Here is a 129,195-nt window from a genome sequence, read left to right as displayed (position 1 = left end):
GTCTCTCCTCTCCAATGCCTATTTGATGTAAATGAAGAGAAGCTTGTATATTCAGACGTAGGGACTGGGGTCTCTTCTAATTGTCTGTTAAAATGTGACAGCTGGAGTTGTAACTGACCGAAATATAGCCAGACACCTCAAAGTCAAAAGAACAACAGGCAGAGTTAAGAAAATCCAGTGATGAATTAATATCAACACCCAATAGAAAAAAAATTCAGGAATGAGGAGGCAAATGATCTTTGAAATCAGTTTTTCCCAGCTTGAAATGTGAAAGACCGTATGTCAACTTCACACAGAGTTTGGCTCATTGTAGACTCGGGATCTCTTAGTTGAGTCTGAAATCATTTATTTCATTGGTGAAAGACTATGAAGTTAAGAAAATGGGTATTTCTACTTCTAGTAAAGAATAGCTTCTTGAAAGGTTTCAGAATGGCTCCATTAAGCAGTCTCAAGTTGACAAAATGTCTCCACCAAAATGGAAGGCTAATTTGAGTGCCACAAGTGGCCTCCTCTTAACTGAATTCAGGGCTTAATTCAGGTGTTAATTTTCTTAAAACTTCTTTGTCTTGAATTCTTCATATCCTCTCAGGGTGCCTAATTCAATACTTTGCACAAAATAAATGCTTGAGATTTATAGAATTGTAGGATTGAAAAAATATAATAGACTCTGACATTTGATTTAAAAATTCTTCCATGGCCTTAACTATGTAGATGTTTTTTAAAAGTTTTGACTGGGTATAAAGTGAATCAATAATTCTGGAAGATATAGTTGCTAAGTTGACTGATTTTCTGCCCTCTTTGGTTTAACTTGTGATTCCTTCGTCCTCAGGTAATTTGCCATTTGATATTTATCTAGCCCCAATATCCAGATCTGAATTTTAATTGATCAGCACTGTCCAAATACACCCTGAATCTTTTAACCCTTACTGATTTGTGAGGACCAGGCAGGAAGACGAAGTGACATTTACGATCCTAGTGTCAGTGCAATTTCTGACTTTTGGTTAGGAGTTGGAAATGTTTCCTCAAATACTTTAAAGATACTCTGAATGGTCTGTGCTTTGGTACAAATCTTGTGCGTCAACCAGTGAGGCAGCTATCATTTTTTTCTTGTTTCTTTTGTATTGGAAGCTAAGGAATGGCTGTTTCTCCTGGGACAATTAGGAAATAAAAGTCAGAGTCTGGACCTATGTCAGTATCCTCCCACAGAGTGAGGTTGGAGAAATACTCCACTGGGAACCATGACAGATAAAAACGTATAAGAAAGAACAAAATATCAAGAGAGCCTGTCAGAAGCTCTGCCCTCCTCTTGAACCCAGAAGCCTCTGCTGAACCTTTTTCATTGTCTTCAAATGATATTAAATATCTTGTCTCTTGTTTTAAAGGGACTCAAACCAGTCCTGGTTTCTTTCCAACAGAAAACTCCATCTTTGGGTAAAGTCCTAATAATACTACATACATGGATCTGGTTTGGGTTAATGGAAGTGTCAAGCTCTAAAGAGGTATGATTTCTAAACAGCAACAAAACAATTATTTTCATTTTACTAATGAAATGACCTCTAGAGTGATAGAGTATTGGCCAGGAAGAAAAAATACAAGCTTGGACTGCTTTAAGTTTAGTCTCCTTGCTAGGTCCAGTCCACTTGGCTATGCTGCTTTCTTAATGTTTTTGAAAATTGGGTCCATGGCAACCAGTTTGAAAAGACAGGTTCACTCTCCAGCCAGGCAGCAAGTATCTGACTGAGCTGCACGACTCTGGAAAGATTTGTGTCAAACAAAACAGCCTGGCTCAGAGCAGAGAGGAATCACTGTAGGTATTATTCACATTAAGTGAAAAGAATACTCTGGCATTGTTCTAATGTTCACAGACCGTATCCATGATGGGGGTGACCAAGGGTGGTGGTCAGGCTCGAGAACTAGTATCGGTCCCATCTATTTTGTCTAGTTCCTGACCCCATCTAGCACCTGAATGGTGATATAACTTAGGACATTGATGGTGATTTCTCTCTCCTTCCCATCTGCTTGTTTGCCTCTAGAATGCTATATGAATGGGACGTGGGGAGGGCAGGGGTTGGGCACTGATGTTACTAAATCCCATGTCTCAATAATTAACATACATTTTCCTCATGGCTTTGCAAAAAATGTAATCTTGACTTCAGAATTGGTATTTACACGCATCCCTCTTGGTGTTTAAAGTTTTAAAATTTAAACAAAATTTTCAAGGTGATAAGCAGATTTAGTCCATTTTGAAAGTGAGTACAAGTCTCTTTTTTTTGGCTTTCTCATCATCTACAGTTGTTTCTGAAAGCTGTGCCACAGGGATTAAGAGTCAGGAGTATGCAAAGGGGCATAAATGGGGGGTTGTGGATGCCACCCTACTGCTCACAGCTTCTTTGGGTGCCAGATTCCTTTCTCAACAAAATGAAAGCAGTGGTTGGGAAAATTCCCAATCCGTTTTGATGAGAAAGATACTCATTTTAAAAAAAATAAATCTATGCATGATCTGTGAGGACAACCTGAGAATATCAAGAATACTTTAAGCCACATGCATACATTTACCACAGTATCATCTGTCTCAGAGAAGACTCGAAGTGTCAGATTTCCAAAGGGATTACTAATGGCAGCAAAATCCTTGTTGTTCTTAAGAACTTTAGATTGCAACTTCGAAGATAATATTTTCTTACAAAATGGAACAATAACAGAGCTAATGAAAATGACTTTCAGTTTTTCGCATGATGTTATCCTTTGCTTAGGTCCAATACCACAAAAATTTTGTTGAAATAGCAGTAAGATAAAGTTCTTCCAGCAGTTCCAATGATCGGAGTCCCAAACGAGGTCCAATATGTAACGAGGTCCAATATTAAATGGGCTCCAATGACCTGACATCAATATTACTAGCCCTCTCTCTACGCACTCCTCACCCTGGCTAGACCCCTTAGAGAAATCTCATTACCCATGAGTTGGAAGGGTTAGTTTACTTGTTAGATCTTGGAGGGAAAATGCTAGGCACCACACAACCAGTGTATGTGAAAGTTGAGGGTTGCTTCAGTGAAAATATGGAAGTTAAATTACAGCTAGTGGAAGATTTGTGGTTGTAAATGATTAGGTTTTTATGGAAGAAGTGGGTAGGAGTCTCAGTCCTCCTTTCCTGTTGTGCCAAAACACATTTCTAGAAAATGTCAAGTGGTATATGGGAGCCTGCCTGCTCAGTGCTATGTTTCCAGGGAAAATACAAAATCTCATCCTTTTAATCCCCCACGATTTGACCTAGATGAGCATAATTTTTCTCAAGAGCGGTTTTCAACACCCTCCAAATAACAGAGGGTAATTGGAAAAGTCAGAAGGGTGCCCTAATTGATCCTAAAGACTTTCTATCAGAAATGCTCGCTAAATGAAGGGAAGAAAAGTGAATTTTTTTTTCTTTGAAAGGTTTACTTACGTTTTTAGAAGGATACATATAATTAACATTCTAGGCAGTTTTCAAACAACTTTGAATTTGCATCTTTCGCAAGAAAGAAAATCAGGAATGTGCTTCCTTCCGTAGGTATTTCTTTCCCTTTTTTCATTTATGAAGGACATCTGATAAAAGGAATAGTTGGCCTGACATGGGCTTTTAGGGTAATCTTAGACATCCAAAAATGTAGTTCAAGTTATTTGACATACGTTGTCTGTTTTTGTATTTATGTATGTATCTCTGTACCCTAGGAAAAGATAGGATAGAGGAGATTTAACGCTGAAAGGGTATCTGATTCTTATAGAAATAATCTCAAATTACCATTTCAAATACTTTTTGTTTTTATGCTGGTTGAAATGGCAAACTTTGGTAGAAAAAAAAAATTGAAAACAGCCCTTCTGTTTGCTTTGCATGAAAAGGCCAGTGTTTCAGAAGACTTTCAACTACTGGTAGGTCTGTCTGGGCTTTATTGTTTATTTGGGTTAGACTCAAGGTCAATATCCCATCTGATGATTGATTATTTAAAATATTAAAATTAATTCTGAAATGTTAATAACATCAAAATGGAACCAGCCTTTTATAAATTAAATTGTCAAGTTATTAAGTTCTGAAATTTAGAAACTTCTTGGACTCAAAAAAGGGAAATTATTGAAAGCATTTTTATGAGACACCTATACAGATCCAGTGTATTCCACAAAATAATAATATGGAAAAAGGTGCCAAAAGCGTACTTTTTTGGGGGGGTTCCCAAGGTCAGAAGTTATGTATGCCCAGCTTTGATTTTCATATAGAAACAGAATACAAGCTGAAATTGTACTATTGTTTTTGGAAACTGGAAATAAATCTTCCTTAAGGTTAATGACTTTCAAATATTTTAGACAAGAGTAATCTGTGATGAAATATTACCTCACACATTTTATTTGTGCTAAATTCTCTTATTTTAAAGTATGTTCTGTCAACAACACAGAGTATTTTCACCTAAAACATTATTTTAGCCGTATTACTCACTTACGTGAACATTATTAGAATGTAAAATCTTTCAAGATTTCTTCTTTGGAGCATTTTTCAAAGTTTAATATTAAGTATAAGAAGATAGAGAAATGTACATATAGAGAAAATTATTTTCCTCAGAACTGGCTAGGTCATATAACTAAAGTATTTATAAAGTTCATTTTTTAAGTGAAACATTTTGAAAAGTGGTTATATATTTGATTCTTAGAATTGTTCCTTCCAATTGGAAAGAATAGGACCTTCACATTAGAAGATAGGGTCATAACAAACAGAATCACATTTTTTAGAAAGCTTTCCCTAGAGAATTTATCTCTTGTCCTACCATGTGGGTTCAAGGGGTCTAATAAAAAGTTCTGTAAATTAAAAGTGGGTTATTTCAACTTGGGAATGTAGAGAGAGGTCTTTGGAAATCTCTGGGCCAGATCCTCCTTGGTGAATAAACAATTTCCAGTATAGAGGGCTGCCAGTATATTAAGTCCCCTGTTACCCCCAGTACACTCTTGGATTTGGCTAGGTAGATCTGTCTTTGCAGTCAACAAATTAGGAGGGCTGGGCTGTTCATTAACTGTCAAAATCGAGTCAGCATTTGAAGTTAGCTAATTTCTCTTTTGGTGTGTTTGGTTATTGGAAGTTTTACTATCATTTGCGTATCAGGAATATAATACCCACAGAGAAACATTTGACCCACTCACTTTTTGGAGGCACAGAAGCTGTACAGCATTTTTCTAGGTTTACATACTTCTTTGTAGAAACTTTCATAGGAGTTGAGTGTGAGTGTGTGTCTGTGTGTTTAGGGTGGGGTCCTTAATCCTGATCCAAACCTAATCTATTGATAGAATGAAAGGCTAGGTAGATGTCACTAAAGCATGAAAAATGTGATCCAAAAAGTAAAATCAATACTGCTGTAGTAGGTAGCTGTAGGGTATAATCTCTCCTAAACATTTATAGAGATACATACCAAATGATTGTTTTCCGGGTAGAATGCCATTATATTTGTGTCTCCTTATGATAAGTTCACTTTCAGAAATACATGCCCAGAGCACTTTATCATGAGGCTCCCTCCACTGCCAAGAGGTAATAGTGAGCATTACTAAGGGTGATGAATATGATGTGAATAAGCATGGAAAAATACAAAGGTTTGGAATTAGGGAAAAGAAAGACTAAGATTGCATATTTCCAAGGGAACGCCTCTCTGGATCTTTGATAAAGGTCAGGACCGCGTGATTCTAAAGAATGCGAGTAGGTCAAGCATCTGTGAAGTACTGCATTGATTACAGGTAAGGTGATACTGGGCAAGCAAGTCTTCCTATAAAGATATGAGTTGTGGTTCTAACTATAAAGTCCTGTTGCCTTTTGAAGTTATGAAATAATGTTCTTTCCTACAAATACATCAAAATAGTAATATATAGAATGACTGTTTATTTAAAGGTCCCTTAGGAGATTAAATCAGAGGAACTCTGACAAAAGTGAAAATTGGTAGAGCCTCTTGAGGACATCTTTTTGGACATCTTGGCAGGCAGAGGGGAAAGTCACAGGAAGCTACTCACCAGTTCTTGTGGGCTGGAAATCCCTTGGGAGACCTAGCTCTCAGTGGCTGTTCCTTCTGTAGGACATTCTCTGCCTTGGGAGGTGATTAACCATAGCCTGATTAAGCTCCAAAAGTGAAGTATTTAACTAGTGCAATTGTTTCCCCTTCCTATGTCCTTGTAGGTGGAATACTATCTGAACCACCCAACACTTACAATGTGTTGGGCGGAAGACAACATAGCTAGAAGTGATTGGAATGTAATATTGAAGAGCAGAAATGCAGTCCATTAACAAAAATATGTAGGTAGGTGTGAATGAAAGCTAATAAATGCACTCATAACCACATCTTTCTCTGTAAGAAAAATGTGATCGTGTGAAGCTCTTCCACATAATGCACGCACTCGTTTTTCAATTAAAATGCTACATTTTACCAGCAGCTACAATGCTTTCGCCAAGGGAAGCGATTACTATAACAAAAGCCGTGAGTGCCACTTGTAAGTTTGGGAGAGATTTGAGGTTGTGCGTTGTCAATCACGAAATGGCCAAATGTTCTTGACGTTATGAAACTAGACTCAAGACTTGCTCTGAATGCAACTGCCCGAGATGACCATTTTGTTCATCAAAATAATCACTCATTATTCAAAAGAGACATTCTACATCTTGATCCAGGAAACACTTTTTAAAATAAGTCTTAAAGGGGCTGATTTACCTTCTTGAGAAGGTGACGTTTTTGTCACTGTTAGAGAATGGAAGGCTTCATCAGCTGCTGCAGGAAATTTATGCTTTTCTAACTTCAGATATGTGTAGAACAAGCCAGCCAATCTCCCTTTTGTCAGGTTAGGATCAGGGATCCTGGGCGGTGGGATCAACAAGGAATCTAGCCCTGTGGGGAAAAGGCCAAGTGCTTCTGTTACCTGTGAGACCACAGGGGGAAAGAGGTTGTGTTAGGAATTCTCATTGCGAACGGGGTCCACCTATCAGAATATCTGTAGGGTGGTTTAAAAGAGCATATTTTATAATTTTTTTTCTTTGAAAAGCAACAAGTAAAACCGTGTTTATGCTGTTTGGAAAGCAAAGCTCTCCGAAATCTTCACTGGTGGCAGGCTTGAATCATTACCTTTGAACTAAAATTAGCTTATGAGAGGTTGAGAATCATTGAGCCATGACATTCTGTTGAAGGGTAGTTAAACAGTCAAGACTACTCTGGTCATTGTATTACTGTCTTTGGTATTTAAAGAAATAAACTTCGGCTGCTCATTTTGTGTTAAACCGAAGTTTGATAACTTTATATGATACATAAAGTCAATAACAGGCAATTAGTCAGAAATTAATGCAAGGAAGTTCTATTGGGAATCAAGAGGAATATAGCACATGATACTAAACCACTAAGTATCCCTTAGGAAACAACTAGTCACTTCTGATCAGTTTTATTGGGATTGATTTATTTGCTGTCATACTCTGCTAAAAAGTGGTCTTGTGTGTAACTGTTTATAGGTTCATGTTCTTGGATGCAGAAAGCATAAAGTGGTACTAAAAGATGTAAAAAAAAACAATTAGTGAAATGGAGAAACATCCAACATTTATCTCAGTACCATCAGATAGACACATATTCTGACACTCTGCTCTCTTGGGACATTAAAAAAAGGAAACCTTGTATGACCAAAGGGTTGACATTTGCAAGAGTTTGAATACTGGGTATCTAGTTTCTTTCTTTTGGATGAGGATACCAACGGCACGGTAATACCTTTTTGGTCTTTATTTCTTCAAAACATGAAAACAAAAATGAAGTAGATGACAATGAGAGGAAACATTCCATACGGATTTTGCTGTATCACTAGTGATTAAATCAGAAACAATCAGAAACTTTATTTGTCTGTGTCCATAATGTGTACCATTTATAAGGAACAGCACAATTCGTGCACTTCCCCCCTAAAGCTGTGCACAATACACACAAAATAAACAAAATGAAATAATTTTACACAACTACAATTATTAACAACTCTGAACAATCAGAATCATATTTTCCCTATAACATGAAACTTGAAAAAGCAAACAAACCAAAAAGCTTTGAAATTAAAATTCAATGGCAAGAATTTCTGAAAGTCCTCTGTGAAAATTTTCAATGGGATTACTGATGTTCCAAATATGGCTAAAATTGAGTGCAAAATCTAACGTTTAAACAACTCACATCCCTTGACTATATTTACTTGGTGTTTTCTAGGCTAGCTTTCCATTTAGTAAATCTTAAAAAAAAAAAAAAAAGGGGAATATATCCCTAAAAGACTCAGACCCACAGCTTTGGGCCATGGCCTGCGGGGGTGAGTCTCCTGGAGATAGGAGGGACTGTAGAGGTGTGGGGCATAGAAAAGTACTGTTGACCAACAAGGATAAAAACTGGGGTTAGCTGGACCTTTTCAGTCATCTGGATCGCCAACATGATTGCCTTTCTTGGCTTACAATGGGGGGGCGTACAGATTTGCGGGATCAGCCGAGGATACATAGGATGCTTCCCCTAACCTGTGCTTTACTTCTTAGTTAAAATCTTAGCTATTTGGACAACTGTATTTGTTCAATTTCAACGTGTTTATGTTAAGAGTTTTGTAATTGGGTTTTTCCTTGCAAGATAAAACTGTTTCCATATGGCTGTGCTAACTTTTACCCATGGAAACAGGAATCACATTAGCTGTGAGCCCCCTGAGGGCAGGGATCTGAGTTATCTTGTTCATGGTTTAGGCCCCAAGAGTAGCACAGTACCTGGCATGTTGAGTAGTAACCAGCATTTAATTACTCACTCGGTCACCAAATGTTTATTAAATGATGAATGATCATGATTACTGAGTAGAAGAGGAAATAACCCTGAACAGCTTTTATCTCTTAAGTATCTTTGAATCAATACAGAGGGCCAGTGGTGTCTCTGGCCTGGGATTCTTTATAGATAGAGAAGTCTCTGAGATGGGACCCACGTCATTCCATTTTTCCTCATTACTGGATTCACTACTTTGGAATGTTGGGTTTATCCACACTCTTTGGTATTTTGAAATAGAGCCATTCCTTTTCCAGGCTGAAAAACCTCCCAGCGCAATCCTCCCGGGAGGCACTAATCTCATTTAATTGCTTACTCCTCAGTCCTAAGTACGGAAGTTGCCCTTGTAAAGGCCCATTGGTCTCCCTGGCTCCTTTCCTACTCAGGAACTGCAGATACAATCAGAGGAGTCTGGGTGGTGAAAGAAACAGGGCTCAAAATAGCCTTTTACATAAAAAAATAAAACGAACAAACCACTATCTAGCATCTGTGCCAGACAGAGCAGAAGTGAATAAATACTTCGGAGGCAGGGGTGTCATGGAAATGGAGGCTCTCAAAGCCCGGGCACATCGACTCCAGCCACTGCTCTACACCTCTCTCCTTGGCCTTCCGGAATCATCAACAGGTGACCGTTTAGAGGCCTCTGGTGTATTCCACATGGCTAATTTTCCATGAAGATACTTGGTAGTTTGCCTGCTGTCCTCTCAATAGCTTTAACTTCCCAGTGAACTGTTATTGCTTCTTAAAAATGAACATGCAGGTCCATGAACAATAAGCCATTTTCTCCTTTTACCCCTATAGTAAAATCAAACTCAATAACAACACAAAAGTTACAACTCAGGTGAAAAGGAAACTCACTTATGTCTTCAATGTCCAGTCAACATTGCTGAATGGGAGAACAGTATACGCTATACTCTACTATATACAGATACACTTATTTTGTTTTTCATCCATGCACTGTGTAACAGGTATCACGACAACATTCCCAACCAGGCACATGAAGAAGGAGCCAATGTTTAGTCATGACTGGAACAGGATTGTGCAAGCCATGGATGCTTTTGAAAATAAAACCGACGGATGATCCCAGGCAACAGCAAACATGGGACTGGGACACACTGATGCAAATGGAAAAGGATGATGTGCTTTTTGAGTTGGGGTTATTCCTGTTTGCATGAGACGTGGTGGTCAGGAGGGAGGAGGATTGGGATGGGGATCTGGGGGGGGGGTTAGCCAGGCTGGAAAACCAGAATAAGGGCCTTGCTAATCACAGTCCAGAGCTAAAGAGATAAGAAATAAATGACTTTGCACGTTCTTGGGAATCGAGGCACATCATTCCTGTACCTGTTGAACAAGAGTGCCAGGCATCGTATCTCTAAATATCAGACTGTATCTAGAACCATCACTTTTCCCGGCTGCATTCGAGCTCCCATGCTTCTTCTCAGAGGCAGCTTAATCTCTGCTCATATTCCAGACAAAGCATGAAATTTAGTAATCTAGTGAAGACATGCTGTTTCTTCCATGCCCATATCCCTTCTTAATCCAAAATAATTTTTAAAGTGTTTGGAGAGAGCAACTGTAATGATTTAAATTTTTACCAAAAACCCATTTGCATTTAGATTGGTCATCACCTCCCAGAAGAGAAACAAAAACTTTGACCCTCCCAACAAAACAACACAAAATAGAAGTCAAACATCAGCCACCTCCCAGCCCCACCCCAAACAAGCAGAAACAGAAAACGAATCAAAGACTTAACGATTTATGAACCTGGAGAGAACACAGTCCTTCTAGGCTGAGCTGCAAAGATGCCCCTGTCTCCATGCCTTGTTCAGTGTGACGATGCCCCTGGGAATGGGAGGTGATGGTTTCTCACTTCGGCCCTAGTACAGAGTATGCTCTTGAAGCTGGATTCCATCAGCAGGTAAGTGAACATGACAAATGTCAGTTTCCTCTGTTCATTATACATAATATTTTATGTATATATATACGTATATATATATAAATTTACTATATCTGATTGTTCCTTTAGAAGCCTTTTATGTGGCAGTAGGCCTCCAGGGAGGAGAAGAAAATGTACAAGAGCCATAGGAGCACGAAGAGGCAGGATGTGAGGAGCTTGGCAGTCCGGGGCCCACCCAGCTCACCTCCGATCTCTGGCCTCCGCCGATACAGCAGCACCCCCACATTGATGAAAGCAAAAATGGTGAAGAGAGTGACAGAGAAAGCTAGCGTGCCAGGGGACACTTTGAACTGTTCCCCATTGGCTGCATGGTAGATGGCAGCGATGGACCAGGCCACGCCGATTCCCAAGAAGACGTTCACCGCGTTGCTGCCAGTGACGTTGCCTATGGACGCGTCTGCATACTGGTCCTGGGTGGCCGCCACTTTGCTTGCAAATGTGTCTGCAGATGAAAAAGAAAAAGGCAGTGACACTCGATATTTTAAAGAGGACTGTGGAGCACTGGAAGCTGCAGCTGTGTACTCCAGGATCAAATCCCCCAGTGGAAACCCAGTGACCAGGAGAGGGTTTTGTTGTTCTCGGGAGTCCCGGTCCTGTGGTCAGGACAATAGGATCGAGACATCAGAAGTCAAAGGTTTAGTGTTGGCTGTGTTTCTGACCAGATGATTGTGGTCAAGTTCTCTACCCACAGGTACCGCAGTGCTTTGTAATATCAATCTTGCAGGGCAGCATTTTTCGGAGTGATCATGGCCCATTGACATCAGAATCACATGCGGGTCCTCCTTAAGAGTGAACCACACAAGGCTCCATGCAGCCGGGCTGGAGCAGAATCACCAGGGCCCAGGAATCTGTTTGAACAACCTCCCCAAAAAGGTTAGGTCACTAAACCTTGTGAATGGCTGCTGGAGGGTATTTAATAAAAGGTTCTGTTTCATTAGCTCTAGTTTACAGATGAGAAAGGTGAGGCATCGGGAGGTCTTTCCAAAGATTCAAGAGCAAATCATCAGTGGAACTGAAGCTAACTGAACCATAGTAATAGCTGGCATTTGCCTAGAGCCTAATGGATGGGAAAATGACTCACCTTACTGCACTGATTGTGACAACAGTTCTATAAGGTGAGGGCTCTTTATAGGTGAGGACACTGGAATTAGGGACAATAAGTAATGGGTGCAACATCACCTAACAAGGAAGAAGCCATTTCAGGGATGGCGCTAGGGTTTCCTGCCTTCACTCCAAATGCCTTTTCACTGGGCCGTCTTACCTTTCACTATGCCATGCGTACCCATGGCCATCCTCAAAGCTTTGTTCAATAACCCAGAGCGCATTCTTTCCTGAAGGTAGGAAAATCATGGTGCATACAAGGAGTAGGACAAGAAGTGACTTATATCCTTGATGAGTAGAGCATAGAGATTTCGAGCATGTTTGAGCCAGAAGGTTTCAAATCCAGCCTTCACAATGGAATGTGTGACACCAGGCAGATTACTTAATTTCTCTGAGCCTCCAAGTTTTTAATCTGTGAAGTGGGGATAGTGACACCCACTTCAGGGTGCTGTTAACCCGCAATACTATATGTGAAAATGCTTATCTTTCTCAGTACAAAGTAAGAGTAGCTCTTTTTGTTGTTTTGCAAAGACCATGTAAAGCAGGCTAGATCAGTTTACTAGCAGTTGAGGCAGGATCTGATAGAGTGCCCTTTATTAAGCACGTAAACAGAACTTGCAAGATATTCCGTTTCTTTTCTATATAATTGTCTCGTTAACAGTATCAAAGTCCTCCCAGCTACCTTAGCTGAACACCTTGCACAGGTTTATAGAAGACGTGAGTAACTGTCCAATTGAACTCACATTCGCAGAGCCAGGAATGGCAGCTATGACGTTACAGCAAGGTGTCGTCATGTCATCTGCTCTGGTCCTCTGGAGGTTGCTGGGAGGCTCTGAGCACGCATGGGCTTGTGGCATATCGGGACTGCTTCCTCCCTTCCATTGCTATTCTGTTGCTACCATCGACCTTCAGTAAATCCCCGCTGGGGATGATCCATAAAGCATGTGAACTTCTATCAGTCGGTAGATTTTTGTGCTTTACCCTGGCAAGTAGGTTATTCCGGCTGCTCAGAGGGTACTGCAGAAGCAGTATCTTTTTTTTTTTTTTTTTTGAAAGGAAGTCAGTCAACACGGAGGGCCCCGGTTGCATTAATCCTGACCTTTGCAATGGAAAAGCAGGTTTTACTTACTGTTCTATAATTAAACTAAGGCAAACACTGCTTCCTCTGTACCAGGCACTATCCTGCATGCGTTACACGTGTGTTCTCATTCAACCCTCTCATCAGCCTTAAAGGTGCTGCTGTTCCCTTTTTATGGTTTGGGAGCGCCTCTTGGACAGGTCGATAGAACATGGAGGTTTAAACCAAACCGATCCATGTCAGAGCCCATTCTCCGTCCACACCACACCGCCGCTCCCGGGAAGACGAACATTTTCCCTTGCTCACTTCAGATTGCCCTGTTCCTTCCACTTGGAAACTCTGGAACAGGTTCTTGCAGAATGCTCTTTCCTGCCTCAGAGCAAAGGCTGCAGAATGGGTCGGCAGTCTGCTCACCCACCGGCTGGATGTGCGCTGCTCTCTGTGTTCACAGCACACACTGCAGCCCAGGGAGGACTGATCGGGAGGCTGGTGAGACAAATCTTGTTGGTCTCTTCACTTCATTAGGAAGAGTTATTAGGAACAGCAGCAGCAGCCTCAAAAAAATGAAGGTGTTCTGCTTTTCTTAAGGACAGGCAGCTGAGCAAGGAAAGGAAAGGAAAAGCGTGGAAGGCAGGAGAAAGCAGCTCACAGCTCAGCTGCTGCTGGGGAACACCTGAGAGGCTATGACATGGCGGCTGGTACCAGCTGGTGGCGAACAGATGGCCGCGTTAGGCTGGGCTGGCGAGGTGGGGACGTTCTCTCCCCATGCTGCAGGGGCAGGCCACCTGGCACGGGGCCACACCTGCTTACCTCCCCTGGCACGTGCTACGTGGCACACTGGACTTCCTGGGGACCTGTCTCTGCTCAACCCCTAGACTTTCTGGAGGTTTCTGCCGTTATGCCAGAAGGGAATGAGGCATAAAATCAAAGATTCCTGGGCCCAGGGACCCCGAACACTCAGATCGGTCCTTTTGCCTGAAACGCAGGGCACACCTGGGTCTGCAGGGATGTCTCCCTCCCTCGTTCTTTCAATAGCCTGTTGTGAATATTGAAGGGGAATTCTTGTAATAACGGGCTCCTGTTGTCCAACGCCTTTCTCTGGCTTCCCTACTAAATGAGTAAGCAAAGTAACTAGCTTGTCACATAAATGAAACCTGTTTGGGGCCTTCTGGAGTCTGGGAGGTTTTATTTACCTGGGTTCTACATCTGGCCTTTTGTCTGTTTTAAGTCAAAAGTGATGCAAAAATTTTAGAGACACATGCAAATCCAAACCATTAACCTTAGCTCCTGCAGAGACAATTCTGTTATCCAAATAAAGTATGATGGAATCTCTCCAAATTACCTCCTATCACTGCTTTACTGCTTCTTGCAAAGAGCAACACATTACACACCATACATCAGGCACTGCCAAGCCTCACCCTGAACACGAAGCCCATAACCTGCTTACGGTTGAACAAGGCAAGAGCCACTCACATGCCGTTCCCCAAAGTAAAATCCAAGACATAACTACTGTGGTCTCAGAGGGGTTGGAATCATATGTGGAGCTTGGCCCATTAAACCTATGCAAATCAGTTTTCCCATGTGATTGGTACAAACTGAGATATGTTGATAATTACATCTATGTCTTCCTACATATATACACCTTAGGTGAGATTTCTAGTAGGAATCTTTGCTTTTAACTCTCACCTTGAATTCTAATAAGTTTTGAATTAGACAGTCTTAGGCTTTTTGTTCTGCCTCCTGGTACCTCTGACTATAAATCAGTAACGGAAGATTTGGCTGGAGACAGCGTGGCTAGGGCTACACCATACATCAGAGAGTCTGGACAGAACTGTTCTCTGCAGACCTGTCTTGAGTTTACTGCGCGTAACCTTGGTCCATGAGCACAAGAGGTCAGTACACTCCCCTTTCCTCCCGAAATTATTTTTTACCTGAATTTCTCAAACTTTATAGCTACATACAGACTTAAATGTCTCTTCTGTGAAAAGGATACTTACTATATTTATTCCTGCAGGTCACACATAGGGTTTAGATCTAGAGCAAGGGTTTCATCCCATGTGATGTATTCTTGAGTCTTGGCATATTTTGGGGGCCAGCTGTTCAACTCTCAGGCAGTCTGTGCTTAGGAACTGACACTGACAGTGATTTTAATTGGGATCTAGCCTGCTCGTGGAGGCATGGTTGCTTCCCCAGCACCTGTGAATTCCTGACAATATAAAGACAGACCAGGGGGTACAGAGCTTCATTAAGGAGACAGTTTTAGCTCTTCTATCTGTGTGTTCTCGGACGAGACATTTCACTTTTTTTTTAGGTTCTAGTTTCTTCATCTAAACATAAAGGATTTAGACGAGACTATCTCTAGGACTGTCCCTAAGTTTACTGTTTGGGTGGTACACAGAACACATCAAAATACTAAATTCACATGTCTGATTTTGGTGTTTCTTTTTTTTTTTTTTTCGTAGGAGCTGGTACACGGGCACTCTTCTGTATTAGAATTGATTAATGATAATATCTTCTCCTTTTAAAGAACGGCCTAAATGAAATTTTCAAGAATCCTAGGAAGATCTCTAGAGCTGAAGATACTGCCATTGATCAAATTGTGACGGCATTTATGAAATGAAACCACACTGCACAGAGTCCTTTACCTTTTCCAAATAGATAAATGTTGGCAAAATTGTTTACTTGAAGTCACTTTGACCAGCCATCAAGCCATGGTATACATGGTGACAGTGACGACTGCTGGAAACAGCACGTGTAATGTCCAGTTTGCACACCACTGGCATGGGGAATACTGGGGGAGCCTGGTTATAAGATCTGAGGCTCCACCGTCAACCCACTTAATCAGACTCTATGAAGAAAGGACACAGGAATGTGCATTCTAACAGGTGGCTCAGGTGATTCTTCTTTACGCCACTGTTTGAGAACCACAGCTCTAAGTCACGGAAATGACTGTTGCTCCAAGTGCCCACAGTTTGGGCGGCTTTGCTGACAGGGACAGATGTTTGTTTTAGGGAAGCAGCTGATTTCTCTTAGAAACAGTGATGCCCTCAGATATAGAGGATATTTTACTCATAGAACCACTTGGGTGGGCTTGGTAGTGGGGCTGGGGATGTTTAACTGTAATAGCCTCCCTCTCAAGTTACATTATGCTCATATTACTACTTTTTTAAGGTTTGTTTATTTTAGAGAGCGCGAGGGAGTGCATGGGTTGGGGGAGGGGAAGAGGGAGAGAATCTTCAAGCAGACTCCCCGCTGAGGGCAGAGTCCGTGGGCTCCATCCCCCGGACCGATGGGATCATGACCTGAGCCAAAACCAAGAGTTGGACACTCAACCGACTGAGCCACCCGGGGACCCGAATGCTCTTATTATCTTTAAACCTCATTCCAGCATAGATGCTATGAAAGCCAAAGGAGGAGAGAAACTTACTTTAGTTGAATTCTGGCTCTGTCACTTGCCAGGTAAGAAGCTTACCTACTTCATAGGGTTTTGAAAGAAATGTGTTAACATGAACAGCACTCAGATGAGGGCCTGTAACTAATGAGTGTTTGGTATGATTAGCTATTTTTATAATACAACAGAATCAGATCCCAAGAGAATCAATAAGTGGTAAGGAATTCTGACTTAATGTGAGAATTCTAAGCTTTTAGGGAGTTATCACATCCTTTAAAGACTTACTTTATGGTCCTATGCATTTAAAAACGTGATAGAGCATAAAATTTTTCTGAAAAATCAAAGACATTTTTTGTTTTGAAAATTCCGTGTAACCTAAGTCATAAAATGACATCGGAGATGTTCTGTTTTTTAAGGCCCTTATCTTACTGAAAGGCAGGCATCTCTGCTGAAACAATGCTCCTATTCCTCTCTCGCTCTTCTCCTCTATGAACGTTGTTCTCTTGCTCTTTTAGAATTCAAATGGAAATAGTTTATGTACTAATTCTTCTGTCACTGAGGACTTTGGACAAGGTTTTGTCTTTACTTGTGACATTTACCCAAGTAAATACGAAAACCACAGCGCCTCACACATTCCACTGGTTCATCTCAAAAGAATCCTTATTTGACTTCCAAGCAAAGTTCAAGAGATCAAGGAATTAGTGATGTTAGATTGATTAATGACCGGTCAGGAGTTGTAAAAACAGAACAAGGGAAAAAACACTTAAATGCGATTTCTACCCATAAAAGCTGCTCCTGAAAGAGAGAAAAAAGAAATAGAGATGGTGACATGACCTATTTTTAGAAGAGGAGAAAACAGAGGTAAGTAAAAAGCTCCAGAGGACTCATGTTGGCAGATCAGAACACCTGCTTCTAGTCGTTTTTATCCCCAACTGCAAATCAGAAGCATCAGGGCAACTTCTGAAAAATACCAGCTCCTTAGCCCTACCTGAGTTTCTGCTTCATTGGTCTGGACACTGGTATTTTAAAAATTTTATGTATTTATTTATTTAAGGGGTGGATGTGGGGGGGGGCGGGGGGCAGGGAGAGAGAATCCTCAGCATGCTCCACACCAGGTGCAGAGCCCGATGTGGGGCTTGATCCCACAATCCTGAGATCATGACCTGAGCCAAAATCAAAAGTCAGACACTCAACTGAGCTACCCAGGCGTCCCTGGACACCAGTAATTTTTTTAAAGCTCCCCCAACTAGATTGAGATCCACTAACCACTCAGACCCTTTGTTTCTTCATCTATATAAGGGCAATGGCACCTCTCACATATTAGCTGGGATAACCCATGGAATAGCCCTGACACCATATTTTGTTATTGAATAGCTTTTTTGTTTTCATATGTTAACTTGAATGTTTGCACCTTGCAAGGGTACCCTGGGACTTAGTTTTCCTATTACGTATTTGAAACCCTGGTAGACCTTAGGGGCCCCTGGGTGGCTCATTGGGTTAAGCATCTGCCTGTGGTTCAGGTCATGATCCAGGGGTCCTGGGATCGAGCCCCACATCGGGCTCCCTGCTCAGCGTGGAGCTTGCTTCTCCCTCTCCTCCCCCTGCTTGTGCGTGCTTACGCCCTCTCTCTCCCTCTCCATCAAATAAATCTTTAAAACAAAAATGAATTCCTTTTAGGTTTTTAAATTCAAAGAAAGAGGGGAATTCTAATTAAAAGAGAAAAATACTAGGGGGTTATTTTCCAGAAAGCACAAAGCAGAGAAGAGAACAAACACAAACCAACAATGCCATTTGATCGGTCTTCCAAAATGTAATTTGATCCATGTTTTCAGAAGAAAATGATAATATTCCACTCTTAAACACATTCAGAATGGGGTGATTTTTTTAGTGTAATGATCATAAATACCCCAGAGCGGATCCAAGGTTCCCCTCCTTGTTCAAACCTCTAGCTTCATGAGGTTGGCTCAACTTTTCTAAAATCCCTGGTTCTAAATCTTTGAGGTCAATAAAAACCTTTGAGCCTCTCAAAGAACTCTGTTTGAGATGGGGCTTATTCTATTCAATTGGTCCATCACTCTCCCCACCCCCACTCTTGACCCTCAAAAAAACCCCAAGCCAACTTGCTGGGTGTGGATCAAAAAAGTGGTATTCTGACCTGGTTGTCTCTTGAGACTTGGATTAACATGGCTCTGGAGTGGACTCGATTATGTGTGTTAAGCAGGGTTGGTACTTTCACTTTGGGAGTCCTGTTTGTTTCCTTCCCCAAATTAAAAGGTTCATGCAGATTATGGTGGTGGAAGTTCCAATGTGTGCCAGATAAACTAAGGGGTACGGAGTTGACGGACTTGACAAAAGTCGCTTGTCTCTGGTCAAGTGGTGAACAGGCAGCTTGATGATGACCATAATATTGCACAGTTTCCAGGAGGTTCATGTGAATCAGCGGTTCTGCTTGGCATCGAGATACATAGCAAGCTGAGGTCACTGTCAGTAGTTCATTTGGTCACCTGGTTCCACGGTACTCTGTGGTTAACCACCGTCATTACTGAAGAATGCCAGTCCTGATTCCTGTGGGCTGCATAATGTCTCCAGTTATGGTAGTAAGGAGCCTAAGCTATGGAGCAAGACCTGGCTAGTCCCATTTGCCATGCACTGGCAGTGTGGCCTTGGGATAACCTCTCTTTAAGCCTCTGATATCTGTAAAATAGGGAAATAAAAATCCCCATTCATATAGCCATGAAGGTGATCAAAAGTACTGCAAAACAGCTTAGCATGGTGTTTGGAAGTTAGTAGGTGCTCAGCAAATGCTACTACATTTCAGAATTCTTTGTTCTGGTGATAACAAAGGAATGTTAATATTAAAATCTTTCATTATGGTTTCCTTCAGCTAGGTGATCTAAGTTTCATAGACCTTATGTGGGATTTTGGGAGAATGTATGTCTTTTTGATATCCAGAAATGATGGTGGTGAGAACGGCAACAGTAGTTAACATTTATGAGGCTCCTGGCAAGGCTCTACATACGACTTCTCATTTAATCTACTGAACAACCGTAAGAGGTAGGAACATGTATTATCTTCATTTGATAGGTGAGAAAACTGAATCCCTGAGTATAAGAAATTTGTCCAGATTTATACAGCCAGTAAGAGGCGAAACTAGGATTCAGACCAAATGAATATGATCCTAGCTAGAGTTCACATTCTTAACCACAGGTCCATGGTGGTTTATTTTTTATGATTTATTTATTTTTTAGAGAGAGAGTGCACATGCAGGGGGAGGGGCAGAGGGAGAGAGAGAATCTTAAGCAGACTCTGTGAGTCTCAGGGCTCGCTCTCATGACCCTGAGATCGTGATCTGAAATGAAACCGAGAGTCAGACACTCAACACACTGAGCCACTCAGGTGCCCCAGAGCACGAGAGCATGGATATTAACAAGGACTAAATAACATATCTGCAATTTGAAAATGGACAAAGGGTTCAAAGAAAATATCCAGAAACTTCATCGCATTCACCTCTGACTATAACTACACAGTATTAAAATAGCTAATCAGTTGAAAGAAAAGGATTAAAATCATTGTACACAGAAACATCAGCCTGACTCCTTTAGAAAAATATTTGCATGGGTCAGAAACAGATTAAGAAGGGGCTACTTTCATGAATGACCATTCAATCCTTTAGAACAATATTAATACAAAGTAATTTTTTCAATTCCTTAAGTTCCTGGTATCTCTTGGGTATTATATTTACACTGTCTTTCTAGTATATAAAAATAACTTTGAGAGGACCTACTTTTAAAATAACATCAAGGTTTTGATATTTTCAATTTTGAGCCATAATTCTATCATTTTTATAATAAACCTTTATTTTTTTTAAAGATTCATTTGAGAGAGAGAGAGAGAGCATGAGTGTGGGAAGAGTCAGAGGGAGAGAATATCCAAGCAGACTCCCGCTGAGCATGGAGCCCAACTTGGGGCTGATCTCATAAGGCATGAGATCAGGACCCTAGCCAAGACCAAGAACTGGATGCTTAATAGACTGAGCCACCCAGGCACCCCATATTAAACCTTTATTTTATTAATACTAAGTCCATGAGGGTAACACATTGCTGCGATTTAGTCAAGCAACATTTTGCTAATTTTGAAAAGGCAAACAGGGCAAGTTTGGGACTAAAACAAATAGCTGACTATCGTTTTCCTAGACCAGTTTGTTATTAGATACAACTGGAACTCCTTGCCTCAAACACAGCCCAGGGCTGTCCTGCACAAAACAGGGTCCCTCCAGCTCGCTTCTTTCTTCCCCATAATCTCCCTCTTTCCCTCAACCCTCCTTGTCTTTGAAACCCTGATTCATTCTTCTATACTTTGTTCTATTTCTGGAACATCCATCTCCTATCTGAATCTTCTCAAGTCCTACTTTAGAGATGGTAAAGCCATAGGTGCCCCACGTCTTGCTAGAACTAGAGGTGGTGAGTGGGACCTGATAGAAAGACTATATTATAACTTGGAGAAAAAAGAAATCCTCACACTCATTTCCAGGTAGCCTTACTAGGTTAAAAGAGAACTTCCCTGTCAGCGGGGCTATACTGGTGTCATTCGAAGTCTACAGATCTGCACAATACACTGAAGACACCAACATGGGCCTTGGTCCTGTGGATATTTACCCAGGTTTTTATTCCACACAAACCTCCTCTTTTTGAAAGGGGTTGCTTTGTGTGTTATGAGTTCAAGAAAGCACGAACACTATTAAAAGAAGGCAAATGGAGGCAACTCAAGAAATAGAAAACATCACTGAATACACCTTCAACCCAGCCCTGGAGGCAGCAGGTGCTACTGGACAGGTAGGAGTTGAGGGGATTCTGGAAAGTTTTGGTAATTCTCCTATTTCTGCTCCTACTTTACCTTGATGTGGTGTAAAATTTTTTTCCATTAGCTTATTCCTATGGATTAATCATATGGTCTATCAAAAGTCTTAAAAATCCACAAAATCTTTGATCCAGCAATTTTATTTCTGGGGATTTAGAAGTAATTCTGCAAGTGTGAAAGTTTATGTATGGGGCGGTCAGTGAAGAATTTTTGTGTTAGAGAAAAAGTAGAAACCTATTGTTTCGGTAAAATTACATAAACTTTAATGTGCAACTGTTAAAATTATGGTCAAAGGTATAATAACAAAGTAAAATGTTCATGACACTGCTGAGTGAAAAAGGTTCTGTAACTATGCCTGATATAAGTCCATTAAAAAGTGTGGGTAGTTAGATATATCTTTGTATATATGTTTTTGTGCAACTTATTTAAATGTCCCAGGATTTTAAAATGAAATATAGATACAAGAATGCAAATAGATGGTGGGATTGCTGGATGATTTTTTATTCTGTGCTTATTAATATTTCCCATTTTATTTACAAAGGGTGTGTCTATTGCATTATTAAAGCACTAATCTACATTTTTTAAAAAGTCTCAGGGATGGAAGGCTGATTTTCAGCCTTTTCTGGTCCTTTCAGTGGTCAGGGCTATGGTAGTGGGATCCTAAGAGAGAAGGTATCATACATAGGACACACAGAGCAAGTGCATTTTAGCGGGTGTCAGTGTGAGGCGGGGGTGGAAGTGATGAAGAGATTTCCTGGCCGTCAGGGACTGGCCTGGAGTTCAGGGTCAAGAAGGTGCCCAGGACAGGCCATAAAGTAGAACACGGATTCTGAAAACAAACTTCACCCACTATAAAAGTTTTTTGAGGACCCACTGTGAAGGGAAGAGATGTGTGGGTCTTCGTTTCCTTCCAGCTATTCCTGTCCGGCCATGATGGACTATAGAGCAAAGCCAAAATCCTCTCAGTTTTGTATTTTTTTTTAAAGATTTTATTTATTTATTTGACAGTGAGACAGCCAGCGAGAGAGGGAACACAGGCAAGGGGAGTGGGAGAGGAAAAAGCAGTCTCCCAGTGGAGGAGCCTGATGTGGGGCTCGATCCCAGGACCCTGGGATCTTGCCCTGAGCCGAAGGCACACGCTTAATGACTGAGCCACCCAGGCACCCCTCAGTTTTGTATTTGTGTTCCAGCAACATCATATTGTATTTATTAGTAGTATATTCCATTGACTTTAACCCACAACATTACTTTGCTTATTCATTTGTTAACAGCTCTGTCCCCTTGAGATTTCTGGGAAGGGACATAATACCCAAGTGTTCATTTGCACTTGGGCTCTTAATAGAGATGTAATTTGTAATGCCGAGACTAGAAAGGAAGGGGTAGAGCTGTATCCAAGCTGCTAAGAATACGTGATGAGGCTGAACTCTAATGTCTAGTTTTGTCCCTGTCTTTTTCCCAGGCACCTAATATAGGTTTTGGTAGATACTTTTAAAATGTCTTTTGAATTTTATAATTCTGAGAGCCCTTCCATAGATATTACACTATTTGCTCTTTCTGACAAGTCAGTGGGTGGGGGATGGGAGCAGCTACCATCAGCCCTGATTTTTTTCAGGGGAGGAAGCTGGAGCTCTCTAGGAGTCAGATAGAAGGGGAATGTAGGGGTGGGCTTAGAATCCACATTCTGCAGGTCCTGGTGCCCAGGGCCTCATGCTGCAGGCTTGTTTCCAGGATCCTTCATCAAATCCCATTCTTGCCAGCTCTTATCCCGTGCTCTGAACCGGATAACACATCTGATTGCCTAACTTCTAGGGCTGCTGTGGATATCGAAGAGATAACTTATCCAAATGTACTTTTTAAACAATGAAGCTATGCAAATGTGGTTCCTGTTGAAACACTTTTTGTGTTAAATGCAAATGCTCTGCCCTTAGGAAGTCATCATGAACCACTGATGCCTGCATGTGGATCATTTTTGGATATTCCGAAGTAATAAAACATTTCCATGGGGAGGAGAAGAAGCATTGGGGAGAAAAACCCAGGGTACTTGGGTAGTCTCCCATAAGAACAGATGTGGTAGGGGGTGAGAAGAGAGTTGCAGCTGCTCAGAGAGAGAAGTAAACCACCAAATAATTCAAAGGGGTTATTTAAAAGAATAGGCGAAAGTATTAAAAGTAAATAGGAGAAAGTAACACCTTTTCATAATTTCTAAGATTAGAACTTCCTGGATGAATTTGCAGGGGGATAACTAGAGGTTTGAGTGAGTAAGTAATTTGCTGAAGATTCTTGGTAAGAGGAGTCACACCACCCTATTAAAATCCTCCTTCATTGTGTGTAGAAGATATGTACTCTTGATGCCAGGATTCCATGATCCTGCTTTATTTTCTTCTCAACAGTATGCATCCTCATTGCTATCTGAACACTTATCCTATTTTTGTGAAGCATCCGTTTTCTTCCACTGTAGTATGAACTTCGTGGGATTCAACATAACATCTGTCTTGCTTATCCCTCTATCTCTACTGCGTCCCACAGGGCCTACTACTTGGTGGGTACTCACTAAATATTTGTAGAATCAATGAAACTGAGTGCAGAATGGTTCTGGATCCTACGCTGTGCCCCTGTATCCTACTGCTTCCTTTGATTTAATGTTTAAAAGTGGTATCAATCTCCTTTTTAATGCCTGATGACTAGTGTAGAGAGAGGACCACTTGAATAGTTCATGATCAAGAATGCCACATTGTTTCACTCAGCTTGCGCATCCTAGCTCCTGGCATCATCTGTCAGAACATAGCTTTTTATTTTGAAGATTACTTTTCACTAATATCCCACTGTGGACTCAAGGCAGGTGTAGAAATTGTAGAAGAAAGGACTTAATCCACGTTCTCAGGACAAGAAGACTTGATACTGAAGTTATCAATGTCAGGTCCTTCTGGGTGGTTTGACCCTCGTCTCCCTAAAAGTGAAACTCTAGAAGCACAGGAGAAAGGACAGGCAGCCCCCGAGCCACTTCTGACGCAGCCTCACCCTGAGTGTTGACCCGTCTCTGAGCAGCCTGACCTGCGGTCCTGTAGGTTGACAGTTGGGTTAGTTTAGGGGTTTCGGCTTGCCATGTTTCAGCCTTGTGAAGATTCATGATACACAGGGTCCTTCAGAGAAGGACAGTTTCATGATCCTTTTGCACATTTGCGGTTATTGGTTGTTTTACAACTGTAACGCAGGAATGGAAAGTTATAATTAGTCCTCTGCGGGGTCCGTGTGTAGACCCCAGTGGGGATCTTTCCAGTTCGGGACTACAGCAAGTCTTGCTTGTTGCCTCAACCCACGATTTTTTATAATGATAACCTAATAATAGTTTATAATTTATGGAGAACCATGTCAAAAAGCCCCCCGGGCTCCAGAGGGCGGGGAGAGGGAGAAAAAAAACAAGCACAACACATAATTTCCTGATTGTAAATAATAGAACCAAAGTAAGCTATTTTCTCCTGAGCACAAAATACAGGATTTATACGTGCTGAGCTAAACAAAGGTTATCAAGTATGGTCACCAATAGATTTGGCATTTCTGGGTCATGTTCCAGGCAGGAAAGGTGGCCGAGGAACGTAAGGCATTTTATGGATTTAAATCCCTTTCTGGAATGAAGCAGAATACCAACTAATAATACATAGTTTATGTTTCATTCTTGGGAAGAGGCAGGATGTGAGGTCTGTGTGCTGAGGAACATTGATGGCATTCCAGCTGGCTTTGAGCATAAATGCCAAGTACCATGATTTCATGTCTCTAGTACGCACTATCCCCAACGGATATTAAAATGCTTTTACAGTCACATGCAAGATTTGCTTTTTAAATTGAGTTACCATTTTGTTTGCCTTCTTTTCTAAAAATACCAAGGGGCCTTAAACGTGTTGCTTATGCAGTGCCCATGAAATGGCAATTAAGCTCTGCTTTTTTGTACAACGCTTTTTTTTTTCTTTTGAATTTAGTAATAATATGTCATTCTGTGAGGAGGGAGACAGGGCACATGGCCTCTGTTCAAGGCCCTGGTCTCTACTCTCTTCCTAATGGATCCAGGGGCCAATGACCAGTGTCTACAGGGTGACATGCTGGGGCCAGGGATAAGAGTAAGAAGCTGAACTCATGAGAGATCCCTCCTTAGCATTGTGTTATGATTACCTGACTGACTGGGCCGAAGATATTTAAGCTCTATAGATCATTAAACAGGGCATTACCCCAAGATTCATAGTGCCAATTCTAAATACCATGGTGTGATATTTTGCCCCAGCGATTTTGAATATATGAGCCAAGATTACCGTTGGGGGGAGGATGGTGGGATTGCTTTAAAGGGGGCACAAATCCATATGCACAAAGCAATGAAGACCAAAAATACCTCACACTTGTAGTTTGCAAATACCTATAGAGATTTTGTGATGGACAAAACAAAAATTGTTTTAAAATCTTACAGAACCTGAGGTGAATTCCTACATTTTGCATTACTAAAATATAATTACTATCCTATAGAGAATCCATGACATTTTTATATTAAAATTGGTCTTTGTAAAATGTTGAAAAAAGACAGTCTGTGGGTCAGGAAGTTACATTAGTGGTTGCCTTGGTCAGGAGGCAGAAGTGGGGATTACCTGTCAGTAGGCAGATCCCAAGAGGGATCTTACTGGGGTGATGAAATGTTCTAAAACTGGATTAGGGTAGTGTTGCTGAGAAAATCACTGAATTGCATCCCTCAATGAGTGACGTTTCTGGTATGTCTCAACAACGTTGTTAAAAAATGCAGCCCAAGGCCTGAATTTGAAAGAAAAGAAATGCAAAAGAGTGGTTCTTGAAATTTTTCATTTTCATTATCTTATTTTCAAATGGGAGAAGGGAAAATGAAAGTTACCACCTCAACATTATTTATAAGTCACTTGTAAGAGACCCGTGCTCTTGTTAGTCCCCTTGGAGCAAACAGGCCTAAGGCCTTCAGGGCACTTGATATTTGCTCCCTTTGGAATACACCTTGAGAGGAAATTTACATTCATTCACGTTGCACATTCATAACACCAGCTCTCTGAACACACACACATCACACATCACACATAGCCCTGAACAGGGGGATATTTCTGCCAATGTCCTTGCTTTGGCTGACCTAGACTCTGTAAGAAGGCCCAGGTAAGACCAGGATGAAATATTTTTAGCTTCCCTTCTTTTGCACTGTGATTTTGTGGGACTGAGTGAAGGTGGCTGGTGTGAGATTGGGACACTAATCAGAAGACCGCGGGGCTTCAGATTGGGCATGACTCACGCTGAATTCTCAGCTGCCTGGACCACCTCCCGCTAGGGGACCTCATGGTGAGCATCTTGGTCCCCCTCCAGACTTGTGCTCCATGCCTGCTGCCCCACGAGACAAATCAAGGATTGTAACTGCCAACAAAAAACTGCCAACAANCCCCCTCCAGACTTGTGCTCCATGCCTGCTGCCCCACGAGACAAATCAAGGATTGTAACTGCCAACAAAAAAACTTAAAAGTATTGAATACAAATTCTTCTTTTGGGCCCTAAGAATAAAGGATGCAAAGAGTTTTGGAATGGGTCTTTCCCAGGTTTCTACAAGATGCTTTGGGTCTGTTGCATGTAGTCCATTCCCTGGTGGTGTTTCTAGTTTCTGATAACAGGCAGTTCTTATGCCATTTATGGAGCAAATCTTGTGAAGTCTGGTATCCAGCCTTCCTTTGTGTTGCTCTGTTCTTTATATTTGCTTTTGTAAGCTGTTTTCAACTCCTGTGATATCACCTATTCATAAGAAAGTGTGCTGAAACATAGTGTCTTACCTCCAGCTATCAGGTCTCTGGCATAAGGTTGAGATAAGGTCCTAGGGAAAGCCCTCTGAGGTATTAGGGCTGCCTGGTGCTGCACTCTGGCTGTGTTCCTGGGTGGCTCTGCTTCTTGGCCTGACCACGATCGGAGAGCCTATTTCCAGTAGTGCTGACCTTTCTTGCTGGCAAAGAAACTGACTGCTTATTAGGGTATCTGCAAACAAAATATACCTGCCCTTTAGGATCCTCTTGGGGGAACCGACATTAAAGCCATGGGGAAATCATGGTGCAGAGTAAAGCAATTCTGTTTTCATTCCCATTTAAGCTGATGTGAAATGTTAATCACCCAATTAAATATGTATACAGACTGTAGCTACGGCACTTCCTCTTCAACCTGTGGCTGAGTGGAAATGCCAATGTTTCGAGGATTAAGCTCAGAGAGAGTAAAATTGCAGGAAGCAGGAACACAATTGGGAATGTCCACCTCACCAGAATTCCTAACATAGGACCATACTGAAGATGGACTGAGAATTTACTTGGTTTGCTATTTTCGCTTGCTGTGATATAGCTGAGCTAAATACTGGCAGGCCTAACCCCATTTATCAGTCCATCGAAGTAGAAAAGAGATCTAACGTTTTTTGAGCAGCAATCATATGCTAGGCCCTGTGCTGGGTCCTGGATAAGGGTGCTTTCATGTCATCCTCACTACGACTCTGAGACAGATTTTCACGTCCCTGTTATTCAGGTTAAGGAACTAAGGATGACAGGAGTTAAGCAATTTGCCTCTAGGGGTGTCATACGTCTGTAAGTGGTGTGGGTGGGTTTGAACTCATGTCTATCTGACTCTACAGCTTATGTTCTTTTATACCTCCTTGTGGGTATCCATTAACACTGCACTAAGAAGATTTTGCATAATTTTTCTGATACTGAGAGAGTTAACCAGTTCATCTGTGAGCTCAGAAATGAGAACACTAAATCTGTCTCAAGTAGGATGGAGGGAGAGGAAATGATTGCATCGGTCGGATTCCTTGTTGTTTTCCAGGGTATATCAGATGGCTATGGGATTTCAGAATGGCTGGATACAATTTCCCCTGAGAAGTGTATCTGATTTGTGTGGGGTGCTGTGTTTCCTTCTGACCCCATCTCTGTTGTTGAGTCGGGGGTAGGCTGAGTATGTGTACTGATAGATGCCTTGGACAGTTACCTCCAGCGGTCCTACTCCCAGACTCCTACTTCTGCTCAGAGACTTAGAAGACCTGCCTTGATTTCCAGAGTTGTCGGTCTTTGCAGAACATGACTGCTGGGAGAACATCCCTAATATGTCCTTCTTGGGTCCCGCTGACCCTAGTGCCTGGCAAGCCATGTATCACAGGAATCTCTGGTCTTGGCACAGAATGGCCAAACCTCCTTTTGTGGTCTCTTCCATTAGCAACACATGGTTGTGCTGATGAGGATTACCTTGGCTTTTTTTTTTTTTTTTTTGCCAGCTATGTTTAAAAGGGTTTCCAGTGGTCTTAGTGTTTAAATTTTTACATGTAGGAAATGCTAAGCATTTATGGGTATAGAAATAGGCCTTTATCATTCTTGAAATTTTTTGAAGCATGTACTCTCTAGGTGTTTTCCATGCCAAAGAGAATAATGATAGTGCTTGACCTCAAAGAGCCTGAATATAATTCTGCTGCATGATTTAGAAGTGGGAAATACTAAATTGAAACAGAGAGTAATTTTCCCCAAATTATAAGGTATGTGGGAAAGAATGTATGGAATGCTTAACTTTAAAAATGTATCTAAGGTGGAAAGACAGAGTGGTTGGGCACAGATTATAATAGAGACACAATTTATCATTGATTTAAACTTGAACTGAATATGAGCAAATAATTTATTCTCTGTGAGCCTTAATTTCCTCATGTGACTGAGGTTATTGGTGCTCATTCTCTTTATGCAATAAAGTGCCTTTTAGACAGGGCTGCCACTATATACATCCGTGGCTATGGTATCCCATATATCTCCAGGGGTATCATGGAGATTATGGTGATCCTTTGAGATTGCAGTATACAACCTGCACAACCATACAAGTTACTTTAGGATCCACTGGGAAATAAAGCAGCAAGATACACTAAATTGCAATGTCCTATTACCCAAGTATACTATATACAGTATTGTAAATTTTAGAGTTATTAGAGGTCAGGAAACTAAAAACTAATACATGTTAACCATCCACAGTGAATTTTTTTTTTCTGCAAAAACAAATGTTTTCTAGCACAATGTCGAAGAGGTAAAAAACCCCTCCTTTTTAGGAGAAGGGTCTAAGGGACAAAAAAATAAACCTCAGAGGAGACAAAAATCACTTCCTATCACTTAATGATATAACCTAAATAAGATAATAGGTAATGTAAATACAGTGTGCATGCCTAGCACACAGTGGAGCGACGTGCTAAGTATTTTAAAATTTCGACCTCTGCGCATAAAACTTTTCCCATTCATTCTCATTTTCTGATGGTTTCTATTCCTTTCGACACTTTGAGAGTTGCTATCAGTGTAGACAATGATAATTATTTCCTGGATTTATACCAATTTTCAGTCGACAAGCTGCTCGGAGGTCCATAGTACTTAATCCTCTCATCAATTCTGCTTAAATTGCCATGTGTTATCATGCCTGTTTTACAGGCAAGAAGACCAGGGCTGAGTCAAAGAATTGATCCTAGTCATACCATGAGTAATGGTGGGAAGTCCAGCTTTCCTGGATTCAGTTCTAATGCTCTCCTCGCTATACCCCTTGGTGCACAGTCGACACCGCGATAAAAGAACATAGTGAACAGCTAGGATTACCGGTTTTTTGTCAAATTCTTCCAAAGATAGTTAGAAATCTGGAAGTAAAGTAACTTAAAAATAGCACACATTTTCTCTAAAATAAGGTTTTATTTTTAACAAAAGGCTCTATATACAAAATGGGAAAAAATGCCTAAAATAATCTATTTTCTTTCCCCTCATGACTTAGAATTTCTAGTGAAATAATTCCTACTTGACAAAGCTCAAAGGATATCCAAAACCCTGGAAATTAACAGAAAATATAACAATGCCAGAGGCTACGAAACAGCCCTAAGATACCCAATTTTTAAAGTGTTGTGGTCCCAGCAGTAAACAACTCTCAATGGGAAGTTACAGGGTAGCAGGCGAGATTCTGGCACAAGCCTTAATCAAGATGTATGGAGAAAGACCAAGGCAGAACTGAGTGAGGTAAAAATATTCCCAACTCATTAACATCTAAGTGTTTTCTCTGCAATCAAGGAAGAATGCTTGCTTCTACTTGACTCCAGTAGGAGCAACAGATGAAAGGAAAATCCATGTTTCAAATGTGATATAGAAGCTGGAATGTCTTGACCCAATATACCCAGTTATATCCAAGTAAATAATTGTAAGCTAAAAGAGTGTGTGATAACAGGTAGTGCCTAATACAAAAATGGCTGGATTCCAAACTTCTTGCATTAATTTCTCTTGAATTTTGAGCCTGTTTCCTATATAAACAATCTGATACAACATAGTTATGGACCCAAGCCAGGCTACTGCAAAGTGCCTATTTAACACAACACAGAATATATCTAAAGTTTTAAAAATATTGGCCTGAGTTTTGGATCTTAAAAGCAGGGATGATAGCAGAGAAAAGAATGAAAAAGAGACAACATATCTCTCTCCTCATCTCACTTTCCACCATAGCCAAATTGTGAAAGAGGAGACTCAGTGCTCTGAAGTTATGCTTGCCCTTCTTACCACAATAACCTACCCACATATATTCCTCAAGAATAAGCCACACTATAAAAGTATCTACTGTTCATTTCCCTCAATCATAACTTTAATTCTTTGCTGTCTCTACAAGGTGTTAAGAAAGCCATCTGATTTAAGTAACTCATACTAATGTGTAAATGACTGATTTGTACATTAATTTATAGACACAGCACATCTACACACACACGCAAACACATGGGCTGATTCAATTGCATTACTTATGTATTAGCTAGGCATCATTTTAGGAGCCAAAGATATGAGAGAGTGAAAGGGTAGGGTTTCTGCTCTCATGAAGCCTACTGGGAAAAGGTAGACAATAACATTCAAAAGCAAACCAGAATGTCCAGAAAGTAATAAAGGCTCTACTGAAAATAGGGTGGTGTACTTCACATTGGTGGTTAGGAAAGGTCTCTTTGATGAAGTGACATTTGAGGTGAGATCTACTTGAAGACAAAGAACCAGTCTTGTGTAAACGAAGGGGAAGAACATTTTAGACAGCTAGTGCAACCTTGAGAAAGGAGTGAACTCGGGGCATGGAGGACAGTAAACAGGCCAGTGGGGCTGAAAGCAGTGGGCAAGGGGGAAAGAGAATGGAAAGGTGGGGAGGGGCCAAATCCCATAGGTCTTTGTGAGCCAGGGGGATACTTCTGAAGTTTATCCTAAGTAGGGAGCCCTTGGAAGATTGTAGGCAGAAATGAGTTCTGATTTACATCTTGAAACACTCCTTAGCAGAAGCAAGGAGACAGACAGCAGGCCCCTGCAGGAGTCCGAAAGAACAGCCTACCTGGGCTTGGTGGTAGAGAGAGAGCTAAGTGGGTCCCGTCAAGATGCAGTGTAGGGATAAGATCTGCAGATGTTATGAATGGCTTGATTGTGGGGATGAGGGAAAAGGAATCAAGGACACTGGCTAGATGATGATACTGTTTTCCTGACAAAAGGTAAGATCTGGAAGGAATAGGTTTGGTTGAAAGATAAGGCCATTGGGCAGTGGAAATAAGCAGTTCTACTTTGGACACGGTGGTTTGGAGCCCCGCCTTACACATCCAGCATCAATACAGGGAGGGCAGTTGGCATGTAAATCTAGAACTCAGGAAAGTTGAGGTTGGGGAGATACATTTGGTAATCATTGGCGTGTTGGTGGCATTTAAGCCACAGAGACAGGTATGATGGGCCGGGGAGTGAGCCCAGACAGGGAAGAGAAGAGCTGGAGACCAGGCTCTGCTTACTCCAACATTTAGAGGTGGAAAGAGACTATGTAGGAAACCCCTCTTCTCTAGACAAGGAGCTCTGCAGAGGGTGATTCAGGAAAAGAAGACTCTTGTTCTCTTAACAAGTGCGAGTCTTTAAGGTCTTCTGGGCATACCTAAGCTTGAGCCCCTTCATTCCCCATGACCCTCAGGAGTCTTTCTCTGCCAGGAGATTATTGAAAGCACCTGACTACCAGTGGTGTGAGGACACTCTGTCTCACCTGGAAAGGCATAAGCTCTTTTCCGCCATAGATTTTGCATATGATAAAAACAAAACAAAACCCAAACACTTTAAATGAGATATTTAAATATTCAATCCTGCCTTAGGGCAGGCCATCACAAGCTGAGAATCCAAGGATCTCACCTACAAAGGGGCGGCAGTACATCAAACTCTAGCTTGGAGCCCTTCTACTTTAGGAAAAGGGTCAAGACATCAGCCTAGAGAAAAAGCCGGGCCTCGGGACCAATGCCCATTAGTGGTAAGCTTCGAGTGAAAAGAATTAGTCCCTTTTATTCTTCTACCTGTAGCAACTGGGCTTTGTCATCCGGGAATAATAGCTTTTTTTTTTTTTTTTTTTTGAGGAGTCGGGAGATATAATAAAGCACTGCTCTGAATCATCAGGGTTCAAGAATAAAGTCAGAAATATGTTTGTTCAGCATCTTGTTCGATTTGCACAGCTTTTTGGGGGGCATGTCTGTGTATAGAAATAAGATTATGAATATATTGTGAATATATCGTGAATATATTGTGTGGGGAACATGCCACACAGCTCATATTGCAGCAAATTACAGGAATTCTCCTGATAACAGAGCAAAGAAATCTGTTTCCTGATGGGAAGAATTTATGGCAGGGCAGGGAAACCGTTTTGACAGCTGATGATTCTGTTGTATTCTCCCCAACAGCCTTTCTTACCTCTTGATGCTCCTACCTGGGTTCTGAGCCGGTTTTAAGTGGCAGAACAAATGATTCCTCCAAACACTAAGGTTCAGTGTAATCCACATTTCATGTTACAGAAAAAAAAAATTAACGATAAAGTATGGCTGCCAGTTTTCAAGAGAGTTTAATATAAGAGATGCACAGAGGTACTTTGGAAGACTAGTATATAGGAAAAGGAGCCAGTTTTGAGGTATTGAGATGAGGAGCAGGGAAATTTAAAAAACATATTTTTAGAAACAAGGATTTGATGTAGTAAAAGCATTTTTTTGATTGTTTGGAAAACAAGAGATGCATTTGGTAGGACCAACTGCTGACTTTCCAGAGAGGTAGGTTGATTTTGAGTAACTCTGATGAGAGACGTAATTTTGCTTTCATTATCATAATTTGCACATATTCTCAAGGGTTAAACCCAGGGCCAGAAGCGTGCGCTAACTTGGGCACCATTCGATACAGAGATTTAAGCCTTAGGGAGAGTAGACCCCAACACATATTCCTGGAGTAACCTGAGATAGAGCGATGGGTAACTGTTATGTTTAGCTCCTTTTGGTATATGTGTTCTCTAAACAAAACAACTCACAAGATGAATATTTTAAGGTTTTCCTCCTGCTTGCTAAGTTTCTGGTTATTTTCGGGAAAAAAAATCAAAATAAAGACCAAAATTGGAACTGCTAGAAACAGCTGGTGTTGAGAGGGAATCTGATCTCCTCTGAGATCAGCAGTCAACTGGAAGACTTTGCATAGTTCTACTCACTGAGACAGTTACACAAGGACCCCCTAAATCGCCTGAGTCCTCCATTAACTCACTTACACCAGAACCCCATCGGGCCCCTTGACCAGGACTCCCACATGGCCGACCAGTTGGATAATACCATGGGCAATGGCTCACCACTATCTGGACAGTTTATTTCTGGTTACTCAAGGATGAAGTATCCAAATCTATACTGGTCAGATCATCGTCAGCTATTCATAAATAATAACAAAAGTTATTGTTTAAATCAAATTCCATCTATGCTTCAAATGCTTTACTAGATGCATAATTTATAGGTGTTTTCTCCAGTCCTTACCATGATTCTGCAAGTTCAGTATGATTATCCCTATTTTACAAATAAAGGCTCAGAGACACCGAAGTGATAAATATCTGAGTGGAGAAGAACAACTAGTGAATTCCAGTGAAGAGATAGATAACATGATTTAAACTGCACTTGTTTTCAGAGTCAAACCCAAAAGCCAGGGTTAGCTGTATATCTGTCAAGATGTCAACTAGTACTGGGGCCTGGGTCCAGGACTTTGGTTACAGTAGGCTCCGGTGTGCACCAGGATCGCCTGTGAGCTTAAAACACGCATGTCTGGGCCCTTCCTCTAGATCTACCCACAGGTGGATGGTGGGTTGCAGGGATTTGCATTTTTTAAGCAAGTGCCCAGGTAATTTTGATGCTCACCAAAGTTTGAAAATTACTGCTGTCAAGGTCACGTTTTGGAGGATGATTTATTCGAAGTCTGGGCAATTATAATGAGCTACAGTTGTAGATTGGAAGAAAAATTTAGCTTACAAGGAATGCATGAAAGGACATCCATGAAATGTGTACTTGGCCTGCTTGCTTTGGCTGGGATTACTTTTGCCCTGTCCTGATCAATGTCTACTTTTCTTTTTTTTTTTTTTTCTTTAATTTACTCACATTAACTTTTGGATCAAGAGAATATTGTATCAGGTCTTCAGTAGGTATTTATCTCAGTTACTCAACCACTACAGTTTCATGGAAACTATCCAAACGTTAGTAAATATATAAAAGACAAATTTTGTGCTTGAAGATGATTCTGTAATTTTGTTTTGTGTTTTTGAAAGTGCTCAGTGTAATGGGAAGCTGATCTATCGATCTAGCCATCAAACCAATCTGTTCTCTCCAGGCAGTCCCTCTGGGAATGCCTTCCTGTCACCATAATGATCCTGACCAGCCTTCTAACCTTGAAAAATGCCATGACAGTCTTCTGGCGGTGACATTATTTATATCTCTGGGCTCTTCCCTTTCATAGGTCTGTTTGTTATCACAGTCCTTGAAATTGTGAGAAAGAAAAGGTCAAGAAGGCGAATGGGCTTCCACATCTGGGGGACATCATATATGAATGCATTCTCTACCTGGTACCGAAGTTCCGAGCGCGACGAACACGACTGCAGTCACAGAATCTTTCAGGCCGATGGTGCATCCGAAGTGGGAAGCCAGGTCTCCTATGAAAGCTGTCAGTATGCCGATCATGAGGATGGAGACAATGAAACAGGCCCAGCCATTCCAGTATTCTGTAGGGGGGACGAAGGCGAAGAGGACCTTCCAGAACACAGTCAGAAAATGCATCACGTAATCGAAACAGGAGGGCAGCTTCTCCTCCCCACATTCGTCATCATCGTCGTCTTCCCCTGGAGGGAGGAACGAAGCACAAAGCATCACAACCTGGGCTCAGTGGGGTCTTCCTCTCTCCAAATCCCCCCTTCCTAGACCTTGTCATCCCTCCCCTCTGAGTAAGCAGGAGGTCACTGAAGCAGGAGGTTATCGAAGTTTAGGATTTTCTAAGTGTCAATCATAATTAACCAATTAATTAAGCTACCGACATACCCCCTCACTGTGGTTGATGGGTCAGTGGCAAAAACTTAAGCCACCACCCACTCCTGGTGTATGCAATCAACACGCCCTTTCTACTGTCCTATCACCTCCAGTGGGAGTTGTCATTTCAGGGAAATGAAAAGGATTTCTTCCAAAAGACTGGGAAGCCCTGTGCCAGGCTCAGAAAGAAGCCTCTTGACAAAAGATAATGATGACAGAGTTCTTCTAACCAAGTTTCTTCCAGCTTGGAGTCTGACTCTGGGGATTCATAGTTAAATAATGCAGTTCAAGGCCCTCAATCACAGCTCTGGGCCCTACACATTTCTTCGACTTCATCTCTTGCAATTACTTCAAACTTCATCCTAGCCAAAGGAATTATTAGTATTTTTTTCAAACCGTACTTTCTCCTACTTTTGTCCTTTAGAACTAAATGTGTTTGGCAGGTCCTCATCCCTCCCTCCCTCCCCTTCCCCACTCATCCTTTAAGACTCACTTTTTGTGAAACCTCTGATGGCCCCCCTTTCCCTCCAGCCAGGGCTGGAAATTCCTCCTCAGAGCTTCCATAGCCTTCTGACACTTGTGACACTAGATCAGTGGTTCTCAAACTGTGGTCCCTGGACCAGCAGTATCAGCATCACCAGGGAACCTGTTAGAAAAGCAAATTCCTGGCCCCACTAGAATCAGAAACCAGAGACCTGGGGGTGGGGTGGAGGGTGAGTGGCACAGCTAATTCTGAAGCAAACTCAACTTGAAAACCAATCTCTCTCTAGACTGCCATTCACTTCTCCAGTTGACCATGAGTCCAGCGAGGGCAAGAGTTTGTTCATTTTTGTGTCCCTAGTGTCTGGTCCCATCTCCAGCATGTGGGATAAGCTGGCTAAGGGCTTGCTGAATGACTGAATGCATGCACAAATTTCCACTGGCTTTATATAACTGCTTAATTACATAATATATACACACATAACCCAAGTCTGTCAATTACATCACAATCAGCGCATAAAGAAATGCACCAAGCTTACTATTTAAAGGAACCAGGAAATCAATAATAGTATTCTAAAACAGAGACTTCATTTATAATGGGATATAATCCCCACTCATATAATTTAAAATTGGGATACTGAATGTCAACTCTTCTTGAAGTGGTGGCAAACATAATTTCATGTGTTTTGTGCCATTTTGGAAACAACCCCTTGAAGACTTTTTCACCCCCATCCCCACAAACTGTCACCAAAGATCTACTTTCCTTTGTCCAGCTAATGCCATTGGCAACAGGTAAGGCTGTCAGACTTTCCAGCTGACCGTGTGACCTGAGATTACCAGCAAGGAGCAAATATGTGTGTTTTCTGTGAGGCCCTCAGTGGTGAGGCCATCTGGTGCAGATCATTACTGGGAAAATCCTGAAGGCAAAGGAGCTTTGAAGGAAAAGTGCCTCCCGCAGAACACGAAAAGAGGAATGTCTCCATTTGTCACAACTCTCATGTCACAGAAAGAGAGATGGGGCTATATCTTGCTCTTCCATGAGCATACAGCCAGAATTATTATGCAAACAAACTTTGGGAATCTGTGGAGAAAACAGCCTCCCCTTTGAAGTTTTGGACTGTCTCCAGAGCAGTGTTGGGAGGAAGCCCCCAGGAGAGGAATAGAATCACCTCTGGAGACTAAGGTAGGTAGGGAACTGAAGTCAGGCCAGCTGGCTGAAAAGCATTGTCGACGATGTTAAAGTGACTGATGGAGGCCCTTAGACTGAGGTGGCTCTAATGCCTTGGTGATCTGTGAAGGCAAATCCCAACCTAAGCCACATCCATTTCAGTAAATACACTTGTATCTGAGAAAACACAATTTTAGAGCAACCAATCCCAAGCAGCCACCTAGGCTTTGCCAAGTAAGGCAAGCACTTAAAATTTCCTCGCTTTGCTTCCGCCTCTGCTCTACAAAAGCCTTTCCCCTCGCTCCTGTCCTAAAATATTGTGGTTTGGCTCTGCCTGATTTGAATACATTATTTGTTCAAATAAACTCTTCAAAGCTTTAATGTGCCTCAGTTTCCCTTTTAATAACTGTTTCCCGTAGTGTCATGCTGTATGGTTATTATATATTTCTAATATTTTGCCTGAAAGCAGGAGATGATTTTAAATAAAAGCCCATGTTATGGGCTGAATTATCTCCCCCAGATTCACCTGGTGAAGCCCGGAACTCAGAATGTGACTGTGTTTGGAAATAGGGCTTTAAAGAGAGAAGTTAAAATGAGGCTGTTAGGGTGGAGCCCTAATTGAATCAGGCTGGTGTCCTTGTAAGAGGAGGGTGGATACTGGGGCGCACTGACACCAGGGATGCCTGCATATAAAGAAAGACCAAATCAAGGAGAAAGGCTTCCGGAGNTGTGAAGACACAGCAAGAAGACAGCTCTTCTCCCAAATCGAGGAGAAAGACTTCCGGAGAAACCAAACCCTCCCACACCTTCCTGCCCACACCTTGGTCTTGGGACATTTATCTTCCTCAACNAATCAAGGAGAAAGGCTTCCGGAGAAACCAAACCCTCCCACACCTTCCTGCCCACACCTTGGTCTTGGGACATTTATCTTCCTCAACTGTGAGAATCTACACTTTTATGTTTCAGCTACCCAGGCTGTGGTCTTTTGTTATGGCAGCCCTAGCAAACTAACACAGTCCCTTCGGAAGAGTCCTGTGTCATGACAGGGATATTTAAGGCCAGCTGCTCAGTGTTTCTATTACCCATTCCCTTCTTGTTTGCTCATCCATTGCTTCTTTGCTCCTCCTCCTACTTTTCTTCCCATTTCCCTTTCACCCTATGCTTTAGCTCCAGGAAGAACTTACTGTGAAGGCTGCAGTTGTTCGGGTTTATTGGAGAGAAAGAGGAAGAGGGGAATCATGCTAATCCATCCTCTACCTTCTCTCCTCCGCTACTCCCCATCCCAGAGAGGGGAGAGTTGCTCGTACCCTACAAAAGCTCAGGGAAAGCACCAGATTTTATGGTTATATTTATTTTGTATACAATCCTTATAAGTTCCTATATTCTATATTTTTGAACATTTTATAACTTCATAGGGTATATGATTAAGACAATTTGGAAAACGCTGAATTTTAATCATTTATGGAAACAGATCATTCTGCCTGTAATTCTACAAAATTACTTAATTTGGGGTGTCTAAGACTCCTTGTGAAACCAAGCAAGAAAGCAAATAGCGAAGCTTCTCGGAAGAAATGACACTTATAAATCAAGAGCAGACATTATAGTTGTCTTCAAGATGGAAATAATAACACCTTTCCCATGAGGGACGTGCAGGGGAGTAATTAGATCATCTCTTCGCAGTGAGGATAGTTCCAGGTAATGATGAGCGCGGTGGTGAGTGTTACCGTCCTCCAGTTAGGATTGTCCTGTGTTTCCCTGTCATTACCTAATTGCTTAGTCAACGTGCTGTGTCCTGAGGTTGCAGTTTAGGCTTTTAGAACCAAAATTTAATCTTGTCCTCTGGAATTATCTTCATGATCTGTACGTGTACAATGCAAAATAAGTGTGTGTGTGTGAGAGAGAGAGAGGGACAGAGAGACCGAGCAATTTCCTTCTGTAGGTTTCCAGCAGTACAAGATATCTGAAATATTTTAGCACTTAAGTCTGAGATGGGAGGCCCATCTGTTTTATTACATTTGAAAGTAGAAATGGCTTCCTATCCTCGTCCCTGAGATCACACTGTTCTTTATACATTTAATCTCCAACTCAGATGCCATTTAAATATTAAAAATGACCGCTGACTGCCATGTATGGCGCACAATTACTTTGTCTTGGAGAAGGAAAAAGAAATAGGATGTTCATCCATCACCATCAGGACTACACTTTAAAGTTCGTTCCTTGCAAAGAGCAGTGGAAGATTAAAAACAAAAACAAAACATCTGGCGCCTCTTTTCTGTGACGGCACAGATAGTAATCTGCCAGTTCTGTACGTGCGCCAGCTCGGGCTGACTGGAGGCTGCGTAATTCTTTCAAGTCCCCTCCTCTGCATTAGCAAAGAAACAGGCAAGGTGGGGGGGGGATTCCTTTTATAGGATCCCAAGCGAAGGATCTTCTTATCTCAGAATCCTTCTTTTCAGCTTTATGGATTCCCCTAATGGAAAGATAACAAGCTGCATTCGATTAATCCTTCCCATGGCCCTTCCTATGGTTTCCTTGAGATATGTTGGACTTCCTAAATATAACTACAAAAATAGCCAAATCATTCAAACCACCGACAGAAGAGAGAGAGAGAGCATCACTTCAACTACTGACATAACAGAACTTGGCACTGACCCCGCTCGGGAGCATGAGAACAAAGGCGGCATCAGCACAATTGATCATGAAAGGGAACCCTGCGCTTGGCACATAACCGAGCATTTAATGTAGACCAGGTGTTAGTGTGCATCCCACCGGAGGCGCTCAGGGTTTGGCCTCAGGGAGAGCTTTGACGACCGGAAAAAAGGCGACTGAGGTGTAGTGGACGCTTAGGTCAGAAGACTTAACACGATTTCTAGTTCTCGGAGCTTGTCTGGGAGCAGGACTTGACCTTCCTGAGCCTCAGCTCCTCAACTGCCAACTGAATTTCCTAACTCCCCCATTACCGATCTGTTGTGAGCACCGGAAGAGGAAATGTGAAAGTCTTTTGTAAAAGTGTGAACCCCTTTACAGACAGCTGTGCCACAGTCCATCACTGTTACTTGTCAGAAGGAAGGCAGTAAATCAATATGATCTGAGTATCCTGGTTTCACAGAATCCATATTCTGGTTGAATGAGTCATTATCACCACTGCTTCCCCAAGCGGCTTGATTTTAAGAAAAGAAAGGGAGAAAGGAACAGAGGGAGGGAACATGATAGGGTGTCTCTTCAGTGACAGGCACTAAACTAAACTTTTTCACATACCTGATCTTATTTAATCCTTACAATAATGCAGCCAGGTAGGTATTATTAATCCCATTGTACATACAAAAATCCTGAAGTTCAGAGTTTAAGTGACTTTCTAAAATAGTCATGTAGTTGGTAAATGGCTGAGTTGGGATTTGATCTCACAGCCCAGGGAACATTGTACTACACATGTTGTCTTGTTGAAGCAAGTTGAGTATAGCATCAATCACATTTTGATTGGAAGTCTGACTTTGAGAATACTTTTAATGCCTGGCGCTATATAAATACAATGTTGCCTATTTTAGGAATTTGAAAACACTGATGCACCAGGTTTGTATTGTAACTTATTTTCTAGATGTGATACATTTTTGGTAGGGTCAGCCACACGATCTTTCTCAAGACCTTGGGGACAAACTAAACACAGAAAACAAATAAATGGAGGGCATCATGGCTGTGACCATTTTGGAATCTACTTGAGTAGAGCAAGTTCTCATTTCCATTTCTCGTTGTCAAAGGTCAACCGTGTAGTTTTGAATCAAACACCCTTGTTTACATCTAGCTCTTCACTCTTGAATTTGGGAAACTGGACTACGTTGTCACAAGTCTGTAACGGAAAGCAGTTTGGGGAATGCATGTTGCTATGAATCTGAGGAAGGGTCTGACTTTCAATTACTTTTAGGTATTTACTCATAATTAGTCCATTTTTATTTTGCATGAGTATTCCCTCCAACTAAGGGAATAATAAGAATGATCAGATGCTTTCCAGGAGTGTGACAGTGTGGATATAGGATGACATCTGCCAACCACACTGTCGTCCATATGATCCGAGCCCAGCAAGTGTTACTTGACAGCTCCACGTAATATACAAATTAATAACCATGAAGCCAGATTACCACAGCGGTTTTCTACATTCAACACACGTTGTTTGGGCCCTAAGTTCTTTATGAAATTTTATTCCTTTTTTTCCAAGTGGGTTTGATTTGATTTTGTGTCCCTTTAGTTTCTGAGCACAAAGATTTTTTGCCTTCAAACAAATTAACAAACTTACTTAATTGAATGGGCTTTCTCCCCCATAGCTATTACTTTTTATTTTTTTTGTAACCTGATAAACAGTAATTACAAAAAAAGTTCTTCTCTTCAGTCGTAGATTTCCATTTCTCTGCTTTCAAAGGTACTGACAGAATCATAATATGTTTAAAAGGTGAATGAAAACTTAGCAATCTGCAAATTCATCCCTCCTTAATTTAATAGGAAATATGACAAACTATGATTTGATTGAATTTCTTGTTCTCTAGATTTCTTGTATCTCTCCCTCCCTCTCTTCTCCCATTTGATACATGAGGCTTGAGTTGAACCCAGTGGCTTATACTGTCTTGCTCACTCAGGGATCTAAAAAAATTTCTTTCCATTTCCCCTTTTATGCATTTGTATCTTATTTCCAGTGAGAAAACATTTATTCATCTCTTCCCACTCATAACAGTTTCTATATGTCACTAAATTCAGTAACCCAAAAATTCATCCCCAAACAAGGATTTACCTCTTGTTCTGGGTTTTGGAAAAGTGCTATAAACATTTTCCTATAACCTATGGTTGGGAAGTACTTACTTATATATTCTCTGATGAAAAATAGAAGATATCAGCAATTTTTCCACCAGGCAAGATAATTCCTTATCNTATATTGCAAGATAATTCCTTATCAAGAGAGATCTCAAAACACAATTTACTTAGATTTCTAGATCTGTGCATTGTCAAAACAGAAAAAAAATGCAGGCATTTGCTTTTATCAAATGAAACGTGGGTATTAGAAAATACTTAGACTTAAACATTGGGAGGGTTTCAGAGCTTGCTAACGTCAATTCCCTGCTTAACATGGTGATGGGTAGTAAGGAGGGCACNGAAAAAAAATGCAGGCATTTGCTTTTATCAAATGAAACGTGGGTATTAGAAAATACTTAGACTTAAAGCATTGGGAGGGTTTCAGAGCTTGCTAACGTCAATTCCCTGCTTAACATGGTGATGGGTAGTAAGGAGGGCACGTATTGCATGGTGCACTGGGTGTTATATGCAAATAATGAATCATGGAACTTTACATCAAAAACTAGGGATGTACTGTATGGTGACAAACATAATATAATAAAAAATATTAAATGAAACAAAACAAAAAAACACATGAATTCCTTTAAAATCTGTCTACCAAATGGTCACCCGTGCCACACTCGGGAGTCTTAGCTACTAGAGAGTTCATGATCTCACAGTCCACGTTTTAGTGGCTCTGGCTGTCAGGTTCCATTCATTTGCCCAAGTCCCAGAGCACCGTAGGCCATACGGAATAGGTCCAGTCTTGCTCCACATGCCATTCCTTCGGGCAGTTGCAGCCAGCTACTCCCATTTCAACCTCAGTCCTTGCTCCACGTTTCTTCATCAGGCTGGCCATTCTCCTCTGAGTGCTAAGTCATCCTTCTTTTTTAGAATATGATGTGTGGCACTGAGTGTAACTTTAAGAGGCACCTAACTCACCTGCATCAGGGAAGGTCTTCTACCTTCTGCATTCTGGACACTATTCATTTTCATTAATGTACACACTGGGCTTTTGGTAGCCACCTCACACACTGTCCTACCTATAACTTACTTACACCTATAAAGCAACAAATCTTTCAATGCCATTTCTAGCTCCTGTCTTCCATTTCCCATACTAGCGTGACTGACTTCTGGGGACACCATGTTTATTTTTTTTAAAGATTTATTTATTTATTTTATGGGGGGGGCAAAGGGGAGGAGCAGAGGGAGAGGGAGAGGGAGTCTTAAGTAGATGCTGCATGGAGAACCCAGCCTGACACGGGGCTTGATCTCATGAGCCTGAGATCATGACCTAAGCTGAAATCGAGAGTCGGATGCTTAACTAGCTGAGCCACCCAGGCGCCCCACGATGTACAATGTTCAATCTGTGCTTATTATGTTCTTTAAGAGAAGTGACTCCTTACTGTCTTTTCAGTACAGTAAAACTGTTACTAGAGTACCTGTAATGTTGATACCATGCCAGCTCTTTCTAAGAACTTTCCTTCTTGAAGCTTTCTTTGAAATGTATTTGGAATGTGAAAAAGTCCCTGGGAAGCTAGTCGTCCTTGGGGATGGTGTGAGGCTTGCTGTTGGTCTCTAGTCTTACTGCCCTAGTCTCTGCAGGCAAAGGCCTGGAGTAAGCCTAGGGGTTTACCGAGAGGTCCTTCTTCACTAGCTAGTGGGGATTTGAGTTAGTGCGGACACTCGATGTCTAGAATACAGTGCACCTGCATGCCCACATCTAAGTGTATGTAGTTTACTCCTGGATACTTGACTGGTCTCTAGTTTTCATTCTATGTCCCTAGATAAATAAATGCATTGGATAGCAACACCAGAGTGCATGAAATGTGAGTTCAAGATTGCTATAGATTTGTGACTCAGACTTCTGGCCTGTTCTGGGATAGAGAAGACACCTACGTAGACCCTGTTAATTAACCCCATCCCCCAATTCCAAGCCAGAGACAGCTATAGGCCATTCTGCTCTATAGGACCAGTGCTGGTTTTAGTTCATACTTGGGGGGCTAGGGACCTGTGATGTGAGACAGTGCTGGAAGGGACACAAGAAGCCAACTCACTCTCTGTGAATAACTTTCCACTTTGTCTGGCACAAATGAACCCCTGGATGAAAGAACAGAAACCTTACCAGCTTAGGCCATTGTGGACCTTATTAGGGTGGTTGATGCAAGAGATAGCTACTGTGTCAGAAATATTTCTCAGCAAATGTGGCCAGTGTCAAAATGAAAAATGATCCGTTAAGGAGTTCCAGTTCCATGTAATTTTGATTTTAGCAAAACAAATCAGTTTAAAGCTGAAAACCAACTGTGTAGCTTAGCCTCTTTCTCTTTTTAAGACTTCCTCTGTGTGAACTGAGTGTTCCTCAATGACTGTAGGTTGACATAATTTGTCATGTGGTTTTGTCCCAAGCTTTGTTTTTGCAAAATAACTCCAAGTCTGGCTAAATATCTTGAAATTCACTGTACTCTTACCCTTTAGTGATTGTAGGATTAATAGAATTTCAGGCTCCTGGAATAGGCAAGCATATTCCTTACAGTCGTGAGCACCTAAGAAATAACCCTTCAACAAGTAGAACTAATACTCAGCAAGCGTAGAGGCCTCCTGCTGGTTTCGATGGTTTAGTTATAGTGGGTGGTTTGTGAGCACACCAGGTTCTAAGACCGGCCAGAGGGCTCTGATAACACTTCGTAAATATCAGCAGCTGCGTCTGAATTAGCCTCCTGGAGTGTAGGCAGTTGAGCTTCCGAGGAGCTGTTTGGGCAGCAATAACCCTGCAATTTTCGACAAGCAGCTCAATGTTATGTCCTAGGAACATGCTGAAATTTACATAAGGTTAGATGTGTACCAAAGCCTGCCCCACATACAGAACAGCCTAGAGACCACCCAGATTCTCTTGAGATGCTGCTGTGATAAGCTAAGAGTTCAGGTTCCCTTACAGAGCGCTTACCCTCATGCAAGTGGGTAAATATATCCATCCCACCTAATCTTCATCCTCCTAGCAAGCTGCTCAAGTAGGTATTACTTTTCCATTTAAAGATGAAACCAAGGCTCGAAGAGTTTAAGTGACTTGCTTATGAGAGCTAAACCTCTTTCCACCACTTCACTGAAATCACTTGACCCACTGTTTCCAGAGGAATAATTCTCTGTGGTTTGTCCAGCAGAGATCCATTCTGATAAAATCTAAGCTCATTTGGCATTGTTTTAGGAAAGATTTAACTAGAAAATAACTACCCCCCTTTTTTGAGAGAGAGAGAGAGAGCAGGGAGAGGGACAAAGGAAGAGAGAGAATCTCAAGCAGCCTCCTTGCTGAGCGTGAAGCCAAATTCAGGGCTTGATCTCACAACCCTGAGATGATGACCTGAATCCGATGATCAAGCAACTGAGCCACCCAGATGCCCAAAATAATACCCTTCTTAAAATAATCCTCTGCATAAATCATTTTTAAAAAACTATTTTAGAGAGAGACAGAGAGACAGCATATGCATGTGTACACCAGTGGGGGGAGGGGCAGAGGAAGAGAGAGAATCTCCAAAGATTCCCCACTGACTGCAGAGCCCCATGTGGGGCTTGATCTCAGGACTCTGAGATCATGACCCTGAGACCATGACCTGAGCTGAGATCAAGAGTTGGATGTTTAACCGACTGAGCCACCCTGGCGCCCCTGCACATATCATATATAAAATACTGAATGCTCTTTCGGGGAATGAGTGGATGGCTCTAGTTTCTTCTTTCCCAAGAGTCTGATTTTCCTTTCATCTTAGGCAAAATGTTCTCTGGTTGGTTTATATTGGCCCTGTTGAGAAGTGGGCTCCTTTTCATTCTGGTGGCTAACGTCTATCTCTCCGCATAACCAACAGAAGGAGTCCAGCTCTTCAGCAGCTGCTCCCCCCCCCCCAGCCCCCCCNTGCTCCCTGCCTGCCTTTTCGGTCTCGGGATCACCTGACGAGATTTTGTTCTGACCGAGAGGTTTGTGAGTTGATGTGCTGGCAAAGTGGCGATGTAAGTTGAGTGTCTACGATTCTAATCGTGGCTTTGGTTTACACAATCCAGAGTGATTGCAGTGACTCGGCACCCCTCATCTGCTTGCCTGGGTTCCCTTCTCTCTGTTGTGATTTTCAGTGAGCCCCTAGGAAAGAGGCCTGCCACTGACAACAAGGGGACCTCAGTGATCTCCGTGTTCTCGGGTGCTTCACAGATCCTGATGTGCTTTGTCTCCTGGAAACTGAGAGCCACTGCTAACTCCTTGGTGCTGATGAAAAGATAAAGGAGATTTTTGAGAGAGGTTATATGCTTATACGTAGTACAACCTGTTTTGGACGGAGGATGAGCTCATTCAGACAGAGCGTCTCCATTCCCTCACTGCTCATGTACACTCTTCCTAGAGGGCAGTCTGACTACAGTGGAGGTTGACAATCAAGTCTGCCTGCCGGTGGTTTTTTAGTCTCTCATAAATAATAACCTTGAATGGAGCTGTTGTGGCAGTTTTCTTCCATATAAACCATCTTAAAAATATCTTTCCCCTCTCATCATCTGTAGGTCTATGACCTGTTTTTCTCATCTGCTTAAAGCATGCAACAAATGCTATTAAGTTGATAGGATGGAACTCTAAAAATATCTTAAATCACTGTTTTGTAACATAAGCCTAGGCTGAACCCCTCACCTGGACCGATATCTGCAGCGAATCTTCAAAGGGAATGGAGTGATTGAAAGAGTGACTTTACTTGTACCATTCATTTTGTTCCAGTGACTATTTGGTTATAATTTATGTGTCAGGCCCAGTTCTAGGCATTAGAAATATAGACAAATAACAAGTCAAGTAGTGTACTTATGAGTGGTTGGTTGAGAAAATCCTCCGAAGAGGTGACTTGTGAGCTGAGACCTTAATGGTGAGAACAACCAGACAGAGGGAAAGCCTTCCTTGGGTTGGGGCTGGGGGGGGGCAGCTTGTGCAAAGGCCCTGAGGCAAGAGCACAGTGTGGAATAAGAATAAACCTATGGCTTACAAGCATTAAACTCCAGGAAGCACAAGTGTGACAAGATGGAAGGAGGATTGAGCTTGGAATCAGAACCTGTGGGTTGGGGTCGGAATCCTAGTTTGTTTTCTCATCTCATAAATGGGTTCGTGAATACCAACTGCACAGGGTTGCCATGAGGTTTGTGTGATTAGGAAACTGTCCACCAGTGGTGAGACCATTCACTCATTCAGTGCTGCTAGGTAGTTGGCTCAGGAAAGTCTGGGTCTTTGCTCAGAGGTCCTTAGGGAAGATCAGGTGACAGGCATGGATGGAATAAGTGCTAAGGGGCTGGTTCTGCAAATGCCAACTTGAAAAGAAAAACGAGGACAATGCTGCAAAGTTTGGCAAGAACCAAGGATTCTAAAACAGGTCCTGTGTGACCTTGGATGAGAAACGTCCCCTCTCTGGTTTCAGTTTCTTTATCAAAATAAGGGGAAGTTGGAATAGCTGAGCAGTAAGCTCTTGTTCTGCTCTGTGCTGGATTCTGGTCTAAGATGCTCTAACATGACCTAAGACACAGCCCCCAGCCAGATGCGTTCAGGCAACCGCAAGGCAGGAGAGATGAATGGGCTGGGGGGGTCAGGAGGTGATGTCAAAGCCTGTTGGTTCAGATAAGTGGCTTTTGGTTGCAGGAAGCTGAATGACAAGGTCTTTATCAAGAGAGCAGACTGTGAACAGCAAGAATGAATGCTGCAAGTCCCTTTGAGGAGGCTCCCCTCTGCCTTTGCGGTGTGTGTATGTGGTGGGGGTAGCAATGTTTTCTCCTCCTCCCACCTCTTTGGATTATGCTGCCATGTTTCCCCCACTGAAAACAGTGTTACAAAGGCTCCTGCCTGGGGAAGAAAAGCCCCCCGCCCCATGCCTCCAGCACTGATTTGTAAGCAAACACTAAAACTGTATTCACAGCCGCCCGATGCCCACAGAAGAGCTAAGGGACCCAGTGATGGCGCATTGTTTGCAGAGCTGAGCACGGCCTCCCCACACAAAAGCTGCCTCAGAGACGTGACTCCAGGCTTGCAAATAAGAGCGCTGAATCATTCTGGAGCCCTTCAGCGCAGTATTTTCCTCAAGATTTTGTAATAAGCAATTTAAGAGAAAAACAGCTCAACAAGCCAATATTCTTTTCAGAAATACCAGCTAGAGCATATCCAAGGGCCAGAAGATAATTGCTAGTCTCCCCCGCCCTCCTGTACTCCCACTGGCCTGCCTCCTTTGGAAATAGAGTTGAAGCTCCCTGATTCAACACTGTATCCTGCTGCTACTGACATTTTTAAGTCGATAGATACTCCTGAGTCGCCTTGCCTACCTAGCAATATGGCCCCAGATAGTCTTCTCTCTGCAACGCACTATAACCCTTCCTTCCTCATGCCCTCTGCTTTTCCTCTTTCTCGGTTAGCACCGTGATGATCAGCTAAACACCAGTAAAATTTCACTAAGAAAACTGATAGACAAGGCCATTGTTAAATATAGATGTGCAGATCCAATCTGCGTATACAAAAATAACATTTTATGTGTACAAATACGTGCATGTCCCGTGTATATGTATTCATCATACATGAATTACGCCTGTCTGGAACTTTTTGAAACATGGCATATGTGTGTGTGAGTGTATGCATTTACACAGATTTTCTTCTAGATCAGACATAGCATATGATGTGGTGAAAACAGGCTTTTAATCCAGTTACATGTGGATTGAAAAACATTGATTGACACATAAATTCATTCACTCTTTTCCCACAAATACTTATCACTGCTGAACAATCCCCTAAGTGCTAGGGAAATAATGGTTAACAGGACAGATTTGCTATTATTTAAAACAACAAAAAAAGGATTTTAATTTAGATTCTTACTACTTTTTAGAGGACTTGAACAGGTCTGTACTTACTAATAGAGCATAACATACTTTAAGATAAAATGGGACACAAATGTCTGAAGAGAGCAGAAATAAAGGATGCTTTCAGACATCTGAATTGAGTTAATTCTGACCACTCAGGCAAAAAAAAAAAAATCGAGTAAGCTTTCTGACGGCCAGAGCAAATTAAAAAAACATTGAATTATACACTTATGATTTTCTAACTGCAGAAGTGATAAAAATAATTTGCTGGAAAAACTTCTTTTCTTTTAACTAAAGTAAGAATTGATCATGTTTTCTTTATAGTGAGTGACATCATGAATAACTATTCTAACTCTAAGGAAAGAGAGATAATACTTTTCAAATATTATATTTTAAAGATAAAAATTAAAACTGTAACTAAATTATAATCCAGTGAAGGCAGTTTTGAAAAGGGCTCTGATAAAAAGTTAAAAAAGCTTTCCTTTCTTAATATCGACTTCAAAGCAAGGAAGAGCAGCTACTGAATTTAGTTAATGTGACCATCAGACAGTGTGTCTTAAGCATTAGATGTCTTAAATGAGCTTTAGTCGAGGTGGCGTAATTACCCAATTTATCTACCAGGTACTGTAAAGCAGGTATTCCACTTGATTAAAGCCAGAGCCCTAAATTTCAAGGAGTAAAACCAGGGAAAGCAAGTGGACATTTATTGCTGAAAATGAAGGGTCCTTCAGAGGACTCTAGGATTTCCATGTTGCAGAGACAGAGGTCACCTAGTCCAATCCCCCAATTTCACACGTGAAATGAGAGGACTTGTCTAGAGCTATCCAACTAGGTGGTGGGTCTTTGACCCCTTGAACTCAAGTCTCCAGAGAAGCCAAAGATTCCGACGTATAATTTTTACGTGAAAAGCTTTGTCACCCACGTTACGTGCACTAGCACAATGAAGGCGAATATTTTAGCGGTATACTAGAAAAGGAATGAAAACCAAGTTGGATGACAGCAGTGTTGTTCACATCTCCTGTTAGAATTTAAAATAATTGTTATTCCTATTAGTTCTAGCACGCTAGTGATTCGGAGCATGAAAAACCTACCTGAATAACTAGTCATACCACCAGGAAACAGCAGGAGCTCAAAAAAAAAAAAAAGGATGGGCATTGATTCTTTTTGTTTCCGAAGATCTGACATGGTTTCTAGCAGTAGCTATAAATACAGTTCCAAGGCAGCAAAAAGAATCTGGAAGGGCTTCTGGGTTCCTCATGATGGGATTAACCTTGCAGTGACTGATCCTGTCCACTTTCCACAATTTCCACTTTCTTTCTGGTCCTTCTGCACCTCTGTCTGGTGCTTTCACACTTAGTTCCAAACCCTTAACTTCACCATGTGTAATTGAGAGTAAAGGACTCATCAACATTGTCCCTTTCTCCTGAATTAACTCATTTGAATCTGGCCACTTAAGACCTGAATTAAGATTGTAGAAGGGACATACAGGGTTTCTGCTAAAAGCTTACCAGCTTTGGACTCACAATAATGGGTCTTCCTATTCTAGCTGGCCACTTGCTGGTTGTGTGACCCTAACTCAACATGTTTCTATAAACACCCTGGGCCTCAGAGTTACCAACTCAGGGGGGAAAAAACTTACCTCAGGGTATAGCTGTGAGGAATAGAAATAATATAAATAGAGCATTGGCCATGTAGAAGACAGTCAATAAATGAGGACATTATTGAAGCAGAACATGAGCCACAATTTCATACAAAGTCTTTGATAGACTTTCTCTAAGGCTGTTGTACCTACTGCAACCAGCATGAAAATAGCACCCTTGTTCATGAAATGAAAAAGTCAGCTTATGATTTTTAGATAAACGATAATTAAGAATCTGTATAGTCACACAAGAAACAGGGCAAAATGAAAACTCCTACTAATCTCTAGCACCCTCTCCCTCCACTTTGCCTGCCCTTCCTTCCTTCCTTCCTTCCTTCCTTCCTTCCTTCCTTGTCTTCTAGTTATAGTGAGGCAGTGCCAAACTTGACCCAGCAGCACTTTTTTCTAACTGCTTAAACAGGATTTTCAAATGAGCCAGGGTTAACACATTAAGTAATGAGAGTGTCTCCTCTGTAATGATGTTCAATAATAGAGAAGATGCTAGAAAGATTCCTCCTTCGACCAGGTTGCATGGCAATCCCGTAAACCTCATTTGAGGCACCATTTTTATTGCTTATTATTTCAGCTCATGGAGTGGGTCAGTGTTCGGGTTGACAGTATTTTCCAGTGAATTATTGTCTGGGGCACCATCAAGCTGACAGTTTTTGCTATTAAATAATTCAATTTCATTGATAGCACTTATTTCTCCACGGAGCATATGCATGGATGATAAGCTGCTGACAGAAGCATCCCCCACACCAAACCAGCCTCCAGACTGGTTTGGTAGGCTTGGGAGAGCGTGCCCTCATTATGTGCTGAAGTCCGGTCTCTGGCTGTATCTACTGTGAAGTGGGGGGAATGTGGATGGGCCATCTGCGTCTACCAGCCTGGCCTCACGTGGAACGTGTGCCTTTCTACCATAGAGCATTGCACAGGCCTTTCTCCTTTCCAGTTAAGGAGCAAGAAGAAAATCAGACACTTTCGAAGCATCATCCCACTTAGTTTTTTTGAGGCTACACTTTGAAAACTATCCTTCCATCCCTTATCCTTCTAGGAGAACGGATGTGGACCGTATGCTGCTGTTGTGCTTAATACCTAACTTAACGCAAGCTGGGCGGGTGGGAAGAATTGACGGGTCTGTGCCCAAATCAGGTGGGCCATGAAGCACAATGTCGTCAGGGATACTGCAGAACGGCACCGGCCACTGACAGAGCTCCCAAATTTCGATACTAGATGGGATCTTAGAACTTGCCTAGTCCAACCCTCTCATTCTGCCGCTGCTAAAATGAAAATTCAGAAAGGTGAAATACTCTGTTGAGGTTTTACAGTTGGTCAGAGACAGAACCAAGACCACAAAAAGGCCTTTTTAAAATTAATTAATTAATTAATTTATTTATTTATTGCCACTTTGAGTTATTCCTTCATTATGAGAATGCCAGTAGACACTGTCAGGTAGGCAAACTCTATGTCAGAAGTAGTAAAAGAATTTCAGAAAAACCCTTAGTGCTGGATACCTACATTATCAGGGAAAAGAGAGGGCAGCATGTTGACTTTCTGTAAAGAATGTCACAAATTAGTGGACAGGAGAAGTCTATGGATGCATTAAGGCAAACAAATGCTTCCCTTGGTTCTTCAGGGAACTGGCTGGTATTCTCCGTGGGGGCCTATGAACAAGGCTTAAGGAGACTGAATGAATGTTAAAGGAAAAAAGCCCTCCATATTTTAAGCTGTGGCTCAATTGTCTAAATGAATAAAGATACATGCTATATAAGGTAAGGTGCATATCTCTGTGCGTGTGTCGTGTGTGTCCGTGTGTGCACACATATGTGTGGGTATATGTGCCTCTGTGTGTTCACGCATGTTTGCACACACACTTGCATGTCCGTGTGTATCACAGTATGTGTGCATATGTGTGTTCTACATGTGTGTCCGTGTGTGTGTGCACGGGCACACACTCAGCCCCCAGGTACAGCAGGTGAGTGCATTCTTTACACAAGAGAGAATCCTGGGCTGACTTGCACCCGCCATTTACCAGCTTTGCTTCTTAAGCACATTACGTTGTTTTCCTGAATCTCAATTTTTTACCTATAAAATGGTGTGTGCGTGACTCTCACTATAAAAGGGAAAAGCAGTGTGTTTAGTCACTTAGTCATTCTAGTAACTAAATTGAATTGACTCTACTCACACACAACTTGGTTATCTTCAATTGTAGACCCTTCAACATGACTGGCCTCCCACATAGCCAGTTGTGGCATCTACACGTATAGACAGCCCTCATGAAAATACGAACTGCCTCGATCAATCCTTACAGCAACTCCATGGGTGAGGAGCAGTTATCTCTGCTTTACATTGGAGGGAACAGAGATCGAGTGGGGAGGTAACCTGCCCTGAGTCACCCAGAGCCTTTCTGGAGGTCTGGGACACACACACACATCTGGACTCCAAAGCCAGGCTTGCAACCGTTCTGCTTCACCTGACCACGGCCCAGGACTGTTGTGAAGAACAGTAACGTGGTGGTTGTGGAATTGGCAGGATTGGTATCTCGTTCTCTTTATCCAGCGGTCTGCCCTCGTCCTTGACGTATCTGTTTCTCCTCTACATCCCAGCTGGTACACAGTTTCTTAAGGTCACCCCTCCATTCTGCCTGGGTGGAGACGCTAGGAAGAAGGAGGACTTGTGGTGGTGGGGAGGGGGCTGGGTGGCTCAGTCGGTTGAGCGACGGACTCTTAGTTTTGCCTCAGGTCATGATTTCAGGGTCATGAGATCGAGCCCTGCATCGGGCTCCACACTCAGTGCGGAGTCTGCTTGGGATTCTCTCTCCCTCTGCCCCTCACCCTGCTCCTGCTTGTGCACATGTGCACTCTCTCTTCTAAAATAAATGAATTTTTTTAAAAAACAAGGAGGACTTGGGGACAATTCAAACTGGACTTGCAGTGAACGCTAGCCTCACTTCTCAGAGCTTCTGCTGACACATCTTAGAAGCACCTGATGGTACTGGACTTGCCTTGCAAGCATCTGACAGCTGCCTAACTGGCTGCATACCGCTGCTCCCGGCATTCCACCCAGGAGACAGAAAGACAACCGCTGGGACAGGACTGTTGAATCCCTACCTAATCTCTGGAGTCTCATGAATCCTTGTACTCTTCAAATGTTAGACTCTGCGAACATGGTTCCCAGAAACAGTACGGTCACTGGAGGCCCAGATACTGAGCTATGAAGTTCAGGAATAGCAGAGGAACAAAAAGACTGCTGGGGGTTACCTTGAAACTAATTTAAATATAATCAGTGAGAAACAGAAGCAAAATCCTATTTCCAAAGTTATTATTTTTGTTTAGCAAGATATATAGACTCCATTTCACGCAGAAAATTGCATAGGAAAAAACCTCTCAGTAGAGCTGTTTAAAAGCAATTTAATATTTTTAATAAGGCAAATGGTTCTGATTCTCAACTCCTTAGCCATGAAATCCTAAAATCCAATGAAAGTCTGTTTTCAATAAATGCTGCTTTACAGCTTTTATTGTCCATTTAACAACTAAAGAATATTAACATTCTTTAGACACTTAAATTTAATCATAATGATAAATATTGAGCTTTCTAACTACCCTTCATGTAATTTAGTGCCCATAAAATATGGGTTTGCTTTTCTGATATTTTGTCTAAAAACTGTAAATAAGGTCAATTTACCCAGCAGCCTGCAAATTTCTGAGCAATTTTGTGTTATTCCCAAGCAGTCATTTAGAAACATAAAACACAACATACTGCATGACAAATAAGAATATTTGAGAGGTTTTACACTTCATTCATTAACAACAGTTCTTCAAAGGATTTGGGCAGGAATCTGTCCCATCGAGAGAGTGCTGGTGGCACCAGAGAGGTGACAAGATCAGTGAGCGTCCCTCAAAGAGACAGAGGTGGGGAGCAATTTTCCTCATTTTGAAACCCCTCTCTCTTAAGGGAGGTAGGCAGCCCATTGGACTGTATTTGCTAGACTGGGGCTCACAGCACTGTTCCAAAGCCAATACTGCCTCACCCATGCTCAGATTCTAGAAGATAAAGATAATCCTAACACCTATCACCCATGATTTGGAGAGGATTTAATTCAACATCATATAAGAAAGTGTTTGCAAACTCAAATCTGCCCCTTTAAAATAAGGGAGTATTAGCATCTTATCGTTATTTCACTCTATATCTATTCTGACCGGGATCACAACTTCGGTCTTGTGCCTGGCATACTCTCTCTCACTGTTTAAAGCTGCCCCTTGCCACTGTCAGGGAGTGGCCATAAAATGTTTGCTCTGGTCCCTGGGAGTTACAGGAATGTGTGAATAAAGCAACAAAAACCCACTCCACTGCTAGAAAAGAAACTGCATCGTTAATGTGTCAGCCGATGGTGTCTTCTTGACCACAGCCCCATGCGGCCCCTACATACACTTGTCTCTCTCCACAACTTTGTTCTCCACGACAGGCTCACAATCATGTGAACACCGTATTTCCTTATTTGCCTTATTTGCTATCTCCTTTTGCAGAACATAAGCTCCACTTGGGTAGGACTGTCTGTGTCACGCACTGTCGTATTTCTTCCGCCAAGAACAACAATTGACATATAGAAACATGAATGGATACTCTCCAGTTTGAGACTATTATATAAAGGCTCATATATCTGCAGCCCAAGGAAACCTGGGAACCACTGGGAATGGTTCATTAAAGTTTATGTTGCTTTTAATGTTTTTAATGTTCTGATTCTGGTATATCAAAGCCCATAAAACAATTTTACTATTTTTAATGTTTTCAACTGCCCTCATCAGCAGTTTCTTATTTGAGCCAATTTTGTCCTTTTGTTTTTTGTCTCTGTGAACACGGAGCATAGCTCATGTCTGAGATACTAATATTAGATTTCTAGAAAAACATAAGCTATAATGAGGGAGTGCTGTAGACTGACTGTGCCCCCCCACCGCCCCCAAATTCATATATTCAAACCTAGTCTCCAAGATGATGGTATTAGGAGGTGGGGCCTTTGGGAGGTGATTAGACTATATGGATGAGATTGGTATCCTTATAAAAAAGACCCCCCAGAGCTCTCTTGCTCACTCCATGTGAGGATACAAAGAAGCAGCTGTCTATGAACCAGGAAGTGGCCTCTCACCAGACACCAAATCTGTCAGTGTCTTGATCTTGGATTTTCTGGCCCCTCTGAGCTGTAAGCTTGTTATACACCACCATTCTCTGGTATTTGGTAATGGCAGCCCAGAGGGCCTAAGACAGGGAGTTTTCCCCTCCCCTAAGTAGAATTTGCGTGTGAATTCCAAATCTGTTCTCCAAGCAGTTTCCCACCATTTAATGTTCATACATTTCCTTTGTATCCTCGATCTCAAGCAACCAAAGTGTGATTATAAACAGCACTAATAATAAAGAGGCACGAAAGTTCTGCCACCCTCTGTTCCCACAGCACTTCGGAGATCTGTCAAATGATTCTGTGGCAGATTGGAAAGAGGGGGCTGTGTTAGGAGGCACGGCCCAACCACCAGCGATGCTGGCTCCACATTTTACAGTGGGAATCCCTGCGTCAAACATTCCAGTTTTGTTCATCAGCTGCAACAGAAGATGAACCTGTGGGGAATGTTAGAGAGAAAGAACGAGTAGAGATGGAGCAGAAGAAAGGGGAGGGGGCGTGGGGGAGCCCATAACGCTGTTGCTTTCACAATCTCGTAGAGGGACTTTCTCCTGTCTTTATAAAATCACATAGACAGTGGACAAGGCTTGACAATCCAGGAAAAAGACGCTTCTTTCTATATTTAATTCCCTCGGGTCTCTGACTCCCTGAGTTTGAAAATAACTTCATTTTTGTAGGATTTTCCTAAATAAGACTCCGTACTTTGCTTGTATGGGAAGAAACAGAATGCGATTCTATCGTGCAAATGCGTATTTGTTAGACGTTGTTGAAGAGAGTGTAAGATGATACCGATGCGAGTGGTGAAGGGTCTTAATGTCCCCTTTTCCCACCTAGGAGTTTGCTGCCTTCTTGGTGACCTTCACTTGGCTACTTCTCCTGCCTTCAGGGAATTTTCCAGACAAAGCCTTGTGATTGGCTATCTGTGAGTTAGAGACACAAAAGCCTTTAAATTTATCTTATCTATTTCCAGAGAGAAAGACACAATGTAGATGGAGAAGAATGCCACTTTTGAAGACACTTGCTTCATCTAGAAAGTCTAAATCAGTCTCCGAAATGTGCAGGTGTGCTCAAATACATTTATTTCTCTTTTCATTTTACCCTGGACGTTCTTCGGTGCTTTGACACAAACTAAGCGGTCACAGTAGGAAAAGCGAGCGCAGCTTGGGCGGTTGTAATTTATAGCATGCAGAAAAAGGCACTCACCAGCACTGACAGTGATGGCTTCAATAAACTGCTCTCTCCAGCTGTTTGTCCCAACCACAAGGGCTAAGTTTGTCTTCTTAATAAGTTTGTCCACGGTACTCTAGAAAGGTTGGAAAGAATAAGATAATAACTGCTGGGCTGGGTAAGGCCTTGGGAAATCTAAGGCCTTGTTGATTTCGAACACTGTCAAGATTAGGCAAACAAGCATAGTCCTTGCTTGGAACCATTCTGAAATAGAAATTTCTTCACAGCAGATATGAACCTCCCTCACAGCCTAATGGCCAAGGAAGAATGGCCTCCGTGTTTAGAACAGCAGATGTTGCAAAAGCCCATCCCCTTCCCCTTGAATGCTTTATGGACTTGCTTCTCTACTGGCTTCATCTGCCTCCCACTGAATTAATATATGACCTGCCCAGCATTACATATCTCTGAAGAGCCGCAATTGGCAGAGAGATTATGAAACTAAAAACTGTTATTATTGTGTTTTTGTTTGTCAATGAAATGCAGCCAGACAGCAGAGCCCCAAGATTGCTGCTGCATAATCATCAATAAATAGATTTTTCTTTGGCTACTGATTTTGGCAGCCTGGCAGCTGTTAGAGAATTCACTCTAACTCTGCTTCAGTTGCAAACAAGAAAAGACGAGACAAGAACAGGTGAATTCATAGGGTTTAGGGCCCATGGCGCTTGGCGTTGCCCTGAATTTCCCCATGCTTTACTCTTCTCTTGAGACTTTATTTTCTCTTTAGACTTTTTTTTTCCTCTCAGACTTTTTTTAAGCACCTGGTTTTATACAATTAGCACTCTCTAGCTTTCTAAATGTCAGTTAAGGTAACAACGGGAACAGCCAAACGTTCACAGGAAAACTAAGCAAGCAGACGCACCCAATGCGCTACCACAAATCATGGCGACTACAGGGAAAGGGTCACTTAGGACGTGAGGCCACTCTTCCCAGAAACTACCACACGGACTAGTCTACCACACATCCACACTTACTGTCAGAGCATCCTCGAATTCCCACTAACCGCAAAGAGGCAGAAAACACATATTATCTGTCTGAGGTCAAACTCTTTACATGTTTAATGCAGTGCACCTGAACTGACTAGGGTTTGGGAAGAGAGCAAGTTATCAGCTAACTGGGAGTAAGGAAAATGGGATCTGAGCATCCCATACGGAAGGCCAGAGCTCAATCAGAACGTCAAGTGGGTTTGTTCAACAAGAGTCGTCTGAACATTGAGATGATAATAAGCACGAAAGGGCCCATCTCCAGCTGGCCCATTCTGTATTTTCACCATCATTCTTTGCTAGGTTGTTTCCTCAGGGTGGTGACCTTTCTGCCCCGAGCCTGTGTCTCGAACTGCCAGTGCCCCAGATAATAGCTCTAACCGTCACTGCTCCTGGCCACGGTAACTTGAAGCAAATGACAAGCGTGTCTTTTCTCCCTGGACTGGGCCCCATTTCATCAAGCACTCTGAGTATCTTGGCTGATGCCAGTTCAAAGTTCTGAATAGAATGTAACAAGAAATGACCTTGATCTTTCCTAAATGTCATGGAAACGCGGAACAGGTCTCCCCAAGGGAGCCATCTGTTCTGATGCCAAGGCAGAGAATCCCATCACCTGGCAGCAAACAGTGAAAGAGAGAAACTGCTGTAATAGTTAAACACACAGACATGCCTCAGGAAATCTCTCTAAAGAATGAAGTTTTAAAATAAATGAAAGTTAAAATTTATGTGGATGAAAAACCCGGGGCAGACTATAAATTTTAGATCATGTTGACCCTGGGGGACTATGAAATAGCTGGGGTTCTTCCTGGGACTTAATTTGCATATGTGTCCTCCCTTGACCTGTAGGAGGAGGGGGGCTGAATAAGATGAATTCGAAGTTCAGACCCCTGAACTTGGACATGTCCATCTATATTCACCTGGAGGTTTCCTATCTGCCAATGATCAGCTCTCACTGCCCTAGACCTGGAAGCGATTGTGGCAACCGCACCCTCAGCAGTGGGTGTTAGGAAAGTCAAGCCCTTAGTCCCAACATAGTAAAGAACCCAGTGGGCAAAGGCAGAGTGGGACACTGTGAGGTATCACCCAGATTTGGGTCTTTAAGCTGTTCTGAGAGCTTTGAACAAGGTCTTTAAAACAGCTATGGTCTAGAAAAAGAAATTTCTTAAAAGAATGGCATCATACCAAAATTGATATTTGAGGGCAATTCAGGGACATGCTCCCAATTTCCCTTTTGTGTTAACAGTCACTACTGATGAACTTTGAGGAGGTGGGAGGAAATAGTCTATAGAAGCTATTCTGGGAAGAGAAGAACCCTGAGCAAGTGAACTTATGTAAAGACATTGGGGGACTTTCAAATGATCATGTCACTGGAGTGGTTACTATAGAGAACTTTGGACCCAAGAAAGCTTTGCTGCCTGGAAGACTGTGCCCTGCCAAACCCAACCCAACGCTTCCTCCAGAGGCTTTCTGTGATTGCTCCTCTTAGTCATGGGTGCGTGGAAGCAGAAGGTTGAGGTTGTCCTGTAAGGGAGAGAACATGCAATTATTCCCCATGGAGCTCTGGGGGCGGGGAGGGGCAAGCTTGCACCAGGCTCTCTGATTCCATGTGAAAAGAGGGTACATGAGGAAGAATGAGGTTGGATACATCTGGATAGACTGGTCCATAGAAACAGTCTGAGTCATCTGTACCCCAGAATCACAGGGAACCTGTGTGTGTATGTGTGCCAGTCCTACGTGTGGAGTAAGGCAGGTTCTAGATCGAACAACAGCTGAGCTCTGATTGTTGGGGTCTACCTAGAAACCACTGGTCCAGTCTTTTCCTCCACTTCTCCTTTCTGTGGGAATGAGTGAAAGAAATAGCCATTTGTAGCAGCCTGAAGGGGGGAGTTTAATTGCATTTTTATCTTTTAAAAATTCCACTTTAATTGCAAAAGACATTTTTCTTCTTACCTGTCTCCTATCAGGCACCTCAATTTGTGGACCAATTTAAAAAAATAATTAATGGATCCAGCTACAGGAAAAGAGGCCACTGCTATGAAACATCTAAGATAAAATACTGAGGCTTCCATGTTCCTGGCCTGCTTCTCTCTTTTGGGATCCTCATTCTGGTTTTGCAAAGGAGCAGAGTCTGCTTTTGAAAAACAAGTGGGAAAAATACATCTGCCCTCTGGGTTTGTGGTTCTGGAAAACCAGAGAATAATATTCCTTTTCATGTCCCACTGTGGAAGTCAAGTGTGGCTCTCCTGGGGTCTTCTCAGATGCCAGGGCCGTGTGGACAAGGCGGGATGGAAGGTGGGATAGGGGGCAGAGGGAGCCACTAAGATGGACAGGAAGGTTCATTTCAAAATGCTAAGCTCACCCTAAGGCCCATCTGCTTAACTTCTGAAAAATGACTTTCATCATCCAGAGAACCGGGAATCCAATTTTATCAGCTCAGTTGTAAACTCTCTGGTTACAGGCTCTGTATACCTTCGGTATGTTGACTGTGCTAATAGGTCCTAGGATCTGAAGAGGAGGACTAAATATAAATGAGAACTTGTCAGTGGGATGGATGTGTTACAGGGAGAGCTTACCATCCCCCCTCCAGAACAAAGGCCTCCGAATTGTCAGCAGTGTGAACGCTTTGCTTCTGATGGATTTATTTGCTTCTTCAAATACAGCCTGGTTCCTTCCACCGAGAAAAGTCTCTTGGAATTCAACTTTGCTTCTTCCTTGCTATCCCCTCAGACAGCGTCCTCCCTTCAGGGCATCCCTGACCCTGTGCCAGGACAGATGACACCCTCTGGACCCTGGTTCTGATACTGTTTGGTTTGCAGGACCTCTTGGTTCCCTACCAACTTTCCAATTCCGGTTCTGCTCTGAAAAGCTTCTCAGTTAATGAGCCTGTTCTGGAAATTGCTAACACTATGAACAGTCTTGGTTTCAAGCTGGGCCTGGCCTCCCCGTGGGCAGTGTTGGTGAGCATACCTTGAATTCATAGGATTCTTCAATGATCACTTCCAGCTTGGTGTGTTCTCCCAGAATGGGGCGCCCCATTTCGGCAATGCGCCTCTCCTCTTCCTCTTTGCTGGTCAGCGGTTGCTTGTCATCATATTCCTCTGTGAAAGGGAAGGGCAAGAAAGTTAGCAACGTGCTCAATCCTCCTTGGAAATCCCTGGATTCTGCTACAAGAGAAACCAAGAAGTAAGGAAGCCCCAATGACCCACTAAAAGTCCCTTGGGGGAAACCATCAGTCGAGGGGAGAATTGGACAGAGGCTCGGGGCATGTCAGGCAGCACATCACTGTTGGGCTTGTCGACAGCACGTGGATCTGATGGTCCACAACCTGAGCATGAGCCAAAGTGCAGATCAGGAAAGCAACGCATGGACGCACGTCACTGAGAAAATCTCTGCCTGCACATCGTCTGTGTTGAGGGAATCACCTAGCTGTCCCCTGTCATGCTGGATCCTTGGGCTGTTTGTACACATTCCTTTAGCAGGTGACCAAAGGAACCACAATGAAAAGTGCTAGAGTGACACAAGGGATGGAGGGATCTGGCCTCCTCCTCTCCATGTTCTAGAGGCAACAGAGAATGCCCCAGGGCCAACGAGTTGGTGGAAGGGAAATTCTGTTTTTAGCCAGAGCCCATGTTGCAAGTTCAGAAGCAAACCATCCATTCCATCTCACTCAGATGCCTGTGTTCTAGTGCTTCCTCTCTCTGGTGGAACGTTCAAATTTGTTAGGAAGACCATGACCACGTTCATCTTAAAGTAAACAGGGAGGGCAAAGGTGAGGCCTTTGGGAGTTAATACTACTCACCATGTGAGCATGATTATTTCCAGAACCACCATGTAGCTGACACTCCAGGAGAGGCTAGTGGGTGTTAAGAAAATGTTAATGGACTTGAGAGACCATTAATGAGGGGAAGCTCACAGTTGGCTCCTCTCTGTGTGAAGGTCATTAGGATAAATCCCAGACTGAAAAGGCCACGCGCGTGTGAAGCGCAAACACTGCTCCTATAATCACAGCTACGTTCTTATCCTTCAGGCCCAGGATGCTGCAACAATACAGGCTCCTTCCCCTTAGAGTCAAGTCAAATGTACTTCATCTCCAAGGAAGTAGTATGGGTAGTATGGAAAGACCTCAGGCCTGATGCCTTTGCTTCTAGAACTTTCCAGGCAAACTGCCTGCAGCAGTTATCTGTTGCCTGAGGAAACACGAGAAAGGGAGGGACTTCTAGCCCACTCTTCTTGCCTTTTGCATTTAGGCATCAGCTCTGTAGGAGTCCACTCCTTCCATTCCCTCCAAAGACATGGTTTCCTTCTGCTGAGGACCCTGCGGTAGTGATTCCATTTGATGCTCTAGCAAATTTTGTAGAGAACTGGTTCTTAGGCCAGCTGTTCAGTGCTAGGGCATGGAGCAGAGGGGCTAGGGATACTGCTAGCATTTTATATACCAAGTGTCCAAACCAACCCAAGACAGAGCAGAATGTAGGATATTAATTAATTCTTTAGTAGGTACTCAGTAGTGTCTTCCTCAAAAAATGTTTTAGATTCTGCTTTTCTACCCCAGTTTTTACAGGGCCCCAAACAAATTAGATGAAGACTAAAAATACATGATTTTGGACTGGCCAAAGACTGCTGAAAGTAAGCAGATGCAAAGGAGAGGTGCAAGGAGATTAATTTTAACCATACAAGTAGTGATGTGTTTTATAGTAGGCTCGGGAAGTTATGACCCAAGAGAGGGCAAAGGGTTCCAACTGGTGTCCGCAGGATTTGTCCTTGAAATTATGTGTGTGTAGTCAAGAAAGTGGTAGGCTGAGAAGTGGGATGTCCAGTCTACCCAGTGCGCAAATCAATCACATTGTGATTCCCACTGCTTTCTGATCCTTGAACCCAGGATAAGGTTATCGGTAGTTTCTTAGCAGCAGGTCACATTAGTGTCTTTGTTCAAAACCTTGACTGAACATGGATGTCTTAGAGACTTACATTAATGAAAATTATTTTTTTAGAAGAACAACTGGGTTTATTATTTGAATTGCAAAGCCATTGGGAGAGAATATTTATTATGGCTTCCTTTTCTGTAGTTTACTTTAAATGGGGTTCAAGGCAATTTAAATAGAAAACTGGAGAAAAAAGAAAGGTGATGTGGTAGCATATTTAATGCCACATTTCACAAAATGAAATTATTTGGAACATGGTATTAGATAAATGGACATGGTAGTAAATGAAATGAAATTACAGTGATTAAAAAGGTTATTCCCTTTCTAATCATCTTTCAATCCTTCTGATCAGGAAGAAATGCTGAGTTTGGTGCCATCACATCTGTAACTAGTTCCTGACATACAGTCGATGCATATAAAGATCCTTTGTTCACTTTTCACATGGGAAGTGAGGCGTAGAGATGGGACAACTTCCAGTGCAGCAAGGTAAGGGCTGAGGGATCAGGCAGGGAAAGAGCTTGCTCTGCCTAGGGGAAATCAGGGAAGGCTTCAGGAAAGAAGAAATATTTGAAATTGGGATTGAAACCTGCAGAGAAGCTTGCCAGGGCAAGGTGGTGCTAAGGTGGGGTAGGAGATGGTGTAATAAGAAGGGGCATTCCACGCAGACAGAAGTCAAAGCACAAAGGCATAAGGTCATGAAGGGGTCAGGGCTATTTTCACTTAGTAAATGTCATGAGCATTTAAGAGTGAATTATACGGGATGGAGAGGAGACAACAGGATAAATCCTATTGTTGCTCTACAATGATCCTGATAAATTAGTATCTAGGGTGCAGATTTTTGACACTGAAGATAGAAGAAGAGAACTGGGTTTATTTTTTAAAAATCCTCATTTTAGATATCTTTTATTGATTGGGGAAATAGTTCAACACCTTTTTTTTTTTTGTATCGTCTATTATGTTTGTTTCCTTTTCACTTTGTTTTTTTGTTTTGTTTTGTTTCTTTTTCACTTCTTTGTTTTGTTTCCTTTTCACTGTGAATGCTGGATCAAGTACAGTCCATTTCCCTCCAGCCAAGTCAGTTTCACCTCCTTTATGCACAGTGACAAATGCTGTCAGTTTTGCTTCTCAGACAGAAAATTCATTCCCTGTCTCTCCATACAGATACATGTATGCTTTTTTAAATTCACCATATTTTACTGAGAAGTCGATAATCAATCACATCACGTCACGGTCTTAACTAACCAACGCAACGTAAAGATCAAATGGATTAATTCAAACCCACTGTTAAAATCCGTATTGACAGGACATAATACAAGCTTGTGATAAAGCCACCAGTAGAGGACCTCCCTTCTTCTGAGTAATTGATTTTGCAAATGACAAATCACAGAAGCTAATAGGTACCTGGGATGTCTGAAAAAGCTGCTGCTAGTGCTTTCTGGCTCGGCTGCCTTTTGAGGCAGCAGTGCAGTAAGAGATGAAGGGCTCAGAGGGAGAATCCCTATTAGAAAACAGGACGGCCACGTGCAGGTCTGCACCCAAGGGGCTACTGCTGCTATTCTTTCACATAGTGGCAGTCTTTAACCTTACCCAACAATGCCAAATTCGGAAGGGGATACAAGGCCAGCGGTGGGACAGTTTGCACAAGGTTATGTTAATCCTTCACTCAGATCTGTGCTGACAAGTCTAAGAGTAGAGACCTCTTGACAGTTTTCAGCACTTGACTGGCCTCTCTGGTTCGAGCCTAAGGAGACTGGTCTATTTATTTCCACTAGGAATATTCTGGAACAAGTTGCAGTCAGGTCTGGGTATCATGGTTACTGAGTAGGGAAGTGGGATGTGAGGATGAGGAAAGGAGGAAATGTTTCCACCGCCATGGCCAGTGATGGTGACGGGGATAACTGAGGAATGAATATCCCTGTCCTCATCCAGACTTGGAGACGATGCCCGGGCTCTGAGCTTACAGTAGACATGGGATGGTTGTGTGATCGTCTAGTCACCTTGGCAATGTTCCCTATGGAGAACCCCCACAGATGTACTATCATCTGTGCATATGTGGCTAACATATTGCCTGGAGGCAAGAGAGGCAGGTTTTGGAAAGAAATATAGCTTGCTTTTAAAGAAACCTCATTATACTTGGAATGAAAGACCCCTGTTTGAGAAGTGAGATTTGCAAGAAATCTGGAATATACCGAAGCTTGAGAGGGAGAGGTCGTGGCGGTCAATCTTCTCTGCAGGCCCATGCGGCTACCTCTAGCATGCCTCCTGTCCTGCGTGGCTATGCTTGTGTTTTGTTGCTGACCCACCATACTCTGAGCTTCAGAGAAGCCACTGTATTATTTAGCAATGTTCTGGCAGGGACAGGGGCCAACCTGTGCTACTCTAATGTCTAAAGACTTTAAGAACACTTGAAGACAGTTAACTTCAAGCTAATTAAACTGTGGTTTTCAAAGACCATGATGCAATGAGTACCTGCAATGGTGATTACAGTAGAGGGAATCGGATGTTCTCTAGCATGAACTTTCCGGAAGACAGGTTGGCCTAGCGAAAAGGACAGGCAGAAAATCAACAGAATGGACTGTGTTGGTTTGCTACCAGAGCTCTGTGGAATTAGTCAGCTAAACATCACACCCAGATGCACGCATCACAAGCAGTGTTAGTTTGGAGATTGAGTGATTAGAGGCCACTCCTATGGAGGCCACAGAAGTGAGCAAATAAATGGGTCAAGTGTGTTATGAGCCAAACCAGATTGTGTGAATGAACCACACACTCCTCAGGAGGGGGTGCAGCTAGTTTCCTGCAGGCATCTGAAGTGGAGTCTCCTTGTCCCTCAAGTTGCTGCTTCCAGAGGCATCAGGAGACAAGGGAAAGCACTTAGTGTGATGACAGGTTACCCGGTTTTGAAGCCTACTGGTACCAAGGATGCAGCCTTGAGCAAGCCATTTCCCCAGTTTTCCCACATGTAAATGGGGATAGTAGCATGGGCCCCATCCATATTCCAGGTTTGTTTGAGGGTCGAGTAACACAGCATCTGGGAACATGCTTATTGATTTCCTGAGCAGTCTGAATGGGAGAGTGTTTCATACACTGGTAGGCTTTGCAAGGGTACGCTATCATCACAGTAACTGTTGGGTTTTCATTAAACTTCTGGCTCAGCTGACTGCCAAATCCACCTGCTGTTGGCTTCTACCAAGAGCTACCTTGAACTGATCTGAGAATTGTGAGATTGGGACTTGATGCCAGCTCTGCCATATGCTTGCCATCTAAATTTGGGAAGAACATTTCTCTTCTCTGAGACTCAGTTTCCTCAATCATAAATGAAGCTAACGTTGAAGGGGATTTGTTCCTCTACCCTAGGTATTGGAGTGATTAAAGTGTTTTAAATTTTCATACTTTGGCTTTCTTAAAAAAACCATGTACCTTGTTAAGTCTCTTATATGATGAGCATAATATAATTGGGAAGCAACTTTTAAAGAAGTATATTAACTTTTAATATATAACTCTATGGCTGCCTGTTTGGGGAATCAGATGTGCCTCTCTCCTCTCCAAAGTGAACCGGAATACTGAATTTTATTAAACAATCCAAATTAATGTGCTCTACTTTCCCCCTTCAGGGGTCCCCCTCATTTTTCATTTGACTGGAATTCACAATGATGGCATTTAGGAGGCATGGCTGGGCTTTGGATTGCCAAGGGATTAAGATAAAGGTAGGAATAAAGAGATTGAAAGGGAGGAAATGAAAGTGCTGGGGTTAGAACACTCATCAAATGGCTGTGGACTTAAAGTCACAGGGCCAGGCTCTGAATCCTGGATGGGTGATTTGGGGTAGATTGATTAATCGCTTTCAACCTTCACTTCCCTCCCTAGAAGTGAGAACAATAAAATCGTACTCCATAAGGCTGAAGATTAAATGATATAATGAATACGAAATGCTTTACAAACTCTAATGAGCTATAATATAGGGGGTTATCATGTCATATGCCGAAAAGGTCAAGGGACAATGAGATCATAGGTTGCAACAAGGGCCTTTCAATGAGGCAAGGTCTAGGAGCAACACGTAAAGATTTGCAAATTCCAAAATCACCTCCAGCACTTAATGTCCAGCACTAATGAAATCCCTGAAATATATTGGGCTGTGGACCAAATGACTTTTTCAATTTCCATATATCCTGCTTCAAATTTAGATTTTCACACTCAGCTGCACAAGACCACAGAAATGCTGCAGGCAGAGTTCAGGGGCTAGATTAATTCTTCTCTATTGCCCATGCATCTCAAAGCCTTAACTTCAAAGCCTCAAACTGACTTCAAAGAAAAGCTCTTTAGACTTAAAGCTGCTTTTCACTGTGTAGACTTAAGTTTTAGAACCTTCCCCAGGGCATCTATAGAAAGTGGATCCCCGACATTCTGACCTGGATTGGGAGGAGAAGGGTCATATAGAGTGAGAAGAACAGGCCAACGTAGAGATTCCCAGAGAGTGTTTGGAACGTTGTCTTGTTCTAACTGTATCAATTTCAAGTGTTGGGAAGAGGTGGTAACAATAGAAAAACTATTATTTCAAATAGAAACTGTAAGAAAGAACTTAATGAAGTAAGTATATGAAATGATAGAAATCTTTGGAAGAAGTGATTCTGTTCTCTTGAACGCAAGATGTGTCCAAGGCAGGTAATGTTGGACATTACTGGACAGATATTCTAGAACATGATATGAACAATTTCTGAGAAAAGAAAACTAGGATTCTCTTATTACCTAGATACTTAAAAGGGAAGATGCTTCAAGTGATAGGGCAGGGAGGCCCTAAAAGCAAAATCTTGACATATTCAATAAGGAAAATAGGAAAATATCGAAATATATCAATGCATTTTAACAAGGCATTCTATAGCCTAAGATTTTTGGTGAAAATCTCATTATCAGGCTGCATAAGGCTGAAGGTGCTGCTAGACACTACAATATTTCTACAGCGGTTGACTTTTTTCTTTCTAATTACTTCCGAAGCCATGAAGGCTGCCTTCCCCAAAATCCACCTCCCTCAAATCTCACGAGGATAACCAACTTATTGAGTGATAGGAACAGAGTATTTCCAAGAAGATTTTGGTGAGTTAAAATGAGGGGATGAGAAAATGAAGATAAAATTTTTAAAAAATAAATGGAAATTCCTGCGTTAGATTCAAAAATAGCATTTTCAACTGCGCACAGTCAGGGAGACTTGACCTGGGAGAGCTTCTGACGGCTCAGATTCAAAAAATCCTCTATGAGGACATGTCCTGTTTAACATTTTTATCCTTTTCAAATTCTGTGTCTCTGAGTCTGTGGATCATTTCGTCATTAAAGGCCGTGTCTGGAGAGAAGCAGTGGAGAGCAAACAGCCCCTGTGAAATTGCTTGTATTCGGAAAGTTCCACTTTGGACAGGATCGTGAGTTTACAAGAATCTCCCAACTCCCTTCCCATAGCATTTGCAAAATTGGAATTTGGGGGAATATTTCCTTCTTTAAATGTTTTGCTTCAGCTGATGGCAGAAAAAAATAATTACGGTAGTGTTATCTGCACAATATATCGGAAAATGCTGTGGCCCTTATTAGGATGCTTTCAGATACATCTTTAACCTGCGGTTGCAGACACATCACACTGATCATTTGGTATTTCTCTCTCTCTATCTGTCTAGATGATTCTGAACGGGTGGGAATATACTTAGGGTCAAAAGGGAGGATACCGTAAGGAGACACCTTCTTCCTTCCGCACACCAGAAAATAGCTTTAGAGTTCTGCTAAGTAATGTGATCAACACAGGCTGGATGCCAGTATGAATTTAAGAGTTTGAAACTCTTTGAGTGGCATTTTGGGTTTGTATAAAGCACTATGTAATGTACTTCTAGGAGTCATGTTCATAATGCTCAAACCGAAGTCCCCAAAGAGGGGCTCAGATTGGTGTCATGGGATGAGGGATAGGGACTGCTCTGCCCTCTGCTAACAGGGCATCATGTATTATTAGGAGCCCGAGCTCGGTCCTGGATGTCAATGCCTATGTTTCCTCGAGGCCAGCGATTGTCTTATTTAACCTGGTACCCTGGGGCATCTAGGAGAATACACTGCACATCGTCAGCGCTATGGGAACGTTTTCAAATCGACCAGTATCAAAATGTGAACCATTACAGCTTCTCCACACAAATTTGCTTGTACATAAACACAACACACACGTTGTTAATGTGTACAAGGTTAGGTGTGTGAAATCAGCAAGAGCACACCATGTGCCACAGCTAAATGTTAACACAGGTTACGTAAAACGTGGTTTTGGTTTGGTTTTTAAGGGCATTTGGGGGAAAATGAAGAACATTAAAAAAAAAAAAATCTGTCTTACCATACAGGTATTTTCCTTCATCCAAAGCAAATAAAAATGAGAAATGATTTTTAAAAATGTAAACAACATATGGCAAAGACAGAAAGCAAAAAAATAAAATTCGACGTCATTAGCTTTAAAAATTCATACCTGTTATTGTGAAGCCACCTAAAAAAGAAAAAAAAAAGAATAAATGTTACAATTTATTTTACTTATATTCTAAATAACACATACCAGTGACATCGGACTGCCTGGCCACCCATACAAGAACTTGCCAAATTATATTTACAATTAAGAAAAATCTGAAAACACCCGTTCAAGATTTAATCACTATGCATTCTTTTAAGGTTAGGGGACTTAATGCACAAATTTAATTCTTGTGCATACTTAAGTAATCACTGGTTTTTAAACAGATCATGCTGAACTAAAAATGGAATATTAACTATCTAACTTACACAAAGTGAGGCCGATGGCCCTAAACAATGATCTCGCTAGTAAATCAATAGAAATAAAAGTCAGAAAGCTACTGTATCACCTGATATTCATGGAAAATCACCTAGAGAAATGGAAAGGAAATGGAAGAAATGAAATGCTTACCAAGCTCATTCAATAACAGGGCTGTGAAGGAAACAGACAAAGACAACACAGAATAAGAGACCAGATGAATAATGAAAATAAGAGGAATATCAGCAGAAAGAAATCCAGGCAGATCTGATTCCAGTGGCAGGAAGCCACTGCTAACATGGGTGCATCCCAAGGAAAGGTGAATTGGGAATATTTTCCAATAAACAATCCCGACACTAATTTTTTTGCAACTGTGTGTGACTGATTATATATGTATACAATTCCCCTTATCTGTTATTCCTTGGCATTTGATAAAACATTTCTACTATATAAGTTTACATATATGTATCTAGTTTACCAAATAGAGTAGAAACGTTTTATGCAGTTAATCTTAACTTCATTTGAGTGGGTCTTCCTCATTAAATATTGCCTGGGAGTTACTGAATTCAACATATGGAAGTCTTAAGTTATCCAGGATCTCAGGTGTTATACCTTTCGTTCACTGAAAACAGATAAAACATCTTAGGAAATTCCATTTTGGCTGTCCTGCCTGAAGGAGACTTCGGCCCAAGGTAAAACTCTCCCTGGAGGTTCTGTTTGCTTAGTATTCCTTGGCCATCAAGGGATGCTTATGTTTTTTAAATCCTCAAAACCTGAGTCCCAGGAATTAGCACTTACTTGTGTGCCCTTATGTATGATTCCTGCATGTTACAATTGGACAATCACAATACTTCTTGTGGACAGGTAATTCCGTTGAAACTGACAAGGCAGGTGGTGGGGAGGAGGGCCTCCATAATTTGTCTTCCAGGTTATGAGCTTTAAACCCAGGCTATACAGTAGCACTTTATTTTGGTGAAAGCTCCCTAGCTAAACATATTATATAAATTTCTTCAGGAGCTGTGGAGGGGAATGCTACAATTACGTTTTCAGCCCCATTTTGCTGCTAATGGTCAGTGGCATTAGAGGATACTTTCTAAGACAAGTCAGTAATTTTATTTATAGTGACAAGAATCCACTTGGAGGGTGTGAAACCAGATAGTGCTGTCAAGGAATTTTAATTTGCTTTTACATGAGGGCCTATTTTACTAAAACGACTATTGAAAGAGCTGTATCCAAGATGCTCTTCCTTTAGAGAAAAGACAGTGTTTTGGAGGAATACATTTAGAAGTGCTTTTATCCTGTATGCTAATGAGGCATTTTTGATCCCATCTTTGTATGAAATCAGCTCAGTTTTCTAGAGTCTTTTCCTTCTGCCTACTGCCTAAGAAGCATAATAAATAGGCCGCATTAAAATGGGTCCCCAGTGCTCCATTCTCCATCATTCCAAAAGGCTCCTGTTACCATTTGGGACATGATTAGGTCAGGGACATTCACTTTTTTTTCCCCCTTTTTCTGATGGACTCTGAAGTCAGTGAGTTCTTACAAATATGAGGTTAAATTTCCCCAAATGTTGGGTCTATATACAAATTAGTCCTATATATTTGGTATTTTTCCTTACATGTAAAAGTATAAATTTCTTACAAAGTGGCCCATCTAATCAACTTCTATGCTAGTCATCAGTTGTTTGGATGCAATGAGTAAGAGCTATTAATGTGTAGTAAGCTCATTTTACATGTATAATTACAGAATCCCTTCAAAATGGCTGCTATTAGAGGATAATTGTGGGAAGCCTTTGTAATCATTCAGAATAAAAAATTATCTTTAAGGGTGGTATAAAATTCCTGTCCTTCCTCATCAAAAACAGGCCATAGAAAATAGAAATAAAATCAAAGAGGACAAAGAAATTGTCTTCTTTGTTCAAATATTTTCCTAAAAATATATAAGTACAAATCAACTTAAAAAAATCTAATTATGAGGATACTGTTGTTTATTTCTTTTCTTTTTTACTGCACATGCTAGCAATTTGTCGATTCTATAAGGATCAAAACATTTCAGAGCATAAGGCTGGCTAGGCCTTAAGCAAGGGCTAAATTCTTCCTGAAGGACCATATCCTTCCTACTAAAGAAAATCTGTATGACTGTAGTTTCCGACATCTGGTCCCTTTTAAATGTCATATTTGATAATATAAAAAGTCTCAGGCCAAAATGAATGCTAGTATATGGATAACACTAGTCTTCAAGGATCTTTGTTCTTATTAAATACATATTTTTTGAAAACTGGGTTGTCTAAAGAAGCTCAATTACCGAATTCTTCTGAAAGTTCCTATTAGTTGCCATTAGACTCATCTGTCACTACTAATAGGTATCAAGTAGTCTTTATCACAAATGTTCAAGGGGAGATTTAGTAGCTGGAAGTATGTTCTAAAATGATCCCTAAGTAGTAAACACCTGAACACAGAAATCATGCTTTTAGATCATCACTTCTGAATTACAGAAATCTCTTCTAGTATTTCTTACATCTGCTTTCAATCAAAGTTAGTGGGCATTTCCTGAAGAAAATGGGCATTGCTTGGTGCATTTGTGAATTAGGGAAGGGAGATGAAACTGTTAAAGCCTCAAAGGAAAATGAAGGATAGTACTTGGAGCCGAGGAAGAGGAGAGAGTTAAGTGTGAGAGTAGGAGACACGGAGAGAGAAGAGTACAATTTCTCGCTGGTATGTCTTTGTATACTCTCACACCTTTCATTCCTCTTCTTATCCATTTTGGTTCCTCAAGCACAAGGGAGAAACTGCACTCTTTCTCATATTCCTCACGGTCAAATATTCTAATGGTAATGATCTTCCTGTGGGAACACAAGACAAAGGCAAAACAAATGGTTGGAGTCACACGCTCATGCTAGGTGTTCACCAAGCTGCATGTTACCGTGATGTTATGGAAAGGAGAACTGGCAACACATGGACCTCACAAGTATGTAACAGGGCATGGCGGCTACTCTCAGCGGGCCCCCGTGACGCTGTCTCCTCATTTGCCACTTTCACCAATGCTTCCTGCTTCAATGAGCTGGCAGGAAGTACCCCGACTTAGGAAGAGAAATCATAATGTGGGCTTCATTTTGGCATGGCCAGCATCAGCACCACCCTTCCCGGAAATGGAGGCCAGATTGACTACCCTGAGAATTTGTCTCTCAGACCTGCCATGTGCAGAGCGGCCAGAATTAGCTGATGGAGCTACAGGCTGGGCCCACTGTGGCCCTGGGGTGAGATCTATGCCCTGTTACATAGGTGGAGGGATGTGTGTGTTGTGAGCCACGTCTGAAGAGTGCAGGCATCCAGGGGTGGCACAGGCCAGCAGAAGCTGTTGGGCTCAGCCCTGGAGCAGCTCCCCCACCTTTCTTCTCACTCATCTCCACCAGGCGGGGCTCTCCAATCTCAAGGAAGAAGGTCTTGTTTTTCTCATACTCCTCATCATCAATTACCTTGACTGATATTGTTTTGCTGAAACAGAGAAGAATAGAAATTGACGAACAAGGGGAAGAGGAAAGAGAAGAGAAGGAACATAGAAGAGGAAAGCAAGGTTAACAAGCTGCACTTCCAGACAAATGGCAACTGAGAAACTTCTGTACTGTGACTCTGTTCTTCCAGGTTGGGTGTGGGATAGGTCTGAAAGATTGGAGAGGTCACCCAACGCACAGCAACCCTGCCCAAGGCCGTGGAATGATTTTAGGCAGCATATAGCACTCAGGGCTCATAGGTTTATCATCACCATGAGAAGGAAAAGCAGAAGAACATAGATCACAATAATAAGAAAAGAAAAATGTATTTATTTAATAAATGCCTTAACCGTAGGATTGTCTGAGCTGTGCCCTGGAATTCACTCGTTTAGAACAAATCAGTAAATCACATCAAAATATCAACAGAGGTTATCTGTGAGTGATAGGCTTGTGGGTCTTTTTTTTTGGCCTTCATTCTGCTTTACTGTATTTCCAAACATAATATTTTTGTAATAAAATGTTATTAAAGTAATAAACGTATAAGACCATCACAAAATAAAATCAGACTCTTTTATCTTACCCCACCCAATGTCCTAGAATCCAACTCTTATTCAGCCTAGTCAGATTTTCCACCTAGATCACAAGGGGAAAATGTTCATGTTTTATTTGTCTTCCAAAGATGAAAGCAGACGCCTCCCAATAGCTGTTTTGAAAGGTGGGGGATGGGGAGTCATGATGCTATAGTGATTTTCATCCCTCTAAAGCTGAGTTTCAGCTTTGACAAAATATACTATTTATACCACTTTCAAACTCCACCCATTCACCAAGGCCTTTAGTTAAGAATTTTTCCCATAATCCATCCATTAGCACTTCTAGCCTTAGGGTCCTCTGGCTGTGAGTGACTGGCCGACTGCAGGACAAATGCAAATACTGTGCAAATCTCAATTTCCCGTAAGCCTGATGACTGAAGATATATTTAATGTTACCTTCTAATTAATTAGGGCTTAATCACTTCCTGTATTACCACTTACTCAGAGCCCCCTAAACACTTGTTCGTCCTTGAAAAAAAATTTTTTTCCAGTAATACTGGCCAAGAACATTTCTGATTAAAGTTTTTGAAACAATGAGTTTACACAGGCGCGTAGTTTTAAAGTCATGGACATTATTTCGTTTTGGTGGAATTTTCTAGGTCTTCTGGAAGGAAATTGGTTTGTAATCTTTTTTTTTCTTTTTTTCTTTTTCTTTCTTTTTTTAAGAGAGGGAGAGGGGAGTGGGAAGGGGTAGGGGGGAGGGAGAGAGGATCTTAAGTGGGCACCACCCTGAGATCATGACCTGAGTCAAAATTCAGAGTTGGGCACTTAACTGACTCAGCCACCCAGAAGCCCCCCCCCCTTTTTTTAAATTATTGATCAAAGCCACCAAGTTTCATTTATAACTATGTATGCCAAAGAGCATCAGTCTTCTTTCCTAGTATGAAGGAGAAGAAAGGTAGAAATTGCTTTTAATTCTCTGTATTTCCTAGCTCCTAATACTAAATGCTTTAGTCTTGCTTTCTTGGGTTAACATTGTGGAAGTGGAAGGGTTAACATTGCTTCTGGTCCCTTGGAGCCCCATAACCAGCTCTCAGCTTAGGAACATCCCTGCATGATGCTCATATCCAATTTCTCATTACTAAGGAGCTGGGGCTCATGACAGTGCCTTTTCTTTTCTATCTCAGCTGTGTCCTCAAAGACTGAATTATTAAGGCCAGAAGAGCAGCTGTAAATGACTAACAATAATCATTTTTTAAGAGTAGTTAGATATTTACAAACTTCCATTGGTGTAACAAAGTCCAACTACATGTACACAGGGAACAGTTCCTAACTTCTGGAGCTCTGGAATTGACCTATTTACTTAGTGTGTGTGTGTGTGTGTGTGTGTGTGTGTGTGTGTGTAAATATATGCATCAAATCAGCCTACCCTGACTACACTAGGATATCTGATCATTCCTCAATCTCCAAAAGTTACAAATTATTAGGGAATTATTAGAGAAGGCACAAGAAGATGTAAGAAATGATGCATGCGCTCTTTATTTCAGAACTGAATTTGATGTTATAAGTGAAATCAAATTTATTCTACAAGAACTTGCCAAGAGTTTATCCTCTTTGTCATCGAACATAAGTATTTTGGGTATTAATTTCTATCTCCTGCCTTATAATCTTAAACTACTGTTGTGCAGCTCTCCTAAAGCAAACAGCCATAAGACCAAGTGTGGGAAAGTGTTAATGGGCATTAGAAGGGCCATGCTACCATCTTCTGGACCTCATGGCCCAACATTCGTTATCACTTCATGATAGGGTACACTAAGGTGGATGCCATGTTGCAATGCTCTTGCTTATATTACCTAAAAACATTTGACTTCTCTTTCTCCATCTTGTACTCCCAACCCATCCTACATCTCATTACATGTTTTATTAGATTGCAGAAATAAAATACAGTAGAGATGGTTGGTGTAGCCTGGCTAATAGGGTGAGCCTTTGTTTAGAAAAAGCTACCAGTTTTATCCCCAAGAGCAACATGACTACTCATCCAGAAATAAATAGAAGCAACCAAATAACATTGTTTCTTATTCTTGGCAAATTTAATCCTCTATTGTCCTAACAGCTTTATTTTCTATACTCTGAGTAGCTGATGCGTGTGAGATATATGAAGCCCTACACAATTTGTTTGTATAATAAAATAAACACTGAAAATTTATCTTTAGATTATCACTATTTACTAGGATCATAATCCTTAGAAAATGTTTCAGTATTTGATAACTTTGACACTGGAAAAATCAAAGAAGAAGAAAAAGAAACCAGTACTTCTGTAGATGCCTGGCCAAGACACCTAAAATAGATGGGATTTGCATAATGGCATATTTCAAAACATTAATAAAACCATCAGTAGTGTCCCTGACAAGAGGAGCCATTAAATTATAAATTGATTTTGGTGCTCTTGCATAGTAAAACGATTAATAGGAAACTTGCTTTTTAAAGGACATTTCAGTCCATTTAAAGAGGCAGGATGAAGTCAATCCTTAGGAATCAAGAGAGGTAAAAATCTGAAGGGATTGCTGACGCTCAGTTTTTGCTTCTCCCCCCAGCAAAGGTAGCAAAGGTGAAATTAACCAATGTAATTTTTAAAGGAACAGATCCTTAGGCTGTCCCTTGCTCACTTCCCAGAGCCTAATGCCACTTCTTCCATCACACGGGGAGATACAAGAGATGGGGGGCACTTGGTGAAGACCCCAATTACACTAGCTTGATAAGCAGCTGAAGCACACTTCTGTTCCTCACAATTCTGCAGTAGATACAGAATCTCAAGGACTGAGGGACCTTTAAGTCCCTCCCATTTGCACCCTCTCCCCCCGCCAACATTGCCACACCAATCCCATACTCACAGAGCTTTTGCTCTGTCACAAGGACTCCCTCTCTCTGTGAACACAGATTCATATTGGCTGTTCTTTTGTTCTCTGTACCAACAGAGGATGCAGTCAAGTTTTCTTTCTTTAGATTGACAGGTTAACCAAAACAAGACCAGAAGAGTCAGGTAGACACAGCCCTTCATCCAATGACAACACTTGCACTCTTATTGCCCCAAATAGAAAAACTGATGTCGTGCAATTTTCAACTACCATAATTATGAAGAAGCCAATGAGAGCTTTTCACTTGATTTTTTACACACCTCTCTAAAGTGGAACAGCGTACTATAAAAATGATGTTTTCTGGAAACTGGCAAAGCAGTTACAAATCTTATGACAACACTAAATAATCTCTCAGTGTGGCCAAAGTTTTTATGGAAATCCATCTTGGTTCCATTTCTAGGGGGAAAAAAGGATTTGATTAAGAAAGATCAGTTTATTGAGTGGAAAAAGGCAGGTCATTCCTTTTGATTTTTTTTGCAGTGCTTTTCCTTTGGTAATACTAAACCAACATCTATACTTGACTCCCCAGTCTCTCTCTTATCTGATCGGTCTCAAAAGACCTGAACACCTTCCAACATTCTACCAAGGAGTTCGTAGGTCTGGTGGTGACTCAGGCAGATGGTGGGAAAGGAAAGAAGGAGGTGGCTTTATTAGTGGAGGTAAAAAAAAAAAAATCTCTTTAAAATATATTCTGATCTGGATAGAATCCCAAAGAGAAGCTAACATTTCTTTTATTTTTATTTTTTATTATGTTAGTCACCATACAGTACTTCATTAGTTTTTGATGTGTTCCATGATTCATTATTTGTGTATATTACCCAGTGCTCATTGTAATACATGCCCTCCTTAATACCAATCACCAGGCTAGCCCATACCCCCACCCTCCTCCCCTCTGAAACCCTCAGTTTGTTTCCCAGAGTCCATAGTCTCTCAAGGTTCATCTCTCCCTCTGATTCCCACCCCCTTCAGTTTTCCCTTCCTCCTCCTAATGTCCTCCATGCTATTCCTTATGTTCCACATATGAGTGAAACCATATGATAATTGTCTTTCTCTGCTTGACTTAGTTCACTCTTTCACTCTATCCAAATCAACATCTCAAGCCTCAAGAGGCATACACAAACCTGATCCTTTAGTGTGTATATCGACATAATTTATCATGCTTTTTAATGTGTGTCTTTTGGGAACTAAACACCAACAAACTATTATTATTTTTATTATTGACTTATCTTTAAAAAAATTTTAATGCCATTCCTGGGAAAACACATGGTTGTTTTGCTATGCCTAATTAGCAGTTTCCTGTTCATTTTACTTGCAAATGTATTGCTTTCCTCTCTAGAAGTTTTCTAACAGCCCAGATGATAAATCCTTTCAGCGTCATAAAGATTTCACCAACTCAAATATAAATAATAAATAAATTAATAAATAGATAAATTTTAAAAATTCAGATTTCTGAATAGAAAAAAATAAATAAAATAAAATATATTCTGATCTCTCCTCAGTAAGCCAAAGTAGCATCTGGGCCTCTTTTTCTATTTCAGCCTCGATTTGCCCTTCTGTGGTTTCTTTTTCTCAAGACTGCCCTTGATATTAGGAGAAGTGAGAAAAAGAAAAGAGAAGAGACTCTCCTTTTAAATCCCCATGTGAAAGATTTTAGTGAGGATTTCACATTTTTTTCAAGAGTTGATTTATTTATTTGAGAGAGAGAGAGAGAAAGAGACAGCCAGCGAGAGAGGGAACACAAGCAGGTGCAGTGGGAGAGGAAGAAGCAGGCTCCCAGTGGATTCAGAGCAGGGAACCTGATGCGGGGCTTGATCCCAGGACCCTGGGATCACACCCTGAGCTGAGGGTAGACGTATAATGACCAAGCCACCCAGGCGCCCCAGGATTTCACATATTTAGATACTGCAATGGCTGTTTTAAAAATTATTATTAAAAAAATTAAACTCTCTTTAGGCATACTGAGAGGTCAATGGACCTATGAGCACTTTACATTTCTTAATTCAGCTGTCTTCATAACAACCCTAGAAGTGACTTCTGTTCCTTACCATTTACAGAGGGAACAATGACTCAGAGAAGTTAAATAACTCCCAAGGTCACAAAGTGAGACTCCTGTAACTGGCTCCCAAGACTGATACCTTCAATTACATAACCCACAAAGTTCCTTATTCATTCAGCTGTGCAGTATTTTTATGACCACTTTAAAGGACCTGGGTCATTATTTTAAATTAATAGAAAGGTTTAGTGTTTTATCTTTATGTTAACAAGGACTGTCTTGATTAGCAATGATAGAATTTCAACTCTATTTTTCCAAGGAGAGGAGCATATCTATTTTATGATGGCTGTCCTAAAAAGTTGAATCCTTGAGGAGATAGAGGTCCTATTAGAAGTAATTGAAAAGTGCCGTGAATATGTAGTGGCTCCCCAATTCTGTGAACTTGGAGCCACCAACCAGTAGCCCCAGCCTCACAGGGAGGTGAGGGAGCTTGTCAGAACTGCAGAAGCTCAGGATCCGCCCCAGACCCACCAAATCAGATCCACATATTAACAAGACCCCCAGATGGTGCTATGTATGCGAAAGTTTGAGAAGCATGGATCTCGAGAGAACGATGTGTTCTTTTATGAAGTCAGAGAATGAATTAAGAGGCTGGTAAAAGCTGGGCTTCTGTTTTAGAACTGTCTGCATATGAGAGTCACATCTCTGCCTGATGTTTCAAAGAATGTATTCAATAAAGAATAGATAGAATTGTGAGAAAGTCCATCGAAACTAAATTTCAGATCTAATTAGCAATCTAGACTGAAATATTGGGAGAACCATTTTGCTTTGTTCTTCACCAGTGTTCTTTTCTGGATTCCATCGAGTATTTAAACTTATTGTTTTCTCCTCTGAGGAAATGTGGGTCTCCCCAGGCCACCTTAACAGTATAGGTGAGAAAACGCTTTGAGCATTCAGACAGCACAGTTTACACTCACACAGAGTGATCTCCTCCCCACAAAGTGATGAGAAGTCTGGTGATAGGCTTTTACACAATGGAAGTTCTGTTTGGAGGGTGGAAAAACTAAGGATTTCAATTGCCACATAAGACAGTAATGCCTCATAGCCCCGCTCTCAGAGAGCTTCTGAGCCATGTCAGCGAAAGAACACGTTTTTGGAACTGGAAACTTTCCCCACCAGGGCCACCACACTTAGACCCAAGAAAGAAATGACCCAGCATTGTTCACATATGAAAGCAAAAGGTCTGGCAACTTCTCTGACCACAGAGTGATATCATCAGGTGAGGCAAATTTGAAATTTCAGCCCCAGTACACCTGATGTTAAAAGCTTCAGGATAAACTTCTCTTACTCAAAAAGACAAGCCAACTTAAAAATGGGCTAAGGATCTGAATAGACACTACTCCAAAGAAAATCAACAAATGGCCAATATGCATGTGAAGAAATGTTCAACATCATGGGTTATGGGGGAAATGCAAATGAAAGCCATAGTGAGATACCAATTCAAACCCACTGAGATGGCTAGAATCAAAAAGACAGATGATAACAAGTGTTGTAGAGAACATAAGGGGATTAGAACTCTCTTACACTGCTGGTAGGAATGTAAAATGCTGCATCTGCTTTGGGAAAATGTAGCAGTTCCTCAGAAATTTAAAGACAGAGTGACCTTATGACCCAGCAATTCCACTTCTAGGTGTATAAGCGGTTTAAAAATATATGTCCACATAAAAATTTGTACATGAATATTCATAGCAGCATTATTCATGAGAGCCCCAAAGTGGAAACAACCTAAATATCCATCAACTAATGAATTAGTGGACATAATGCGGTCGAGCTACACAACGGACTATTATTCAACAATAAAAAGAAATGAAATGTTGACACCTGCTACGAAGGGTAGCAGAACACGCCACCCCAGGATATGCCACTTTGGTATAGTGATAATTTGGAGCTACAGGCTCTTGAAAAACAGCAGATGCCAGGAGAGCCTTTCTCTGAACTCTCCTATCTGCCTAAAGACCGATGCTACAAAATGAACTTGATTGTCATAGATCCCCTCCCTGGGAATGTCATCAGCCATTATCACAGGAGAGGAGACTAGAAGTAGACGCCACATCCTGACAAACTTTGTCACAAACTGTCATACCTCCCATCTGTCCTAATGATCTCTCCATCTTTCCTAAAAATCATCTACTTTCCCCCTAGGCCTTCATCCCTCACCCTATTCCCTGCTAAGATGGTATTTAAGCCTACATTTCAGCTACCTTAGAGAGTGACTAATTTTTCCCTGGGTGGCTCTCATGTATGCATGAGGTGTACACGTTAATTAATTTGGGTTTTTTTCCTCTTATCTGTCTTTGATTGCATGGTCTCAGCCATGAACTCTCAAAGGTAGAGGGAAAGTTATTTTTCCTCCCCTACGCTACAACACGGATGAACCTTGAAAATATTACATTGAATGACAGAAGCCAGACGCAAAAGTCCACACATTATATAATTCCATTTACATGAAAAGTCCAGAATAGGCAAATCCATAGGGACAGAAAGTAGCTTAATGGTTGCCTAGGGCTGAGGGTTGGGGGGTAAATGGGTGGTGACGATCAATGGGAATGGGTTTTCCTTTGGGGGTGATGAAAGTGTTCTACGATTGTTGTAGCAATGGTTACACAATTCCAAAGATACACGAAAGCTCATTGAATCACATATTTTAATTAAGTTAATCTATGATATGTGAAGTATATCTTAACAAAGCTGTTATTTTTTTTAAAAAAAACAAGCTTCAGCATAAATCCCAGTCCTTAGAAAGAACTGTTTCTTGGGTGAGAAAAGGTGGTGAGAACATTTAGGCTTTCCAGTATGGAGTTTCAAATTTTGCAGGCCCTCCAAACAGAAAACCCGAGGGCCGCATGCCCCAGACAGGGAGAGCCACGGGCCCCAAAGTTAAGTACCACTGCTCAGCCCGTCAGCTCCACTGGCCTCAGCCTGTCCCTTTCCCAGGTTCCCCGCAGAATCTGTCCCTCCAGGATTAAGGGCTACTGATGTTGTACTTTGACATGCTAAGCATTTCTGGTGGCTCTGACCTCAGACCTGGCTTCCTTGGCTGGTTTCTTTTCCCCGAAGTACAGAGTTAAGTTATGGAAATGTCAGAAGTGGCATTTCCTTCAAAGCATTTATTTAAAAAGAAAAGGAGAGGACTGTAATCCTAGGTCATGCTGCTGCCCCTCGCAGAGTCCCCAGCTCTGTTTGCATCACCTCGGGCATTATCCAGCACCCTCGCTGGCATTGATTTCTCTCTGCCTACAAGGAAAGATGGGCTTGCTATGGATTGCCTTTGTATCCCCTGGTTTAAATTCCTGGCCCATTTTCAGCATTTTTTTTTCTTTTCTTCAAAAATTGATTTGATGAGTGACTTGGTGATTTGGAGTTAGGGAAAGAAAGGGGCAGTCAGAGAAGACCCATACATGTATTCTACTCATTTTCTATAAGTGACCCAACTCAACTGCCCTGTCCAATGAACATTCCAAATAGGATAAAACAGGCTGCTATTCATATTTCTAATAACATCTCCCATTGTTTTTAGCTTAGGAGAAACTTTGGGCATGGATTCGCTCGGGAATAAGATGGGTCATAGAGGAGGGGCCAGGCCATGACTCAATCTGTTGTGTCCTTTGATGACACGTCAGGAGCATTGGACTAGGATGCCGATTATGCCAGTTCCTCTCTTGGTTCTGCCACTTTCTAGCTGAAGTATTTGGACCAGTTCCAGCATCTTTCTAAACATCAGCATTATAGTCTATCAAATGGGGATAATACAACTCACTTCACAGTGATTGTGATGGTCAAATCATGGGTGTCATCATTCATCAGCTGTAGATGATACAACTTTACAGCGTGTTTGCAAAGATCAAATAATACAATGCATGCCAAATAATTTTGCAAAAGGCTAAAAGATGTTAGGAACAGTTGTTACTATTAGTTGAAAAGGAATGGTTTACTTTGTAGGTCTTACTTGCCTGTTCACCCAGCCACCAAAAGGGGCAGGTGGCAGATGGCAGAGGTGGGGGTCAGGAAATGTTTGATGGAGTGATGGGCCATATGCTCCAATTCACTCTCATTTGTAGCGAGGGGTCACATCCCATATGATGGGCTACCCAAGTACAGACCCAAAATTCAGAGAAGCAAGGGGCATAAGGGCCACTGCTCAGCTTCTCAGTCCCAGCTCCGCTAGGTCCCCTTTGACCACATCAGCTAGTTACACGGAGGGGACTGAAGTCATGCTTTGCCTGGAGCTCCTGCTATGAAGCGGAACCTGACAAACAGGGGTAGTACTAGTCTGTAATTTAAATAGACTCTGAGGCTGAGAGTTGCTTAAGTAGCTAAACCAAAGTAATTCTCCAGGAGGCCTTGCCATCCGTGCACTGAGCTCTGTATTATCAAGTGGTAACTGAAGTGATTGCTTCAAGCAAGGCAAGAGGCAGGCACAGCTAAAATCCTGCTGTTCTCTGGGGATACCAGGAGAATTTTACAGTACACTGGAGTGGGGCTTTTCCAACAGAACCTTGCTCTATTTTATTTTCCTACTTACTTTTGTAACTGAAAGGCCACCAATTTTTTTTTTCCAAATGCAAAATAGGAACAAATGTAATTTGTTTTTGGTTTCTCTCCCTTTGGCATTGTCAGCTTTAGTCTCAAAAGAAAAACCCGTGAGCTACCTTCCTGTTCCTAGAAGACGTGCTGGTTGACCATTTGAAAACACTGCAGGGATCCTCGAGTTATTGTTCCAATAAAGAACATGTTAACAATTCTAGAATCCCCAAGGTTCTATTCTATTATGGCAGGCTAGTGTGAAAGCCACATGAGTAGAGTGTTTAAGAGAAAATGATATGAATGTGTTAAAAAGTGACCACCATTTGGTGATATATAAAATCTATACCTAACTATTGTCCCACTTCTCTGCAGCCAATAGACTTCAGTCTTAAGGAGGGTGGAGTCATGAAGATCCTGGGTTTGTGACCTAAATGTGCATGTTGAGGCGATTTGTCAACTTAGTGACAAAGTGGATCGAGCACTGGGCATCATGTGACTACAGATCTTTGTCTAGATTTTTCAAAATTGTTTAATAATATTGGCATTGTGCCAGTTGCATGAGGGAGAGACTTTTAACCAAATGGTGGAGGGTTCTCATCATCTTGAAACTGTTTCCTTAACTTGTCGGCACTACATAATTGTCTATAATCTGATATCTTTGCTTACCCATTCCCTTAGAGGGAATGAGAAAGGTTAAATTCTCTAGAAAACATTGTTTTGACAAATCCCTCAAAGGTGAGGAAAACGTTGAATACTTCGTGGCATGAAGCATCTTCTCTTTAAACTGAACGCAAACATCTCTGGTTCAGTTTTAGAAGCTCTGTGAAGTTCTCAGTTTGTCACTGCCCTTTATAAGAATGTGGAATTCAGTGGAATTGATGCAGTTGAATTGCAAAGAAACTTTTGGTTTCCCATCGTTTTCAAAAGCTCTCTTCATATTGGACATTTTAAACATTCCTGGGTTTTACTGAACTTTCTCCAGAGATTATTTCTGCTTTTGGACCTTCCTCCTTTGTCAAGATTCTTAGTTCAAAGTAGAGTACCCCTGGAAGACAGTGGAAAGATTTCACTCCTAAAATGTTACAGAACAGCAGATAGCGTATGCCGAAAGCATCTCTATCTGAGAGAGGCCAGCTTTAAAAATAGAACAACAAGAAATAAAGCCAGGCTTTCTTCAGGTTTTTTTTTTTTTTTTTAAATCCACATTCTTTCTCTCTTTTCCTTTCTTCCCTTCCTTTCTCCATGGCCATGAAATATTCGAGGGCAAATCAGTCTCTGTCTGCATGCATTCATATAAAATAAAAGACAAGATGCCACATATTTTCTTGAACAGAGCCAAACAAAATCAATAATTAGTGAATTGTTGCTGATTTTTATACTTCACATTTCTTTCTTTTTTTTTTTTTTAAGATTTTATTTATTTATTTGACAGAGATAGAGACAGCTAGAGAGAGAGGGAACACAAGCAGGGGGAGTGGGAGAGGAAGAAGCAGGCTCATAGCAGAGGAGCCTGATGTGGGGCTCGATCCCATAACGCGGGGATCACGCCCTGAGCCGAAGGCAGACGCTTAACCGCTATGCCACCCAGGCGCCCCTATACTTCACATTTCTGTTGCATGTCTAACATTTTATTGCTATTTTACATTAGGTTAAACGATCAATCTTTACGTGTTCATACTATATATTCTATAAATATGTTTTGATTTTAGTTTTGTATTTCACGATGGGGGATGATTAAGGCGAATCAGGACTCTGTGACCCTGTCCATGGCTCTGAGTCATTGTCATTCCAAAATATGGGTGGAGAAAATGATCTCCTAAAATGCTTTCTTAAGAAAGGGAATCAGGTCGCAAATTTCTCCCTCTGCCATTTACTAGCTGCACCTGTATGAATTACTTATTATTTCTAAGGCTCAAGCTCCTGTGTAAAGTGGTTAAAATGATGGTATTTATCTCATCTGATTGCTGCAAACACTAATTGTGATAATACATCCAAAATGCTTAACACAGAGGTTGGCATATATTAAGTGCTAAATGAATATTAGCTATTTCTATTATGACCACAATCAATATTGTGTCAAGTTAAGAACTGGGACTTTTGGGAATGAATTGCCTATAACTCCTGCAAGTGGCTTAATCTATGCGTTAGTTTTCTCCTCTATAAAAATGGAATAATTAGATCTATATTGTAAGGTTGTTGAGAGGATTAGATAGGAAAACAAAATAGTAAGCAATCAATAAGTGATGCTTATCAAAATTATTATTATGGAGAGCAAGGAGAACTAAAGTATCTTAGTGAAGCTTATTTGCTGACATGAAAGGGTAGGTTAGTAGAAATCGAAAATATACTCCTTTAAAAAAAAGCAAATTTTCAATGTCTATCTTTGGGTTTTGTTTTCCCCGATAATCTAGAAAAAAAGAAAACAAAACAAAAAACTTGATTCTGAACAGAATTCTGTCCTTGTTCATGTGAAATATCAGCAAGCCTGTATTTCTTGGGCTCTTTTTTCACTAAATACAGCTAAAATAATATGAATTGCTTTCAGACAATTTGTGTTATTTCTCTTCAGTTGCTTTTCCTGCTTATTAAAGTAATCCTTGATCATTGTTGAGAATTTGACAAAGGCAAAAATAAAAAAAAGTAAAAATCGCCCATAAGGTTACTGCTAGAGATCACCATTTAACATTTAAAAATGTTTGCTTTTAGCTTTTAAAATACACAACTACAGATTTTGGACTACATTGCATTTATGTGTGTGCAAATAAAATTGGGTGTCGTGATTTTTCACCTAATGTACTTTGAACATTTCCTGGGGCATCAAATTTTTTAAACCTTTCCTTTGGAATGGCACAAGATAGTCCATGAAATGTCTTTACAATAATGTAATTAACTCTTCATGAATGGACTGTGAGTCACTGTTTTTCTCTTTGCTGTCCCTGTCCATCTAGACTGATCTCTACTTTATAGGGGGAAATAAATAAAACAAGCCAAAACTATTATGAACTTTTGATGCTTTCCTGTGGAGGCACTACTTGGGATTAGTTTTGTTAGAGGGGAATGGTTATTTTCTATAATCTTCCTTACATGCTTGGGTCCTACTCTGGACTCCTACCCTCGTTGGTAACCTTCCTCAGTTCCATCTTCTGTTGGCCTTTTTTGAAGTTCTTGTCTGAATTCTGCTCTGTAGAAAATTTGTACACCCATTTTTAAACAGGGAAATTCTCTTCTCAGTCATAACTAACCGTCTGGCTAGTTTTGCTGGAAAATTTTTTCAGGAATCATCTGCCAGTGTTGTTTCCCTAGAAGACCGTTCTGGCTACATCACTAAGCTCCTGTTCATTCCGTAGCAAGGAATTCTTCACGCTAAATCACTCGCAAATACCCACGATTATGCCCTTCCCCTAATCACCCACTCCCGTTTGTCATCAAAATAGCATTAGTCATTTTCTACTGAAATTCAGCCCTCGCCTTCACAGACACCGCACCCTCTAGAAGCCCAATCTCCCAATCCTCGATCACAGAAACCTCCCTCCTCACCTCTCATGATACAGGTGAGCAAACAGATGCCAGGACATTGGCCAACACCTCAAAACTAGATAGCAGAGTCAGGATTAAAATTCATCTCCAGACGTTCCATCCACATCTGATATTTGTTTATTCTGTTATTATCCTCGTGTTTTCCTTCTCTGGTGCTGCTGGAATTCAATTCACCCCTCTAGAGAAAATCTTTCCTTCCCTCCTCTCTTTTTTAATGAAGTAAAAGCTGATGCTGATAAGAGGAGGAAATGCATGATTTTCTTTGTGAACTCCCTGCCTTTTTATCATCATCCGTCATGCTGATGAATGCTTTATAAAGTAAATGGCCCATACACTGGAAACATGGGCTTCCTTTAGTAAGGCTGGCTGTGTCCAACCCTGACCTGGTAAGTCTTTGACAGGAAAAGAGTCTGCCACATCCACAGAAACACTAAGCAAAGAAGAAATCAAACCAACCTATGGTCTTCTTTGTATTTCAAGTCTTCTGGGGCCTCATGGGTAGCACTTGTCCATTTTGGTCTTTTTCTGTTTCTTTCCTTCCTGCCCCAGAGGCACGGTGTACCTCTCATAGCCACTAGAGGAGCGACCTGAAGATCTCTCTCTACCGAGAGGGGAATGCTCAATAATTATGTGTACTTTTTTCCACTCAAAGAAGACAGTTCAATTTTAAAGGGACCCCGTTTTCTTAATTCAGAGAGAGTAACTATGGAAAGCATTGGCTTTGCAGCAACGTGGTGAGCCGTAAATGCTCAGCAACGTAGTGTGCCTCTGTGTGTTGAAATCCTTCCTCGGCGTCGAATCCAACCAGGCAAAGATTAAAAGTGATATAAACTATGAATCAAACATTATTACCAGAAAAATATCAAGGGCCTCAATCTCCCCCCCTGCTTTGCGCTGCTGCTTTCCACTCCGTGCCGAGCACGATGATTCACTGGCTGTGCACTCTCGCTGAACTTTTCAGGGTAGCACTTATTGGGATATTTATGTCTCTTTCAGGTACTAGGCTTGGTCTGAAACTGCGCCACATGGTGATCACTTTGGAGCTCCTGTGCTTAAAGAAGGGACCCAAGGCACTTTCTTTCTTTTTTCTTTTTTTTTTTTTTTTAAGATTTTTTATTTATTCGACAGAGATAGAGACAGCCAGCGAGAGAGGGAACACAAGCAGGGGGAGTGGGAGAGGAAGAAGCAGGCTCATAGCAGAAGAGCCTGATGTGGGGCTCGATCCCAGAACGCTGGGATCACGCCCTGAGCCGAAGGCAGATGCTTAACCGCTGTGCCACCCAGGCGCCCCCCAAGGCACTTTCTATGTAATCATCGCAAGAGAAAATCAGCAAGAAGACAATTCAGCCTCCTACTGATGCCAGCAACTGAAAGCTTAAAATCAACGTTAACCAAAAGCAGAATAGAGCTCATTGGCTTTAAACTGAAAATGTGTTTTGCCTTTTTCCCTTTTATGTTTTTTGTTTGTAATGAAAGTTTTCCCCAGTTAGACTTTCCAGAACCATGCCAGGCTTACAGAACGCAAATAATGCCATTGTTTAACAAAATTGAACCACTAGACAAAACACAGCGAGAAAGTGCTTGGTGAGCAATTCTTGGATTAATTACAGGGCTTCTGATGAGATGCATTTAAAAATGCACATTGATTTTAGGAGGAAATCTGTGAGTAGGCTTTTATATTAATTTTTTTTTAAATTTTGTGACGGATTGTATGTTCACAGTTAGTGCTCAAAAAAGCAAATCCTCACCGTTATTTCAGCTTGTGACCCAAGCATAATCTTCTTACAGGGAAAGGTTACTGTTGTTATGATTTGTGCTATTTGACAAATTCTCTAGAAAGTCTGCACTTTTGTTCAGAGAATCTGGTAGGTGGAAGGGACATATGATATCTAGCACTGGCGGCATGGACGGATTTATGGCTGTTAGCTGTAAATATATAAACGTTCACAGCTCTTAGCACCATGACCTTGGTCAATTCGCTTTTCCTCTCCAGATTTCAATTTCATTAAATGTAAAGTGAGAACCCCCCAGGCTGACATAAAACAAGTGAAATACTGTATATGAAAGAGCCTTTCCCACTTGAAACACTTTCAAATGCTTATTATTAAGCATTACTATTAAGTATTATTATTACTACCTAGCTTCATCTTCTCATTTCACAACTGAGCAAACTTAGGTCTCTTGATTCCAACCATCTGTCCATTAGAGCTTCCTCAGCTCCACTCTAAAATATATGGATAGGGTATTAATATTAAACTTCCAATATTCATTTTGGAAAATAACAGTTTACTGTGTGAACAGTCAGGCAGTAATATCAGACATCTATCCATGGATCTTCTTTCAGTAATGATTTATATTTATATCACTAAAACATAGAAATTATAGCAGCAGATAAAATCAACTGCTAGAACGTGAATACTTTATTACATATGTATTATGATACTGTCCTATTGGATTTTAACACTTTTATTAACTTTTATCATGCAGAATTAGATTTAACTTATTATTAATTATAATATATGGTTCATTTAATAAAATGGAGAAATAAAGGAGACATTAGAGTACATCTCATGGACTGGTCCATGTATCCTGAGTAAATTCTACTAATTCAGTAGAAATAAGAATTTTTTAGTATTTTGTACTAATTAGACCAGAAAAGCCTTAAAAGTTTATTTATGGATTTTCCTTGTTATATTAACTTGTTGTCTCGGTATTACATTCATAGGGCCTGAATAACTGTTTTCTATAAATTATCTTTGAGTTTCTAGAATAATCAAAATCCTCTCCATAGTCTTAACTAAATTTCTTTCATGAGGTCAGTCTTCCTGATAAAGATATTCAAAGTTTAGTGAAGGTGGTGATAAATTGAAGAGAATACATAAAAACACAGTTCTGGGTCTTCAGAGCCCCCCAAATGTAAAATCTGTTGCCCAAGCCATCCATACTCAATAGTAAGGCAGCTGCCAAGGGCCAGGACACCACTAGGTACGTCATGTGCGTCCCTCATGACAGCGAGCACAGTCCCGGCATGAGGTGTTTGCTTAATAGACATTTGTGATGACACAGCTATTCTCACTGTCACGCATTTGTACTTGAATCTGCATTGCTCTATCCAGGTCTCTGAGATTTCTTGGTAAAAAGCAGCCCACATATCTTTTAGATGAAAAGACAGCCTCCTTTGTGTGGGTTTGGCCATGAGAGGGAGCAAAATGGGCAGTGTGTAGGTGATTCACGCTCATGACCAGGACCTCGCTGTGAGGGGCCAAATGAAGTTATCAGGCATACTTTAGATTCCTGTGGTGTGTCATCCTGTCCAGCCATTCCACAGAGCTTCCCCTGTATCCAGCTATGCGTCAGGTGCACGTTAGGTGTCAGGGATAGAAAGAAGACTAGGAAGCCACAGCTTAAAGGGGACAGGCATGGAAACCAAAGGTCACCTATCTCCTTATCTGCTATGTATAAGCCAGGGCTTTGTGCAGAGGGAGCTCAGAGGGTGGGGAATTTCACAAATGACAGGAATAACTAGACTGGGTCTTGAAGGAAGAGTAGAGTTTTGCCAGGCAGAAATACATGTAAGGCTCAAAAAGAGAAAACATGAACAAACTTGATACAAATAACAGAGAAATGAAAAGGCATGAGAAGTGTGAGGTGCTGTTGGGCTCCTGCTTCAGTGCTCACGTAGGCAGAGGAGGACTGATGGGAGACGAACCAGGAAAGAGGGCTTGGGGTCAGAAGATATGCTGTCATGTGGGCACAATCTTGTAACAAAGAGCCCATGGGCATTTTTGGGTTTTTTATTGTTGTTGTTGTTGTTGTTGTTTTAAAGATTTTATTTATTTATTTATTGGACAGAGGGAGAGAGGCAGCAAGAGAAGGAACACAAGCAGGGGGAGTGGGAGAGGGAGAAGCAGGCTTCCTGCTGAGCAGGGAGCCCGACTCAGGGCTTGATCCCCAGAATGCTGGTATCATGACCAGAGCCGAAGGCAGATGCTTAATGACTGAGCCACCCAGGCACCCCCCCATGGGCCTTTTTGATTATGGGCTGCCATGGTCAATTTTGACTTTAAGGACAATCAGTCTTACTGAGTAGAGCTTGTGTTGTAGAAGAATAGAACGAACCTGAAGGAGAGGGCAGGGAAGCAGCCATGGCGAAAATGCCATCTCCTGAATGCGCGGAGCCTAACATCCCTGCCAGATTAGCTGGCCAGGTACCCCGCCAGCAGCACGTTTTGAGAAATTGGCCCCCAGCCTCTAGTCTACATCTGTCGAAGCTGAAGAAATAGAAATTACTTTAATGTTTTAATTTCTTTTCTGCAACCTCTCCTTCCTGAAAACTTGTCTGTGAGTTAGAGAAAACGAACTGAAATTCCATGAAATGGTCTCTCTGAGCTCCTCCTTTCTGTTGCAACAATCAATTTCTTACAGCAAGGTGGAGGTCGTAAAATATACATTCTGCTGGAGAAAACATCAGATTGTAAAGCTGACCTGATTTTCATGAACAGAAAATCTAATTATCTACCATCAATTCAGGTCTGAGCACATATTTCGTTTTATTTTTCTCAGGTGTGAGTGGTTTTGGCAAGCTGTATGACAAATATCTAGATGTACACATTGAGTTTTTTAAATGAAAGTATCAAAAACTAAAGTCTCAGGTTAATGAATTACATGGAAAATTGCTGTCACATTACATTATCTTATACAGTACTGGCAGAAGGATTACAACCAAAATGATGTAATGAAATGGAAATTTACAAGTTGGGGTGTAGAAAGGGTAAAAAGAATATCATTCTTCTGATACAGTGAGCAGTCACTAAGAAAAGTGATTGATTCTTACATTACTTAGCAGGCTGTGTATGCGCGTGCACGCTTGTGTGTGTGTGTGCCCGCACATGTGTATACAAGTGCACACAGAGAGGGGAGAGAGAGTGAGACAGAGAAAGAAAAGAGAAAGAATAAAGCGTCTTGAGGTCTCTGATGAGAAACAGCAATTTACTATAGGAGGCAAATGAGATGTAAGAAGATTGAAGGAACAAATAAAACAACATCTGCTCCTTGCTCTTCTTTCTTTAGGCAAACCGGAACAGTGAGAGGTTGAAGGCAAAAGAGATAACAAGGGTTCAACAGCAGCAGTTGGTGTTATGTCCGAGGGCCAGGCTTGATTCATTGCTGTGGGACGAACCCACCTGAAAGAGGACAAGACTGGAACAAGACCTAGCCCACTGGACAAGAGCAGGGGGCTGGAAATGACCAAATCTATACAAATCCACCCAAGGGGAGGAGGTCCATTAGGACACACCAAAACATGGCACTCAGAAAGTATGGGAATGGTAGATGGAAGCTAGGTGTGGGATGGGCAAGAAAGCATGGAGCTGAGTCACTCAAGGATAAAACAAAACCAATAGATAAAACAAAACCAAGAGGTCTGAGGACAAAGCACTGCATCCACAATCATGTGGCAGTACCCTATTCTTCTGGGAGAGACCCCAATCCTCCAAGGGAAATGATTGCAGGAAGGATGTGCATTCATTAGGATGAAATGAAATCCCAAAATCAAGACAGGAAGACGGAAACTGGGTGGGAAACCAAACCTGACTTTCAGGTAGATTTCAGAAGCCTAGCAGTGTACTGTTTTTTGTTTGCTAGTTTGTTTTTGTTGTTGTTTTTCCTGAGTGCCTGGAAGAATACATGGGGTACATAGCAATTTCACAGTGTCTGGTAAATCACAGACTGGACTATTGGGACTGGAGAAGAGGTCAGAATCCGATGATCAACAGGCTTATTGTGATGCTAGGCTAGGTTAGGCTAGGCTAGAGGACTAGGCTAGTGTTTCTACCTTGGATCAGGGTAGGGTGGGGCTGAGAAAACTGGCTGGGGTCAGTCCAAGGGTGTGGAGAACTGAGGAAAGGGATAAAGCTGAGAAAGAATTTGCCCACCACAATGCCTTTTCTTGGACTCTTTCTACCTATTTCCTCTCAAATCTCTTCTGTATGGTTATAGCTTTCTTTGCAGTTGTTTATAAGTATAAGATATTTAAGGAAATGGTGTTTTCAAGGGTCTAAGCACAGGAGATAGCTGACATAATAATATGGAAGGCTAAGGAATTTTGTGGGGAGGAGATAATAAACTCTGATCTTGATATATTTAATCTAAGCCATGATGGGAAATGTCTTATCCTATGTGTGGAATATGGGCCTTCAGTGAAGACGAAGTGTCTAGATGAAGGGTCTCTATCTATTTGTGGTGCATATAGAAATGGAAATTGAAGCCCTTCATGTAAGCTGATAGACTTTCCCCAAAGGAGTGACCTCAGGGGAAAAAACAAAAAACCAAGGAATGTAGAACCTGATACTGTAATATCTTTGGTAACAGTGTGAAAAAGGGCGCACACACACACACGCACACACACACACACATATCAAGGCACCAGTCATGGGAAGGTGGGAAATTGAAGCTTCAGGTAGGATGTCCTTTAACTTGAAGAGGGAGACTCTAAAATGGCAAAATCAGAAGATCCACAATTGTAGAGAAAAAAAGAGGTCATGGTTGGGGCCAAGGGGAGACTATTAGAAATAAAGCCAAAGAGCTGGTTTATGTAGTGATTTGAAGGGAGATAGGAAAGATTTTGAGTTAGTAATGTTGGTGGTTTCAACACAAAGGAATCCTGGAATGAGATGGCATAGAGTAGGGATAATTGTTGTGAATGGTGACTTTCTACATGGGAAGTGACTTGAAATGGATTCCTAGTGGTACGAAGAGTCGTGGCATCTCGAGAAATCAGATTGTAAACTTGTGTGGTCCCGAGGCATATGGAAGGAATAAAATATCAGACCAATAGGTCCTCAGCTCCAGCTGACTATTAGAATTTCCTGCAGAGTTTAAAAAGACAAATACATAGATTTCTTGTCCTTACTATAGACTCAGATTCTCTGGATGTGTAGGGGAAGGGTGAGTGGGGGGCTCTCAAGAGTTAGAAAGCTCCCCTAATAATTCTGAGGCAGTGATCCATTCATTGGCATGAGAAAAATTTTGCTAGCCCTGCTCCAATCCTCAGCTTAAGGGACTCAACAGCAAACATCATTAAGAGAAGAGCCTTTAAAAACCCATCTTTCGTATCATCTCACTTCCTATATTTAAACAGCTCATGAAATTTATCCTTTTCTGTAACAATTTCTTAGATTAATCAGGTATCATATTTTTTTATTGTTCAGGGTAGAAGCAAAAGGTGGTTCTTTACAGCCTTTGTGGATTCTGCCCACTGTAATATAGCAGGTAGTTTTTCTATCAAGTCTATTCTCAGTACATTGATTAGTGGTAACATCCATTTATTATCTCATTGAATTACTAAGTCTATAAAGCATTCTGCAGAGGGGGTATTCTCTTCGGTACACCAATTTGTTCTAGAACCTGTATAATTGTCGATTAGAAGTTCTCATGGAAATGCTCCTGGACATATCACGTACATCAGTGGCTGCAAATAAAATGGAGTCTGGCATTTATTATTGTGGAATTGTACCAAGTTTGTCTGGCACTACTCCACACAGTCATTTGCCCCAGTTCCCATTTGGGGGCCAGATGAAATAATAGTCAGTGTGCTTCAATAGTGATATTCTTCCTGATAAATTTAGCATTTACTGAGGGATCTGCTTTCCACGCATGCGGTAATGGCACCATTTTCTCTGAGCCCAGAGATTTTTGGCAGAAGTAACAGCTGGTGCCTCAGGATGGAGCTATAATTTTATGGTGTGGTGTCTAAGGCTGGAAATGGAACTAGTAAACCACAAATGCCAAAGACATCATAAAGAAAAATGTTCCGTAGGAAGAACTTGCCAATTTCTGGGCAATCAATTATTCTCCAACCTACACACTGGCTTTTATGAATAAAACAGCCCAGGAAATGCACTTAATTAAGCAGACATAAAATGAGGTGCTTTCCCTCTTTAGCACGAGACCTCTCTTTCGTCTCCTCCTCTGGCTTGCACCCTTGCTCTCTGGTAGATATGCTCTTGGGTTCCTTCCATTTCACAAACTTTTATAAACAAGGACTGTCAGGCAAAAGTGAGTGTTCTTTGAATGGGAGAGAACTGAATATTGAGAGTGAAACGGATTGTCTCCAAGACTCTTTCTTTCTTTGGAAATCTTCTCATCTGGCTCTATCTTTTTTTCCCACCTCTGTGGAACCAAGAGAGTGGTGTTATCTGTGAGGTTCAAAATTGGATCTATTGCCAAAGTTCTAGGAGAGAATGACTGCCCAAGAATGTTTTGGGGATGGCTTTAGTAGGGGAAAAGTAGTGCCTCTCTGCTGTATCTTCAGCTCTCTCACTTGCCTTCTAGTGCCAAAGCCAGGTCAGAAGGACCCCCATGAGGGCCCATCGGCACCAGCCAGAGGGAGACAAGCAGAGGACCATAAGATTTAGGTCAGCTCCAAACTTCTGGAGGGACTTGTCACCTCTAGTCGGGCCTTTGAGAAGAAGGAGATATTGAGGATCTTTTGCTGTGAAAATAGAAGATGAAATTATATAACTAAAATTTATTTCTACCTTAAACAACTGACAAAGTCGTGTGTGTTAACTTCTCAAATGGATTTGTGGTAGTTTCAATGAAAGATACAGCTACAGGGGTGCCTGGGTGGCACAGCGGTTAAGCGTTTGCCTTCGGCTCAGGGCGTGATCCCAGCGTCATGGGATCGAGCCCCACATCAGGCTCCCGATATGAGCCTGCTTCTTCCTCTCCCACTCCCCCTGCTTGTGTTCTCTCTCTCGCTGGCTGTCTCTATCTCTGTCAAATAAATAAATAAATAAATCTTTAAAAAAAAAAAAAGAAAGATACAGCTACAAAGAAACCATGTCAACATGGGTCAAACATAAAAATGAGAAATAAAGGAGTTAGTGGTAGAGAAGTTATAATAGCAAAAACACTTGGGAAACAATTGTGCTTGAAATGGAGCCTTAGTCACATGCACACGGGCTTAACTGACATTCTTCCGGCGGATGCTACTAACCAGAGTTGGTACCTGCATTCCCTTAGCCTAGAAACAGGATAAATAAGCATCCGCATTCTATATTTACGGGGTATAATCTCTTCAATCCCTCAAACACTTGGTGACATTTCTAACTCATAGAAGTTCTATAAAATATTTCAAGTGTTATTCATTTCATTTGCTATGAGAAAATTATTTATTGATTTTTTTTCCCCAGATGGCCTGTAGTAAAACTGACTCAAGGTGTAAATACAGAATGTAACTCACAGTGAAAAATGAATTCCACAGTGGTATGGAAAGTAAGGAGAATAAGACGCCAAGTCCGAGACCTTCCTTGATGTCTGACCTACTCTCCAGTTTCCCGGGAAGCAATCTTTGGAAGTATGTTAATGACACGGGCGTGGTGCTGGGTCGTTCCCTCTTTCAGGCACTAACCAGCCTGAAGTTTAGACTGACTCTAATGTGTAGCTCCCAGACCCTGAGGACTGTGGCAAAATTCACATCGACTCCACTGCCAGTCCTTTTCATTATGAATATAGGATTGAAGGAATTTTTCGGTGCTCTGTGCTTTGAGCCTCCAGAGGAACTGCACGGCTTTATGAAAAGCCAGCTGAGGAAAGAAATACAAAAGGGGTTGAACCAGGATCTGTTATAGGGCCCATAACATGATTCTCCATGTACATTTCCTGGTGGAAGGCATTATATTTTTAAGTTCTTTGGTAATGCACTTAATAAATACAAAAATTGGCTGCTAATATAATGGAAAATTGTTCAATGTTAAGACTCCAAAAATTAACATGATCCCATTTCAAAGTGGGGCTATATAAATATTTCCATATTTTTTCATCATCAGATTTAAGGTATGTGATGAGGCCTGTTTGGAATCCTGGAAAACAGAGGAATTCAATAATATAATGGGCATCACACAGCTCTACAGCAGCGGTGAACTGGAAGCTACTCACTTTGGGAAGCTTGATGGCATTAACTTGGGTCACTGGTTTGCTTAGGATGGAGCTTGGGGTGCAGGGGCTGAATCCCCTGAAGCAGCACTAGACCAACACAGGATGCTCTTCATCCATCATGGTCAGACCACAGACAATAGTCTCCATGAGGATAAGTAGAGTCTGTCCATACTAGACCACAAGTGATCCAAAGGCTGGCAGCCAATAGGATTTCTTTTCCAAGGGATAGAGTCTACTCCAGAATGATGACATGACGAAGGAAGGCTTTAATGATTAGACAAACTTGTTCAAGGTGCAAATCCTCCTTTGTATTTCCCAGACCATTTGAATTAGGATTCTGGAAACAACCAGAGCAAATTCTCCTATACTACTTGCCAGGAAACTATGTCCTCAAAATTCCTATCCTCATTTAGAAAAACACAACTACAGAAATTCAGCTTCAAGGTTTGTGTGCTTTGATACATGCTGATGATTCTACATGGTAATTGATCACTTGGAAATTGACAGGACTTACATTAGGCTCTTGTTCTTAGTTCCAGTCTTAACAGGGGAACAAGGAGAGCCATAAAGCATTACTCATCAGTGGCCGTATTTGGCAAAGGCAGGTCTCTCTCCCCTACTATTATCATTCATCCTGATAGAGCTGTGACACAGACCAGATGTCATTTCAATGTTAAAATTACATTGTTTTCATAACAAAGTCAGCTTACATCACTCTTAAATAGATCACACTAATGTTCCTCTGTATACTTCATGGAGAGAGTGAGCTAGATCTTTCCAAAGGACTTGCCAAGCACAAACTATAGGAGGAGTTAAGATTTTCTCAGGGCACTCACTAGCTGGCTCACAGCCTAGATATCTCCATATCTCTCTGCAGCATATTTCAGGTCATTGCCATGTAAAATGCCCTTTCTACTGATTTCTTTGATTCCTGGAGGAAATTACAGGTACTTGTTCTTGTGGTAGGTAGAAAGCCAAAGTTTTCACTGGCTGGAGCTCTCTTATTGCCTGTTTTCTCTGCCTTTCCTGCTTGGGCCCTGGTGACTCTGAATTAATTTACAATTCAATACTTAAGAGTATCCTGTGCACTATCTTTCCCATTTAACAGTTGGAACTTGGAAGATAACAATTTAAAATCCAGGGTCAGAACCCATATTTTCTGAATCAGAATATCTAAGGATAGCCATACATATGTATTTTTTCTTCTAGGCTAATACCGTCCTCACCCTCACCCCGCCGTTCTGAAAAAAAAAAAAAAAAAAGAATTGCAAAAAGCACTGAGGCTCACAACATGACAGTGGCAAGGTTTAGAAGTACCCTGGAGCTCAACTGTGGACACCCAGGCAAGCAGGGAGAGGCTCACCTCACTGAGTCGTTGGAGTCGTGGCTCTGGACAGCCACTATGTCACTTCATTAAAAAGTCACTGTTCATGAAACGCAATCACCATTTGGTTTGAAAGCATATGTTCATGACTAAGAACCTGCCTCTAGGCCCTGAGAGAGTATCTAGAGGGCTTTCCTCGAGGAAGTGAACGCCAGCCGGAACGGCACCTCCGTAAGCAACTTCAGGTGTGCTTTAAAAAGTGCCCCCGTGATGAGCCGCGAGAGCGGACAGGCTAGGTGAGAGGGCTCAGCGACTCTGCAGCCGTGCTCTGCTCGGAGCCCACTCGCGCAGCCCCTCGGGACTGCTGCGCTTCCGCCAACTGCTCAATGCGATAAAAAAAAAGGGTAACTTAGGCAGCCTTCCCTCATTCTCCGGAATTGATTGATGTGATTAGTGCTGCTTTTCGCCCAGGCCCCCTGAAGCCTGTTTGCTTGCAATTCCTTCCAAATGTCCCTTATTAGAAATTCCGGATCCTAGAGGTAATAAACCTGGACACACAGCTTTCATTAGCAAATGGAAAGAGGCTCAGAGTGTATCCAGAGAGAAAGAAACGGAAGGGCAGGGAAGATTGGGGGCAGTTTTACGGCTAAAGAGCACCACTGTCTTCGATTTAGAAACCAGGTGTTCTACTCCCCCATAACGTTGCACTACTGGCTCTTCACGCTTGCCCGGTTTGGTTGCAGGCAAACCTGAACAGAAAGTGTTCCGCATCCACGAACCATTCCCAAATCACTGGACTGAAAAAATGGCATTCTGTAGTATGCCTAGTGCTAAGGCTTCCCTCCATTGCACACGAGAACTGCAAGAAGAGCTAAGAGGAGTCGTGGCCAAAAATCCATAATTACAACATAGGGAGAAAACCAAAAGAATGGTACATGGAAGAAGATTAACAAATTCAGTGCTGCTAACGGGGCAGGGGGGAGCTTTAACCTAAGTTCCTTCATTCTGACGGTTCAAAGCAATTTTTATAAACCTAAGTTTAAGAGTGGAAGGGAGAAAATTCAGAAAGATCTGTGTGTTCTTTAGATGACATTTGAAACACACTTACATGCTTTTAAGAGCCATGTGCTTCTGTCGCTATCCAGGTGGTACGCTCGAATGTTCAGAAAACATCTTAAATGTGGGATTTGCTATTCTACCCTCTAAGATTAGTTTAGATGGTTATTTACTTGGTAACAACTGGGGAATTATTCTAGGTGCAACATTTACAGAAAATTCTAAGGTCTGAAAATTCCTATAAGCCTCTAAAGGCATTTTAAATTTATCATATTTCCCACGATCCCTTAACAAAATCAACTACAGATTTTCAGATTATTTTTCCATCCCAATTAAGGGCAACCACAATAACAACTACGTACTTCAGTTTTTAGTAGAAGCAACCACACGTTTTTGCCCTTAACTGAAGGGAAAACAACCATATGGACCTTGTTCTTAGCCAGCGCTCCATTAGCTAATTAAATTTACAAAGCCCAACCAGTGAGAGACCATGGATTAGCTGAATTTTAATGATTCCATCCCTTTGGCACAGCTAATGGTATCTTGTTTCAGAGTAGCCTAGACAAGTTTGCCTCGTTTTGAACAGGTTAGACAGATTAGTGCAAATCACATATATAATTTTTCTTAAGAAAAGGCAAAGTTAATTTTAATCACATATTTTATATACCCAATAGATCCAAAATATTATCATACTAACAGAATCAACATAAAATTTGTTAATGAGATATGTTATATTCTTTTTTCATACAAAATCTTTGAAATCCGGTATATGTTTTACAGTTATGACAGCTCTTAATGTGGATTGGCCACATCTCAGTTATTTCATTTTTAATAGCCACCCAGGATTAGTGGCTAACGTATTGGACGGCATAGGATTGAGTGGTAAGATGCAGTACTCCATATCTTTCTATTGCTCACAACCACAGTCTTTTTCAAGTGTTTAATCCTTCACTTTTCACACCTCAACGTTAGCTGGACATACAGCTATTCATAATAGTACGTTAACCTAAAGATACAAGAATAACAGCTAGCCTGCTCCCTATGAAGGAAAACATCTCTAATGAAAACCACATATTTTTTTTAGGTCTAAATGTGCTAGGGGCAGAGTAAAGCCCAACCCTTTAGCTTGCTGACCCATTCTGAAGTAAGGGATTACAGAATGCTTCAAGCACCTTAACGCGTGATGTGAAAGTTTGAGTTTGAATAAGTCTTTTCCAAAATTGTGTCAACTTTCTGCTTCAGTTGTGTTGTGTACAACTCGCCTGCGGTATCATGATCATAGTTTCCTATCTAGAAGTAGGGAAACATAATCCGACAAAGGAATAATTGTGCCTGTGTGATTTGTTGACATAAAAGTCCTCATCCAGACATGGGAATCAAATATATCTATGGAAAAGATTTGACTAGAGCAAACAAAATTATAGAAAATTAGTTTGTTTTCAGAGAGTTTGCCAAACCTAGGGAGAAGAAATAACTAAGGTTGTACTTGGCAATGACAATGGTACAAAAGGATTGGGGCTATGAAGAACCAAGAGAGAACCCATTAGATTGCATCCTTGCCTAATTTCTGGAAGGCCAGTGTGAGTAAGCCAGTGTTAGTGCAAATACCAGAGCTGTGGAAAACTGTTGAATTTTAGTCTTAAAGTCAGGGTACCTGCCACTTCCCTCAATATCTACTTCTAGAATTAAAAGATGTCATTTCATCACCTTGGGACATTTATTTTAATCTGTCCTGAATGTAATTATTCCATCAAGCTGTTGTCACAAAAATCCTATTAACTCAAAGAGTGATTGCATTATTCACTCCTTACTCATTCCTTGATTTCAGTGCCTATTAAATGCAAGCTTCAGGCAATCAATATGAAGGATCACCTTAAGGATTCTTACATCTTTTTGATTTTAAGAATTGTTTTTTACCTGATGTTCTGAACATCAGTCTCAAAATGAGAATGTGCTAATATTAGGGTTCATCATAACGATGCATCGAGGCTTAAGAAATTCAGAGAAGGGCTGAGGATTTTAATACAAATTAAAAATTAGATTCATCAAATGACCCAAATACTGCCTTTGATTATCCTAAAAGACAATCATCAAAAGCATGAGATGAGAACCAGTATAATGATGGATGTCTACACAAACAATGGGATTCTGCTTCTTTTTTTGTTTGTTTATTTTTTTTTAAAGATTTTATTTATTTATTTGACAGAGAGAGAGACAGCCAGCGAGAGAGGGAACACAAGCAGGGGGAGTGGGAGAGGAAGAAGCAGGCTCAGAGCAGAGGAGCCTGATGTGGGGCTCGATCCCACAACGCCGGGATCACGCCCTGAGCCGAAGGCAGACGCTTAACCACTGTGCCACCCAGGCGCCCCTGGGATTCTACTTCTTGAATAAGCTCTACAGAAATCAGGATTACACTTCCTTAAACCTCGACAAATGATCCAAGATAAGACGAAAGAACTTTTTATTTTGTTTTCTAATTTAATTACTTGAGATGACTTTGAATACTATACAAAATGAATTATATTTATACATATAACAAATCCACTTATCTAAAAAGATAAAAATATGAAATGGTTGCTCAAGAAAATAGGAGACATGGGGTCACCATATCATAGATGCTGGTTCCAAGTTTCTAAATTAGAATATGGAATCATGAGTTCTGAAATGTTTCGTTTAATCATCTATATGGCTGGTCCTAGAAAATGTGTGAAGTTGATGAAATGTAACCTCTCTTCCCCTTTTTTAGCATCCATGGGGTACTGCTCTCTGGAATGCCCACTAGTTGCAACTTATTTTATTTGAAAGGTTTCCAAGGACAAGACCCGAAAATATATGCTAGATCTTTTTTCAAAGCATGCTGCAGCTCTTTGAAATTGGCCAGATTGAAGTAACTTTAAGGTTTATGAACCAGACCTCCTTCATCAATGGAAAGACTTCTCTCTCTAGAATCCAAGCTGTCTTAAAGAACTGTTATAAATGTTTTATGCACCTTGAGTACCCATGGCCAAGGAAAGAGAAGAGGACGTGGAGGATGAAGGGAGGCGGAGGGGCAGGAACAAGAAAGGACAGTGATAGTGTCTAGATTATAGAAAGAACCCAATTTATACTATAAGTCAGTGAGTATGGAAGCACATTCAAAAGTTGGCCTCCTGGGCCTCTCACTTTCTAGTTCTAGACTTCTCTCCCCCGTCAAGGTACCAAAAGCCTACCTCCTGTCTTCCTTATCAAATCCTTCTTACAAGAATAAATCTAAATATCATCTACACAAAACAGGTAACTGCTCAAATCTCTCCTGGGAGCCACTAGGCATTTGTATGTCAATAGGGATGAAATTGAAGTCAAGTGAATACTCTGAATGTTAGTCTTTCACGTACCACTGGTCAGGAAGGAAGGGATGGGAAAGAGATCCTGACACTGAGTTTCAGAGAATATGGCAGCTTGTCTGGGAATGCAACAGTAATCCCCCCTTTTTTTTCATGCTGGGGTTTTGATTGCTATATTTGGAAGTAAAATTATACAGAGGGCAACAGTTTTCTCTTTGGACATTAATCAATCAGCTCTGCTTAGAAGGTCCCATAAACAGGGAAGAGTGAACAAATTTGGGTACCTGAGGAATCCTCTGGGCCTCAGCAGTCAACTGCTCTTACCCAATGGGAAGTAAACAAGAGCTGAAATGAGTAACCAGGGAGCAATGTGGTCTTTTTCCCCTTCTCCTGTCATATGTCCACTTAGGCTTAAATGTCTTTAAAGAATTCAGAACTCTGCACACTAAATGAATGCTTACTTTTGAGGGGAAAAGAATCAGAAAAATGCCAAATTTAGGAGGCTTGTGAGATTGTCATTCCAGAGACGAATGCTTCCATTTTCCCTTCCTCCACTCATGCCAGATATCATCCGTTGATTCGTTCATTTAGCCATAAGGACTACTCTCGGAGCTGGATACAGATAAGCAAAACGAAAGAGGAAAAGGTCCTTGCGTTCTCCTTGAGGTGAGACAGATATAGACAATATATATAATAAATAATTGAACTGCAGAGTATGCTAGAAGTGCTATGGAAACCATAAAGGAGAGTTAGAGAGAGGACTGCTGGCCAAGGGGTGGTGGTTGTGATTTTAAATAGAATGGTCAAGGTAGCCCCTATTGAAAACGTGGCATTTAAGAAAAGTCTTCAAAGAAACAAGGCAGTTAGTTACCCAGATTTTTTCAGCCAGGGGATAGGGGGGCCAAGCAGAGATGAAGAAGTCAGCCAGTACACATGTGTCCTAGGGTAGGAAAATGCCTGCCTTGTTTATGGTTTAAGGAGGTTGCTATGGTTAGAGAAAAAAATGATCCAGAGGTAAGAGCAGGGTCGGGGAGGAGGGTGGTTGGTGAGGCCAGATCGAGTGGGCCACAGAGATTCTTCTGAGAGAGAACACCTGCACGTAAGAGCAGGGGGAGGGGTAAGAGGAGAGGGAGAAGCAGAATCCCCTCTGAGCAGGGAGCACCACGCGGGGCTCGATCCCAGGACCCCAAGATCATGATCTGAGCTGAAAGCAGATGCCTAACCAACTGAGCCACCCAGGAGTCCCCCACAGAGACTCTTGAAAGGACTTTGGTCCGAGGGGAATCAGGGACACTCTTTTGAGCGGAGAAGGGATTTAATTTGCCTTGAGCTTTAATGAATCACTCTGGCAATTTGTTCAGACTAGATCGTTGAGATAAGGTCACTAGATCATGACCAGGAGGCTACGGTAGCTTCAGGCAAAAGACAGAAGTGCCTCAGAAGGGAACAGCAACATTCAGGAAGGCGAAGTGCAGAGCTCTAGACATGGGCAGATGGGTTGGCATGGAGGTGGGAGTCTGTGGATAGTCTGTTCTGATTGCTTCTCTCTCCTCCGGGAGAAAGAAGTCCGGCCTGAAAAAGCTGGATGGTGGAGAGGAAATGAAAACTAGGGAAATACAGAGCGACCGATGGCATCATGAATGCCTACTACTCAGTATTGCCTCTGTTCCCACAGGTATCAAAATCTTTCTCCACCCACAACCTTGAGGCAGCCCTATTGACTGAGGAGTTGGCAGATGAGAGAACGTGTGTTTTCCAGTTTGGATCTAATCTAACCTACTCCTTTGGTAAACTGAAGTCCAGACAGTATCTTTTAACTTCCCATCTTTGAAGATCCTTTGACTTACCAATTAGCAAGTGCCCTAGTGAGGAAAACAATTAGAATGCCTATCTAAATATCACGCACCACGAGAGCCTGATAACTATGGCTTTTGGGAATGCATGCTATAGGATAAGGGTACCAAGGGCTGCAGCTGAGTGTCGGAAACATGTTCCTGTTGATGCTGCAGAAGACACCTGCTCGATGGATTTCTACTTAACTTGTAGCTCTTTACATTCTGGCTCAAAGTTGTATCTTCTGCACATACGAGCTTCATTTTTCAAAAGGTTCCAGGAAGATCAGCCAGGGGTTTGTCTTTTGAATTGACTGGCCTGACTTTTAAACAGGACCCAACACAGGCATATCTGATTGCAAGATATTGAGAGAATTAAGAATGCGTTAGTCACTACTGAATGTAGTGTGTATGCTTGCTTCTGCAATTTAGAGGGGGGAACAAAAAAGGTCCATTTAAGTCATCCTAAAAGGGTCCTTGCTATAAAATGAAAGAGAAGGGGTAAATCTGAAACACAAATGACTTTCCTGCTTTACCAGTGATTTAGTCTTACCTAATGAATGCTGAATAATCAAAGCATTTATTGGCATTTCTGCACCCACACTGGGAATTGGTTTGTGACCTTCAGAACTCCCCACTCTTCTGAATTGCTTCTCATCAGTTCTATCTCTACTCTCCTTCCCACTCAGTTTATTTCTTGGAAGGCTTGTTGACCTTTACAATCGTTTCTTCTCTCTCACCTATCTTAGTCTGCTCATAAGTCCGTCCCTTTTCTCATTGACAGCTTCTTAGAATGGATAAGTTCATAAGGCACCATTATCACCGTAAGACTGCATGCAATTCTGAACAGACGCCGAGGGCTAGTTCACACATGGCAGGGTCCTTGTCTGATTTTACCCTCATTTTCAAACGGTCTATCGCTTTAAAAAAATCAGGCCATTCTACAGCAGATCTTTTCTTTGTTTTTCCAGTCCAGAAATAATTGCTGTGTCAAGTTCAATCATAAAATGAATGGCTGCTGTTGACTGTGGACCTGCTCTGGGGTGTGGAGCTAGTGAGAGTCTCTCCAGTCACCCCCCAACAACCATGCCAACCTTGTCCCTTTTCTTTCTTTCTTTCTTTTTCTTTCTTTCTTTCTTTCTTTCTTTCTTTCTTTCTTTCTTTCTTTCTTCTTTCTTTCTTTCTTTCTTTTTTTTTTTTACTGTGGATACTCGTTAGATCTGAAATTCATGCAGATTGGCACCTCTAAAATAACTGCCGTCGTTTGTCCTATAAAAATTGTTCATGATGTTGGGACTTTTAAATTCAGTGTTGGACATTTTTTTGTCATTGTGAAGAGCCAGTGGAACCCATAGTTGGGTTTTCCCAATAGACAAATACTAATATGGACTTGAAGTTTACAACAAAGACTGGGGCTATAGATAGACATGAGAAAATCATCAATGCTAAGCTGAGAGTGGGAGGTGTAGGTCTAGCGAGGAAAGAGGCCCCTGGAGGCACAAGAAGTGGCTCACAGCAGCATCTTGGGAGATTTTCATATTTAGGTAGTAGGAAGAGAAAGACAAGCCGTAAAAGGATCCGTTGGGGCAATGGAAAAAGCTAAGCAGCAGACTTCTGAAACTGTTATGGAAATCAAAGGAATAGCTCTTTAAGGTACTTCAAATGGTCAGGACTCTAGGGGTCAGCACTGTGGAACTCTTACATATCTGGAACGTGGGAAAAAAATCAATTATCCTTAAGAGGGCCAACTCAGCAACACGATTGGTGTAAAAGTCCTGTTCCAAGGGACTAATAATCCTCTTTTATTTCATGGGAGTGGATAGAATCATGGGGACAGGTGAAAGAATGTCACTTTTAGAAAGAAGAAGAGATGATTTTTCTGGAGGAAAATCAGTGAAGGGTTGAGCAATTCATGAATACCCCAGTAAAAGCCTAAAAAGTGACACATGAATAAACTATGGAACTGTATATAATACCATGATTCTATACTAAATCAAAACTCAATGATCAAAATGTAAAGCAGAAATAAAAGATGTGGCTTCTACACACAATGGAATATTACTCAGCCATAAAAAGAATGAAATCTTGCCATTTGCAACAACATGGATGGAGCTAGAGTATAATGCTAAGCAAAATAAGTCAGTCAGAGAAAGACAAATAACCATATGATTTCACTGAGATGTGGAATTTCAGAAACAAAACGAATGAACAAAGGGGAGAAAAAGAGGCAAACCAAGAAACAGACTTTTAACTATAGAGAAGAAGCTGATGGGGGCCAGAGGGGAGGTGGGTGGGGGAGGGGTGAAATAGGTGATGGGGATGAAGGAGGGCACTTGACATGATGAGCACTGAGTCATGTATGGAAGTGTTGAATCCCTGGATTGTACACCTGAAGCTAATATAACACTGTTATGTTTATTGGAATTAAAATTAAAAACTTTTAAAAAAAGAAATAAAAGGAATTTTGAATGAATTCTTAATATATTCTCCAGCACATTGCATTTGTCTTAGATTTTAAAATCTATAAATATTTTATGTAATTTAAGTAAGGAATGAAGAAGAGGAGGAAGAGAAAGGTAAGAATTTCAGTATGGGGGCGCCTGGGTGGCACAGCAGTTAAGTGTCTGCCTTTGGCTCAGGGTGTGATCCCAGCGTTATGGGATCGAGCCCCACATCAGGCTTCTCTGCTATGAGCCTGCTTCTTCCTCTCCCACTCCCCTTGCTTTGTGTTCCCTCTCTCGCTGGCTGTCTCTATCTCTGTCAAATAAATAAATAAAAAGAAAAAAAAAAAAAGAATTTCAGTATGACCCAGAAAGGGGGCTTAGAAGAGGACATAATTCCTAGGCATCCTGAAGGAGGACATGTAAGGGAGAGTTCCTTTTCCTGGTGACTATCTGCTTCTTACCACCAAGTGCGAGTGAGAAGACACGCAGTATTTTGAAGGCATCATAAGCATCTCGAAGAAGGAAGGATGGCGCACTGAAGAGTAAAGATCTCTAGCCCCTTTCTTTCCTCTAGGAAATATTAACATTATTCAAATTCTTAGGCAAAGTGGCTTGGATGCAGAGTTCCTCTTTAATCAGCTGTGCTGTCTCCTTCCAGCGCCACATGTCCTGCGGATGGATCTGTAATCTAGGACAACAACGTGCCTGTGTGGAGGCGGGGTTGGGGGTGGGCAAGAGAGGTGAGACTAAGTCAGTCCACAGCAGCTTACAGGTAACTCAACAGAACACTCGTGCCTGATTTGTGCAAGTGACACCATCGTTAGCTTCCGATCAATACTGGCCAAAATTTAAGAACTCAACTGTGGTGTGCCAGCTTTAAATCTTTATAGCCTAAAATAAATGACCAAGTTGACTCTTCCCTGCAGGCCCCCTATTTGACTTCAGAATCGAAGGCACATTTTCATTGCTAATTTCCAGCCTCATCCAGTTCCTGGTGATACTAGCAAGCATGGATAATTTGCTGGGGCAATCACAAAGTGACTCAGGAATGAAAGCTACTGCTAAAGGTTCAAGAGGTCTATTGAGAACTGCATTTTTTGCTCTCTATCCCCCCATTCCCAACGCCCCCCCCCCCACCAACCATCCATATGGTCTACAACCAAGAGAAATAGCCTTTTCGAGACAGAGTGTGTTTTACCAGTAGATGGAGTAAGTGGTTCCCAGAACCTGGTACCTGCTAGTTACTGCTGTCGTCTTTCAAAAAGAGACAAAGCCATCACCAACAACTAATTATGGAATTTAATGTATAATTGCAGCTGGTGAATGTAATCAATGACACGGATGGCTCTTGCCTGCAATGTTTTGTAAGAGAGGAGCATTCATTCGTATATCCATATATATGTATATGGACGTATGTGTATATATATGGCTATCTGAATAAGGGGAGCAGTAGAACCCAGGGTAAACTTGGGGGTACTCAAAATCCCTTCATTTCTTCACGACTTTGCCTAACACCAGCCCAGCATCTGGGAAACAATCCCAAGGGCATTTTCCCCCCCTTCATCTTAAATGTTTTTCAAAAGCGATCATTTTACTCTGTGGTTTGGTGAAAGGGCGGGATGGGGGGAGTCCACTTCGCAGCTGGTACGACACAGATGGGAGCTGCGTCAACTCTCAAAGGCTGCCAAGCCTTTCTTTTGGCAGAAGCACTGGGGATATTACACTGGGGCTAATTTATCACGCTTGCTTTGGATGTTCCAAATTTGCAAGCTGTGGCTAATTTCCAGAGGCAGCAGGGCAATAAACTCCACTTTCCTAAAAGAAAAATAGTAACCGCACCACCTTTCAATTAAATGGGTCATGGAAAATGAACGGCCACCGATGATCGTGGATAGTCAGACATCCTTAGAAAGCCTGAGCGTGGCCACTAGTGGTGGGGATAATGACCATATGCCTGCGGAAGCCTAGTCTTGTGGTTGTTAGGAACCGGCACGTGCGTCGGCTTCCACATCTGTCTCTTTCCGTAACTTTCCGTGCATGAATATGTACACACGTGCACATGTGAGCAAGACCGAAACACACCAGTGTTGGAGGCTGACGGAAGAATTATGGCCTCTTCGGCTATGAATCAGGTGAAGTTTTCCTCACTGTTTCTGGGGTATGCTTTTCTCTACTCTTTTCTCAATCTCCTGGTGCCCTCAATGTGTCTTCCTGATCATCCAAGGCCCCTTGGAGCAGGAAACAAACAGCACCCCCCTCTAGATCAGCGAGCCCTGTTGTGGAGTTGTCCTCAACCCCTCGACTCTCCGTAAATATGTCTGTTGTCTTGTATGTTTCCGAGCCAGGTGTTCAGAAACTGCTTAGCAGGTCATCTATTTGTATATTATGTTCATGGATCAGTACTTTACAGGGGATTTCCAGGCCAACATTCAAAGGAATGCTGATGGTGGGCATTTTGAGTGGGTGATTAGTGGGTAAAAGGAAGGATATCTGGGGGTGAGGTCTTATCCCAAATAGGAAGCCACTTTCAGGTGCTCTTACTACTTTGGTGATCCAGGACCATGCCATCTGATTATGTTAACATCCCAAGTATCTGTTCGTTACAGAATCCAGACCAGGACCACACTGTGCTTCTAACTTCAGAAAAAGCAAAGGAACCCCAATAGTGTGAGGTTTGCACAACAGAAGAACTCAAAGGTCAGCCAGGAGTCCATTGTTTCTCTCCTCTCTCAGGTTCACACAGGGTAGGCTGCTGGCTGACTTTTTGTCTCCTGATTTTTGTTTCTATGGATATGTTAATGATTGTACAGGATCAGTTCCTGGGGTGCAGAGGAACACCATGGGTCAGTCTCTATTTCAAATTCAGGAATGCTGTAAAGTCAGGCAGGGTCTCATGAATTCTGAAAAGCACTAGAAAAATTTTCCTAATTTCTTTTTTGTGTTAATTAGTATGGGTACTTCAATGGTTTCCTTTCCTTGCCCTGCTAAAATATTTATAAAAGTATGCAGATAGAAAGAGCTCAATATAGGTTAGCTCTTATTATTTTTATCCTATAATTGCTGAAGCTGATCATATTTCATGGTTCACAGCCTCAACACCAATGGAGTTTCCCTTCTGTCTTTCATGATCCTTTTTTTTTTTTTTTTAAGATTTTATTTATTTGTTTGTCAGAGAGAGAGAGAGAGAGCGTGCACGAGCAAGGGGGAGGAACAGAGGGAGAGGAGAAGTGGACTCCCCACTCAGCAGGGAGCCCGACGTGGGGCTCGATCCCAGGACCCTGACATCATGAACTGAGCCAAAGGCAGACACTTAACCGACTGAGCCATCCAGGCGCCCTGTCCTTCATGACCCTAACAAACTCCTCTGTGCCGGCCTGATACCCGACAAAGTAACTTAACTAAGGTGCTAATGGATGATGGTGGGCTGCCATCTATGCCTTCCTACTGCACGGTATTTCATGACCTGACCTCTCCTTCAGGCTTCCTCTGCTTTCTGGCTTCTCCTCTGTCCTGTATAGTTTCTCAGGTGCCACTCTTCTGACCCTAAAGCTCCTTATATTTAAGTAAGTAGTGGTCATCTTCTGAGTTCAGAGGATTCCCACTTGAGAGTGAACTGTGATCCCAACTTCCACCCTAGACCATGTGCGGGAGCCAACTTAAATAGAACAACAAGGTAAGGCTTTGCTAAAATTATCCCATCTGTCAGTCTGTGAAACCACTGGTTTGAAGATTTTAATCACAACATTGACACACATAATGCTAATTTCATACAGTTACGTAACTTAACTGATAAGCCCATTGAAGTCATACCTGCATGGCAACAGACCTGAGGTTGAAAAGTGAAATATATGAAGTAACCGTATGCTTAATTTATATCTACCTAACAGCAAGGATTTCTGTATTCTGAAACAAGTAAACATGTGGTGAACGGATTGCATGAAGGCCTGTCTTCCCATCCGGAACCAGTATTAAGAGGAAGGGAACAACTAATTTGTCTCAGTGGGTTAGCAAAGGGACACACACTTCAGAATGTCATGGGAGGTTATATTTCAACTACTTACGGTTAATTTGAAAACTGGCTTAATTCTGGCACTGTGAGTAACCAAAGTTTCAATTAGTTACCATTTTGGATCTAAATTTCACATTATCGGTGTTTCTCCTGTCTTCTACCCATTAGGATGCCTGGACTACTTGACTTACATTAAAAATGTCCTATTTCCTGTTTCTAGTTGTGTTTTGCTTTGATAAACTCATTGCAAATTGTGTGTAATTACTGCATTGTGAACAAGGGAATGGCAATAAATTAGGCATAGCATTTTTGAATAAAATATAAGCAGCTTGAAAAAACCGTTTCGGAATGACAACAAATTTGGCACGACCAAGTAGGTTAGCATTACCACTATACATTTTTATTTATTGAATGTTATGTCTGTAGAGCAAAGGGAAAAAAGAGGAAGCATACTGTAGACATTAGCCTGTGTACTTTTCTGATTTTATGGATGATCACATTTATCTAGGGCCTAGAATGCTTTATAAAAGAGGAAAACATTCTTGTGGGAGGAAAAACCAATTAGCTTCCTTGCTTGCAGAGATCGGTAACCTTGTTTCTTGTATCTTAGGTTTCAGCAGGACACCCCCATCTTTGGATGAAAAATGCTGACCTGTGTGTTCTGGGAATCTTGGCTCACCCCAAGGCTAATGAGCACAGTGTCCTGGCTGCGTGCCCGGCTTTTGTGGCAGGGAGTTACCCCCGAGTGCTTTTTTTAACTTACGCTAAAGTTTTGACTTAGAAAGCAAGATTTAACATAATATAATAAAAAAACATTAAAATAATAATAAAAAAAAAGAAAGCAAGATCTGCCAGTGCATCAGAGGAAACTGGGCTTTCCTTCTATAACCGTCAAACTCAAATCCTATTTCCACCTGCAGCCCTGGATCAGCCTCCTTGGGCTGATATAATCGCCGTATTCACACAAATCTCTGTTGGCGCAGCTGAAGAGGGAAGAGTGCAGACAGGACTCTCCTGGTTTGGGGGAACCCAATCAATGTGCCCCTTTCAATGGGCATGCAAGAGAGGGGTGGGGTGGTGAGGATGAATCCTAAGGGGTGTGTATGTGCCCAGAGGAGGAACGGCATGCAAAGAAAGGGAAAGTGAAGAAGAGTAGCTCTCCCTTGACTTTGTGGGCTTCCTGCATGGAATTAAATTTCAGAAACTGGCTGAGGCTTACAAGGAGTAATCGTAGCAGTTGCCTCATCACCTACTGTCAGCACATGGCAAGTTCGCTGTGGGTAGGACAGCAGCGAGTTCTTTCCAAGCATTCAAAATAGCGGTAACATTTTCTTAAATTTCTCATCAACCCATAGAGATGATTGGAAACATCAGAAATCCTCTGTCCAATTCAGTGCTCACAAGGTATTCCCAAGCAGCAGAAGGACAAATGCAGGTGAGCTGTATGCTTACAGTCTCCTTCAGTGACGCTTGCTGATATAGGATAGAACCTACTGGCATTTTTTAAAAGGCCTCAAAGACACCCATTACAAGTTATTTTTTCCCCTTTGGTCTTCATTCTAAATAAATTGTTAGCCTATCTCACAAGTAACGTCTTCTGAAGTCCCTTCTGCCCATTTTCTTTTAAGTTTTAGGAATAGCCATGAAGGAGTCAGATCAGTATTTGCATTGGTCTTACTATGTCCGTAGGAGAGATGTCGCCTAATTCTGTTTGCCAGCCACAAGATGGCTTGGAAACTGATCCAGCCCCAGCACAGCTCCCCGACGACAGGACGATTTTTTAAAAGCAGTCTATCTTTCTGGCCAAGTTTGGTTAGGCAGAATTTGGCTAAAATTGCAAGTAAATATGATGATTTTTGTCTTGTCTGAGAGAGAGGGATCACTATTGTGTATGTTTCCTTTTTTTCATCTCAGGCAAACGAGGCCAAAGTGCCTTGGCTGTTCTCATATCTTTGAACCTGCGACCTTGCGACTGGCTAGCAATGAACCTGAAAAAGGACAATCACGGCCGAGCCTTAGGAGGCTTTTTTCTGAAGGAAAAAGAAGAGACATGGGGCGCTGGGGTGGCTCAGTCAGATAACCGTCTGCCTTTGGCTCAGGTCACGATCCCAGGGTCCTGGGATCAAGTCCCGCATCGGGCTCCTTGCTCATTGGGGAGCCTGCTTCTCCCTCCTCCTCTGCCGCTCTCCCTGGTTGTGCTCTCTCGCTCTCTCTCTTGCTTGCTCGCTCTCGCTCTATCTAATAAATAAATAAAATCTTTAAAAAAAATAAAAGAGAAAGAAGAGACAGAAACAAAGGAAGAGGAGAGAAGCAGGGGAAGAAGAAGAGGGAGGGAAGCGGTGGAGAGAAGTGAAGATGGAGAGACAGGGAGGTAAGAGAGAGGCAGGTCAGAAAGGAGGAAAAAAAACCAACTGTGGCCTCAGGGCTCCCAGGGGAGTGGAGCTCTGACCCCTGAGGGGGCTCCTTCACCCCGAGTGAGGGAAGAACAGCAGTGTTTCGGAAGGAGCACATCAGTGAATCAGGCTCAGGCTTGAGGCTCCAGCCATCAGGGTTGGGGTGCTTGCTGGGGGGGCTCTAAGCCGGGCACCAGTTGGGTACAGGTCTTCGTGCATTTGGCTTGCCCCTTCAGTCCGGCTAGCCAGCTGATGCAGAGATGGGTTTCACGGCCCTTCTGTTTTATTTTCCTGACAGAGCAGTACTTCATTAAGAAAAAGGCAGTCAGCTATTAATTCCTGCTCACTCTTAACCTGGCCAATGAAATATAAGCATGTGCCATTTTGCCTCTATTTTAGGGCTTGGATGTGGGGGCGGTGAAAACTCTGCTTGGCTTACAGCTCTCTGCATTCATCTCACTCTTCCCTGCTCTGCTTCCTTTGTTCCTCCTTCTGACAGGCTGCCTGATGGGTGCAAGAACGGTGCAGAGTTGTAACAGGCTCAGACTGGATGAAGGAGGGAGAGAGCTCAGGAATAGCCCCCTTTCTTCTTAATAGTTTATTGATATATGTAACGTTTTCTTAAGATAATGTCTCAGTGCTCTTAAGTATTAGTCACTGCTATTTGAATGCTTTATCTTCTTAGGGGAAAAATTAAAATCCTCTGTACCCCTTACACCCTCCGTCTCTTCCTAGGTTGTGCAAATGACTGGGGGGGGCAGCATGGGGAAGACCCATTTGTAACTGGTCTCTGGTGCTATACTAATGTACTAAATGTTGGCCTCAGGAAAGCAAGCAGCAATGAATGGGTTACATATACAAATGATTAAATATCTGTTGATTCATTTCCATTAAGTAAATATTTTTATCACAAGAAGGACTTTTTCGCTCCTCTGTTGGATTGTCGGTGTATTAGAAGTGACCGTATTCCGATTTACAATAGGAAAAGTGGGGGAGGATTTGCCCTGTCTTTGTAACCATCAGAGACAAAGCAGGAACGAACTTCCAAGAACCACAGTGGGTCTTGCCCAGAAACTACACAGGGAGGCCCCTAAGTTGGTCTGGGTCCAAAGTAGCTCAGCTATAAATATGTCCACCACAAAGATACTAAAGGGCCTGAAATTTTCATTTCACAGGGACTCATACATGATCTTTGGCAGGGAAATGATAGCTAATCGTCTAGTGAGATAGAGTCATTTTAACGGATCACTTAGCTCCTTACTATTTTACCTGAACGGCAAAATCTGGGCTTCGCATGAGATGAAGCTACCTCCTGGAGTCCGGTTGGGGTCCCGGGGAGGCTAGAGAAGACTGAGACTCTGTTAACGAGACGTTTCAAGAAAGACAGTGTCGGAGAAGCCAAAGACGTCCCTTGTCTCTCTTACAGATTTGGTAGGAATCGGGCCTCCCGAAAAGCCCCTCATTAACTTCACTATATAGAATTGGACGGTACCAAGAGCTACAACTCCATCACTTTATGAGAAAGGGAGCCGAATCTATGGAGGTGTTAAAGAAGTCACAGCTGGAGAAGAGGAACATTTTATACGTGCTTGGCATGGTGCTGAGTGGTTTGAGGTGCGCAGACCTCATCTAATCCAATGATTACCAGCCATGATGGCGCATCTTAATCACCCGTGGCAATGAGAAAATACATAGCTGCTTATGTGTTCCAATCCACCACCCACTAGACACTCAGATTCCTTAGGCTTAGGCTTTGGGTTAGAGCTAAGCAAGTATAGTGTGTTGTTTTGGTGTTTTTTTTTTGTTTTGGTTCGGGTTTTTTTGTTTGTTTGTTTGTTTGTTTTAGTTGTGCAAATGATTCTGAGTCACTGCAGGGTTGAAGATTATTTGTTTAATTCTCACAATTCTTTGAGGCAGGAATATTACCCTATCTTCTCCAAAATGAAGTTCATGTCTTCAGGGGACTAGAACCCAGGTCTATAATTTCTGGTTCCTTGGTTTTTTCCATTTAGCACAACAGCTTCCCTGGAGGGTTGAAGTCTTAGGTTTAGAGTGGAGAACCGTGTGACTTCCTACTGTACCCACTCCATCCTCTGAGTGATGGTTCCAGGAGAAACCAAGGAATATATTTGCCAGCAGCAGGGTACACAGAAAAGAGCACAGGCATTTACACCGCATTGCTTTGAATTTTGGTTAGTTGGGTGCTAAGCCTCAGTTTCTCCTTTGTATAATGGGAATGGCAAACAATATCTCAAATTGCATTTGAATATTAAATAAGAAAAAAATGTATAAAATAGTTAAAATAATGCCTGGAACATAGTAGTAGTGTACGAACAGTCCACAGCACTGAACGGGTCCTGGTGCTTGTTGTAATGTTTGCGGCTACCAACGACTTTCTCTTGGCCAGACGATGGCATTTATCCCATTCTCTTATTCCTTCCCTTTTTCTGTAAACAAAAGAATGTGGTGCTTGGGGAGAAGGCGCAAGAAGTGGGATAGAGTCAGAGATCATAATGAATCCTGCAGAATCTTATACCCAGCGCAGGATGCATAATTTCTCCATACGGGGCTCAATGGGAAAATCAGGTTGGAACAGGGCAAGCATCTTGAAGCTGCGTCTGTCTCTGCCTATCAAACCCTTTATTTTTTATTTTTTTTCAGATGGAGAGACTGGTCGGGGTAGGTGAAAGCCCCTCCCAAGGATGACACCCCTCCTCAGGCATCACACTTTACCTCTGCCTCACTCGGCATCTCCTAGGAGATGCTAGACAGACAAGTACGCTCCTCACTTGAATGGTGAGCTTCGGCGTTAGCGTTCCTCTATTTATACTTTGCTCTGCAGGCAATCCTGATGTTTTTACGTAATTGGTGAGCTCCCCTAGCTTAGCGGAGAAGGAAACAAGATGAGAAACAGTGCTCTCTTTTCCGTATAGGTGTATGAGGAATTCACAGGCCAGCTTCACTTCCAATTATTCCGGCTAACGTACCTGTTTTAAATTACATGAGATGACAGTGGGTTTTATTGTTTTCCCTGAAAGTTGGGCCTCGATAGGACAGTTCATTTACAAACACAGGGGAGCCTGCTGGTTGATAGGAGGGCAAGGGACGGCGTATCAGGCTGGTTCAACTCTCGCAGCGTAGTAGCTCAAACTTAGCCCTGCTGAGTCTATTCCGCACTTCTGTGATTGCACGACGCTCTGAGACTCATGACGATGGGGGTTTGGAGGCGTTATATACCACGGCACTCTCTATACCGCAAACTTCTATGGTTTCAAGGTTAGCTTTGCGGTCCGTACAAAATTGAAATAGAGGCTTGCGAAGTCATATGGGCACGTGGGAGCCACACACCTGCTCGGGCGCAGGAAAGGCCTAGAGTGCCAAGGCACTTGAGAAACATCCGGTTTCTGTATACAGACCTTGCCTCTGGACCCTTCCTCCACAGAGGAGTCAGGTATAGACACTTAGGATTCTGGAAAAGACCTGGAATCTTCTACCTGATCCCTTGCACTCCGGGGGCAGAGGAGAACCCACAGTGCAGGTATTAGATGGACTTGCATTTTGTTTCCTGGTTAGATATGAAGTGGAAATGTCCTTGACTAATGTGTCCACACTTGAACGTCCATAAAAAGTAGCAAATGCTGGCGTCCAACTGTTAATGAATGATCGAAAAGATTACTTGGTGGCTTTTAGTCTGATTCTGAAATTAGTTAATGGAAGTGCCACTAATGAACATCTATTAATAGAGGCAACTGATGTAACACAGCTAATGTAATGGCCAGGAGGTGTAATAAAACATGGGGACGCAGCAAACCTAATTCTCTTCTGTATCAAAGTCGCTCGCTGGAAAAACGTAAAGCTGGAAAATGATCACAGCTGGGAGACGTTTTGACAACAGGGCCGTTGCTCGGGGGGCTCACCATTGAGTGTTAAATGAAGTAGCAGACAGATGTACTTCGAGACCCTCATTCTCCAGAGGACCTTTCTTGATTATTCTTCCTGGGTGTCGAAGTTCTGATCATTTCTCTGGACTCTTATTACATGACAAGGAGCTCGTGCCTTTTAATGCAACACTCAAGTTTCTTTATGGTTCTTTGTTTTAGGGGTGTTGTTAATTATTAGCAATAGAAACCAGAGACTCTATCCATAATAGGATGTCTTCCCTCACTCTTTTCTTTCTCTCCAAACTGCAGCTCAGGGTTGAGCGAGTCCCATACTCTGTGATCTCATAGAGTGTTTGTTTCTTTCTTTATAGCCTAATCATACCACATGCAAATAACCATTTCCTTGATGAGGTTCTTCAGAATTGGATTGTGTCTTTATCTCTGATTCCCTACCCCCAGCACCAGGCTCTGCAACAAGGCCAGGACCGTGCTGATGACTGTGACCAAAGAGATAACTGTGTTGTTTACACTCTGTTTGTGCCCAGGTCGCAGGAAACTCAGAGATCAAGGAGCTGCTCCCTACCTTCAAAGGGCTTAGAGTCTAGCCATGCATAGAATTCAGCTCATGCTGACACATGAATACCCCCAAGAAGAAATGTAATTAGCATCTTTGTATTGTGTGCTTAAAATGACCTTTTCATTTGAATGAAATCATTTATTTAAAAAAAATTTGCCTTGATTACTGCTCTTAGTAAATAAAATTATTGACAGAGTCCTGACATAGCTCTCTGCTATGAAATATGGAACTCTTGAAAGTCAGTCATTCTTCACCTAATTTCATCTCAGTATAAAGGATACCCAGCTCTGGGCTCATATATGTGATATCGTGTTTTCTTCCTGCGTACAGACAACCTACACCCCAAACAGGAAAGAACCAGAGATGCCTGCATGAGAATTCACACACATAAAGCAGCAAGATGGAGTTAGTTTTAGCTCTTAGGGATATGCGACAATGTGGAAAAGGCTGCCATCTACACTGGCAGGACGCTGGAATTAGAGCCAACTGGAAGCAGGTGCAGCTGCCTCAGAAACCAGGAGGGGGAATTTGACAGCAGAGGCAAACGGCTGCAGCCGGAATCCCAGGGTGTCCGAAGCCCTGCTGTGGGGCCTGGCAAAGGCACTGGTGGATTGGCATCAATGAACTGCACTTAATGAAAAGACCCCTAGGTCTTCATCGTGGGCCAGCTCCATTATTGCCATTTTCTGGTCCTCATTAAAGGTTTGGGAGGCAGGGAGCTTTTCACATACGGAAACCTACTGCCGTCTACGTGGAGAGCACATATGGTGGGTGTGGCTAGAAGTGGTTTAAAACAAACCTGTTTTCCTGCACAAATAATCAAGGATTCTAGACTATGATCACCAAACCGTGGTGGGGATGGCGGTGATGGAACCCAGTGACACCTAGACTTACAGACATTATTCGCTAAATATTTTACATGAAGGGTGCTCGCTTTTTAGTTCTTGCAAATAACATGTTGTGCTAAGTTGCTTCCCTTTTATTAATTTGAAAGAAGGGAAAGCAATTGTTCTTTCATGTATGCAAGCCATTACTGATTGAAAGGCTACGATGTGCCAGTCATGATTAATTTCATAGCAGTTATAGGCTACAATGTTCACATGTTAATACACTGTATTTATTTTTATATGTAATTTAATAACCATAATCACGAAGCTGACTGATTTCATCCTTTCATTTTGACTGTGTTCCAGAAAGCTGTTTACCTGGCTGCTGTTCACATATACAGTGAATTTGTTCCATGTGCAATTAACAGGGATAAAACTTGAGTAGAAAAGGTGCCAATTAGAGATAGCTGATGGCCTCTGAACCCACTAAGTTGCAAGAATACAATTTTCATAATTATAAAAAATGGGAAAATAAAAGTGCCACTTCTGAGAAATCTATTTTCCCATAAACAAAGATAATCTGTATTTAAGAATACAACTTGGGAACTAATTAAACGGAGAAAACACTTCAAAAAATCCATTGTCTAAGAAACCCCTTAGTTCTTTTCAAACGTAGGAGAACTTGTCCTTGCATTTCTCTCTCTTTGGTTCTTTCTTTCTTATTTTTTTTTTTAAAGATTTTATTTGAGACAGAGAGAGAGAGACAGAGCACAAGCAGAGGGAAGAGCACGTTCCCTGCTGAGCAGGAAGCCCGATGCGGGACTCGATCCCAGGATCCTGGGATCACAACCTGAGCCGAAGGCAGATGCTTAACCCACTGAGCTACCCAGGCGTCCCTCTTTGGTGCTTTCTATGCAACTACTGAAACTTCATTTGTGTAGTCAGTCAAGAGTCCATGTTATCTGAAGACGCTCTGCTGACAGATCTCACAAATACTGACAGGTCTCTGTGTCCACGGCACTATTGTCAGTGCGTTTCGGCTCCGTGTCTTCTCCTGGAAAGGCTCACTTGGATCTCCTGAGCCTAACCTGATGACTACACTTTTCTAAAAATGTTCTGGAAACAGCCTGGCCACATTTGTGTTGTGTGTCATACACACTATCTTTTTGCCCCAGTGTATTCTGCACTTTCTCCCTTAAGAAGCAACTGTTTGTGGGTAAAAGAAAAAGTATTAGGAAGAAGTACGTCGGTCGAAGCTGTGAATCACATATGTCTACGAGAGTCCAGTTACAAAGGACTGTGACGTTGGTACAAAAAGCCAGGTTAGTTCCTGTCTTATTTGATGGATTCAGATACTTTTGATCTGTGAAAAGTCTTAAAAGAGAGCAGCCAAACAGAACTCATTAATCAGATTTGTAATTAAGGTCTAGGAAGATGAACTGATTTTTTTTTTTTTTTTTTTTAGAAGTTCCGAAGTTGGCACTGGAGCTGTGGCTACAATACATCTCTAGGTTCCCAGTTTGGGACCTTTTTGCAGACTCCAGGCTCACAAACAAGCCACTGTATCATGAGAAGTACTGGCTTCTGGTGAGCCCCAGCCAGTCCAGAAACATTATGGCTCCTCTAAAGATTCAGCTTCTGCTAGGTTCGCCCTGTTTTCCCCATTTTGTATATAAATCCTCAGCTCCAAACAAACCCTGGGCATGTCTGCCTTCCTGCTGTTTTGACTTTCTTGGTGTCTTTCCCACTCCCTAGAATGCTCTGACCCTCATTAGTTCATTCTAGTTCCCTTCATGTACATTCTAGAGGATGACTTTCATCCTAACAACTCATGCATTACATCTCAGGTCAGATGAGAGGCACTACTTTGATCTACAATGTAAAACAAGATACACACTTGCCCTTATCTGTTTTACAATCTCAGCTCAACAAAAGAGATGATTATAACTTTCCATCTCCGCTTTTACTTGATCACTAAAAGGATGTGCATGGCAGGCAGGAAGACATTACGAATGGCTCAGTGAATGGGAAACGTTCATGCATTGTTCAATTTTCCTTTAAAATTACAATTAATTGAATGCTCTTTAGGATTAATGAGCCTATATAGATATTTAATATAAAATTCAATGCAAATGTTGTATATAAATCAAATCCTGCTCTTTACCATATTTACTTTATAGCTTAATGTACTTTTATAAATCAATTAAAAGGATGGCTCTGCTCTCCATTTAGAAGAGTCCCTTTGTCTTTGTTTGAAAGCTTGTTTCATGTGGGAAGGAGTCTTCCATATGCAGATATCTGCTGCCATATATTGGGAGGCAGAAATGATGCATGTGGCCAGAAGCAGTTTAAAACAAACCTGTTCTGAGGCGCAAGTAGTTAAATGCTGGGACTCTATCACCAAACCCAGAGGGAAGGTAGAAATCAAGCCTGAACTTTAATGATCTCCCAACTTTCTCCAACCTTGCTTGATTCTCTGAACCAGACCCACCACTGCTTGCTAAAATCTTCCCGGTCCACTGCGTCTTAGGACACACGATAAGGAATACTCAGGATTTGCACAAGAGTAGGAAATGCCACTTATGCAAGAGATGTACTGGTTCTTGGCACAGTTCTTTTCTGAACTGAAAAAGGTGGTATGAAAAAGATAAAACAGAAACTGAGTTAAATTTTTGAAGAGTTTACTATATGTATACATAAAAGAAATGGAAAATACCCATTCCCCCTTTTGGCATTAACCTGATTTTGGTGGGAGGACCCGATACACACCTACAGATCTTTCCGTTGGCTCAGGACTCTGAATCTTCCCACTTTATCTTCACAGGTGACACTTGGGAGGAGTGACTGTCTATTTCTCTCAAAATGGCTGTATCCATGCTATGTTTTCATCCCCTCTTTTTCTTTCTCCTTGATTCGAGGTCAAAATACCCATTCTTTTCTTCCAGGGTTCACTTCAGATGGGTTTCCCCATCTATTGTGAATCTGGCACTCTCACATTTCTCTTCACATTAATTCTTCTGCAGAGCTCCTTACACGGATCTCCTCCCCCGAGCTTTGGGCAATTATCTTCTCTCATCTCCTTCACATAAATCTCGCTTGGAAGACAAAGCCCTCAGGTGAGACTGCTGTCGGGTGTGTGCATTTGTCATCGGGAGCCAGCAGCACCTACATTGACAGCAGCCACCTTCCCTGCCACCTGCGAAATCATCTTACACTTCGGGAACCTGTTTCTTTTCTTCAGCATTCCTGTTTGAATGTGAATCCAGCCCAGGACAGGGACACTGGAGCCAGGGCTGGCTGTCCCAGGGCTCTGGCCTGGGACCCCTATAATGTGGGAGGCACTAGACTAGGAACTAGAGGGGTGTGGTCCACAGGAGTAGGATAAAGTTTCTGAGATGCGGGAGCTCACAATCTAATAGGAGGGCGCTGTGTCCTAAGACAGAGCAGGCCGGGAAGGTGTTAGCAGGCAACGAATGGGTCCAGTTCAAAGAGTAAAGCAAGGATTGAGAGAGGTGGTAGATCATTAAAGGTCAAGCACAAGAAGGGTCAGAATCTAGTTAGGGGTTTGTGGAAGCAGACACCCTCAGGAGACCTTGGATATGACCCAACAGGCTATTTGTGCTCCGTCTTTTGAAACTTCAACTCTATCTGGGCACTGAGTCATAGGATAGTAATGAAGGGCAAAGAGAATCAAGGGCATATAGGCAGGGGTCCACTTTTGGTGGAGGCACATAGAGGTTCCGATTACAGACAAAGGGTGTTATTTTAAGAGAGCTGGACCATGTGCACAGATCACGATTTTTTGGTCTCCCAACTTTTCTTTCAAGGAATGACAAGGAATATATATTCAGACTGATGCGCTGTTTAGATGGCATCTATCTACACACAGAGACTGGAGATTAGGAGAGTAGGATTAGATAGAAAAATGGGGACTTGAAGCCTATCCTCAAACTGAATGGCCTTTGTAGAAGCTGTCCTAATCACTTTCTGTTTATGTCCAACTTCGTCTTCTGTTTCTTGCTGGCAATACCCCCAGAGTCAGAGCTATGCAGTAAGTCTTCCAAATTCCTTCACTCTGCATATTTGATGAAGTTAAGTGTGTTTCTATTATATAAAATAACTCAAATATTGTTCAAAGAATTTCTTGTGTGAATTTTTTTTTTCTTCTGGAGGAGATTAATATATACCATTAGCTATAGAAGCCCTTCTCTCCTAAGAGTAATAATGTAGGTACTTAGGTGTTATTTGCGATGGAATTTACCTTTACAGTGATAATTGCAGTAGCTTTTTAAATGAACATATGCATACACCAGAACTTGCACCTGTCATTGTTGCCATGGAAACAGTTCCAAAACATAAGACACAATTCTATTATTGAGGCCCGTATAGTTTCCCAAATAAATCTTAATGGAACTGTAAGAGGAAAAAAAAAGGAAGAATTTTATGGAGGATAATTTTAAATTATTTAAAGTGAAGTTTCTGACTAAAATCTTACTAAAACCACATCGGTAACGTTCATCTGAATAGGAAACAGCAGTCAGTAAATGTCAAGCGTACATAAAAGAACATAGAGGAGGTTTGTTTAAAGGTAAGTGAAGCGCCCAAATGCTACCTTTTTACTGCTTATCTTTAACACTGTCTATTTTCAATCCCTACTCCTGTCATTCGTGGAAGCATAGCATTAGCTGTCTGGTGGTGGATACTGAGATCGTGTAGTTATCTGAAGATTTTTCTAGTTCCTGTCATCTTTGGGCTTTCTGTTGTTAGAAGGCAAACAAATCTCAAACTACAATGTTTTCAGAGCAGAGAGACCTAAAAAATGTCTATTCCAGCTCCTTACTTTCCAGATGAGGGAACCAAGGTCCAAAAAGGTAAATGACTTGTCCAAGGAACACAAGTTCATGGTGTCTGGACCAAAACCCAGGTCCCTGACTCTCCTCCCCACGCTAAGTCACTGCGCTGCCTTGGGAATACTGCCCACCTCCCCACCAGTTACAGCTGGTGCATTCTTTCATGGAGGGAGAAAGCCAAGCTCTGGATTCGAATATCTGGATCTTTATTGTCTTCAAATGAGCTAGTCCAAGTTTCTAAATGAAATCAAATTTGAACTTCTCCCTTCAAGTATGAGTCTCCTCACAAAATCTATTGATTATGTGGGATTACTACTTTGCACTTTAGAAACTGAACTAATACCTTAATATAATAAAAAAAGGGAAAGTTTTTCAATTTGTAATCATTGCTTCACCTCTTCTGTACTTTGATGTCATGTGAATCAAATGTCCCAAGCTCATAATAAAGCCAAGTGTGAAATCAGTGTTCACCTCCAAGTCAAGAGCCTGGGAAGCCCGTCGACAGGATTTGGGATTTCAGTATATTATTTTGAGCACATAGTTATGGCATTATACGCGGGGAAAGAAAGCCCTCGTGGTCATAAATTATAAGTAGGAAATGGGTACTCCCAGAGACAGAGAATACTTATTATGTAACACTCGTTAAGGGCTGATGGTGTGGTAGGCTCTGGGCCGAGTCCCTGGCAGAGCCAAGGACTCCCCAGGCTCTAGGAGGCCCCTGAGACAGTGTGTCATGTAGTGATGATGGGTGGAAAATACTCTCAGTGTTCAAGACGTGGATTGTTTTGGCTTCCTTTGGGTTAGGCTTTTGGCACTTGAACTGGCCCCAGTGTAACACCACAGCTGGAAAATGATATTATTTGGATTGGTTAAGAGGAGTTTTTGAATTGAACTCCACTGCGGCGTTAGAGAAGGAAAAATGTGCCGGCCACATTTGGCAAGTCTCAGAGGAGACATCTTTCTATCGTTCACGTGTTTGCAGATGAATGTGATTATAAACACTTTTTTGTGTAGATATACAGGTATATAAGATGCTCAATGTTATATAAATCTATATTCCTAGAATAATTCATCCCATAAATATGTACTGAGCACATACTCAGTGGAACACTGTTCCAGTATGTACATGCATTACACATAGACATATAGACGCACGTGAATGTCACTTTTAAAACAGAGATCATGAATTCCTTCCTCACAGGTATTACAAGACATAGCGTGAGTAAGGTACATGGGGTGTAGAAGGCTGCCATAAATATTAATTCCCTTTACATTTCTTCTTTACCATCCCCCAGCTTTGGGATACGAATAACCTTTCTGTCCTTCCAAATTCTGCAAAAGACCCTCAACACAGAGACAAGGAAGGGTGTGAAGGTGATCTGTTGTAAGCCCAATTCAGAGCCTGTGACAGCCATGTGAAACCTTCTTCTTCTGAAGAAGCCCGCAGACTGGCTTGTCACCTTTCAAACCCAGAAGGGGTGGGAGTTTTTTCATCATAAATATCTGCTAATGCGTCCAAATCCAGTGAGAACAGACAGATAGGTATAGGTATTTTTTTTTAACTGTAAAATTAATACATGTATGTTGTTGAATATTTGGGATAGAAAAAAATAATAATTATGTATAATTCCACAATTCAGGCAATGTTCCACTCAACAGTTTGGTGTATTTCCTATAGCTTGCTCTTGACTTTGGGGCAGACTTAAAGTCAGAAATGAACACAATGGCACTATACAGTCTCAGTTTTGACTACAGATATTGTTCTATAAAGCAGCAATGCCTTATGACCTCCTTAAGCAGAGGCAACAATGTATAGTATATGAGAGAGAGAGAAAAAAGAGAGAGCAAGCAGGAGAGGGTGGGGAGAGAATGTTTATGTGAATATTGAGGAGAAATGAGCCCACTAGAATTTAGAGTTCAGAAATTGTTCTGGTTTCTCGTAGTGAAGAGAAGGGCCGTATGCACCCCAGTGTTCATAGCAGCAATGTCCACAATAGCTAAATTGTGGAAGGAGCCAAGATGCCCTTCAACAAACGAATGGATTAAGAAGATGTGGTCCATATACACAATGGAATACGACTCAGCCATCAGAAAGAATGATTACCCAACATTTGCAGCAACATGGATGGGACTGGAGGAGATTATGCTAAGTGAAGTAAGTCAAGCAGAGAAAGACAATTATCATATGGTTTTACCCATTTGTGGAACATAAGGAATAGCAAGGAGATCAGTAGGAGAAGGGAAGGGAAAAATGAAGGGAGGGCAAACAGAGGGGGAAATGAACCACGAGAGCTATGGACTCTGGGAAACAATCTGAGGGTTTCAGAGGGAAGGGGCTGGGGGGATGGGCTAGGCCGATGATGGGTATTAAGGAGGGCACGTATTGCATGGAGCACTGGGTGTTATACGGAAACAATGACACATGGAACACTATATCAAAAACTAAGGATGTACTGTATGGTGACTAACATAACATAATTAAAAAAAAAATTGTTCTGATTTCTTTCCACGAGTCAAAAAGAACTCCAGTAAGTACTGACTTAGTTTGGTCTAAAAAGCCAGAACTGAAAACCTCAACATTTAAGTAGGCCTCGTCTAGGTCTTTGTGAATATCATTTTAGAAAATGAACTAAGACACCAGGGTAAAAAGTCTATATTCCATTTCATATTTGCAAATAAAGCCCACTTCCTCAATAGTAAAATGGCTTTGTGTGACCTAGACTCTCACCGTGGCCCTGCACACTCCCCTGCCAGGCCGCCGTAGCTTCTCCCCATGGCACGCGCTCGGAGCAGAAAAGGGTATCATCATAAATCCCAGCAGCTAACAAGAACAATGGTTGCACCCAGCGACTGGACACTCCCTCTGTGAAGCTCTACATAGGAAACAGAATGGCGCAGCTACCGCTTTGAATGTCAAAGGCCTAAAAATGTTAGGGAAACAGCTGCCACTCGTTCTTTGAGCCAGGCGCCTCTTTTAACATTTACTCACAGTATCACTTTAGCCATCCTGTCGGGAGCAAACCGAAGACCAGAGCGTGTAAGAGACCACGACTGTAATAAGAGCAGAAGACAACGCGGGGTGCGACCATCACGCGTTTCAAGACTTTCTAGGCTCGCTTAGAAAGAAAAGAAGCTACATTTATGTTTCTGAGCCAAGTTAGCCAGACTGGAAGGAGACGCTTGAAATGCAGAGGGTATTTTGTGCTATCCTCCATTTGAAGAAAGCAAAGCTAATAGGCTCTGCTCTTTATTCCACGGTGGTTAAGATTATTTTTCTAAATCTGGAATCTTCGAGGAGGGAGACTGTACAATGATGGCAGATCATCTGTTCCTTCAATGAACATGCGTACGAGTGCCTACTGAATGCCAGTAGGAGCAGGGCTGGTGCATGAGGAGTCATTTCACGACCCGTAGTTTCTACAGTAAGTAGCCACATGCTTTGGACGCTAAGGAAGCCCCTAAACATTTAGATCAGACTAAGTCAGTACTTACTGGAGTTCTTTTCAACTCGTGAAAAGAAACCAGAACAATTTCTGAACTCTAAATTTCAAAATCAAACTGTTAGAGACATCATGGCTTGAGGGTTGGTTTTACCTGTTTTAGATTAAGACGTCCATTCAAATGGAACCCGTGGCCCATAACCTCACTCTGGGAAAACCGACAAAGGAATACAAAATGACACCAGCGCCCTATATCTTCTGAAGGGGAGTCTCACACTTCTTTGTGATAGATCGGCCCATGCACTTGAAATATACTCACTGTGGAAAGGGCACCAACTTTGCTGTGCGTTAGAGTTGAATCTGGTTTGTTTTGTTTTGTTTTGTTTTTTTCCCTTCCAGAGAAAGACACTCAGCTGGGAGGAGAGTTTCCATGCTCTAGGGCCTCCCTCTGACAAGCCTAAGTGCTGGAGAAAGACACATTTCCAAGACCTCAAGAGGACCACTTGAATCAGGGGCAACGCAAAAGGAAAGTAGGTAGAATGGGGACAGCTTGCAGGCAGACTGTGACATATCTGAGTAATTACTGAGTGCACAAGGTTCTGGAGTCGAAGGGCCAACTCTCCATCAGCAGCCCGCCTTCTCTGATACGAAAAATGAACATTAGAGCAATTTAATGGAAAGCTGTGAAAACGCAGCTGCAAGCATTACATTCCAGGGAGATTGCTTCCTCTAAGCTTTCCGATTTAGAAAAGTTGAAGCCTTCCAGACCTTCTTCCTAGGGGATTAGAAAGCAAGCAGAAGCTCTGGACCCTTGGATTTACCAATGCAAGGTGAATCAGCAGAGAGTCAATGCAAACGAGGAGGGCCCCAGGCTAACCACCACCATTCCATTCATTGAGCACCTACTATGTGAAAGTCTTGTTCTGAGCGTTTCACATCTGTTATCTCTTTAAATTTCCCAACAACGCTAAGGTAATGACAGCTTTTCCTGCCAACCTATGAAGCCCAGGCTGGGAGTTGTCCAATGACTTTTCCTGTATAATCTCGCCCTAAGGGAAGACGTTACTCTGATTTTTCCACTTCATGTTTTTCCCTGGCAATTGCTGTGAGAGAATGTTGTTTTTGGAGTTGGGTAGGCAAGTGGTGTACATGATACGAAAAACCAAAAAAACAAAACAAAAACAAAAACAAAAACAAAAAAACAGAGAGAGAGAGAGAGAGAGAAAATCTGACACAAAGCACTAGTCCATTTCAGCCCCTCTATGCATGATCAAGGCCTTTTTCCTACTGCTGGATATCTTTAAATGAACAGATTTGCCTCAATTTTCAGCTGGGCTTTTGCTCTTGGTGGAGCCCCCCAGCCAGCCTCAGGAGACTCCGTAAAGCTCAGTTATACTGCAGAGCAGCCACAGGGGGGCTCTCCTGAGATCCAGAGGCATCTTCCTACCAAGGTAAGAGTCACTAGAGTCCCAGATGAGCCCGTGGGTGTGTTTAACAAAGGGAAGGAATGTCTGGAGGATAAGACTCAGTGCGCTCATTCTTTGGAAAATGTCTGTTTTATATATTTGCCAAGTGATAAGGAATCTAGGAAATCTAGTAAATCAAAGGCCACTTGACTATTTACAGTGTTCAAAGGTAGCTTCCTAGCTCTTGAAAAATTATATAAATGGCTATGTTAAAAATAGGCAACCAATATAACTGAGTAACCTGAAACAGGCTATGAGACACACCATATGTTACAGCCATGGAAATCAAAAGAAAAGGAATTCAGTATAAATTGAGAATCATCCCCACTTGAATTGACCTAATCTCATGGAAGTGGCACATCAATTGGAATGCTATGCCCTGTGCAGTTCTACGTACAGCTCTTTCTCCCCAGTATGACACCCTCCTCTTTCAGTTTTGAGAGTCTATGCCTGATCCCTCCTCTACCCCTTCCTGCTCCCAACACGTACTATCTAGTCACATTAAGTGCCTATAAATGAAGAGAAATGTTCAAGCCATTTTTATCTTGTGACAGAATTAACAGTAAAAGTAAACAGTAAATGCCCACCTGGAAAGAATAATGTGTGAATTTAAAACAGATTAGTGAGAATTTCTCAAGACAGAGTGCTTAGGAGGACAATTTAGCAAGCATGGAATTTAACAAGGTAAAATTTCTGCACGTTCTGACTGTATGCTCTATATACCTATTTGTTTCTGCCTGGGTAAGAACCGTTAATATACGAGACCCACTTGAACCACCTAATTTAGCAGGAGAAACCAAACCAAAGAAGGCATGTCTTTGCATTAATATTTTCATTTAGTTTCATCTTATTTATAAAGGTAACTCTTTTAAAAAAAAATCGCTCCTTATATGCACCCCTGTGTTTTTTACAACATTATTTATAATAGCCAAAATGTGGAAGCAACCCACATGTCCATCCGTAGAAGGATGGATAAAGAAGATGTGATATATATATGGAATATTTTTAAATGAACAGATTTGCCTCAATTTTCTTATTTGGGACAAAACGGATGGACCTGGAGCATATTATGTTAAGTGAAATATTTCAGACAGAGAAAGACAAATACCATATCATTTCATTTATACGGGGACTCTATGGAGCACTTGGGTGGCTCAGTCAGTTAAGCACCTGACTCTTGGTTTCGGCTGAGGTCATGATATTAGGGGTCTCTAGGTAGTGAGATTGAGCC

The 129,195-nt window shown here is 41.8% G+C and overlaps 1 protein-coding gene across 11 annotated transcripts; it reads right to left on the bottom strand.

Annotated features, from left to right (window-relative positions):
- Positions 1 to 7,730: 7,730 nt before the first annotated feature.
- On the bottom strand, positions 7,731 to 73,287 carry LOC100474541 (sodium/calcium exchanger 1). Of its 11 annotated transcripts, none has more exons than XM_034659600.1 (9): positions 72,942 to 73,287; positions 69,708 to 69,728; positions 69,261 to 69,278; positions 69,132 to 69,146; positions 65,252 to 65,320; positions 60,828 to 60,958; positions 56,857 to 56,956; positions 35,076 to 35,351; positions 7,731 to 11,191 (listed from the first exon to the last, which is right to left on the bottom strand). In XM_034659600.1, exons 1-9 carry the CDS (start codon positions 72,955 to 72,957, stop codon positions 10,815 to 10,817), a joined length of 1,023 nt encoding a protein of 340 aa, XP_034515491.1. In that variant the 5' UTR covers positions 72,958 to 73,287; the 3' UTR covers positions 7,731 to 10,814. The 11 variants fall into 11 exon arrangements, with proteins under 11 accessions (XP_034515491.1, XP_034515494.1, XP_034515495.1 ...); XM_034659603.1 differs by lacking the exon at positions 69,132 to 69,146 and adding an exon at positions 72,293 to 72,396 and having other exon boundaries at positions 72,942 to 73,285; XM_034659604.1 differs by lacking the exon at positions 69,708 to 69,728 and adding an exon at positions 72,293 to 72,396 and having other exon boundaries at positions 72,942 to 73,284.
- Between the last annotated feature and the right edge of the window lie 55,908 nt (positions 73,288 to 129,195).

Source organism: Ailuropoda melanoleuca, chromosome 4 (assembly GCF_002007445.2).
Source record: "Ailuropoda melanoleuca isolate Jingjing chromosome 4, ASM200744v2, whole genome shotgun sequence".
NCBI classification, from domain to species: Eukaryota; Metazoa; Chordata; class Mammalia; order Carnivora; family Ursidae; genus Ailuropoda; species Ailuropoda melanoleuca.
The sequence above is the reverse complement of the archived record's forward strand: the minus strand, read 5'-3'. Positions and strand labels throughout refer to the sequence as shown.

Coding starts and splice junctions, on each gene's coding strand:
- LOC100474541 (XM_034659600.1), bottom strand. Junction 60,959..65,251: donor TACTGTAATCACCATTGCAG/GTACTCATTGCA, acceptor TCCCTTTCACAG/AGGAATATGATGACAAGCAA. Junction 56,957..60,827: donor AAGAATCCTATGAATTCAAG/GTATGCTCACCA, acceptor CAACCTTTCTAG/AGTACCGTGGACAAACTTAT.